The 144,179-nt window shown below is 35.3% G+C and overlaps 4 protein-coding genes, 1 non-coding gene and 1 pseudogene across 8 annotated transcripts; 4 read left to right on the plus strand and 2 right to left on the minus strand.

Annotated features, from left to right (window-relative positions):
- The first annotated feature begins 526 nt into the window (after positions 1 to 526).
- Positions 527 to 31,954, plus strand: LOC132915298 (dynein beta chain, ciliary-like). The gene is made up of 19 exons (XM_060975104.1): positions 527 to 622; positions 680 to 899; positions 2,176 to 2,337; positions 2,465 to 2,611; positions 3,317 to 3,478; positions 5,723 to 5,959; positions 11,222 to 11,443; positions 12,205 to 12,456; positions 13,626 to 13,752; positions 14,688 to 14,821; positions 16,455 to 16,692; positions 18,476 to 18,663; positions 20,067 to 20,236; positions 21,351 to 21,571; positions 23,024 to 23,300; positions 25,243 to 25,518; positions 28,002 to 28,407; positions 30,737 to 31,053; positions 31,846 to 31,954. The coding sequence occupies exons 1-19, from the start codon at positions 561 to 563 to the stop codon at positions 31,952 to 31,954; spliced, it is 3,927 nt and encodes a 1,308-aa protein (XP_060831087.1). The 5' UTR covers positions 527 to 560.
- A 6,087-nt stretch (positions 31,955 to 38,041) lies between these two features.
- Positions 38,042 to 42,933, plus strand: LOC132915251 (dynein axonemal heavy chain 17-like). The gene is made up of 4 exons (XM_060975059.1): positions 38,042 to 38,258; positions 40,328 to 40,609; positions 40,935 to 41,141; positions 42,666 to 42,933. The coding sequence occupies exons 1-4, from the start codon at positions 38,112 to 38,114 to the stop codon at positions 42,873 to 42,875; spliced, it is 846 nt and encodes a 281-aa protein (XP_060831042.1). The 5' UTR covers positions 38,042 to 38,111; the 3' UTR covers positions 42,876 to 42,933.
- Positions 42,934 to 43,844: 911 nt separating this feature from the next.
- On the plus strand, positions 43,845 to 50,654 carry LOC132915260 (dynein beta chain, ciliary-like). 4 transcript variants are annotated; one of them, XM_060975077.1, is made up of 7 exons: positions 43,845 to 43,940; positions 44,538 to 44,669; positions 45,910 to 46,085; positions 46,596 to 46,706; positions 47,162 to 47,335; positions 47,419 to 47,559; positions 50,298 to 50,654. In XM_060975077.1, exons 3-6 carry the CDS (start codon positions 46,065 to 46,067, stop codon positions 47,554 to 47,556), a joined length of 444 nt encoding a protein of 147 aa, XP_060831060.1. In that variant the 5' UTR covers positions 43,845 to 43,940; positions 44,538 to 44,669; positions 45,910 to 46,064; the 3' UTR covers positions 47,557 to 47,559; positions 50,298 to 50,654. The 4 variants fall into 4 exon arrangements, with proteins under 4 accessions (XP_060831060.1, XP_060831062.1, XP_060831061.1 ...); XM_060975078.1 differs by lacking the exon at positions 43,845 to 43,940 and adding an exon at positions 44,113 to 44,231; XM_060975079.1 differs by lacking the exon at positions 47,419 to 47,559.
- Positions 50,655 to 51,627: 973 nt separating this feature from the next.
- Positions 51,628 to 51,690, minus strand: LOC132915381 (U6atac minor spliceosomal RNA; annotated as a pseudogene).
- A 40,055-nt stretch (positions 51,691 to 91,745) lies between these two features.
- Positions 91,746 to 92,864, minus strand: LOC132915300 (baculoviral IAP repeat-containing protein 2-like). The gene is made up of 3 exons (XM_060975105.1): positions 92,223 to 92,864; positions 92,056 to 92,140; positions 91,746 to 91,936 (listed from the first exon to the last, which is right to left on the minus strand). The coding sequence occupies exons 1-3, from the start codon at positions 92,862 to 92,864 to the stop codon at positions 91,746 to 91,748; spliced, it is 918 nt and encodes a 305-aa protein (XP_060831088.1).
- A 50,128-nt stretch (positions 92,865 to 142,992) lies between these two features.
- Positions 142,993 to 143,111, plus strand: LOC132915379 (5S ribosomal RNA). Its single transcript, XR_009659842.1, has one exon. It is a non-coding gene; the product is annotated as a 5S ribosomal RNA (ribosomal RNA).
- Positions 143,112 to 144,179: the final 1,068 nt, after the last annotated feature.

Below are 144,179 nucleotides of genomic sequence, written 5' to 3' on the forward strand. Positions count from 1 at the left end.
TTTAGCTGCTACATCACACAACTGTTTTAGCAAATTTAATTCGGTAAAATTTCATTCCTTTTGTGTCCCTATCACAGGGTTATAAAACAATAATAAAACCAATTTGGACGTATGGAATACCATTATGGGGGACAGCAGCAATGAGTCAGGTAAATAAACCAGAGTCGCTTCTCAAAGATACTCAGAACAATAGTCAACGCCCCATATCAGAAACGAGGATACACGCAAAGAACTAAAAATACCAACAGTCAAAGAAGAAATCGGCAGGTACGCAAAAAAAAAAAAAAAAACAAGGAAATAACGGCAACACAGCCAAATAGGTTGGCTACTGACACGAGCGAAACCCATATAAAAAGGAGACTGAAAAGAAAACATTCCACTGACCTTGCTAAAAAAATAAAATAAACAAACTGGAAAATGGTATCCTGCTCGGGGTAGCCATCCACGTGTTATTTAGCAATTAAGCTAGAAAAATTTAACAAATGTCCAGCGACAAATTGTAAAGTACAAATTAAATAATAATAATAAAGAAAAACAAATATTCAGCTGTCACGATTTATATGCATCATCCTGTATATGACATAATATATGAATATAAAATTTCTGGAAATATAACTTATATGTAAATTATTATTACAAAAATCTTTTTCTATCAACTGAAAATTTCTTTTTATTTCAGTTTTCCAACCGAAGATAATTTAATACTGATCTACAGCCAAATGCTAGATCAACACCTGATGAATCCTATCAATAAATTTAACTTAGCGCTGACAAAAATTGCAGAATCGTTATTAAATGCAGCATTGTACTGTCACCACAAAATTTCAACAACATTCCTACCAACAGCAGTGAAATTTCATTACGTATTTAATCTACGTGATCTCTCAAACATCTTTCAAGTAAGATTTATTTCAACAAAGCAGGTCATTAAAATGACAAAAGCTTAATTAAAACCATAGAAATTTATCGCTCTTTGCTGCAGTTTGCCTTTTAAAATTAATATGCTTTTTGTGTAAAGTGTTTTCGAACTGGTGACGTTAGTACAGTAATATTTTTCCATAGGAAGCTTTATCTCCGACTAAATCAAAATTAAAGACTCTTCGAACATGTATACACTTGACTATGTCGTAAACTGGGTGGGTGGATGCGAAACGCGGTGGCTATGAAGATTTTCCCATGTATAAAAAAAAGAATGGATTCTGTTACGTTTATATTTATACGCACCATTAATATTTCCGCTGAATCGGTCATTATGATATTTTATCTTATTTAGCTCATCCAACATAATTTCGAAATCTAATATAGGTAGATCTTTCTGATCTGATGATCCTCAATCCGAACGATACATATCTCGGCAGCTTATCTCGTACAAGTCGTAGGGATCGTTCAAAACAAAAGCACCGCGATTGTCTCGGCCGCGAATGTCCACAAAAAACACAACAACTTACAACAGATATTCGATACGTCCTCCGTTTCTTTGTAAACAGAACCTGACTGTTTTCTTAAGATTTTACTATATTGTGTCTTCGTGTATTCTCAGTGCTAAAAGTAGGAAAGATTTAAATCTTAGTACTGAACAGGCCAATGCACAGATTCTCCTCCACCGACTACCTGTTTCCAAAACAGCTGATCAAGTGTTCTTGTACGACGTTGGTAGAATGTGATGGCGCACCATCCTGCACGAACTATCTCTTAATGCGTGTGGATTTTCGTGTGCCTGGAAATATTCGTTACGTATATTTATTATTCTACATTTACTAAATATTGTCTCATCAGTAAATTGTATCTTCATGAGGAAATTGGAATTGTGTTGGATTATAAAATTAACAATTCATTGATCGCTGAAAAGGTTATTGTTATTAATAACTGAAAAATTGCCAAAAGATAATAGAATAAAATACACAAAAGAATTCGCCAAATAGCCGATATACACAGTAAAGTATTATATAAATTTTGAGTTTTTATGACAAATGGTAATTTTTTATACACGTGAACCGCGCCGAAATAAAATTTTGCATTGACTTGTATACATGTCGAACGCAGTTAGTAACTGAAGTAGTTACCATGAAATTCAACTTATTGAGATGAAAATCACGTGACGTTATAATTAACTCCCTTAAAAAAATATTTAATATTATATTTATTTGATACAAAATAGTTCACTCTTATTTTAAGGGCATACTGTTTGCACACGGTGAGACTGTTCCGACTGCAAATCATTTGATCAGATTGTACGTTCACGAAGCAACAAGAGTGTATTCGGATAAATTAATCAATGCTGAAGATAAAAAAGCCTTTCAGCAATTGCTGAAGGAGTCGCTTCGCAAAAATATTTCTGTAAGTTTGAAAAAGTCACTAGTATTAATTATTATAAATAAAAGAGAAGTAAATAGGTCTTTGTTACGTATATTCTTAATTTAATTTTTGATAATGATAAATTTAATAATATCATTTATTATCGTAGGAAATGGACGAAAATATTGTATTTGCTGGACCAATAATATATTGTCATTTTGCGGAAGGAATCGGTGAACCAAAATATATGCCAATAAAAGATTGGCAACAATTAACAAAGTTACTGGATGAAGCTCTGGTTAACTATAACGAACTGGTAATAACAATTTATATTTAAAATATAAATTATATAGTATATCATATAAAAAAATATAAATGATATTCAAGTTAATAGTTTTGTTAAATGTTACAATAAAACAAATCATAGTCAGTGTAAAAATAAACATTCGAAATTATGACAATCTATAAATCTTTTCACTATAGCTCAAAACCAACGTTCCTCCAGTATAGAATGTGATAAACAAAATAATGTCACATTCAAATGTGAAAGACAGTGTTTTGTTTTGTTTGCTACAACATAGGTTAAATTTAGATCTTTTCATATTGATAATATAAACCTTCATCTGTTCTTACAAAATACTTGCTAATTTTGACATATAGATTACACGCTATACATAAACAATATTTACATACAATATTTTGGTACATGAAACATTGTTTTACACACAACTTTTTTTTGCTTGTACTCTTCGATTGTAAAAATAGATAACATAAGAACTTAGTTTATATTGCCTATAGCAGTACTATTAAACTTTAATGTAAATTAATTTCTAATTCGTGAGTAAGAACCTTTGTAAATAAAACACATTTTTATCTCCAGTTCAAATATATGTTTTTTGAATTAAAATTAATTGATAAAACAAGTAAAAGCTATATTTATTCTAATTGGAATATTCGAATTTCTTATATATGTTACTATTTCTTTTTTCTAATCAAATTTATATATTTTACCTTCGAATAGGTAGCGGCAATGAATCTGGTTTTATTCGAAGATGCTATGTACCAGGTTTGTCAAATAAATCGCATTCTGGAGTCGCCAAGAGGAAACGCATTGCTTGTTGGTGTTGGAGGAAGCGGAAAACAATCTCTTTCTAGCCTTGCGTCTTTCATCGCAGGCTTAGAGGTACTTTTGCTATAATTTGTAAAATTCCTAACATCATGCAATTCTAACTAATCCTTATCTTTAAGAAGAGTTGAGTACCTGTGCGAATTTTCCATAAAAATCACCACCTTTTCAGACACGAAAAGTGAAACATTTAGCTATTATGAAAGAAATGTAAAAAATGAACAATTAACAAAGTAATAGAACAATAAAGGTAATTATACGTCTAGAAAGTTTCAATGAGCTAAAAATATATTATCAAGATCAAAATTCTAAACAACGTTTTTCTATGTACATAATCGCCGCTCAGTCTTCGTTTCCGAGATATTTACAAAAAATTTCAATTAAACCTAGTTTTCATTACATTACATTCTGGCACATGGATGGTCATAATTTTACATATCCCGATCTAAACTTGACTTATTGATGCTAATTATCTTCGATATAAGTAGAAAAAGATAAATCAATGAGTTTTAGGTTAGATTAGATTAATATTCGGCTGCCGTGAGGCTGCTGGTAACGCTAGTATGACTTAATTCTTATTTCATGCGATTTTGTAAGTGTATCGTAAATTAGATTACTACTACTTATTATTATTTATATATATTATTAAACATACATTTGTATATAACTCAAAAACTAAAACCGTGCATAGTTACTATCATGTTATTCAATATTCCATGTTACATTTAAAATTAAAAAATAATAATTACGCGTGTGTGAGGAAAGCGAATCAAAACTTATCCGCACTCCAGTTATATTCCAGTTATATTTAGAACTTTTGTTGACCATACTGTCCTATCTGCACTTTTCGTATAACATCTCTATCTTTTAAGTCAATGCTGTTCAGGTTTGAACGTGTTACGTCAATTCATTTGTGGATGCCCCATTTGTGATTTGCACGAAAAAAAGAGCAGCATGCAATGATTCGTATTTTGTGGTTGGAGAGCGTGTCTAGTGCCGATATTTATCGAACACTCTGTGCACAGTATTAAGAAAGCGTTTGTCGCGAGCAAGTTTGTTTGAATGGATACAGAAGTTCAAAGAACGTAGCACAGGTGTCAGTCATGAAGACGGAACTGGAAGGTCGTCCACATCCACGACTGATAACAACATCAAAAGTGCACGTAAACTGATTCTGTCGAATGGACAGGTGGCATTGAATGATATGGCAAATCATTTGTGAATCAGTCATGGCTCTGTTTATGCAATACTCCGCGATAGATTTAGGTTTCGAGAAGTTTATACGAAGTGGTACCGAAACAATCGACGAAGAGGCGAATACGGCACTGCATTCGTGGTTCGCGGCTCAGTCGAAAACATTTTTTAATGAGGGAATACGAAAGCTCGTTAGCAGATGGATAAAGTGTATTGAAAAGCTGGGCGATTATGTAGAAAAATGTGGTATGTCATTTCTGAAAATTGCTTAAAATAAATTCTACAGCGACAGTGCGGATAATTTTTGACTCACCCTCGTACATATCTGCTGCCTCTAATCATTATTAGTATGTGACAAACAGGCAGGTAAGAGATAATGCAATATTTTCTGTAGCAATAAATCCATTGAAAATTATTTCACGCTAAAATTATTGGCTACCTAGTAGTTACTGTAGCCTAAATCATAATCCATCCATTTTATTTTTTTTTATATCATCTCTCATCAATAAGTTAAGTTTAGATTGGAATATATAAATTGTATATATATTGAATATTAATTGTTAAATCAGTTGATTTACGAGTAATATCGCCCTTTTTCTCTCTGACTATTGTCTTATTTTCGTAGTTTTCATCAAAGAACTATATGTATACAATACATCCTTTGAATTTTTAATAAAAATAGGTTCATATTAGAAAAATTCATTACTATGATAAAAAGTAACTGAAGACATTATACCTACATAGTTTATGTCATGTTCCTTAAAATCTGAGGTAAAGTGAAAATTAGAATTTGATAGTACTGGAATAACATTAAATAAGGAATCGTTATATAACAAAAGTGCAAAGGAGTGATCAAGTTTTATTATTTTTGAATTGAAACGAAGGTATCCTAAACGATGTTCAAATAGTTTTTTAATGCTCCTGAGGTGAAATTTTGGGTGAATTTCTGCTATTTGAAGAATGTGAGATAGATGGAGAATAAAAATTAACTGTGAACTTTCATGGATGAAATTCTTTTTAATTAGTTTCAAATTAATATCAACACGTATACATAACATGTAAGCAATCTCTTTGCATAAAAATTAATCAAAGTCCTTTATATTTTAGGTTTTTCAGATACAATTACGAACAGGTTATTCGATGACTGATTTAAGAGGCGATTTATCAGGTTTATATTTGAAATCTGGATTGAAAGGAATCGGAATAACTTTCATGATGACTGATTCTCATATCGCCGATGAAAAATTTCTGGTACTTATAAACGATATGCTCGCTTTTGGCGAAATCTCCGAATTATTCGCCGATGATGAGGTAGATAATATCGTGAACGCCTTAAGAACTGAGGTACGTTTTCTTATTTGTAAACAAAACACTTTCAATGTAATATTGGAATCGCGATCTATTCTTGTTATGCAAATTATTTTTTCTTCGCGGTGATGACTTATAACTATAACTATTGTGCATTGGCAATCAACCTTACAAAATTTCGTTACGACGCACTCTTTTGTGCACAAATATAATTTTATATTTATGCTCTTTCCATATAGTTGATTATGAATTATACATAACATATAAAAAGACAAACAAATATTTTTGGTATTAACTTTTGTATAACTGAGTAAATTGAACCCATAAAAAGTTCAATTATCTTAGGTACAGGATGTTCAAGAATTCTTTGTCCTTGAATTTCAAGGTCAGATCTTTTTATTGCATTGTATAGTACTCGTCTCGGGGGACGAATTGGTTGAATTGCGACTTTGCAGTACCTTTGAGGAACCATGAGTCGCAATTCGATCATTCTCTTGGAAAAAATGCTCATGTTTCATTCATTGCATATATATATGTCGGGTTGGCGTTAGGATTTGACTTAGGGGCGTGTAACGAATCTTCGCCTGGGTTATTCATCGTTGTCGCACAATCAAGGTAACGTTTACTAACACTGGTATAGATGTTGCAAGATTAACAAGTGGCCGCGGTAATTAGACGCTAATGACAATGATCTTAGGTTTGATATGACGAATCCAGGGGATAACGGATATATTTTGCTTCAAAGTCTAAGTCGGACTCGACTTACTTCCCGTGATACAAGGATTGCTTGATTAACTCTTTGTTGAGACGTGTATAATTCACCGATCGTACAAACACACTAGGTAACTGGCTAGACTGCAAGAAAGGGAATGACTTTCCATCACGATGACGCTGCAGAGGAAGACTATAATGGGGTGTGCCTAAGGGCATGGAATCATTGGATTCGTCGAGGAAAGCCTCCGCTCGGAGAGTGAGGGAAATGGACGTTGCTGTTAATTAGTTAATTTCTACGTTAGTAGATTGAAAAGGATGCTAGCCGCCCTTGAGAGAGTTCCTAACGGGAAGCATCGTTCGTGAGGAAAGCAGATCTCCCGTATCTTCCCGCAATAGGTGACAGATTACGGGCTGATAGAATAAATCTGAAGGATCTTAGTTAACTAAATCCTAAGATTTGTAGCGGTTCCTCAGGCTAGCTGAACATATACTGTGAATGATGCATCGACATTTGGCCATCATCTTGTCCGAGGAATGGGGTCTGTGTGTGGCGAGCCACGGGGCCGTTGGAATGTTTACTGTTAAGTGTCGGTACGGCCAATTCTTTAAAGGAGAGCTATGTAACTCCATATCTCTGTCAGGTGGAACGTTTATTCCGTGACCGCGGTTACCCTCGGCGACCTCGAGCCTAAGCTCATTGTCTCAAGTTTCGAATGACTGTATTTGGGTTGTTTTGTAAACACTACAGCATTGGGGTTTTTCCCGAGTGATTCCAACGGGGGACCCCGTTGTCCTATCATCTCCGACATATTTATATATAATATCGTTATATATATATATATATATATACAGGGTGCGCCGTTAGAATTCGGACAGAATTCAATTTGTAGTTCCCACCATATTAGAATTCAGATGTTTGTGCTGATTGACTCTGAAGTTAGTTAAATATGTCAATAAGTCTTCTATAACCTCAAAATGACAGAACTCGTTAAGCAAAACCCGGAATACGATAGAAGAGCGGCGATTATAGAAAGTCTTCGCGCCGGGAGAACGCCGGTCGAAATTATAAAATTCTTTAGCTACCCAAGATCGACGGTATACGACATTGCTAAGAGATACGCAGCCTCAGAGTGGTTCGAGAAGGGTTCTCCTTCTCCGGCGAGAAAAGTTCAGCGTTGTCTCAAGTGAGGGCGACGTCATGCCTCCGCACTTCTTCCAAAAAGGCGAAAGAATCACAAAGGAGGTTTATTTGGAGGTCCTGAAGACAGTAATAAAGCCGTGGATGGAAATTACGGCTTCTGGAAGGCCGTATTTATTTCAACAAGATGGCGCACCTGCTCACACAAGTCATCTTGTTCAAAATTGGCTCTCTGACAATGTGGACATGTTTTGGTCGAAAGATTTCTGGCCTCCTAACAGTCCCGACCTAAACCCATTGGACTATTACGTGTGGGGCGTTATCGAGAGACAAACTAATAAATGCAGGCACCCCAACGTCAACTCCCTACGAGCTGCTATCGAGTCAGAATTCGCGACAATTAAACGCGACCAGTTGAAGTCAGCGTGCTCGCGCTTTAGAGCAAGAATAGAGCAGGTCATAGAGGCAGAGGGTGGTTACATAGAATAAAAGTTCTCAGCAAGGACCCTTTAAATGAGATATAACAACATTTTCATGTGTTTTTGTGTATTGACTTAAATAAACAACTTTCTGCACAAAACTTCTTTTGTCCGGATTCTAACGGCGCACCCTGTATATATATATATATATATTTATAATATATATACTGTTGGAATGTTTAAAGTCGAATGCCGCTACAACTATTTCTTTTTAAGAAGAGATATACAATTATTCTATGTCTCTATTAGGTAAAAACATTCATCCCGTGACCGCGGCTACGTTCGGCGACTAGTCGCCTCGAGCCCAAGCTCATTATCTCGGACAATTATAATCAGGTTAACTTATAAAGATTAAAGTATTGGGGATTTTCCAAAGAATTCCAATGGGAGGGCCCGGTGTACTTTTATGTCCGACGTATATATATGTACAATGAATGAAAATTTAATATCTTTTCTTGAAGAGAACGGTTGAGTTACGCCTAATGGTCCCCTTGAGAGTTTTCTGCCTCATAATGAATACTACATGATATATTAAAAAAATTTTACCGTGGAATTGGATATTAAGGTCAATTTTGCGGTAACTTTTTCAATCACATGTCCGTCGATTTGAAGCTGCAAAAATATCTGCCAAAGCCATGAAAAATAATTTTTGGACACCCTGTACATTATATATAATTAGCCAATAAAAATAAATTATCATAAATTGAATTAAATATCATCCGAAATGTCACTTGTTTATATAATTATATATAATTATAAAATATACAAACGCATTTTCACAACGATATTATGGCAGATAGTCCACCGCTATTTCGCCTTACCCTAATTTATGACTAAAGCTTAGCTTTATTCCTTTTAAAGGAACCGAGATGGATATTAAACGTGTTAGTTTGTTTAATAAAGGGACACGTGATAAAGTTGTGATAGTTAATTATATTAAAATCACTTTAAGTACAAGTACAAAGATAGTGTATAACGTCGTAATCGTCGTTAAAACGTCCTTAATGAGCACTCATACTTCTAACAACAAAATGACGTTCAGTCGCGCGTGATTGTTTTGGATCTGGTTACAGCACGTATGTATTTCATATACTTTGCAATTGTCTGCGACCCTTGATACTACATCTACCATACCAGACAAAATGTCTGGTTCTACAATTTTATTTTTAAATTTCTACTTCATGTTACATTTTCTTTTGCAAATGATGTAATGATTTTTGTAGCGATAACTAAAGGAATAATATAATTAATTTTATTTTCTTATTTTTTTTTTTTTTTATGTATTCAAATTCAAAATAATTTTGTATCATTGCTACTTATACCAATACCGGTCAAAATAATTGGTACTTCTCAAAGGGTAAAACAGTCGTAGAATCTGTTTACCGAACCCGAACTAAACAACCTCCTCGCTTTGTACAATTTCCCACATGTTTTTAGAATTTTTACTGCGTATCATTCGATATGATGGTGTCAATTACCAGGAAAATTTCGGATCGATCATGATACTGACATCAGTCAAAGTGACTGATTCTACAATTTTATAAATGTGCCAATCCTCGTTTAGGGATCGTGATCCCAACTGAATGAATAATATCAAAAATGCACTGCATAACATGAACTCTTTTTGTGAGAATGTAATAATTCAATAAATATAAAAATATTCTATTGTTACGTATTTTCTAAAGACCAGTCATTTTGACTAGTTTTGGTAGAAATAACTTTGTCGTAACTGTCGATAGTTTTAATGTTAGTCAAGACAATGCGAATGGAAATTGTACCATATTCGACAATAGATTTTGTAATCGCGAGCGACTAGTCGCAAGTGGAAGCAGACTAATGTCTGGAAAGTCGGTAACCGGCGTTTGGAAGTTGCCGAGTCTGTTGTACCGACTCCTCATAGCCATATCACCGAATATGGCTGTTTACAGTTTAGAGAATGCGTGAATTAGTTTGTGGATAACAAGTGGCCCCATGTAGCATTGCCAAAGAATGGAGTCTCTTTCTGAAGGATCTCGCCACGGAGTGTGGATAGCAGCGATGCCTTTTGATAAGCGAACTATAAGGGGCCGCAAGGCATTTACCCCAGAACCTTGAGGCAACAAAGTCTTCATAAAAGATAACCTAACATAGTATACATACCTCATATAAAAGTGAGAATGTGACGATATTTATCAGAAATACGAATAAAGTAGTTATAGTATTTGAATACTATAAAACTTTTAGTTCGCCGCGCAGTAGTTTCGTTGATAGAACAAAGCAACACAAATACTATAACTACATGTCATATACAATACTCGATTAACCGGCTTAATCGATGAACACACAGCCTGGATAAATCGTGATCGAGGTGGATAATGGAGACTCGGAGGGAAATAAATAGAAACGCATTTTCTATTCCAAAATAAGCTTCTTACTTTTAAGAGATGTAATTCCTTTGATAATATAATTATTTTTTTCATTTATAGTACAATTATTTAGAACATAATGAATTATTTTTTCAATTTTACATTTACAATTTTGCTTCATCATGCCAACTTTTCACCATCATTAAACTTTCTGTTAGGTTAGGTACGTGTTCTTGTTACTTCAAATACCGAAGAACACGATTCAAAATTGCAGCGCCTTCCTTATGACTAATTTCTTCATTGTCTACAACAAAACGTTGGACTTATTCTGCACACCTGCGATTATATTTGCGTCGGTGATGTGTAAATTATTTTCAGATAGCATTTTCTATGTCGAGTTCATCCAGTTTCTCGCAGTGTGACGCAATTGTACAATTTCGTTGTTTGTATCATATTATGTCAGAATGTTCTGTATCAATAATTTTATATTTCTAAAGTTTGAGCTATGATTTAATTATACTCTGAATCTAAACTTTGTACTGTGCATTGATACTCATATAAATAATATCTTTAATACTGAGGGATTTCAATATAGCTATTATATATTTGGCTTATATCGTAGGTAAAACAAACCGGTACGATGGATACCAAAGAAAATTGCTGGAAATTTTTCATAAATCGAGTTCGAAATTTGTTAAAATGCATTCTTTGCTTTTCTCCCGTTGGTGCAACATTACGAAACAGGGCTAGACAGTTTCCAGCAATCGTAAACAACACTTCGATCAATTGGTTTCAAAGCTGGCCACAGGATGCCTTGAGATCAGTTTCCTCCAGGTTCTTAGAAGTAAGACAATTTAGCACATTCTTTATAAAACTTAATAAGTCATTTATTTTATTTTATTTATATTGAGACATCAGTGTGAATGAAAACAACTATTACGTTTTACCTTTTATTAGCTTATTTATTACATTGAAATGTTTATAAAATCAATTTATCAAGGGTATCTCTATATTTGTACTGTATTATTTTTTGGAAAAGATGATAGAAGGTGATTTTTGGAAAAGGTATAAACATAAAACTATTATTAATTTCGTAACACTTTATATGTAATAATAATTCACAAGTACATTACTGAACCGCATTTAAACAACTTGTTCACGTTCGCACGCGCAATACTATGTCAAATAAAGAGGATAGAATTCCATTCACTATCATTTGTTTGTCATTATTGATACCATGGCCGTTTGAACAGCCTATAGATTACAAGAAATAGACCTACACTGCTTTCAAAATAGGTCATTATTAATTTTATTAATATTATTATTTTTATGAATCTAAATATTTTATATTTTTTTAAATTTAAAATTTAAAAAATTTTTTAATCTAAATTATAAATTGTTTATAAATAAGAAAAATCACACTAAAATATATGTAAATTTGTCGTTTTCCTAATTTTTCCCAAAAATGGACTTACACCACTTACAAAATAAAAGGTCCATAGTAGCTTCATTCAATTGTTACTTATGAATAAACTTAATCTGTCTTCCTGATATTATTCTACTTTCATCTATTAAGTTCATCATTGTGATACTTACTGATTGCAGGAATTAGAAGACCTTCCAAAAAAATACAAGCCATCAGCCTCTTTGTTCATGTCATACGTGCATACTAGTGTGAATGATATATCTTCGCTTTATTTACAAAACGAGAGAAGGTACAACTATACGACTCCAAAAACGTTCTTGGAGCAAATTTCTTTGTATTCGAAATTGCTTGTGGAAAGAACCTACGACGTAAAAGCGATGATAGAGAGATTGAAAAACGGCTTGGAAAAGCTAGAATCTTGTGCTGGCCAAGTAATAACTTCATTTGTTATAGTAGTACTATATTATATAAGTAGAATATTAAATAACATTTGGTTTTTTAATATAGTTGACAATTCACGAATTTCGAAGACACTTTGCATATTAACGTGAAAAACATTTTCGCAGTATTACTAATTAAATTAAATATATAAAATAACGAATGATAGAAATATATAAAATTCTTAAAAGTTCAAACTATCAAAGATTTTAGTTATAACTGGTTGTAGAACTCCTAACTAGTTCGTAGAGTCTTAGCTAGGAAAGATGAATAATAAATAAATAAATAGATTAATTACAAATAGTTTACTTCTTAACGTAAATATATTTTGGCAATAAGTATGTGGTTGTGAAAGTCCCAAATTTTTAAAAATCTTTAGATCCCAACAAAATAAAAAATTTCTTTCGAAGTCCAATAAAGAATTCCTTAATTGTTCAATAATTGATAATTGTTCTATTACCGTTTACGTGCGCGTAAATTCATTTTTTAATATGAAGATCAAGATTATGATGCATTAATTGTCATTTAAACGGACAATATTGGAAGCTTTAATATGTTATTTAAGTTCGACGTTTAATGTTTAAAATATTTGGGCTTTTAAAAAATTGCAAATGTTTCAGCACAGAAATAATAATACAATAATGACCAGATTCATCAGAATAGCATATAAATTCATAGATGAATTCATGAAATTTATTGAAGCTGACGTGTATCTTCTATCTGACGGTCTATTATTTAAATTTATCTTGCTCTCGTTCCAGATTATTGATCTCAGTTAGATTTATTAAATTATTTAGTATCATTAAGCGTCTTATCCCCTCATTTTAAGCAAATTACAATACTAATAAAACTTTTTCAAAAAACAATGTCTTACACCTGACCAGCCTTAAACAAATCGTCAATTATTTATCTTGCCAAATTATATTTGAGATATTAATAATTTCGTTACGTATATAACTTTTTATTTGCAAGTATTAATATATGCAAGTACATCTATCCAAAATAGGACCCAAGATATTTGGAACGTTTGTAATTTCACTATTTATCATATATTCAATGATAAGAGACATAGCAATCTCCACAAAGTTTGAACCACTATTTATTTTAAATACTTAATTGATTTAGTAAATTAACACAAGGCTATATGAATGTTAATTGATAGGTAAGCGAATTAAGAGTGGTGTTAGCAGCCCAAGAAATCGAATTGAAAAAGAAGAATGAAATTGCAGATAAAATTCTTGCCGAAGTCCGAGCAGAGAATACTAAAGCCGAAGGGGAAAAAGCTATTGGTATTGTTTCGCTTCTTAAATCCGATCAAGCGTCCCAAATTATTTTTATTTGCTTTCTGATAAAAGTATTATTTAAAAAATTATTAGTATAATTCTTAGAAGACTGTTGACATTTATATTTTTATATACGTACGAATAACCTAATTATTATATATATAATACACAACAAACTTTGGATAAGTGCCCGTAAATACCCGGTTGTTATCCCCAGCGCTAAGGAGAATTCCTTCCAAGGTGTCTTCTAATACCTCGTGAAACTCAGTAGCATAATTTGATCCGAATCCGAATGTTTTTCAGATACTACTAATTCAGTGATGAAACACTCTTACATTTGACTTTTTATAAATTGTAAGATTTTTCTGTTTAAAATAAGAGTAAACACTATATATGTACTTCCGATCGCATTTAATTGGCAAAATAAAATAAGTTAGCGTCCTTAAATAAGCAAATATGTATCAAATTATATCGTCTTTTATCTCATCCTAATCAGAAAGATCTCATAATTACATTGGTCGAGCTTCAATAAAAAGTAATTTAACAGAAATGAAATAAAAATAGTTATTACTATAATAATAACAAAATTCGCATTCTAATAATAATAAGAAGAAGTAACTCAATAAAAATAAAAAGTCGTTCAATAAAAATGAAAAATAAAGTTTCACCGTTGCATTAATATTATCTCATTGCTGTTCTGATATGTTTCTTTCTATCAAGCCGATATTGATCTTCGCATACGCTGTATGTTTGCCAAAATCGCAAGTCGTATCGACACTTGAAATCGATGCCTCCATTGAATAAGTGCCCTGCTTGGGTCTCAATCCTTCTAGTACTTATCCAAAGTTTATTGAGATTAATATGTATATTACATCATGCAACGGTGTAATTAAAAAATTCATAGAAAATTGTCATGTGTTGAGTAAAAAATTTTGATACAGTGTCCGAGGAAGAGGCAAAGGTAGCCGAAATAAAAGAAACAGTAGCAGAGAGACAAAGGAGGTGCGACGAGGATTTAGCAAAAGCAGAGCCTGCTGTTCGGCAAGCTGAAGCTGCTCTTGACACATTAAATAAAGTAATATATTTGTTTGAAAGACAGATTCAATTTTGGCACTTATATTTCTATTTATCATATTAAATTTGTATAAATATTCTAATTTTCTCTTCATGACATTGAAGCATGGTAAGACAAAATAATTAAATATATACGAACCAATATAGAATTTATTAACATCAGATTCAATTTGATATTACCAAAAATCTAGGTTTATCTTGAAAAATTTAAGGTTTTTATAGTCCATAATTATCAAAATCGAGGTGACAATGTTGCAAGAACATCGAGATATAATGTAGGGATATTTTATTCAGAGGAATAGCTGAGACTTACAAATAAATCATAAACGATAGAAAATATAAGGAAATATCATAATTACGTTTACACTCGTCACTCTGTGAAGACTGAATACATCCTTACTTGATTACATCCACCTCACATCGAAAACAGAACAGTAATCTTAAGCCGAATTTACACGAATGAAACGAGAATGAAAGAATTTCATTTTATTTCAAAGCTAATTTTTCTTTCGACTGCCGAAGCGTGCTCATTGGCATTGGCAGACATGCAGAGTAAAATAATGCTATACAAAGCCATATTATAATCTGTTTGGACCTATGCGATCCAACTATGAGAAACAGCAAGTAATTTCAACATAGAAATTCTCCAACGATTCCAATCGAAAATCTTAAGATTCCTAATAGATGCACCTTGATACGTCACCAACGAAACGATACATCACGACCTAAAGATACCCACAGTCAAAGAAGGAATATCCAAATTCAGCAATAGACATAGCACAAGAGTTAAAAACCACCAAAACCCTCTAATTACTCAACTACTGGACATGTCGGAACAGATCCGCAGGCTAAAAAGATATTACACCTAAGCACCTAAGCATACACCTAAGCACAATACACCTAAGCACTAGATTCAAGTAGAATCAAAGATACTATAAATTATTAATCATGCCATGGTACCACGCCAGATAAATTTACTTAAAATTCTCTACGAGAATTGATTGTAAATTAAACGCAAATAAAATAAAAAAAAAAAAATTTCAAAGCTGCTGATGACATTTCCAACGTGAAGCACTGTAAACTCGGCTTTAACGACGCCCTTTGGAGCGTTCTAGATTTAGAGTATCCCAAAGTGTTATCGACGTACGCTGTATCATTCTCGATCCTACAATATGTGTATATTGTAGTCGACCACAAAAAAATTCGGACGTCTTATAATTTTAATTGCTATATTTTTAGTAAATGTACAAGAACCAGCAAAAATATATTACATTGTGTTACACTACACGATATAGATGAAGTTAATTATTAGAGTTATTTTTTATAGTTGTTGAAATATTAAAAGAAATACCGAGGAAGAGTGGATGTTTACGTCTATACTTTATATAGTGCAGTAACACATACATTGTTGTTGATCCTTGGTACATTTACAGAGAATTAAAATTAGAAATTAAAATTGTACAGTGTCGGAATCATTTTACAACCGATTGTACATACACATATATGTAGTTCCAAAAAGACATGATTTACATTTGGAAATCTCGATTTTGATAATTCTAACTATTTTAATAAAAAAAAACTCGTTAATGAGATTTTATTCCGAATATTTCACAAAATTATTATCCAAATTTCAGAACAACTTGACAGAACTAAAATCCTTTGGAACGCCACCGGAACAAGTAGCGATGGTGGCACAAGCTGTTTTAGTTTTATTTTCCCCCAGAGGTCAAATTCCAAAAGATAGAAGTTGGAAAGCGTGCAAAGCGATGATGGGACATGTTGACACATTCCTCTCGCAACTTCGAAATTATGACAAAGAGAATATTCATCCTGAAGTAGTCAAGGCTATCCAACCTTATATCAACAACAAAGGTGGGCAGAATTTATAAATTTTAATACACTACTATTTTACAATCGAGTAAAATTGTAAAATTGAGTAATTTACAATTAGTAAAATTAATGAAGTCAATAAAATTAATATACAATAGAACTTCGTTTATCCAAACAAATGAATACTGAGCCTGTATTATCCGAGCTAGGATCGAGGGTAACCTCGTAATATGTGCAATCGGATCTCATATAATGAGTATATCTGCTAATATATGTAGTTACATGTTTTTCTTCAAAATAAATACTATATGTCATAATAAATACTATAAGGTAGCAGTTGAAATTTTATAGTTTCAATTGAATCGTGATGTTGCAAATAATGAGAAAAGTTCGAGAGATTTGTTATATAGTAAATTTTTATTACCAGAACTGCTCGGTATATTACCGACCTGATCGGATAAAGAAGGTTTTACTATGTATAAATTAATTTCAATATACTAGGATTTGAATATACTAGTATACATGCATATTGCTACGACCACTTCCAAAGAATTTTTCGTATTACTGTAAGATAAGATTGAATAATCAATCATCAATTTTTCATATTACTTTATTATGTTTAGCTTGGAAATATGGTACCCTATATATATAATGTACATACAGGAAAAATTCTAATGATGTGAGATCGATAAATATTGCTTTGCATTTTGTATATTTGCTATGAATTTCTATTGAGGATTTAAATACATTTATATAACACTGTTTTTTATTTACCTCTATAGAACATACTGATAGAATATGACTAAAAAATTTAATTTAAAATTAATTGTTATTTGGTGTATAAATTAATTCGATGCCTTTAAATTTACAAATACCTTCTCGTTTCACAATAGTTTTAAATAAATGCTGTTTACGTTTATATAATTTAAGTATAAATTCAAATAGTAGAAATTCAAAAAACGAAAGGGGGTGATTTATCTTCGACAACAACCGCCTCGTGTCGCAAATGTTATAAACAAAGCAATTTTCAATGTAAAAAATCTTGCCACATCTAAGCCTTATTGCATAATTAAACCGATATTATTACTAAATTCTGTACTTCACAATCTATAACTTATTAGTTCATATTAATAAGCTTTCTTCCACAACAGTCATAAACTTGATGGTATAACAAATAAAATTTTGATATGAGATAAAGACAAAAAAAGTTGCATTATTTTACATTTTTATTATTAAGTAAAGTAAGTTTACGTTAAATGGAGAAAACGGTAACGTAACTTTAAGTTAATACTATATGTAGGTATTTTTGTGCAAGCTGTACTGAAGTATTTTATAAGAAATAATTCAATCAGGATCAAGAATTACGATCACTGTGAATAAATTGACTGCATAGAAAAAAGTTACGATCACGATTGTGTATGAAGTTAGATTACGACTGATGATTTTGCGATCACTGTGATAAATCACTGATAGTAATTTTGCACGCCATCTCTAATCACTACGTTTAAAACACATCAAATCAGCAACGTCCGCTTGAAAGTTATTATTAATCGCGCAGCCCTCCAATTTTTACAGAACTTGAATGAAAAAATTGACAATCCGATGAAAAAATTATATACAGAAAAACGAAACGTATATAGGAAGAATATTCCTTCTAGAATATTTTGCTAAAATATAAAGTTAAAAACAAAGTCTGGTTTATATTCAGCTGATCCTCGTATATAAGGATAGTTAATATTACATCACATATTATGTATATGTAGTAGTATAATGAATCGACATATAGATATACGTTAACAAAACAATAATTATATCATACTTTTAGATTTTGACCCAGAGATTATTTATTCAAAATCACAAGCCGCTGCAGGTCTTTGCAGCTGGGTGAGAAATATAATGGTTTTCCATTATATTAATGAAACAGTGAAACCATTAAGAGCTGCACTTGCACAAGCTAATGCCGAGTTAAAAGCTGCTATGGATCACTTGAATGCTTTGAGGACACGATTAGCGGTAAATTAATGTCCATTTTATTGCTCGTCATGATGTATATGTATATATAACGAAATTTGTCATATTATAAAAGCACATAATTTCAATGAACATGTATAACATCTATCATGTTTGCTTTAGAATTATGGATATATACATTTATATCAATATTAATTATAATTTTCTTTATTATTTCTTTGAATTGTACGATTTTTCTTGTAATTATTATTCCATGTTTCAAAAGGTGTAGTACAAGAATGAATATATAATAATATACATACTAATACAATATGATAATATAAAAACAAGTACAAAGAGTACAATATAATATAAATATAATATTGTTTTAATTATTTATATACCTTCTTATAACCTATCTCTCTCTATAAGAAGGTTATAAATAATTATATTTAATTAAATATTCATTTATAATTAATTATCTTTCCTTCTATTTATATATATATATGTGTGTATAAAAAATCGTGATTTACAACTACCAGTCATGTCATCTGTAGTAACAAGGGATACATTACTTTTATAAACGGAAAAATGACGGGAACAGTATCATTTGTTCAAACCATAGAAGAGTATACTTGCTTACATAATTATGCTCTGTATGAAAATGCAAGAAAAGATGTAACAAAGAAGTCATAGTGTGAATTAGCAAATAAGATGAAATGGTCTGGTCAATACTATAGTTCCTTATTAATTATTAACAGAATAACTCAGTTATCACGGCAAAGATCTTTGCATGATACTTATTATATTTCCTTATAGATTAGGTATATTATCATATATTTATTGTTTACTGATTTCAAGTTTTACTATATTAGCTTATTAAAATTCTTTCATTAGGACTGATACGTTCGCACATATTAGTATTTTGTTTTTGAATCAATGATCCAACAAATTGCACTAAATTTTGATATATATTTTTACTCATGCTGTGCAATGTACGATATAAAATACATGTTCATTTTCTGACAATTCCCTTGCAATGACGAACAATTGACATTTCTCTCGATATTCAGATGAATCCAAAATCTCTTTTCCTTACGTCGTCGAATGTAATAATATAGAATGAAAGCGACTTCGTCATCGTTCGACATTTCAATAAAGAGAAAAAATGTATCTTATTGTACGCTTCCTAGACTGAATATTGATATAGACGTATCGTCACGTCTAATAAACTATGATTATGTTTCTATGAAGTCACGTTTCGTGGACAGTTAGCCTAAAGGACACAAGCAGGAAAAATTGTTCAGTCAGTACAACGTTTGGTTAGTGGAACGGATAATAATGTAGGTTTTCATATACGGGGTGTTACACTAATAATATTTTTATGTAGCAAAATATATGTAAAATAACTTTTTAGGGTAATTATTATTCGTTTTAATTAATTACTTGTAATTCCATTACTTTAGGAATTGCAAAAAGTACTCGACGTTTTAGGAGAAAGGATGAATGCAGCTTTAGCTGAGAAACAAAAATGTCAAGACGAAGCTGACGCTACTGCTTTAACAATTGACCTTGCAAATAGATTAGTGAACGGTTTAGCATCCGAAAAAATTCGATGGACTGAGGAGGTAGAAAGGTCAGATTTTAGTATTTCTCATTTCATAATTTTGTATGTGATATATTATTTTTAAAATATGTCACATTAATGTAAAAATGATAATTTTCACAATTAATGATATTTTTTGGCAAATATAGAACGATAGTTATTATTTATGTATATATCATATATGCATTTACAAAAATATACATAAATATGCATGTGTCATATACATGTATAAATATAGATACTATACAGGGTGAACTAAAAACAGGGTATACCTAACAGAGGCAACTTGAATATCTGGGCTGTTATTGGTAATAAAAAAAATGATAGAGAAATAATAGGAAAAACATAATTTGATGCAAATTGTTCTTTCATTTGAGGCGGATAGGTCGTGATAGGTGCGGAAGAAACACTTGAGTATATTTAACAATATATATACTCTAACTTAACATATATTCTATACGTACACTCTATATGTACAAGTTCGACTTCTGGTCGATGCGTTTTGATGCGTGATGCAAGTTCGGATGATGATTGCTTAAGATATCGAGAAACTCGGATCAATTGTTACTGCGAACTACCAACCATTGACTCGGACTGATGTTTAACGACCGACTTTCTGTCACGATGATACTGCAGAGGAAAACTATGATGGGCTGTATCTAAGGATGCGAGATCATCGGATTCGTTGAGGGAAGCCTCGGTTTGGAAAGTGAGGGAAATGGACGTCGCTGTTAATTGGCTAATTTTGTGTTGGTGGTTGGAAAAGGATGCTAACTACCCTTGGGGGAAAGTTGCTAGCGGGAGCATCGTACGTGAGAAAAGCAGATTTCTCGTATCTGGCAATCACCTTATCCGATGAATAGGGTCTTTGTGTGGCGAGCCACCGGACAGAAACCGTTGGAAAGTTTACTGTCGAGTGCCGCTACACATAGGTGGATTTGTAGAAGTCATATGAAGGTTAACTTCGTTTTTTTAAATGAAATGATATGTTTTCTTGCAATCAAGTAGAGCGTTTTAACACGCGTGCAATGGCCCATGATGTAAGAATATTTACTATACATAATATATATAATATTTCCTTTACATAAAATTTGTTATTTTTTACATTAGAAATAAGATTATTTTAAAGAATCTAAATTTTTAGTTTGACGAACTCGTGTGTAACGGTACCAGGGGATGTGCTGATTGTAACAGCATTTTTATCATACATGGGATCTTTCACTCGAAAATATAGATCTGACTTAATGTACGAAAATTGGTTACCGTTTCTGGAAAATTTGGAAGTAAAAATACCGAGGACTACTGAATTGGATGTACTGGCTTTATTGACAGACGATGCACAAATTGCACAATGGAACAACGAAGGTGAATACATTCATACGTTCTACAGCTTAGTTAATGTCATAATTTATTGTCATTTGAACGTGATGCTATGGAATATATATATATAATCCCCTGTCTGACCGAAGCACCTTAAATATCTCATGATCAGTCTATTTCTATGATAGGAAAATGCTATTTTTGTTTCAAATAGACAAATAATGTATATAAAAACATATTCTGCTTTCTTTATAAAATCTTTCTCACATTCTTCGTGATATTAGTCATCGATATATTTTTTTAATGAAAATGTTGAATATCTTCCCGTACTGATTCAAATCTCCTTTTCGTGAACAATTTAAGCAACAAAAAATCAACAAATGTGCAAAGTAGCATGAGCAACTTAATAGTATTACACATTCTACGTTGAAATGAAAATATGAGAATATTTGGCTTACAACCAAGAGGTTGCTGGAGACATCCCTTAAGTGAAGGGAGATTACTCCTACTTTTTTGCCACTTTCAATAGGATCACAGAGATAAGTGGGCTTATTAGCTGAAAAGTCACATGTACATGTTAAATCTTTCTGTAAAGAAACTTTACTCCTTCGAGGTTCTAAAGTAAAGCTGGAGGTGCACTGAAGTTAAGCCAATCCAAATTCAGTCAAGTTCAGTCCAAGCTACGCTGCGCTAAATTGCTACAGTTTTTAATACACACCCTTTGTACATGTCTCTTTCAAGTTGCACATCGCCGAACAGCTGATCGGGAGCAGTGTTCTTTTATTTGCGATGGCAGGCAAAAGCTGCCTTGACATCGAGAAAGGGACCTTTACAAGGATGCGGGAGAACTCCTCGAGGGTCTGCTAAAAATTTATGATACGCACGACCCACAGGAGTCATTAAATTCGCCGCGCATGTCCTATTAGAAATATATCTATGATTACAGTTTTCCATCTATTATTAACAGCTACTAATTGGAGCACACTTCTAGCTCCAATACACATAATATGAAGAAATATATAAAACATCCAAAGTACAATGCCTTCTATAATGTTACGTGATAGGTAAAATAATTTTCTATCGAGATTCCTTCTTTTGATTTATATTCTCAAAAATATGAATTGGAATAAAAACCCACAGACTATTCATACCTATGGAGAATCATTTAAATATTTGTTGTAGTGTAAACAACAGCAAAATAATTTAATAAATCTCGAATTGTAATGATTTTTAAACTAATGTGTTTTTAAGATGCGCGGATAATATAACATTTTATAATTTTATTATATACAATATAATTTTTAATTACAGTTTTTATATACAAAGTACAAAACTACATCGATTGATGCAGCACATTAACATTATACCACGTAAAGCTCAATATAATATTAATAACGATCGAATCATCATAAAAGTTTAAAATCTAAAAATTAATTGTGCTTTCATATTTAACTTTAATAATAAATCATTATAACAAAATATTGATCGTTTGTTAAGGTTTACCAACAGACAAAATGTCCTCGGAAAATGCAACAATTTTAATGAATTCAACAAGATGGCCTCTAATGATAGATCCACAATTACAAGGATTAAAATGGATAAAAAATCGATATGGCGAAGATTTACAAGTGCTGAGGCTTACTCAACCGAATTATTTATACTTAATTGAAATTTCCATTGCGAACGGAGGTATTGTTTTAATTGAAAATATCATGGAAGCCATCGACCCCATTTTAGATCCGGTTATAAAGAGAGATCTAATAAAAAAAGGAAGGTACTTACTTGTATATATTATTATTGTAACATAAATCCATATTAGATAAAATTGCTGTTTAGGAGATCCACCTTTAATGATTCTGACCTTCATACATATATGCTATCAAGGTCATCGTCCTGAGTAACCATTAAAAAGTTCTAGCTGTCGCTCGTTATTCGTTAAAAAATTTAATATGATCATATTTAAATTTATTTAAAATAAGTCATATTTAACTATTCATTATTACACATTGTTGCCGCGCTGTCTGATAAAGTCCAAAAAAATATATTGTTGAACAACAAACATGGCCCGTTGTAATGAGAGAAAATTTGACATTGTCCATCACTGGGTCAACTATGTCAGCAACTATCATTTCAGTAATTATACACAAATAGGAATCACAACTCCAATTTTGTTGAATTTCGGATATGTTGCGGAAGGGATGGTCTCGAGTAACATGCACTCTGTTCGAAGCGAGAAACGATCGTAGTCCTGGCGGAAAACGAAGATTTTTATATACCTAACCTCATACAGTTTCGAAACAAAACGATATGACTGAGGCGAATAAAACAGAAACAACTTAGCGCAAACGCATTTTTCGAAATTATGAGTTCGAAGTTTTCTCTAGAACAATTATATATTAATGTGTAAGTTAATGTAATCATTTATATTCGTCTAACGACTAACTATGGGTTAGATTTTGCTTGCTAATCCTAACCTAATTCTAATGCTACGTTTTTTTTTTATATGTGAGGAAATTTGAAATCAACTCATTCCTCAGGTCTAGTTTGGGCATTGAGTGGGATTTCCCCTCTCAACGCTATGCCCTGGTCCATTGTGCAAGTCAGAGGACCCAGAACCTCCTCGGCGTAACGACAGCCTAACTCTAATACTATTTTTAACCTTAACTCATGTGAAGCAAAATTATTGACTCAGAATGTTTGCCCCGTTTGCAAAAATTTTAACAGATGAGCGGCAAGATCGGCGGCTAAAACTTTTTGAAGATCACTCAGAAGAGTGACCTTGATAACATATGTAAAGGTTGTTGATGGTAAGTCCTCTAAACAGCAGTTTTATCGGACATTACAACAATCGAACATTTAGTTTGAGGTGGTAAGACGTGTAGGGTGCCAAAGAAATACTCCACAGATTGATTGAACAACATGTTTTTATTATTATGAGACTTGACAATCTTAGTAATGCGCGTCCCGAGTTTTCCCTCGTTTCCCTTTATATAGGTTACCGTGGTCCCCGAAAGAGAAAGTTTTCTTTCAGGGTAGGGAAACGATTTTTTCTTGTCAAAGAGCCTTGCGCTTTTTTTGTAAGTCCTAGGGTTTATTCTTTCACGACGCCCTGGCCAGCGTTTTTTCTTTTAAGACGTTCTGGCCTCGGACTTCGTTTCACAGGTTAAGTGGCCAGCACATGCACTTAAATCCTGGGCCTTTCTACGGGCTTTTTTACGGCCATGGGCCGCTAAAATTTTTAATTTAATTATCTGTTTTATTGTTTGAATTAACAATTAGAAAGCATGATTATTTGTTTATATATATAGGATGTAAAATGTAACTAACAATAAAATGCATCTTAGATTTATACCAATGTTGAGAAATCGATTGAATATGTGTAATGGTTTTATGATAATAATCAGAGACTATTTAATACCAACTTTGAGATATTACGCAGTATATATTAATATGAATTAGAAATAGTAACAAAATTTAAATTATTTGTAATAGATGCATATATAACTTTATATTTGGAACACTTATTTGCATTTATCTTATTTTTTAATTGTTCTATTTATTTTCTTTATTTTATTTTATAATTACTGTAATATGTAATCGCTATAACTATTATATACTATACACTATATTACTATAATACTATATATATTATATTATATACTATATTATGTACTATAACTATTATATTTTATAAATACTTTTTTATTACTATAAAGAGCGATAAAAATTTGGGACAAAGAAGTAGATTATGACCCTCGTTTCCGGCTAATTTTACAAACGAAGTTAGCTAACCCTCATTACAAGCCCGAGATACAAGCCCAAACTACTCTTATCAACTTTACTGTAACAAAAGATGGTTTGGAGGAACAACTTCTGGGTGACGTTGTGAAAGCCGAAAGACCTGATTTAGAATCCAAAAAAGCGGAATTAACTACTCAACAAAATACCTTCAAAATTACCTTGAAGAGATTGGAAGATGATCTTTTACACAGGTAGGTATATGTTACAATTTTAGGTGATATTCTATGTGTTGCGAATTATCAATTAGCTGGCGACCAAAATCCCAAACATACCGCCCCCCTTGAACGGTCACATTCAAAAGTTTTCATTGTGAAGAAGTGTATAATTGCGCATGGTACATTCTGATGAGATATGGATATACAAAAGTGCGATTATGGAATGAATATCTTAAATTCTAACATCTATGAACATTTTCCATCCTTCATACAGAGTTCTGTATTCGTCTATGGTTTTTGCCAACTTGCTGATAGAAAATCCACAAGATAATAGTTGGGAGTATATGGGACGAATGACATATTAGATGTGTTTAAGCTGACTGCGACGAATTACCCATATTTGAATGCAGGAGATTATGGTGCCGTCTATGGTACAGCGTGCAGCTACCCATTGGGTCTTCTTCAAGAGAGTGTGTGTTACACAGACAATTGAAGCAAAGGTTTTCCTCTCTCACTAGTATTGATAGCTTAGGTACTGACATTGTCAAAAATTTCTTGCGATATCGTGAGGCATGAGATCTATTACAAAGGTTGCACGTGATTTAAGATTGTGAGATGAATATTTGGTTTGGAGTCCGGTTGGATTCGTGCAGTTCGCGCATGCTGTCTTGTTCAGGTAACGTAAATTATACTGACGGTTTGTAGAGTGTGGTGGTGTTTGATATGTTAATCCTGTAGGTTCTCTTAACCTGCAGCCACCGTCTAAAAATCTAAGCAGTTCTTTGATTATTGGGAAGGGTGTGTTTACTATCCTTTCTTTCCATTTTAACTCGGTCTCGCAATCTAACTTGGATGTAAGCAAATAGAACAGCACTGCATCCGCGGTCAGTTGTTTGAGCGCTTGCAAGACTCTATAATGAGTTTCTATCTTCTTTGAATAGAATTATAGATTGGTACGATGGCCGCTGTAAAGGAGCCATGTCAAACAATGCCTTTAAATGGTTGGCCATGATTTTTACAGGTTATTGTATCGCTTTTGCAAAATCTCCCATGCTGGCTCTATTGTCTACTGGTGCTATTGCGTTAGCAGCCTCCTGTTTTAGGCGAGGGCGGAGATAAATTAATCGCTTACAATCGTCAATACGTAAATTCTAGTGTACTATGGAGCGAAATTGCTTCGTGAACCTTGGCCAATCTTCATAGGATCCCTGAAAGGTACGAAGCTGATTTTTTAATAATGCTATTTCATTGTCGGCTGGATCCGAATATGGTGTACCCAGTAACGTAATATCCGTTGGCTTTCTTATCCGCATTTTTGTCTGTTCAATTGTTCTCAATCTCAAGCGCGTTCTTTACACGTATAAAATGCTGCTTTTAGGTTAAGGTATTCCTCTATTGCCTGCCCATAGTCTGTCACGTCCAATTCGTTATGGGTTTCTTTAAATGCGACATATTCTTTTTCTAAGTCGCCTCACATATATCAAATAGAGGTTGCCAACTTTCCATCATCATAGTATTAAGTACCGCTTGAAATGATCATGGTGGATCCGCGTAAGTTGCGATTGGATAATTTAAGCAGGGGGTGAGTATAAATGGTCCGGTCTGTGTTATGTGTCTTGCTTGATGATTACTTGACGACTAATGAAGACTATCGTCTCTTGAAGCGCCTGGTGCTTATATTCTAACACTCCGTCCAGGATCTACTCTTCTGTCTATGTTTCCTCTGAGGTGGGAATCTATTTCTATCCAATCCTATAACTATCGAACTGCCGTGGGCGTATCTCATCTGGTGTTAATGTTTAATACACTTAGGATGCCAATTAGCCTCTTGACGGGGTCCGCATCGTAAATCCTACAACTAGCGAGGTGAGAATTTCCAACTTCTCAATAAGAGTAGGTGCGCTGTCCGTGTCATAAACTGAGGATCACTCAAAATCCCGGACACTATTCGATTGATTAATTAATGGTTATCAGTAATAGTAATAGTATTTGATATATTTCAATATTTTATCGCTATCAATTTATTAATATTTTGTCTAATGTATCAGTATGATGAAGTTTTCAAGTACTAGATTTAATGTCCAACCCTTTTAGGATATTCTTTATATCATTTTCTATTAAAACTATTCTCTCTACGCGTTACACTTAAAATTACATACTTTATAGATTTTAATAATAATGTTATAACCAGAGATCCAAAGTGAACTAAAAGTATTTTAAACATTTTGTGGAAAAAAGTCATTAAAATTTAATTTTTATTTAAATGCTAGCCAGTTATTAATAGATCTTGAAGAAATCTCAAAAAATAAAGTGATTAAAAATATCAATTTTTAATTGTTGTGATTACGGAAAACTATTAACTAATATTTAATATTTATAATATTTTATTCGTAATCAAAATCTTTTAATTAAAAATGTTAACTGTTATATCTTAACTTTCAATATTTGTCTTATGCCAGTTATGGTGTCTGTCTACAATATGTAAATATCACGACATAATATTGTGTTTCTTTTCAAAGGTTATCGACTGCTGGGCCAGACATTTTAAGCGACGTCGATCTCGTGATCAATCTCGAAACCACGAAAAAAACTGCTGCGGAAATAGAAATAAAAGTAGCTGAAGCTAGAGTGACTGCTGTAAAGATAGACGAGGCTCGAGAAATTTATCGTCCTGTTGCGGCTCGAGCCAGCCTCTTATATTTCGTTTTAAACGATTTGAACAAGATCAATATGCTCTATCAGTTTTCTTTGAAAGCTTTCAGCGTTGTCTTTCTAAACGCAATTAGATTTGCAGTAGCTTCGGAGGATTTAGCTAAGCGCGTAGCTCTTTTAATGGATAGCATCACTTATTTAGTTTTCATTTATACAAGCAGAGGATTATTTGAAGCCGATAAATTGACCTTCCTCTGTCAAATGACCATTCAGGTAATTATTTTATAATTTAAATCAATCTGTTTTCAATCTGTGGGGGGACCCCCCCCCGATGCTTGATCCAAGGGATTTCTTTTTCTTGGTTTTGTCACTATTCCTATCTTATACCTAGTAATTACTGTATTACTTATACGCTTTCTGTTAGTGATTTGTATAAAACAACCATCTTCCATTAGCTACATTACGACATATCCTTAATACTAACTACTGAACATCCATTAATACCTATTTCTATAGCCTGGATCTAAAGTTATTAACTTAAACTATTAACTGATAACTATATAGCTATCACACATTACTATTCTACTATACATTCTAATTTAAATAAACTTATAAAACTTGGCATTAACACAACAGATTAACCACTAATTAATATTGTTCAGTCTCTTCTTATCTCTTTGTTCCTCCCCTTTTCCTTTTTTATGCTGCAACTATGTTTCTCCCTACACTTTCTTCTCCTAAAATCTATCCATGTTGATCTGTTATCTTCCTCTTCCTCCGTGCTCCTGTCACACATCTCCCAAAGATGTTCCCATGTTTATTTCTTCTAATTATCTTCTTTTCTTCATTTCATTGCCTAATCTAAATCTGGCCAATCTTTTTGTTTCTTCTTTAACTTCAGCCAGGTTCCAAATACGTTGGAACACCCTCTGCTTTTAACCATCTATATCATTTGTTATATCCTGATTCCTTTCTCCTTTGTCATATCTCTTTTTTGGGTTTCTCTATTAGTTCTTCTATTTTCTTGTAACTTTCTGCCTCTTCCTCTTCTCCTAGTACCAACATATGGCTCTCGATTCCTCTTGTCATCATAAACTCCTCCCTTTCCTTCTTTTAACCTCCTCTTATTTTGGCTCCTCCAACGTTTCTCCTGCTCTCTTTCCAACATTCTCTTGTCATAAAAGATATAACCTAGCAAACACGAAGATGGCACCCCGCTGGGGGTAGCCACCCACATGCTATATTTATGTTTATTTTATTTTTTTTTTACCAATAAGATATAACACTTTACCAAATGTCCTTCAGGACAAATTGTAAAAAACCAAAACAAACTAAAAAAAAAAAAAACATCTCTTGCAAGCTTACCACCTTTTCCCTGTCTTAACTTCTGTTCATAGTTTCAACTTGCGTTCCCTGCTTGTATTCTCACTAGATCCCTCTGAAGCTCTTACCACCATCTTCCTTTTTTCTTTCTAATTCCAAATTTCTGCTATATACGCTGACACTACTCGCACCAACTTGTTGAATAATCATAATCTCCTCTTTCATTCTTTTTCAAATACTCCCTCTACTATCCAGTATACTGATCTCTTAACTATTACCTGCTTTTTCACTCTTTCCCCTATGTGTACTCCTTGACTTCCATTGGTCATCATCCTGTTTATCACCATAAGTAAATAAATTTTCTTACTTCCCCTATCTTGTTTCTTCGTCATCCTTCCTCCTTCTATCTTAAATCTAATTATTTTGCTTTTATCCATATTCAGACTCATACTTTTTTCACTTAGATACCTGTCAAGTCTTTTTATCAATTCCTACATTTTCTTTCCATGCTTCACCAAAATCAGCATATTATTATTGTATTATTTGAATAAAAACTATTTAAATTGTATTAGTAAAATTATAACTGTTTGTTATATATTTATTTTGAAATTATAAATAAATTTATAATTTAATTATATTATTAATAATAACATGAAAATTATATATATATATATACGTCAAAAGTATATATTTGATGGAATCTAAATTAAATAAACTTTAGTGAATATTAAAAATTACGTATTGTTTTTATCATTTTATCAATTTATTTATTAATTTATTGATTTCATCGAAATACCTTTTCAACGAATTACATATTTCTCTACCAAATGCTTCCATTAAATTTTTATCTTCGCATGAATCTATTGTTTTATCACATCAATCGGGTCTTTGTTCCACCAAGTATTTGTTTTTTAATTACCTAATTGGCAAAAAATCGTATCTTCTGGACAGTTAGCCTGCACTTGACAACAGATTGGTGCCATAGGATAGGTGCTAATATGATTTTTTTATTTATTGCATTATCAGTTATATGTATACTATTTTACCCTACTTTATTAGATGTGATAATTATAATTGGTATAATTGCATAATTAAAAGAAAAAAAAACGCTAAAATAGCGATAAATAACGTAGTATATTAATTACAAAAATTTTGCACAGAAGTGCAAAATTTATCAAAAAAAATCTTCCTTGGATAACCTAAATCATATGAGGCTAGCTTGCAACACTCGCATTTTTATTGCAACTAGCGTTACATCGAATAATTCTATTCGTTTCAGATTTTTATGGAAGCAAAAGAAATATCACAATCAGAACTTGACTTCCTATTAAGATTTCCGTATATTCCCGAGTTAACCAGCCCTGTAGACTTCTTAACAGACGTCGGTTGGGGAGGGATTAAATATTTGAGCCAAATGGAGGATTTCCAAAATTTAGAAAAAGACATAGAAGGCGCTGCGAAACGGTGGAAGAAGTTTGTAGAATCAGATACGCCGGAACGAGAAAGTTTCCCACAAGATTGGAAAAATAAAACCGCTCTGCAAAGATTATGCATCATGAGGTGTCTTCGACTAGATCGTATGACTTACGCGATTAGGTATGTTCCTGTTATATTAACTCATTTAATACTTCATGTTACATTACAAATCCTAGGAATTTATTTTCTCAATTATATCTTACTTAAATCGTGTTATTCCTACAGAATTTCTGCGTTGTCGTTTTTTATTCTACTGTCCATTTTATTGAGCCATTACAAGCTATTATCATCAAACACATTCTTTAAAACCAGGCAAATGAATGCATCAATTGCTATCTATGTACACCATACAATCATCATAACCTGTTTCGGCCGTATTAACGGTTTCAGCATTTGTTTAAGAGTTTCATTAGCATCCAACCATTGTCCAGATCGTATACGATTATAGTCTTCTAAAATAGCCTCTTGACTGCGAAGGTGAGCGTCGCAGATTGCCAACCATCTGTATTTCTCCAGAAAATGGAAAAAAGCTAAATTGACAGCCATCAAAGAAAAAAAAAAAAAAATAAATAAAGATTGCTACTCACCCTCAAACCTGCGACCTCTAAGTATCCTACCCAACATAAGCAAAGTATTCGAAATAGTCATAAATAACATCCTATAGTTTCGCTTTGGATAAAAAATAACGTAATCCTAAAAAATCAATTCATCTTTTAAAAAAGAAAAGCTTCGGATTCCTTCGCAATCTATTTTTAATAATCTATAATCTAAGTATCAAGAAATTGCAATGTTTTAGTATTACGCGACCATTACTATACATTATATCATTCTCATTTTTGCACACTCTTATGTTTCTTTAAATATTCTAGTTTTTTGGACATCTAAGACTGATAAGAAAACTGGTTATTTTAGCCAAAGCTCATACCGCGCTGAGTGCACTTTTTTTCGTCACCAAAATAATATCCCAATAATCTATCACTTAAAAAGAAAAATAGGGATTAAAAGAAATACTCTGCGATGAAAACTTAAAAGGACAGACTGTAGACTCTAGGTGGAGATACAACATGGCCCTTCCCCAAAAAGATACAGAAGACAATCACAGAAAAGACATAAAAAAATATTGGTGGATACCGAAACCATAATAAAAATAACAAGAGAAAGAACCACAAAGCGGCAACGCTCATATCTCCCATCGTGTCAATAGTGTAAATATAGAAACATTGTAAATATTGTAAATAATTCTACAGGACACCCCCTCTCCCCCAACCCGTCCGTCCATTCTCGCCCCTTCCCAAAATCCTACAGACCCACCGAAACCAAAAGCAGACTACTGAACTTCCCTGTCTTTGCAACCAGATTTTTAGGACAGTGATAGGAAGAAAAAACAATAAAAAGCACCGCTCTACAGAGACTTAAATCCAATTATAAATTGTAACGCTAAAAAATGTAATATGTAATATGTAAAATGTAATATGGCTCGCATAGGGTACCTAAGTGCTAATCCAATCGATTGTCGTTTCAAGTGTATGCGTACAATTTTTTCGAAAACGTAAAACACACGAAGACGAAAAACATCTAAACAAACTCGCAAAGGAAATAAGAAGTAAAATAAAAGATCATAATAATAACAAATTCTTAAAATTCATAGAAACACTCTCTGCGCACGAGAGCGCCAACTACTCTCTATGGAAAGCGAGGAACAAAATAAAGAAGCAAGAAGAAGAATAAAACTAATCCCAGAAATCAGAAAAGCAGGCAGCACATGGGCTAGAAGCAACGAAGAGCAAGCTGCAGAATTCAGCAACCACATTTGTAACACATTTACTCCATATAATACTAACAACAGCAAAACAAAATGTCATTCAGACGAAAATGCGCAAAATATTAATACTCCAACTGACAAGCCTAACCTAACCTAACATACCTAATCTAACCTAACATACCTAACCTAACCTAACATACCTGACCTAGCCTAACATGCCTAACCTAACCTAACATACCTAACCTAATCTAACATACCTGACCTAGCTTAACATACCTAACCTAACCTAACATACCTAACCTAACATAACATATCTAACCTAACAGCACAAGATATTAGAATCATAATCGAGAAAACAAAAGACAATAAAGCACCAGGAATCGACCTAATCAATGGTAAAATCTTGAAAACCCTTTCCCCTAGAGCAATCACAATAATATACGATGCAATTTTAAGAATCCAATACTTTCCTAATCTATGGAAACTAGCACAGATCATAATGTTACCTAAGCCAGGCAAAGACCTACACTAAACTGCATCTAACAGACCAATATCACTACTTCTTATGTTTTCCAAAATATTAGCGAAACTAATATACGATCGCCTAACACCAACAATAGCGAAAGAAAAATGATAGAGCAAATGCAGAGGCTCGTCAACGAACTTTTACTAGCAATAGAAAACAAACAATACTATACAGCCTCCTTCATAGGCATTGAGAAAGCATTGGACAAAGCGAACCATGAAAGCCTTTTACAAACAATCAGAAAACACTTCCCGGAACAAATCTACCACTTACTCAAGTCACACCTAAGCAACAGAACTTTACTACTAAAAGTAGAGGATGTATATTCTGAAGCAAAAGACATCAAGGCAGGGGTACCGCAAGGAACTCCTTGGTCTTAGAACCAATATTATACACACTATACGCGGCCGACATACCAACAACTATCAACAGCAAAATACTGACATTCGCGGAAGACACGGCTGTACTAGTCAGGCACACTTACTAATACTATATAACGTAATACTATATACTGTAATACGTTATAATGTAATACTATATAACGTAATAAGCTATACGGTGATACTATATATACTGTTCTCTGTCAAATCCTAGGCAATTGCAGTTATCATTATTCAAGGTTAAATATTCAATCGAACGTATCTCCGCTGCTATTGGGGATATGTAAACGATTCGATGCGCGTTACACTCCACATTTGCTGCCAAATACAGCGCACATCACATGGCTTGCGCTATGTCAACTCTGTTCCCTATCAAATCCAATGCAATTACAGTTTTCAATTCAGGAACAGCAATCATATTATTACCAGAGCATATTAGAAATATAGAAAAATGACTGCAAGATACACAAATAAAAGCAAACCCCAGTCAATTTAACCATACTTACAATATATACGAAAACGAAAAGCACCTAATATCTGTGGAGGCACTCGACAACAAATACCGCCACTCGACATCAACTAGTACCGGACAACGATAACGCAGTGGTTAACGCTATAAACCACTACTGGACAAACAAAATAAAAAAACATCTCCAAAAACGACTCAGTCAACGTGTTCCCACAGATAAATCAAATCTTCAGACCAAAAGAACAAAACCCCATCCCACCTCTCAAATTGCCCCCAGAGAAAGCTCCCCTCATCCAAGAAGCAGGTATAGCGATACACAACACCAACAAAGATACCGAGGATAACTTCATAATAACTACAACAACAGAAAAACTATACATCATCGGCACCCACTTCTCCAAAACACACACACAAAACGAGCACATGGGCCGAGAACAATTAAACAGAATCATCATCGCCGAAATGAACAAACGCAAAAACGAAATAAAACAAGACATAACGCTAAATAAAACAGTCTGCACATTCTCAAATAAAAACACCTCAGATAACCCCAAACAACCAGAACCAGAAATAAACTATTTTACGAACTACAACCAACTAAACAAAATCTTCTCCAAGCTAAATAATAAAAAATCCTCCGGCTTCGACGGCATTCCAAACATCTTACTTAAGCGCCTACCGAACAAAATAAAATGGTACTACACAGTACTATTCAGCAATGCTCTAAACAACGCATATTTCCCCAGAAAGTGGAAAAAAGCCAAACTAATTGCCATCACAAAAAAGAATAAAGACGGCTCAACACCCGCAAACCTACGACTTATAAGTCTCCTCCCTAACATAAGTAAAGTATTCGAAGCAGTTATCAACAACCCCCAAACTTCCTTCTGCATAAAAAATGACATAATCCCAGAAAACCAATTTGGCTTTCTACATAAACACTCCACATTACACGCGATAAACAAACTCACGTCGGACATCTGCTGGGCAATAAACGCAAAACAGCGAGTAGCCGCCTGCTTAATAGATCTCGAAAAAGCCTTCGACACAGTCTGAATCCCAGGCCTCATTTACAAATTAATAAAAAAAAACTTCCCAAGACGCTTAATCAAAATAGTCTGGGACATGATCACAAACAGAACATTCATAATGACCGAAGGTTCTCATACATCAAACACAAAATTCGCCATAAAAAATGGACTCCAACAAGGAACTGTAAATTCCCCGCTACTCTTCAACATTTACAACAGTGACGTATTAAATCTGTTCGACATGAATAAATCTACCCATAAACGCTCCATAGCCTTCGCAGATGACCTAATCATCTACGTAACAGGCCGCAAAACTAAAACAATAAAAACAGATCTCCAAGAACATTTTGACAAAATCAACGATTACTACCACACATGGAAACTAAAAATCAACGCAAACAAATGCGAAAGCATACTGTTCAAACCCAAATCTAGTGATATCGTTCCAGCAAAAAGAAAACACTGCAAAAATTTCCAATTAAAGGAAAAAGCAACCGAAGGGGCAATCATACCGCACAAAAACTGCGTAAAGTATCTAGGTATAAATATAGATGACAAACTAAACTACAAACAACACGTCGAAATCCAACTCTCCAAGGCCAATAAAGCATTCTGGAGAGCAAAAAGACTATTCTACTTCAAACATCTCAAGAGCGATGTAAAAATTCTATGCTACCAAGCCCTAATCAGACCAATTATATCCTAAGGCTGCCCAATCTGGTACAACATACCAGCCCCGCTAATGGAGAGAATTCGCGTTTTCGAAAGAAAATGCATCAGAGCTTGCCTGAGTGCCTACAGATCCGAACACAGCGGATACAAAAAATACAGGAAAAACCAAAACATTTACGACCTAGCCAACATTCACCGCATAGACTGTCACATCCTAAAACTAGCAAGAAATCACTTCGCACAAGCGTCAAAAATAAAAGAAAACAGCCTAATCTTCAGCGGCTTATACCCAAATGAATTATATTACAAAAATACAATGACAACAGGCTACATCCCCCCAGAAGCGTTCCTATACCTAGACGAAAAGAACTACCTCCAACACCAAAATAATATCCCGATAATTTACAACATAAAAAGAAAAATAGGCATCAAAACTATACTCTACGAGGAAAACTTAAACGGACAGACCACAGACACCAGGTGGAGGTACAACATGGCCCTCCCCCTAAAAGACACTAAAGACAAACACAGAAAAAACACAAAAAAATATTGGTGGATTAGAAAACCCATAATAAAATATGAGTGAAAACCACCAATTCGACAAAAACCAATCCTGCCACCGTGTAACCTAGGTGTAAATACTGTAAATATGTAAATACTGTAACTTTGTAAATACTGTAAACATTGTAAATAAACCAATTTAACATCCCCCTCCCCCTCCCAAAAATCCCACAGCGCACGTAAAAGTAGACTACCGAAGCGTCCTGTTTTGCGGCCAAGTTTCAGGACAAAAAATACAACACAAACAAGAATACACGAAAGCTCCGCTCCCCGGCGGCTTAAATCCAAAAACAAGAATAAAAAGAAACACAAAAAACTGTAAAAACCACGACACATAATATAGCATGGCTACGTCGTACCGTCGCATATCGGTACCTATGCCTAACACACCTTATGCTAATTCATAGTTTAAATGAATTACAATCAATGTATAAAAAAAACTATCTTGGCTAAATAAACACCAAAAAAAAGCAGTGGTTAACGCCTTTGGTTACGAACGTTCAGGATCCGGGTTCGAATCCCCGGCGCCCGTAGTCCGATATTTTTCTTCCTCGATAGATAAATTAAAAGAAAATACAGCAGTTTTAAATAAATAAAGTAAATACAACGACATCTACAGCCAGCAACTACAACTATCACGGCCTATTCGCCTCATATCCAATTGAATAGCACGCACATTACACAAATAAAGCAAGTTAAATACTAAGATTCAACTTAGACTCACTACTTACATGGAAGCAACATACTAAATCAATTATAGACAAAATACGGATAAAAAGGAGACAAATGTACTGGTTAACTAGTCGAAATTCTAAACTTAGCATAGAAAATAAATTAAAAATATGCAAAACGATAATAAAACCAATTTGGACATACGGACCAATCTAACCCCAATTGGGGACAACAGCAATGAGTCACATAAATAAATTAGAACCGCTACAATCGACGATACTCAGAACAATAGTCAGCGCCCCATAGTATGTCAGAAACGAAGATATACGGCAAAGACCTAAAAATACCAATAGTTAAGTGAAGAAATTGGTAGATATGCAAAAAAAATACAAGAAAAAAGTGGCAACACATCTAAACCACCTGGCTGCTGAAACGAGCAAAACCCATATAAAAAAAGGACTAGAAAGAATACACCTCACTGCCCCGCTGTTGATCGCTCAAGATGGGGGTGAAGGATAACAGTTTGCTTCTTTTACCGAGTAGTTTATGACACTGTTGACTCTCGAAGAGTTTTCGGGCCTAGATTCTTAGGTCTCGCTCAGCAGTGTCATAAATCCTTACCTATTCAATGGCCTTGAACAGCATATTTGCATTTTTTTAAATATTATACAAGTTTCATTGTAGTATGTACGTATAAAACTTGTGTAAAAAGATGATACTCAATTTTTTAGTATTTTAACGTGTAAGAAGCAAAAAATGTTTTATTCGAAGAGTATTCAAACTAAGAGTATTTATTTAATGCATCTAGTACAAATTATTTTACTTCTATGGGAGAAAGAAAAAGTTTTAGTATTACGTTATTGATAAATTTAAAAAACATACATAATCTTAATATTCTCGTAGAAACAATAACATTTCAAAAATCTATTCATCCTATCGTAGCATGTATAAGAAATAAATCATTATTTTCCATTTCTATCTATTTCACAAATCTGAGCATCAAAAAAGAGCACTAAGTATAGCGGGAATACCCTGTATACTACCTGGTATTACTATAAGTTAAAATATTTGCTTTTTCCTTAAATTGTTTAAAATATTGTATTTCATGAATTTATTTAGGTGCTTCGTAGAAGAAAAGCTTGGTTCAAAATTTGTTGAATCCAGATCTCCACCTTTTCATAAATCATTTGAAGAAACTAGTTCAATCACGCCTGTATTTTTCATTCTCTCTCCAGGCGTTGACCCGTTGAAGGTAAGAAATTTATTTAATAGCTACAAACATTTTTTATGCATGTCAGATCTGTTAATTTTTTTTTTTATTTACATAATATCATATCGGCTTATTAGTTATTAACAACCATATAGTGTTGTGTTATCAATCGAGACAATCCAGTAGTTTGTTTATAATCTATTAGGATAGTTTCCAAAAGCTTATCAAGATTCGTCTGGATAAACTGTGTAAAAGATTCCCAGTTTTAATGAAGGAAATATTTATCTCGGGAAAGAAAAAGAAACTTTAACTGAAGATTCCTAAGAATCTTTTGTGTTCTGTTTTGTTAAGTACTTTTCGCCTCCAAGGTTCTGGGCTAAGTATCGTGCGGCCCCTCACGATCTGCTTACTAAAAGGCATCGCTGCTTTCCCCACTCCGTAGAAAGATCATTTAAACGAAGTCTACTCTTTATTCTTCTTCCCATTTGCGATCAGACGCGCGCAACCGCGAAGTTAAGGCACGACTCTGCGACTACAAAATATATGGAACACATGCATATATATGTATACGTGCTATGCACGCGTGCGAAATAGTCGTGCGCGACTGAACGTCATTTTGCTGATAGAACATCAGGAGTTCTTATTGAACATTTTTTATTTATTTATTTCTTTATCTAATGTATAGCACTATTAACTTATAATAATAATATATCTGTATAATATTGTATGCAATATATAACGCTATATAGGATGAAACTGTAGAAACGTTATCTACCCTCGGATTTCTATGACTTTTGGATATGTTGTAGAAATACTTTGAACAACTTTTACCTATTTACTATACTATATATAAGGAGTGAACTTGTTTAATTTTCAATATATTGTTAAGAAACTACCGGCTCGATTATATTATATTTCTGCCTACGATTATTCATCTGTGACAGCGTATGCGTCGATCTGGTTGCCAGTCGTCGGTCACTTATCTTCTGTGTATTAACATTTATTTAATTATTTAATATTTGAACCCAATACATTGATGATATTCACTTTTTATCGAGTTATAAGTTACCAGTTATAACAGACTCTTGCAGCCTCGCATGTGTACGTTGTGTACGAAGTCTTTAAACCCGCCCGACCCTCGTTTCCAAAGAGAAGATAAGTAACCGGCAATCGGTAACCACTAACTAAAACTAACACACACGCTGTCACAATTGCAGAACTGCGGATGCAAAATTCACTGTAGTGATATGGATAGTTTTTCGTGAATATCCCAGAAACTAAGCGAATTCACTTCTTATGTAGGAAAAGGTTATTTGAAATATCGATTTCTACAACATATTCGAAACCATCGAAATCAAAGAGTAGTTAACGTTTCTGCAGTTCCACCTACTAAATCGTATTCTCTTCAACGCTATTCAATTTTTATGCGAAAGATTTTTCCATAAAGTAAATCATTTTGTAATGATGTTTGAAATGATGAAGCCGGATGCTTCATTTTATTTAGCGAAGATTATCATACATTCAGAGGAATACCTTTCTGTTTGTTCATTAATATGGCATTACTTAGTTTTTATCTAACTGGGAAATGTAAACATTTTCTACTGTAATTTCAATATAAGAGCCAGTGGAACTTTAAGATCATTTTCCAAAAGAACGATTCATTTGCGGCCCATGGTTCCTTGCAGATATTACGTGCACCATTAGATATTCGTTCCACGATGCAATACAAAAAATTTGGTTTTGAAATTCTACTATACGGTATCTTTCTTTAATAAATCTCCACCGATCTGAAGGTGTAGGATCATCTACCAAAGTCATGAGATATAATTCTTGAATACCCTGAACAACCAATAACCCTATAACCAAACTGCACAACACTTAATAACATTTTCTTTAATGCAATATAATTGTAATACCTTCTTACTCTTCTCATTTCCTATACTTTGTTGCTTTTGACGACATATCTTTTGTTTATCAGTTTATAACCTTAATCGAAGATAATTAAAATTAAGAATTATCGATACCTAATGAATTATACAAAAACATGTTACGAAAATCAACGTAATCACATCGAATACGTATTTACAATAACGACAACGATAAAAATTCAGGACGTCGAAAAACTGGGAATGCAATTGGGTTTCACTTTTGGAGGAAGAAATTTCCATAATGTGTCACTGGGTCAAGGTCAAGAACCCATAGCGGAAGAAGCCATAGAACTTTCGGCGAACGAAGGCCACTGGGTAATTTTGCAAAATGTCCATTTGGTGAGGAAATGGTTGCCTACTTTAGAAAAAAAGATGGAACAATGCTCGGAGAATCCACACGATGATTATCGATTGTTCATTAGTGCGGAACCCAGTCCTGATCCTCATGAATCAATAATACCTCAGGTAATAAACAATTGTGTAATTTGAAAAAGCAAAACAAAGTATGCAGTTTTAATTCGGGTAGCATGTACTAATTATATTCCTTAAGCCTCCGTCGGTAATATGGTATTTCACTAATGTCGGAATTTCATTAACGCGGTCGGTATTACATGTTTTTCAGTAACTGGCCTAATTTCTTACTGTTTTTTGCTTTATGAAAATCTAAGAAAATTCTGAGGTATCTATTATAGTCCATAATTTACTATATAACTGATACTTTAGCCAATAATTAGATAATATCGATAAGATACACTAATTACTAAATTTAAGGTTCGTTACATTGACACAGGGTATACTAGAATCAGCCATAAAGATCACTAATGAACCACCATCTGGAATACAAGCAAACATCCACAAAGCGTTGGATAACTTTACGCAGGAAACTTTGGAGTCCTGCAGCAAGGAAACCGAATTCAAAGCAATATTATTTGCACTTTGTTATTATCACGCTGTACTTGCAGAACGTAGAAAATTTGGGGCGCAAGGATGGAATAGGGTAAGTGACTTTAAATCTTAATGGATCATTACGTTAAATTAGAAATTATGAATCGAAGATTTGTAAAGGTTGAAACAATGAGAGAAGCAAAAAGTAATGTTTACGATATCTTGTGTAATGTAATAACTTAAAATTAATACTCTTTAACAGATTTTTTATTAATTATAAGACATATTTGGAATATATTTCGCAACTGTGACATAATTTAAAATGTACTATAACTGCCTTCCTTGTAACCTGCAATTAAATTAGGAAAAGCTACTAATAAGATAAAGCATTATTTTTCACTAGTGATGATATTAGCAAAGTTCGTAAATTATATTCTTCAATAACTGGTTTTTTTTATTCAATATATGTTTTAATAATAAGTTATTAAATAATTTAAAACGTAACTAAGCACAAATAGCAATTAAACAAATTTCTCTGTTAATATGTTAATCGTTGTTAAAAAGGCAAATTTACATATATATGTCGGGTTATCATTAAGATTAGGGTTAGGGGCGTGTAACGAATCTTTACCGGAATTATTCATCGTTGTCACACAATCGAGGTAACGTTTATTAACACAAGTATGCATGTTACATGTGGCAAGTGGCCGCGGTAATTGGACACTAATGGCAATGGCCTTAGGTTCGATAACGAATCCGCGGTTAACGGGATAACAAATGTATTTTCTTCCAAAATCTAAGACGCACTCTTTGTTAAAAACGTGAAATAATCACTGATCGTACAGACGTTGTTTTTCTCGCTGATGAGATTGCAAGAGCATGTGTCTCTCCGTGACGGTGATTGAAGGACCTTAGTTAATTAAATCCTAAGATTTTTAGCGGTTCCTCAGGCTATCTGAACATAAACGGTGAATGATGCATCGGCATCTGGCGATCATCTTATCCAAAGAATGGGGTCTGTGTGTGGCGAGCCGCGGGGCCGTTGGATTGTCTTATTGTCAAGTGTCGGCACTGCCCATTCTATAAAGGAAAGCTATGTAACTTCATATCTCTGTTAGGTGGAACGTTCATCCCGTGACCGTGGCTACGCTCGGTGACCGGTTGTCGCCTCGAGCCTAAGCTCATTGTCTCAAGTTTCGAATGACTGTGTGTGGGTTATTTCGTAAATGCTACAGTATTGAGGCTTTTCCAAATAATTCCAACGGGGGGGCCCGGTGTCCTTTCATCTCCTACATATATATATATATATATATATATATATATATATATATAATATATATATTATAATAATTATATATATAATTATATATATATATATATATATATATATAATTTATGTATGTAGAACGTTCAGAGATAAGTAATTATTAATATAATTCGATATAGTATAAACAAAGATTTTTGGCAATTTCTTGAAACAACGCTTTCTGTAAAATAATTTTCTATTTAGTAAAATGTGGTTTATTCTCATTCAAAATATGTTTAAACAAATTTATATAGTTATAACAAGCTTATAAGTTATATACTAAATTTACACATATATGTATGTTCAAAAAACTATTTTCTTTGGTGTCAGTCCTACCCATTCAACTTCGGTGATCTAACAATCAGCGTATCTGTATTATTTAATTACCTGGAAAATAGTATCAAGGTACCTTGGGAGGATCTTCGTTACTTATTTGGAGAAATAATGTATGGAGGCCACATAACAGATGATTGGGATAGAAGACTATGCAAGACATATTTAGTAGAATATTTGAAAACGGAATTAGTTGAAGGTATATAGCATAATTCACAATTATATTTCCAATATATTCGATTTATTAAATCTATTTTTAATTACAATTTTTTTTTGTAAAATTTTAAGTTTGTAAATCCTTTATTAGTCTCTTACAATCAAAACTTTTCAATATTGAAACGAAATATGCTTTATATCGATGTAGTTGCTTTAGAGATGCATATAATTCTTTAATATTTAATGATTACTATTCGTTTTCTTTTCTTACTTTATATATACCTGAGGTGTTGGTAGTACGTGTAGAGTGCCAAAGAACTCTACTCGTCGTTTTGCTTAATATATTTATTTTTGCTTAATGGCTTTGTTACAAGTCTCGACTCGCGACTTGAGTGGATGATAATTAATTCACTTTTCTCGATTTCGACTGCTCAATCACGCTTCTCGGTCACCACTCATGTCTCAATCCATTTCGTTTCTTTTTGTCTCTTCTCAATATCCTCACTACGCACCGCGAAATTAACGGATCGCCGGTGATCTCCTCGCGTCGCGGTTCGAACGAAATGTTTCTTTCACGAATAGGGTAAAGAAAATAGACCTTCGTATGCGACAATGAGATTTATTGCAGAAATCTGACAGAGTGACGGTTACAACAACGTGGTTCGGAATGTTAGGACAGACTGCCTCGAGATGCTACGACGGACAGTTTTAGCGCTGGTTAGGAAGGTCTTTCTACCGAGGGTCTAGTCCCTTTGGAGGGGCCTTTTTAGTTATTGTTTCAACAGATATGGCACGCAGGGTGTTCGGTCTATCTTGTTACTGAGCGGATGGTTTCTTGAATGTGTGACACACGCGTTCGTTAGACGATCGCGACCGTGGTCACATACGCCTCCTTCTTGAACATTCGGCGAAAGGATCGTAGGAATACTTATGGCATATTAAGCCTGTCGACACTTACGCTTCGTCGCGATCTTGCTTATGTTTTGTCAATCTCTTGTAAACAATCTGTCAACGGTGGTACACTATGTACCGACGAAACCGTTGGAAAGTTCTTTGCTGTCGACTGCCGCTATATATCACTCTGGATTATTATTATAACATAAGCGATTTTTCAAGGTAATAATACAATTTCAATTAATTTCTTATTTGAAAAGTAAATCTTTCATTTTATAGAACTTTATAAACTCTAATAAAAAGATCTTTTATTATTCTTGAATTGGTACAAGTACATGTCAAATACGTTTTTTAATTTATTATAATATTGATCCCCATTTTCGTAAATTTATACATTGGTACAATTTCATAAAGTATTAATATACGGTTCACAAATATCTCCAAAATTGTTGATGATATATCGCTTTGCGATAGATATCAAAATCAAAATATGTCTAAAATAGCCATTTCAGAGTGTGAATTTTATTCTATTATTTCTTTTGCCTTCCCAGGACTGTACCGATTAATGCCAAATAATAAAATAAAAAATATATAACTCTATATGAAAACGTAATATTAACATTCAGAAATCCTTTAGTTATCCATTTGTGAAAAAATTCCATCAAATTATATACCCGTCGAAATTGTTGAACTTTTGTTTCAAATATTTTTCGACACCATCAGTAGCTTCAACAATTTACGACGAGATGGAATTAAAAGGCATTATAACAATTTTTCAGAAACAGTTACAAAAGAAATGAATTTACACTTTTTGTGTAGGTGAATTATACCTTGCACCAGATTTTTTGGTACCACCAAACAGTGATTATGATGCATATCATCAGTACGTCGATAACTACCTACCTGCTGAAAGTCCTGTTCTGTATGGACTTCATCCCAATGCAGAAATTGGTAAATATATATAACATTTCAAAACAACCTAATGAAACTGACATAATATCATATCGCACTACTAGAGAATAACTAATGAATACAAGTCAATGTTGCGAGATCGCTAATTCGAATCAAAGTTTATGTATTTGGCGTTGAAGCGATTAAGAATAGAAATCGAGAATTTATGAATGACGTCACAATAACTAGCCTTAGTAACTGATTGATGTTAATATTGCAACGAATAAGTCAAAACGAAAAGAAAATGAGTAACAATTGTTTGGAGAAATAATTATTTGCTTATTGTAAGACGTGAGCCTTATGCTCCCCACTGTTGCATGCGGAGCTTGAACTTATTCCGAATACATCCAAAGAATGACGATTGATCTGTTCGGGTCATATCTCACTGTCATGCCAATTTCACTGTTACCAGTGAAGGAGCAGTTTATTCATTCTGAATCTTTTGGTGTTCTCTTTCATTGCTTGACAACTTAAGATAGTAAATAGGTGCTATTTTGGTTAAACCATCTTTGGTCGTTCTCTATCGAATGATTCGAGTGCAATTTAAATCGGTGCAGTAGTTTTTAAGTTATAACCGAACGAACATAAAAGTACTTTGCATTTTATATATGCACATATGTATAAGTATATGTATACCAGAGATAGAGATGTTGGAAAATTTGAAACCTACAGAGAGGTCTTTGACTGCTAGGCTCTGTTGTTTATAGACAATGTAAGTTAGAAGTTGTAATAATTCTGGTTGTAATAATTGCGTAATGCAATTAATTTTTATCTGAGAAAGACATGTCTATGTTTCGGACTGAATTCTTAAAAACTGACTGTTAATAATGATTAAATTGTTTAACAATTACACTATTATACAAAAGAAAACAATATCGGCATCTTTTATATATATTTGTATATAAATAAATGGTTGCTGTGTCTTTTTCCCATTTATATTAGAGTCTATGTATAAAGAAATTTATTTTCAATACGTTGAATAACTTTTGCTGTCATATACTACGCACAAGCATTTATTTCTCATAATAATCCAACAGGCACAAATAGAAATTTTACACGTACATTATTTGACGAATTTTCGAAATAGTCCAATAAAAAAAATTCTAATTTGTCCTTAGAACCCATAAATTGATGAATTCGTAATATAATGTCAAATAGACAATTTAGTCAATTCTCGATTTCACATAAAGACTTTTCCTGAAATTGATACACTGAAGAATTTATTTTATACATTTATTAGGGTTTTTAACACAAACTGTGGAAAATTTGTTTAAAACGTTATTGGGTATACTAACAAGAACTGCCAGCGATACAACAAGCGGAGATATTTCGAAAGAAGACAAAATAAAAGGACAAATAGAAGACTTATTGGACAAACTACCAGAAGAATTTAACATGCTAGAACTTTATAGCAAGGTACTCACTGTCTCGCTCTACTACTAATTTTAATGAATTACTTAATAAATCTAAATTTAAAATGAATAGAAATTAATAATCAGGAAACCGGAAATTTCTAAAGGAGCGTTCAGACGATCAATATTTATTATCAATGCTATTGTTAATATATAAGGTTCTCAATATTGTATTGACAATGTACAGAGTATTTAATTTTGGAAAACTAAGGCCAAACAGCGGTTGTAGGGGATATATGTATACACTCATACAGAAAAGTTATTCAGTACTGATATTTAAAACATCTCAAGCTCATAAAAATCGTTGCAGCATTTAATTGGATAATTAACTGCGTTCGACGCGTATACACGACATTGCTTGATTTTAATTACGCACCCAGTAAGGGATTTTGAGAACTAAATTCCGCGGTTAACTGGTTAAGATCGAAGATAGACCGAGGAACGAAATTGGGTACAGAAAGTCGGATCTCGCAACAATTTTCGTCTCCAATGAAATCTTTGTTAAATTTCCTAGGTGGAAGATCGTACACCATTTGTCACAGTAGCTTTACAAGAGTGCGAACGAATGAATCTACTGTGTGAAGAACTTAGAAGATCCCTGCAAGAATTAGAATTAGGCTTAAAAGTAATGACAAATTTTTATGTATTTTTACATCTTTGCTGTATACTTTTTTTACGCAAATGCTACATGGTCTCTAGTGTTTCTTACGTGTGTTTCTGGAACCTAACTTCCAAATTGTACGTTATATAAAATACTTTTAAATATATCATAAAGTAAGAAATCATTGTAGAATTATACCATACTATGAGTGCAATGACAAAGCGACATTCTCCTATGATTCTTCCATCATCATTCAATCAATTAGAAAATGATCAACTTAAAACTATTGCAATGTGACATTAAATTCGAAATTGTTTATATTTAATGTAACTGCTTATGGAAAAAAATATAATTTTTTAAATTAATTAATGATAGATGAAGGAAGTTTCATAATCTTTTGAATTTTCAAACTTTAAATACTGCTTTGTAATATAATGCCAGACATAATAAAGTTAATTAGTGATCTTGTTTTTCGATAGGGAGAATTAACTATTAATCCTGAGATGGAAGATCTACAAAATTATATAATGATGGATGCTGTTCCGCCGTCTTGGACAAAAAGAGCTTACCCTTCAGAATTAGGATTAAACAGTTGGTTCACGGATATGTTGTATCGAATAAATGAATTATCTAATTGGACTGCAGATTTTAACGTAAACATTTACTTATTTTTTACTATTATTGTAACTTTTATTATTGTATAAAACAATGCACTATTAATATCGAAATGTTTCAGTTTGTGAAATTGATAATTGAATTCGTGGCAAATTTTCATGCCTGGAATTCAACTCAAACTGATAAAATAAACATAGGAAAATTGAATGAGCGACAGAATAAAACTTCGTTCAACGCACACGATTGTTTCTACGCATAAAAAGTGAAATTTTAATACCTCGTATACCTTTCTGGTATAAAAATACTGTAAAAGAGTGCTGAAATCTATTCAACTAAAATAAGTTTAGATGTGAACTGATATGAATCAAAGTGTTTTCATCTTAAGATAATTAATCTGTAGACAATTTGTAGTATATAGAATATGAATCTGCCTGAACTGAATCCAAAATAGTTGGATAGAGTTTGTGTAAATTCATATTAATTGAGAACATCGCTCCAATCTATTAAAATACCTTTCATTAAGAAAAAATAGAAATTATAAAATTTAACATTTTCAAGCAGCTTTATTTCTTCGCATACTCGCCTTCAGTATCCTGTATTTTATGCCCTTTAGCTAAATTTGGTAAACAATCTTTTGCTTGAACTGTATTCGAATCCTCGAGAAGGTGACAGACGTAACGAATAGTAACGAATTTTCTTTCACGCGATATTAACGGGTCATTAATATTGTGTACCAAACGCAGAATTTCCCGTTTCTGCCAATTAACATTATAATCTAAAGAATCTTACAACATTATTATTCAACTTTATTGCAATCTTATTATGCTCATCTATTAATCTGTTCTAATAACATAACGAATCATTATGTAGTTACCAGCGTCGGTATGGCTAGGTGGTTTTTTCAATCCTCAATCATTTCTAACTGCAATTATGCAACAAACCGCACGCAGAAATGAATGGCCATTGGACAAAATGTGTTTATATTGCGAAGTACTGAGAAAAACCAAAGAAGAAGTCACGTAATTATTGAAAACATTACTCCGTCATTCCTTCAAATCCTTTATTTTTATCGTTTATTTTTATTTCTCCTTGTTGTATGATCTTAATCGAGGATACTTATCGCACACGTATAATGGCGGAAAAAAGTATTTGTACATACGTATTCTTATTTTTCAATGAACCCTTCTTTTGGCAGAATCTACATTTTATTTTCGCAGCATCAATTCTTTGTAGTCGTTTGAGAGTACTATTATATATATATATATATATATATATATATATATATATATATATATTATTATATTATATATCACTTAATACTATTAAATGACACGAAGATCAGTGCGGACGAGATGGAGAGTATGAAGAGGCACACGCGCGTACAAACACGCACACAGACTTAGATCGTTGGTTCATTTATAGTATTTTATATAATATAGATTGTATATAATGTAAATAGTATATGTACACTCACTTTTTCTTATTTGTTAATTTCATTTTATTATTAAGTTGGTATGATTTTTTGAGATCGCGATGTAAACTTGCGAGGACTTATATGCTTAAACGAAAGAGAGAGTGGAGTTCGTAATCGCGAAAACGAGCAACGAAGTATTGTCTGAACTAGAAGTCATGTCACCCCATAAGGGAAGCAATAAATGATGGCATTAGATTTAATATATATGAATCTAATTAACTAGTAGCTCTGTAAATGCTCTAATAAGTACAATGATGTACAAATATTTTTTATAGCTACTGACTGTGCGAAGTATCTTCTTATATATATATATATATATATATATATATGTCGGGTTAACTTTATGATTAGGGGCGTGTAACGAATCTTCATTTGGATTAGACATTGTTATTACGCAATAGAGAAGATATCTACTAGTACAAATATAATTATTACAGAATTTTACAAGTAACCGTGATAGTTAGATACTAGAAATAATAATGACAATGATCTTAGGTTCAATAACGAATCCGCGGTCAAGGGGATAACGAATATACTTTCTTCCAAAGCCTAATTCGGACTCTTTGCTAAAAACGTGAAATATCCACTGATCGTAAAGACATTGTTTTACTCGTTGATGAGATCGCACGAGAATGTTTCTTTCCGTCACAGTGAGACTCCAGCGGAAAACTATGATGACGTGGGTCTCAGAGTACGAGATAATCGGATTCGTCGAGGACAACCCTCGTTCAGAAAGTGAAGAAAATGGACGTTGCTGTTAATTGTTCGATTTCTATGTTGGCGTTAAAAGAAAGATGCTAGCCGCCCTTGAGAGAAAGTTGCTAGCGGGAAGCGTCATTCGTGAGAAAAGCAGATTTCCCGTATCTTCTCGTAGTAGGTGGTGGACTTAAGGACTGTCAGAGTAAAGACTGTTTGTCCGCTTGAAGGACCTTAACTAAATCCTAAGATTCATAACGGGCCCTCAGACTAGCTGAACATGTTCTGTGGAGATGCATCGATATCTGGGAATCATCGTGCCCGAAGAATAGGTTCTGTGTGTGGCGAGCCCCGGGGCAAAGAACATTGGAATGTTTACTGTCAAGTGTCCCTACAACTATTTCTTTTTAAGGAGAGCTATACGATTATTCTATACCTCTATTAGATAAAACGTTCATCCGGTGACCGCGGTTACGTTCGGCGACTATTTGTCGCCTCGAACCCAAGTTCATTATCGCGAGTCTCGGACCATTATAATCGGGTTAACTTATAAAGATTAAATTATTGGGGATTTTCCAAAGAATTCTAGAGGGAAGGCCCGGTGTCTTTTCATCTTCGACATATATATGTATACATGTGTATATGCAAATATTTTAAAGTATTAATAAATAAACATATCATAACTGTGTTTTTAAATATTTTTAATATTTTATTTCAAGTGCATTTATTTAAATAAATTCACTAGTTTTCATCATTAACAAAATTCAGTTACAATTTATATAAATCTTATTCCAGAGAGTAATAATAGATTTTTCACTAAAACTTTACAGATCAGCACCAAGAGAAGGCGCATATATAAACGGATTGTACATGGAAGGTGCACGGTGGGACGTTCAAGCAGGATGTATCATGGACTCTCGATTTAAAGAATTGTTTCCATTATTACCAATAATGTATATTAGGGCGATTACACAGGACAAACAAGATTTAAAGAATATGTATGAATGCCCTGTGTATAAAACACGATCACGAGGTCCTACTTACGTGTGGACGTTCAATTTAAGAACTAAGGAGAGAGCTAGTAAGTGGATTCTTGGTGGAGTGGCAATTCTATTACAAATCTAATTTTATAAATTAAATTATGGTCTAAATATGCAATTAAAATAAAGATTTTCGAAATTGACAAAGAGTGTTCGTATCATTTTTCAAAACACAGTATTATTTTATGCAAGATAATACTTATGTAAAAGAAGAGATACAGCGCTCCTCTACGCACGATTACAATTTATTTCTCTATTTTAGATTTCTTTACAATTTACAAAAACATTAATTCGTACACATATTTTGTAACAAAAGGATTGTATGATCGCGAATTTGAAATTAAGTTTTTAAATTAAAAAGGTGGAATTATTACAATTTTATAAAAAAGAGTTGTATATTTGCAATATTAGAAACACTTTGCATACGTCAAAAATTGTTGGTACCAGTCCTTATCATTTTTTGAACCAATATTTTTTGCTTTCATAAAATAGATCAGTCTATGAAGAACCAATATTTACAATCTTTGGATAACCACCACGCTGCAACAAACCAAATTTAAAATCTTAATCTACTACTACACATTATAAGTCATATATATATAAATGTCAGCACATACTGTCTTCCTTGATATGCTATAACTGTCCATAACTTTTGCTTTTATTTAGATATTTTTTCATATATTTTTTATGAAAATACTTTGGGGAAAAGCAGCAATGAGCCATATAACCAAAATCGAAACAATGCGAGCCAAAATCCTTAGAACGATAGTAAACGCCCCATGGTACGTTAGAAACGAGGACATACGGAAAGACCTGTGAATACCAACGGTCAAGGAGGAGATTACCAGACTCGCAAGAAGGTACAGAGAAAGAATAGAAACACACCCGAACCAGCTGGCAGCGGAAACGAACAACACAACAAACATCGCAAGAAAACTAAAAAGGAAACACCCAATAGACCTCATAAAAGATATAACCTAGCAAACACGAAGATGGTACCCCGCTAGGGGTAGTCGTCCACATGCTATATTTTATTTTTATTTTTTCTTTTCCCAATAATTAAGATATAATACTTTACCAAATGTCCTTCAGGACAAATTGTAAAAACCCAAATAAACTAAAAAAGAAATGTGTTCCATCCTTAGCTAGGGAAGTGCTAAACATCTCTCCTTTCATACTACAGAAAAGTTTTTTTTTTTTTTAACGTGGAGGAAATCTTCATAGACACCTTCTCACCACTCTGCGGAGAGGCTCTGAACACAGGTTGCAGTAGCCGAAGGTAGTGCCGGATTCTTACCGGCTAAAACCTCCACCTATGGTCGGGTGGCTGTGTTTAAACACATTTTTGTGAGTGACCGTTGGCCCTTGGTGCTTAAATACGCAAAGACTTACGTTGTGTCGTTGCATATACTTCTTGAGTCATATCGAGTTTTTTCCACCCTTTGTGCAAATATATCCACCAGGGCGAGGATTTGAACTCACGACGCATCCGTATTTATAATTAATATGCCTGTTACGAGCGTAGCAGGGAGCCCCACAACAAAAGTCGACCTACATCGCGTTCAAGCATACTCAACCGCCTTAGTAAACAATTATTATTCAGCTTCGTATTAAATATTTATTACCATGTAAAAGCAGTTGAAATACGTAATATAAAGGTGATTAAAAAAAATTAGAATTGTATGAGAATTATAATAAGTCAAGATATTGAATATCAAAATGAAAAAGTGTCTGTATGAAAGATGATCGTAAATCGACGAATTATGCGATAAAATACAGAAAGCAGTCAATTCATCATCAGAAGAATCGCATTCCGTTGGTGTGTTACTGCTTGCTGTTGCAATCATATTTACTTATTGCCTGGTTATTCGTAATATTATCGGCTACTTTCACGGACAGAAAAAAACGCCGGGTACCACACCTACCAGCTCAAAACTGACAAAAGCTATAAAGCAGTTATCAGAGGGCTACACCCAAGAACAAACACAAACAACATATGCGACGAACTAGCCAAAATCGGACACCAGGAAAGAGCAATAAACAACATAACGAGATTTGATACCAAACAACCACTACCGCTGTTCCTAATAGAACTAGAACCGAACAAAAACAACAAGGAAATCTATGACATTAAACAAATCTTAAACACAATAATCACAATTGAACCACCCAGACAAAAAAAAGACATACCTCAGTGCATGCGGTGCCAACAATATGGGCACACAAAAAATTACTGCAACAGAAACCCGGTGTGCGTCAAATGCGCAGGAAAGCACCTGACAACTTACTGCCCATATACGGGTAAAATAAACGAGGTAAAGTGCTACAACTGCAACGGAAACCACCCAGCCAGCTACAAAGGCTGCCCAGCCAGAAAAATACTCCAACTTAAATTGTTTCCGCCGCTTAGAAGCAGGACATATAACTACCACCACACACAACAAGACAGGGCAGAAGCTGAGACACCAATTAAAGTACAGTACGTAATGAACAACAACCACAACAATATCAACACCACTGGCAGTCGAAGCTACGCGCAAGCAACCAAGGAAGTAACACCCGTAGCCAACCAAACCACAACAACAACACCAACGACGCTACAGAAATAAAAGAACTATTAAAACAATCCATCAAAAGCACCGACATGTTAACAAGAACGATAAGCGAACTAAACGAAGCATTCAAGCAGCAATCATTACAAATCACAGCTATGATACAACTGATAACAACCATGCTAAGCAAAAAGTAAAAACGGACATACTAAAAATAGCTGCCTGGAACTCTAACGGTCTACAACAAAGGGCCATTGAAACCAAAGCATTCCTATACCACAACAGCATAGACATACTACTCGTATCGGAGACGCATTTCACAACAAAAAGCTACACAAAAATACCGCACTATACCATATACGATACCAAGCACCCCTCAGGAAAAGCACACGGAGGAACCGCAGTGATAATAAGAAACGACATTAAACACCACCTACACAGCCAAGTTAGTAAAGAACACATACAAGCAACTACCGTTACCGTACAAACTAGCAGCAACCGTCTACAGCTGTCAGCAGTATATGCACCACCGCGACACAAAATTACAGCACAAATGTGGGAAGAATACTTCCAACAACTAGGCGACAAGTTTATCGCAGCAGGAGACTACAACTCAAAGCACACAACATGGGGATCAAGAATCACTACACCTCGAGGCAGAACCCTGGAAAAACACATCAGGAAAAACAATCTCAATATATTATCCACAGGAAGACCGACATACTGGCCGACAGACCTGAGCAAAATCCCTGACCTACTCGACTTTGCAGTCACAAAGGGATTAAACGGAAATAAAATAAATATAGCATCCAGCCTCGAGCTTAGCTCCGACCATACACCCATAATAATAACATACAGAAACAAGCCAATACTCTACAACAACTCAGAGACGCTATGCAACAAATCCACTAATTGGCAAACCTTCAAAGAAATAATTGAAAGCAAAATCAACTGCAATATCCCACTGAAAACGCCCCAACACATCGAACAAGCTGTAACAACACTTACAAAAACTATACAAGAGGCAGCACGGGCAACCACAAAACCAGCAACTACCACTAGACAAACAAAACAAATCCCATCAGACATCCTCGAAAAAATTAGAGATAAAAGAAAAGCGAAAGCAAAATGGCAAAAACATAGAACAAAAGAAAACAAAAAACACCTAAACAAACTCGCAAAGGAAATAAAAAACGAAATAAAAGAGCACAACAACAACGAATTCACAAAGTTCATAGAGTCACTATCTGCACACGAGAACTACAACTACTCACTATGGAAAGCCACAAAAAAAATAAAGAAGGCGATAAAACCAGCCCCAGCAATCAGAAAAGCAGACAACACATGGGCAAGAAGCAACGAAGAGCAAGCCGAAGAATTTTCCATCCACCTATGCAACACATTTACACCACACAACATCAATAACAGCAACCACAATAGCCATACGGACGACGACGCGATAGCCACTAGCACTGCAATCGACAAGCAATACACCATACCCAAAACAACAGCACAAGAAATAAGAAACATAATAGAAAAAACAAAAAACAACAAAGCACCAGGAATCGATCTAATCAATGGCAAAATATTGAAAAACCTCCCTCCAAAAGCGATACGGTTAATTACAATAATATTCAATGCAATACTAAGAATACAATATTATCCTGCATTATGGAAACAGGCACAAATCATAATGTTACCCAAACCAGGCAAAGACCCACATGAAGCAACATCCTACAGACCAATATCACTACTCCCCGTGCTCTCCAAAATACTAGAAAAAGTAATATACGCCCGACTAAAACCAATAATAGAGAAGGAAAAACTAATACCAGACCATCAATTTGGATTCAGAAATAAACACTCCACCATAGAACAAATGCACAGGCTTGTCAACGAAATAATACACACAATAGAAAACAAACAATATTGTACAGCCCTATTCATGGACATAGAGAAAGCTTTCGATAAAATAAATCACGAAAGCCTAATACAAACAATCAAGAAACAATTCCCGGAAAAAATATACCAAATAATAAAATCATACATAAGCAACAGAACCTTCACAGTAAAAATCAAGGACGCACACTCCGAAGCAAAAGACATCAAAGCAGGTGTTCCACAAGGAAGCGTCCTAGGACCCATACTATACACATTATACACGGCCAACATTCCAACAACTACCAATAGCAAAATACTGACATTCGCGGACGACACAGCCGTGCTAGTCAGGCACACTAACCCTGTAACAGCAGCCACAATACTACAAGAGCACATCACAAAAATAGAAAAGTGGCTACAGGACAAACAAATCAAAGCTAACCCTAACAAATGCAACCACATTACATTCACATTGAGAAAACAGATAACACCAAACATCTTCCTGAACGGCACGCAAATAACACAAACAAGGCAAGTCAAATACCTTGGACTTCACATAGATACACATTTCACATGGAAACAGCACATCAAATCAATAATAGACAAGATACAGATAGCAAGGAGACAAATGCACTGGCTAACAAGCCGAAAATCCAAACTAAGCACAGAAAACAAACTGAAAATATACAAAATAATCATAAAGCCAATCTGGACATACGGAATTCCACTATGGGGAACAGCAGCAATGAGCCATATAAACAAAATAGAAACAATCCAAGCCAAAATCCTTAGAACAATGGTAAACGCCCCGTGGTACGTTAGAAACGAGGACATAAGGAAAGACCTCGGAATACCAACGGTCAAGGAGGAGATTACCAGATTCGCAACAAGATACAGAACAAGAATAGAAACACACCCGAACCATCTGGCAGCTGAAACGTGCAAAACAACAAACATCGCAAGAAGACTAAAAAGGAAACACCCAATAGACCTCATAAAAGATATAACTTAGAAAAAAAAAACGAAGCTGGCACCCCGCTGGGGCTAGCCGCCCACATGCTACATTATTTTTTATTTATATTTTTTTCTTCACCAACAAGATATAACACTTTACCAAATGTCCGCAAGGACAAATTGTAAAATAACCAAAATAAAATAAAAAAAAAAAAAAAAAAAAAAAAACTTTCACGGACTGTAAGCAAGTCTCGTTCTTCGCGTAAATAAGCATTTAAAAGGACATATAATTTATCATTAAATTTGCTCAACTGTGAACGGGATCAAATAAAGAAGAACCTTCATTTTGCGTTGCTGCACAATAAACAGTATTGTAGCATCATTTCCTAACCAGGTAGCTGTACGCCACATGTACATTTGAAAATTCTCAACATTCTTTACATTTTATAGTGCCTTTTAAATCGGCGACGGTTTGTACAATTCAGCATATATGCGAATAACTGTTTGGGAATGGTATTCAAAATATACAATATTTATTATACAACATTATGTTTCTCCTTGATGATTCTCCTACTTGAAGATTATTTTTCTTCGAGCTTTCAATGTTTTGAACACTGTTTAGTAAGCAGGATTTTTTTAAATGAGATTATATATTTTTTTGTATTCCCATCGATGCGTTCTCTCATTATTTATAAAAAAGGCAGTACTGAACATGGATCAGAGAACAACTGGAATAAGAACATTTCAATTGTAATTTCGTAAGACTTACTGTACATGTGTTATTGTTATTGTTATCATTATTCATATCGTCGAATGAAATCAAAAAGATTTTCGCCATTGGTAATGATTATTGGTAATCAAAATAAGACTTCCGTCATCTAGAATGGTTATCGATAACCAAAAAAGAATTCCTGTCATCAATATTGGTTACTTATAACCAAAATCATTTTAGCAACGATTAATTCTTACATCACAATTTTTAAAAACTGGACTGTAATAGCTATCATCTCTGGTTTTCTTAGAAAGAACAACCTTGGAAGAAAAAGATGAATCATCGTGTTGGACCAATTAGTTTTGTCCTTACACAATTCTTTGGTTTGGCAGGTTTAACTAACATATTAACATATTCAAAGTAAACGAAGCACTTACTACTTATTCGTTCCTTTAAAAACACATGTTAAAGAGATCAATCAACTGATATCTACCATTACCTTTATAACTTTTTAAAATTCAATATCATACTATAGACTCTTAATTTCCATCTAAAGTTTTATCTATATTCTTTATTTTCTTGTTATGAGATATCTGTTAAAGACAGATGTTTTCACAGTTTTATAGTAGGTTAGCATAATCTCAGCTATCGTAAATAATAATTTGATGGAATTTTACGTACGACGGGACAAAATTGACGTTAAAAGACATTAAAGGAAATTTCAAGGTACAGTTTGAACTTGTGGGTTCTTTTATATCTATTATTTGAGAATGTTGCCTGCGAGAGTGAGGTCCATTGTAATAGCAGCACATCGAATCAATTTCTTGTTGGCATTTTTGTTACTGGAAACTGACTGCTGTGTCTCCTGGTGTGTTCTCTTCTATGCTTTTACTTTCTTTACTACTATCTGCCCTTTCGTTTCTGTTCGCCAGGTCTGACGGAGAGTCACGTTTCTGCGTCTTTAAGGAGACCAGGATTGTTTTTTTTTTTTTTTTCATCGTAAAATATATTTTTTTTTTTTTATTTTATTTTGGTTATTTTACAATTTGTCCTTGCGGACATTTGGTAAAGTGTTATATCTTGTTGGTGAAGAAAAAAAAAATATAAATAAAAAATAATATAGCATGAAACCAGGATTGTGTAACTAAGAAGGTCCGTGGTCGATTTTAGTAATAGTATTTTTCTTTTCGTTTCTCCTTTCACTGTGTCTATCTTCTTTCCTTCTCTTATTTCCTTGATTGTTTTTATGGTGAGCATTTATCAGTTTATTATTTATTTAGCACTTTTCGTTATTGAATATTACAATATAAATTGACATACAATTATGTAGGAGGATAAAAAAGATACGTAAAATCTTGCCTGGCTTCGTTATGAAGAAAATGGATTGTGAAGTTGAGTAAAGAGAATTTCATAATTGATTTTCACGAAAACAAAGCGGAAAATGTCATTATACATTTTCTACTTCATTTTCACCGCGCGCAGGGAATCATCGCTCTTCGGTTTGTGTCACAATTTTCGGCACATGTATTTTTGCATTCTTTCAAACGACATACGTATGTATAATACTTGTACATTCTCTAATTGCGAATATTGAATACATGTAACATTATCGAAAAATATAAACAAAGCAATATATAAGTAAGTACATATGAGAGAATGAAACAACGTATGGTGACTATCGTTTAATGCTAAAAAGATACTTTCTTCGTGTATACCATCATAGCTTATTAACACTTAGTCAACCGCGCGCACCAGAGCGAGGTATACGCTTCTTTGTCTACCGCACCCGCACAAGCCAACCAGTACACTGTTCACCGTGCATTTTTGCAAGTAACAAGGATTAATATTCACTAATACTTGAAAAATAAAGGAGTCTAGAAATTATTCAACTGGTCAATTACATTTTACGGTAATGATTTTTTTTAACGATTTCACATATTGTTTATACAAAATACCAAATTAAAAGTATGTATTAAAAGTATAAAAAAGATATAGGTAAAATTAAAAACATTAAACTTGACTAAAGATAAATGACACGACTTGAACGTGAAGTTAAAAATTCATAATGCATTTTAATATTTTTTTACAGTGTGATATCGTTGCACTGTAACTTTATTTAGTCATAACTGATAGTGTAACTTTTTAATTAACTGTATGACCACTAAATTGGTGTATTTTATTACATATTGTACTTTATAAAAGCGGAAGTAGAGTTGCAATCAATTGGGAATAATTCCAGGTAAACAATAGCTGATAATAACGATAACAACAAAAAAGAAAACGCGTTGCTAAAGTCAAAAAGGGAGATCACTCCCTTCGGTCATTCAGCGATGTTCTCTTCACAGAGAGATCTGCCCGTTCTGTTGGATAAGTGTTAAAAAAAGTAAAAAAGCCAACACCACACGGAGTTCCCAAGCGGTCACCCATCTAAGTACTACCCGTGCCCGGCGCTGCTTGACTTTCGTGATCGGACGAGAACGAGTATTTTTTTTTTTTTTTTTTAAATAGTTTATTTAGCCAATATTTGATTTTTTTGTACATTTTTGAGATTCACAATAAACAATGAATTGAGTATAGTGTGTTTAGGCAAAAGTACCGATACGCGTCGGTACGACGTAGCCATGGTCTAATATGTGTCGTGGATTTTCGGTTTTTGCGTTTATTTTTTTGTTTTTTTGGGTTTAAGTCGCATTGGTGCGTGATTTTTGTGTATTCTTGTGTGTGTTGTATTTTGTCCTGAAACTTGGCCGCAAAACAGGACTCCTCGGTGTATTACTTTTATGCGTTGAGGGATTTTGGGGGGGGATGAGAGGGAAGGGGAGGGGGTGTTAAATTATATTATTTACAATGATTATAGTATTTACATATTTACAGTTCTTACATCTAGGTTATACGGTGGTAGGAATGGTTTTTTTTTTTTTTTGTCGAATTGGTAGTTTTCACTTATATTTTCTTATGGGTTTGGAATCCACCAATATTTTTTTGTGTTTCTTCTGTGTTTGTCTTTAGTGTCTTTTTGGGGGAGGGAGGACGAGAACGAGTATTCTCAACGCGGTATGGGCGTTGGCTGAGGTAGTCAGTTTTGTTATTTCATGTTATTGAATAGACAAAAATATAAAAAAACGTGCATGTATGTACGAGGATAAATGGTATTTTTAGATGTGTATTCAAATGTATAATATTTTTCCTGTCTTCGTTTCCCAGATAATGGATTGTGATGTTCCGTCATGTAGATACGCGTATACTTAAAAAGAATAGCGTGTCAAGTGGACGGAACTTCATAAATGATTTTCTGGAAAACCAAGTCTTCTGCTAGGTCTTCGCGTCTGCTAGGCATATGTCCAGGTATGAGCATCCTTTTGGGTCAGAGGATAGCTCGGAGCTGTAAAGGTTTCTTTTGTAGTGTGTGCTTTCATTGTCTAGCCAGTTTCTAATGAAGTTACCTCTCGCGTTGTTTAGTTGGTTTTTCCAGATTGATATGTTTTGCATTAAGCTCGCCCGCTATTATATAATAGTTGCTCCGTTTATTGAGCTGTAATTCTAAATTAAATATTATTTATTACATTACATATTATTGTCGCTAAATTCTTTCTGGTTTCCGTAGGTTGCGTAAGTTGCGGCGATGAGTAAGTTTTCCCTATTGTTTATTTTTATTTTTATGTTCACCGTTTCCAGGATTTTTAAACTTGTTTTTTTGTCGTTTTGAATTTTTTTGAACTTGAGAGGGTTTTTCATGAGGATTGCCGTTCCTCTTCCTTGGTTAGCGTTCGGTCTGTCGTGTCTTATCATGGAACAGTTTTTGAAGAATACTTTGTGTCTTTTGTTCAATTTTGTTTCTGAGATGAGTACGATGTCGGGGGTTACTTTGTTTATTAGAGTTAGTATACTGTATCTTTTTTGGTATCTGTATCTTGTTTGTTGGTTTGGTGGGTTTTGGTTAATTGACATCTGCGATATCTAAGGAGTTAAAGATGATGCTGAACCTGTCTTCGTGCGATGATATTGTATTTTTTAATTCGTTAAGTTGTTTTTGTTGTTGGTTTAGTGCTTGGATGATACTTTTTTTAAAGTCTTCGAAAGCGTTTAATATTATTTGTTGGGGGATGAACTCGGTTGTACTTGGGCTTTGGTTTGCCCGCGGATCTAGTTTTGAGTTTATTGTGTGTGGAGAGTTTTCGATTTTCTGTTTTGGCCTTGCTTGTTGTTTGACTACGTCCGAGAACTTTAGTTCTGGGGTGTATTTTCGGCTTATCTGGTCCAATCGCTTAATTTTTGTTTCTTTGTCTTTATTAATTTTTTCTGATAGTTTTTGGCGCAGCTCTATGATTTTGGGGCACCCCTTGTATGACGCGGGGTGTTCGTAGTTTTTGCAGTTGACGCAGAATATTTTATCCTTGGTGATTGCGTCTTCTTTTTTTATTTTGCACTCGCCTGGGCCATGGGGCTCAGTGCGTTTTACACAGCGGTAAATTAGGTTGCAGTTTTGCGCTGAGTGGCCTATTCGTCGGCGTTTGTGGCATTGAGTAACGCCGTTTTTTCTTATTTTTTCCCACGTTATTTTGTAGAAGTTTAGTCTACTTATTTTTAGTAATTTCCCGACGTTGCTATTGGGGAATACTTGTACTATGTAGATTGGGAGCAGTCTGTTATTTTCCCTTGATTTTCTTGTCGAGTAGCGCGACACTTTCGTGAACTGTATGTCGTCTATTTGTAATGCTTGTAAGTCGTCTAGTATTTCTGCCTCTGTGAAGTTAATGTCTAGTCCTTTTAATAGGTACGTGTGTTGTTTTTGTGATTTGGGTGTGTATCTGTAAAATGTTGTGTTGGTTGTGATCAGTATTTCTTTTGCTTTGATGTAGTCGTTTAGATTATGCAAGTATAGTGCGTGTTTGCCCGCGTGTATTCTATTGATGTCGTGTCTTGTATAAGAGCTACGGTGTCTTTTGGGTCCTGGAGAGTTATGTTGATTGGTGGGGGCCTGTTACCTTTAGCGGGTGAGTGGGCGTCCGGTTGTTCCTCTGTAGGGTGGCTGGTGGGCTGTTCATGATGTGCTTGTTCCCTTGGTGACATTGTCGATGGGAGTTGCTCTTCTGATTTGACCGGATGAGTAGGTTGTTCTTGGGGTATCGTCGGCTTCCTAGGTGGGGCGGGGGGATGTTTATCCGTGTGTCGTTTGCTTTATCTCGAGTGTGTGGTGTTCCCACCAGGGACGTAGTCCTCCTGCTTGCTTTGTTTCGCATTTCTTCGTTCTTCCTTCTTATCATTTCCACGATCGAAATTCGAATTCCGTTGGTGTGTTACTGCTTGCTGTTGCAATCATATTTACTTATTGCCTGGTTATTCGTAATATTATCGGCTACTTTCACGGACTGTAAGCAAGTCTCGTTCTTCGCGTAAATAAGCATTTAAAAGGACATATAATTTATCATTAAATTTGCTCAACTGTGAACGGGATCAAATAAAGAAGAACCTTCATTTTGCGTTGCTGCACAATAAACAGTATTGTAGCATCATTTCCTAACCAGGTAGCTGTACGCCACATGTACATTTGAAAATTCTCAACATTCTTTACATTTTATAGTGCCTTTTAAATCGGCGACGGTTTGTACAATTCAGCATATATGCGAATAACTGTTTGGGAATGGTATTCAAAATATACAATATTTATTATACAACATTATGTTTCTCCTTGATGATTCTCCTACTTGAAGATTATTTTTCTTCGAGCTTTCAATGTTTTGAACACTGTTTAGTAAGCAGGATTTTTTTAAATGAGATTATATATTTTTTTGTATTCCCATCGATGCGTTCTCTCATTATTTATAAAAAAGGCAGTACTGAACATGGATCAGAGAACAACTGGAATAAGAACATTTCAATTGTAATTTCGTAAGACTTACTGTACATGTGTTATTGTTATTGTTATCATTATTCATATCGTCGAATGAAATCAAAAAGATTTTCGCCATTGGTAATGATTATTGGTAATCAAAATAAGACTTCCGTCATCTAGAATGGTTATCGATAACCAAAAAAGAATTCCTGTCATCAATATTGGTTACTTATAACCAAAATCATTTTAGCAACGATTAATTCTTACATCACAATTTTTAAAAACTGGACTGTAATAGCTATCATCTCTGGTTTTCTTAGAAAGAACAACCTTGGAAGAAAAAGATGAATCATCGTGTTGGACCAATTAGTTTTGTCCTTACACAATTCTTTGGTTTGGCAGGTTTAACTAACATATTAACATATTCAAAGTAAACGAAGCACTTACTACTTATTCGTTCCTTTAAAAACACATGTTAAAGAGATCAATCAACTGATATCTACCATTACCTTTATAACTTTTTAAAATTCAATATCATACTGTAGACTCTTAATTTCCATCTAAAGTTTTATCTATATTCTTTATTTTCTTGTTATGAGATATCTGTTAAAGACAGATGTTTTCACAGTTTTATAGTAGGTTAGCATAATCTCAGCTATCGTAAATAATAATTTGATGGAATTTTACGTACGACGGGACAAAATTGACGTTAAAAGACATTAAAGGAAATTTCAAGGTACAGTTTGAACTTGTGGGTTCTTTTATATCTATTATTTGAGAATGTTGCCTGCGAGAGTGAGGTCCATTGTAATAGCAGCACATCGAATCAATTTCTTGTTGGCATTTTTGTTACTGGAAACTGACTGCTGTGTCTCCTGGTGTGTTCTCTTCTATGCTTTTACTTTCTTTACTACTATCTGCCCTTTCGTTTCTGTTCGCCAGGTCTGACGGAGAGTCACGTTTCTGCGTCTTTAAGGAGACCAGGATTGTTTTTTTTTTTTTTTTTTCATCGTAAAATATATTTTTTTTTTTTATTTTATTTTGGTTATTTTACAATTTGTCCTTGCGGACATTTGGTAAAGTGTTATATCTTGTTGGTGAAGAAAAAAAAAATATAAATAAAAAATAATATAGCATGAAACCAGGATTGTGTAGCTAAGAAGGTCCGTGGTCGATTTTAGTAATAGTATTTTTCTTTTCGTTTCTCCTTTCACTGTGTCTATCTTCTTTCCTTCTCTTATTTCCTTGATTGTTTTTATGGTGAGCATTTATCAGTTTATTATTTATTTAGCACTTTTCGTTATTGAATATTACAATATAAATTGACATACAATTATGTAGGAGGATAAAAAAGATACGTAAAATCTTGCCTGGCTTCGTTATGAAGAAAATGGATTGTGAAGTTGAGTAAAGAGAATTTCATAATTGATTTTCACGAAAACAAAGCGGAAAATGTCATTATACATTTTCTACTTCATTTTCACCGCGCGCAGGGAATCATCGCTCTTCGGTTTGTGTCACAATTTTCGGCACATGTATTTTTGCATTCTTTCAAACGACATACGTATGTATAATACTTGTACATTCTCTAATTGCGAATATTGAATACATGTAACATTATCGAAAAATATAAACAAAGCAATATATAAGTAAGTACATATGAGAGAATGAAACAACGTATGGTGACTATCGTTTAATGCTAAAAAGATACTTTCTTCGTGTATACCATCATAGCTTATTAACACTTAGTCAACCGCGCGCACCAGAGCGAGGTATACGCTTCTTTGTCTACCGCACCCGCACAAGCCAACCAGTACACTGTTCACCGTGCATTTTTGCAAGTAACAAGGATTAATATTCACTAATACTTGAAAAATAAAGGAGTCTAGAAATTATTCAACTGGTCAATTACATTTTACGGTAATGATTTTTTTTAACGATTTCACATATTGTTTATACAAAATACCAAATTAAAAGTATGTATTAAAAGTATAAAAAAGATATAGGTAAAATTAAAAACATTAAACTTGACTAAAGATAAATGACACGACTTGAACGTGAAGTTAAAAATTCATAATGCATTTTAATATTTTTTTACAGTGTGATATCGTTGCACTGTAACTTTATTTAGTCATAACTGATAGTGTAACTTTTTAATTAACTGTATGACCACTAAATTGGTGTATTTTATTACATATTGTACTTTATAAAAGCGGAAGTAGAGTTGCAATCAATTGGGAATAATTCCAGGTAAACAATAGCTGATAATAACGATAACAACAAAAAAGAAAACGCGTTGCTAAAGTCAAAAAGGGAGATCACTCCCTTCGGTCATTCAGCGATGTTCTCTTCACAGAGAGATCTGCCCGTTCTGTTGGATAAGTGTTAAAAAAAGTAAAAAAGCCAACACCACACGGAGTTCCCAAGCGGTCACCCATCTAAGTACTACCCGTGCCCGGCGCTGCTTGACTTTCGTGATCGGACGAGAACGAGTATTTTTTTTTTTTTTTTTTAAATAGTTTATTTAGCCAATATTTGATTTTTTTGTACGTTTTTGAGATTCACAATAAACAATGAATTGAGTATAGTGTGTTTAGGCAAAAGTACCGATACGCGTCGGTACGACGTAGCCATGGTCTAATATGTGTCGTGGATTTTCGGTTTTTGCGTTTATTTTTTTGTTTTTTTGGGTTTAAGTCGCATTGGTGCGTGATTTTTGTGTATTCTTGTGTGTGTTGTATTTTGTCCTGAAACTTGGCCGCAAAACAGGACTCCTCGGTGTATTACTTTTATGCGTTGAGGGATTTTGGGGGGGGATGAGAGGGAAGGGGAGGGGGTGTTAAATTATATTATTTACAATGATTATAGTATTTACATATTTACAGTTCTTACATCTAGGTTATACGGTGGTAGGAATGGTTTTTTTTTTTTTTTTGTCGAATTGGTAGTTTTCACTTATATTTTCTTATGGGTTTGGAATCCACCAATATTTTTTTGTGTTTCTTCTGTGTTTGTCTTTAGTGTCTTTTTGGGGGAGGGAGGACGAGAACGAGTATTCTCAACGCGGTATGGGCGTTGGCTGAGGTAGTCAGTTTTGTTATTTCATGTTATTGAATAGACAAAAATATAAAAAAACGTGCATGTATGTACGAGGATAAATGGTATTTTTAGATGTGTATTCAAATGTATAATATTTTTCCTGTCTTCGTTTCCCAGATAATGGATTGTGATGTTCCGTCATGTAGATACGCGTATACTTAAAAAGAATAGCGTGTCAAGTGGACGGAACTTCATAAATGATTTTCTGGAAAACCAAGTCTTCTGCTAGGTCTTCGCGTCTGCTAGGCATATGTCCAGGTATGAGCATCCTTTTGGGTCAGAGGATAGCTCGGAGCTGTAAAGGTTTCTTTTGTAGTGTGTGCTTTCATTGTCTAGCCAGTTTCTAATGAAGTTACCTCTCGCGTTGTTTAGTTGGTTTTTCCAGATTGATATGTTTTGCATTAAGCTCGCCCGCTATTATATAATAGTTGCTCCGTTTATTGAGCTGTAATTCTAAATTAAATATTATTTATTACATTACATATTATTGTCGCTAAATTCTTTCTGGTTTCCGTAGGTTGCGTAAGTTGCGGCGATGAGTAAGTTTTCCCTATTGTTTATTTTTATTTTTATGTTCACCGTTTCCAGGATTTTGAAACTTGTTATTTTGTCGTTTTGAATTTTTTTGAACTTGAGAGGGTTTTTCATGAGGATTGCCGTTCCTCTTCCTTGGTTAGCGTTCGGTCTGTCGTGTCTTATCATGGAACAGTTTTTGAAGAATACTTTGTGTCTTTTGTTCAATTTTGTTTCTGAGATGAGTACGATGTCGGGGGTTACTTTGTTTATTAGAGTTAGTATACTGTATCTTTTTTGGTATCTGTATCTTGTTTGTTGGTTTGGTGGGTTTTGGTTAATTGACATCTGCGATATCTAAGGAGTTAAAGATGATGCTGAACCTGTCTTCGTGCGATGATATTGTATTTTTTAATTCGTTAAGTTGTTTTTGTTGTTGGTTTAGTGCTTGGATGATACTTTTTTTAAAGTCTTCGAAAGCGTTTAATATTATTTGTTGGGGGATGAACTCGGTTGTACTTGGGCTTTGGTTTGCCCGCGGATCTAGTTTTGAGTTTATTGTGTGTGGAGAGTTTTCGATTTTCTGTTTTGGCCTTGCTTGTTGTTTGACTACGTCCGAGAACTTTAGTTCTGGGGTGTATTTTCGGCTTATCTGGTCCAATCGCTTAATTTTTGTTTCTTTGTCTTTATTAATTTTTTCTGATAGTTTTTGGCGCAGCTCTATGATTTTGGGGCACCCCTTGTATGACGCGGGGTGTTCGTAGTTTTTGCAGTTGACGCAGAATATTTTATCCTTGGTGATTGCGTCGTCTTTTTTTATTTTGCACTCGCCTGGGCCATGGGGCTCAGTGCGTTTTACACAGCGGTAAATTAGGTTGCAGTTTTGCGCTGAGTGGCCTATTCGTCGGCGTTTGTGGCATTGAGTAACGCCGTTTTTTCTTATTTTTTCCCACGTTATTTTGTAGAAGTTTAGTCTACTTATTTTTAGTAATTTCCCGACGTTGCTATTGGGGAATACTTGTACTATGTAGATTGGGAGCAGTCTGTTATTTTCCCTTGATTTTCTTGTCGAGTAGCGCGACACTTTCGTGAACTGTATGTCGTCTATTTGTAATGCTTGTAAGTCGTCTAGTATTTCTGCCTCTGTGAAGTTAATGTCTAGTCCTTTTAATAGGTACGTGTGTTGTTTTTGTGATTTGGGTGTGTATCTGTAAAATGTTGTGTTGGTTGTGATCAGTATTTCTTTTGCTTTGATGTAGTCGTTTAGATTATGCAAGTATAGTGCGTGTTTGCCCGCGTGTATTCTATTGATGTCGTGTCTTGTATAAGAGCTACGGTGTCTTTTGAGTCCTGGAGAGTTATGTTGATTGGTGGGAGCCTGTTACCTTTAGCGGGTGAGTGGGCGTCCGGTTGTTCCTCTGTAGGGTGGCTGGTGGGCTGTTCATGATGTGCTTGTTCCCTTGGTGACATTGTCGATGGGAGTTGCTCTTCTGATTTGACCGGATGAGTAGATTGTTCTTGGGGTATCGTCGGCTTCCTAGGTGGGGCGGGGGGATGTTTATCCGTGTGTCGTTTGCTTTATCTCGAGTGTGTGGTGTTCCCACCAGGGACGTAGTCCTCCTGCTTGCTTTGTTTCGCATTTCTTCGTTCTTCCTTCTTATCATTTCCACGATCGAAATTCGAATTCCGTTGGTGTGTTACTGCTTGCTGTTGCAATCATATTTACTTATTGCCTGGTTATTCGTAATATTATCGGCTACTTTCACGGACTGTAAGCAAGTCTCGTTCTTCGCGTAAATAAGCATTTAAAAGGACATATAATTTATCATTAAATTTGCTCAACTGTGAACGGGATCAAATAAAGAAGAACCTTCATTTTGCGTTGCTGCACAATAAACAGTATTGTAGCATCATTTCCTAACCAGGTAGCTGTACGCCACATGTACATTTGAAAATTCTCAACATTCTTTACATTTTATAGTGCCTTTTAAATCGGCGACGGTTTGTACAATTCAGCATATATGCGAATAACTGTTTGGGAATGGTATTCAAAATATACAATATTTATTATACAACATTATGTTTCTCCTTGATGATTCTCCTACTTGAAGATTATTTTTCTTCGAGCTTTCAATGTTTTGAACACTGTTTAGTAAGCAGGATTTTTTTAAATGAGATTATATATTTTTTTGTATTCCCATCGATGCGTTCTCTCATTATTTATAAAAAAGGCAGTACTGAACATGGATCAGAGAACAACTGGAATAAGAACATTTCAATTGTAATTTCGTAAGACTTACTGTACATGTGTTATTGTTATTGTTATCATTATTCATATCGTCGAATGAAATCAAAAAGATTTTCGCCATTGGTAATGATTATTGGTAATCAAAATAAGACTTCCGTCATCTAGAATGGTTATCGATAACCAAAAAAGAATTCCTGTCATCAATATTGGTTACTTATAACCAAAATCATTTTAGCAACGATTAATTCTTACATCACAATTTTTAAAAACTGGACTGTAATAGCTATCATCTCTGGTTTTCTTAGAAAGAACAACCTTGGAAGAAAAAGATGAATCATCGTGTTGGACCAATTAGTTTTGTCCTTACACAATTCTTTGGTTTGGCAGGTTTAACTAACATATTAACATATTCAAAGTAAACGAAGCACTTACTACTTATTCGTTCCTTTAAAAACACATGTTAAAGAGATCAATCAACTGATATCTACCATTACCTTTATAACTTTTTAAAATTCAATATCATACTATAGACTCTTAATTTCCATCTAAAGTTTTATCTATATTCTTTATTTTCTTGTTATGAGATATCTGTTAAAGACAGATGTTTTCACAGTTTTATAGTAGGTTAGCATAATCTCAGCTATCGTAAATAATAATTTGATGGAATTTTACGTACGACGGGACAAAATTGACGTTAAAAGACATTAAAGGAAATTTCAAGGTACAGTTTGAACTTGTGGGTTCTTTTATATCTATTATTTGAGAATGTTGCCTGCGAGAGTGAGGTCCATTGTAATAGCAGCACATCGAATCAATTTCTTGTTGGCATTTTTGTTACTGGAAACTGACTGCTGTGTCTCCTGGTGTGTTCTCTTCTATGCTTTTACTTTCTTTACTACTATCTGCCCTTTCGTTTCTGTTCGCCAGGTCTGACGGAGAGTCACGTTTCTGCGTCTTTAAGGAGACCAGGATTGTTTTTTTTTTTTTTTTTTCATCGTAAAATATATTTTTTTTTTTTTATTTTATTTTGGTTATTTTACAATTTGTCCTTGCGGACATTTGGTAAAGTGTTATATCTTGTTGGTGAAGAAAAAAAAAATATAAATAAAAAATAATATAGCATGAAACCAGGATTGTGTAACTAAGAAGGTCCGTGGTCGATTTTAGTAATAGTATTTTTCTTTTCGTTTCTCCTTTCACTGTGTCTATCTTCTTTCCTTCTCTTATTTCCTTGATTGTTTTTATGGTGAGCATTTATCAGTTTATTATTTATTTAGCACTTTTCGTTATTGAATATTACAATATAAATTGACATACAATTATGTAGGAGGATAAAAAAGATACGTAAAATCTTGCCTGGCTTCGTTATGAAGAAAATGGATTGTGAAGTTGAGTAAAGAGAATTTCATAATTGATTTTCACGAAAACAAAGCGGAAAATGTCATTATACATTTTCTACTTCATTTTCACCGCGCGCAGGGAATCATCGCTCTTCGGTTTGTGTCACAATTTTCGGCACATGTATTTTTGCATTCTTTCAAACGACATACGTATGTATAATACTTGTACATTCTCTAATTGCGAATATTGAATACATGTAACATTATCGAAAAATATAAACAAAGCAATATATAAGTAAGTACATATGAGAGAATGAAACAACGTATGGTGACTATCGTTTAATGCTAAAAAGATACTTTCTTCGTGTATACCATCATAGCTTATTAACACTTAGTCAACCGCGCGCACCAGAGCGAGGTATACGCTTCTTTGTCTACCGCACCCGCACAAGCCAACCAGTACACTGTTCACCGTGCATTTTTGCAAGTAACAAGGATTAATATTCACTAATACTTGAAAAATAAAGGAGTCTAGAAATTATTCAACTGGTCAATTACATTTTACGGTAATGATTTTTTTTAACGATTTCACATATTGTTTATACAAAATACCAAATTAAAAGTATGTATTAAAAGTATAAAAAAGATATAGGTAAAATTAAAAACATTAAACTTGACTAAAGATAAATGACACGACTTGAACGTGAAGTTAAAAATTCATAATGCATTTTAATATTTTTTTACAGTGTGATATCGTTGCACTGTAACTTTATTTAGTCATAACTGATAGTGTAACTTTTTAATTAACTGTATGACCACTAAATTGGTGTATTTTATTACATATTGTACTTTATAAAAGCGGAAGTAGAGTTGCAATCAATTGGGAATAATTCCAGGTAAACAATAGCTGATAATAACGATAACAACAAAAAAGAAAACGCGTTGCTAAAGTCAAAAAGGGAGATCACTCCCTTCGGTCATTCAGCGATGTTCTCTTCACAGAGAGATCTGCCCGTTCTGTTGGATAAGTGTTAAAAAAAGTAAAAAAGCCAACACCACACGGAGTTCCCAAGCGGTCACCCATCTAAGTACTACCCGTGCCCGGCGCTGCTTGACTTTCGTGATCGGACGAGAACGAGTATTTTTTTTTTTTTTTTTTAAATAGTTTATTTAGCCAATATTTGATTTTTTTGTACGTTTTTGAGATTCACAATAAACAATGAATTGAGTATAGTGTGTTTAGGCAAAAGTACCGATACGCGTCGGTACGACGTAGCCATGGTCTAATATGTGTCGTGGATTTTCGGTTTTTGCGTTTATTTTTTTGTTTTTTTGGGTTTAAGTCGCATTGGTGCGTGATTTTTGTGTATTCTTTTGTGTGTTGTATTTTGTCCTGAAACTTGGCCGCAAAACAGGACTCCTCGGTGTATTACTTTTATGCGTTGAGGGATTTTGGGGGGGGATGAGAGGGAAGGGGAGGGGGTGTTAAATTATATTATTTACAATGATTATAGTATTTACATATTTACAGTTCTTACATCTAGGTTATACGGTGGTAGGAATGGTTTTTTTTTTTTTTTGTCGAATTGGTAGTTTTCACTTATATTTTCTTATGGGTTTGGAATCCACCAATATTTTTTTGTGTTTCTTCTGTGTTTGTCTTTAGTGTCTTTTTGGGGGAGGGAGGACGAGAACGAGTATTCTCAACGCGGTATGGGCGTTGGCTGAGGTAGTCAGTTTTGTTATTTCATGTTATTGAATAGACAAAAATATAAAAAAACGTGCATGTATGTACGAGGATAAATGGTATTTTTAGATGTGTATTCAAATGTATAATATTTTTCCTGTCTTCGTTTCCCAGATAATGGATTGTGATGTTCCGTCATGTAGATACGCGTATACTTAAAAAGAATAGCGTGTCAAGTGGACGGAACTTCATAAATGATTTTCTGGAAAACCAAGTCTTCTGCTAGGTCTTCGCGTCTGCTAGGCATATGTCCAGGTATGAGCATCCTTTTGGGTCAGAGGATAGCTCGGAGCTGTAAAGGTTTCTTTTGTAGTGTGTGCTTTCATTGTCTAGCCAGTTTCTAATGAAGTTACCTCTCGCGTTGTTTAGTTGGTTTTTCCAGATTGATATGTTTTGCATTAAGCTCGCCCGCTATTATATAATAGTTGCTCCGTTTATTGAGCTGTAATTCTAAATTAAATATTATTTATTACATTACATATTATTGTCGCTAAATTCTTTCTGGTTTCCGTAGGTTGCGTAAGTTGCGGCGATGAGTAAGTTTTCCCTATTGTTTATTTTTATTTTTATGTTCACCGTTTCCAGGATTTTGAAACTTGTTATTTTGTCGTTTTGAATTTTTTTGAACTTGAGAGGGTTTTTCATGAGGATTGCCGTTCCTCTTCCTTGGTTAGCGTTCGGTCTGTCGTGTCTTATCATGGAACAGTTTTTGAAGAATACTTTGTGTCTTTTGTTCAATTTTGTTTCTGAGATGAGTACGATGTCGGGGGTTACTTTGTTTATTAGAGTTAGTATACTGTATCTTTTTTGGTATCTGTATCTTGTTTGTTGGTTTGGTGGGTTTTGGTTAATTGACATCTGCGATATCTAAGGAGTTAAAGATGATGCTGAACCTGTCTTCGTGCGATGATATTGTATTTTTTAATTCGTTAAGTTGTTTTTGTTGTTGGTTTAGTGCTTGGATGATACTTTTTTTAAAGTCTTCGAAAGCGTTTAATATTATTTGTTGGGGGATGAACTCGGTTGTACTTGGGCTTTGGTTTGCCCGCGGATCTAGTTTTGAGTTTATTGTGTGTGGAGAGTTTTCGATTTTCTGTTTTGGCCTTGCTTGTTGTTTGACTACGTCCGAGAACTTTAGTTCTGGGGTGTATTTTCGGCTTATCTGGTCCAATCGCTTAATTTTTGTTTCTTTGTCTTTATTAATTTTTTCTGATAGTTTTTGGCGCAGCTCTATGATTTTGGGGCACCCCTTGTATGACGCGGGGTGTTCGTAGTTTTTGCAGTTGACGCAGAATATTTTATCCTTGGTGATTGCGTCGTCTTTTTTTATTTTGCACTCGCCTGGGCCATGGGGCTCAGTGCGTTTTACACAGCGGTAAATTAGGTTGCAGTTTTGCGCTGAGTGGCCTATTCGTCGGCGTTTGTGGCATTGAGTAACGCCGTTTTTTCTTATTTTTTCCCACGTTATTTTGTAGAAGTTTAGTCTACTTATTTTTAGTAATTTCCCGACGTTGCTATTGGGGAATACTTGTACTATGTAGATTGGGAGCAGTCTGTTATTTTCCCTTGATTTTCTTGTCGAGTAGCGCGACACTTTCGTGAACTGTATGTCGTCTATTTGTAATGCTTGTAAGTCGTCTAGTATTTCTGCCTCTGTGAAGTTAATGTCTAGTCCTTTTAATAGGTACGTGTGTTGTTTTTGTGATTTGGGTGTGTATCTGTAAAATGTTGTGTTGGTTGTGATCAGTATTTCTTTTGCTTTGATGTAGTCGTTTAGATTATGCAAGTATAGTGCGTGTTTGCCCGCGTGTATTCTATTGATGTCGTGTCTTGTATAAGAGCTACGGTGTCTTTTGAGTCCTGGAGAGTTATGTTGATTGGTGGGAGCCTGTTACCTTTAGCGGGTGAGTGGGCGTCCGGTTGTTCCTCTGTAGGGTGGCTGGTGGGCTGTTCATGATGTGCTTGTTCCCTTGGTGACATTGTCGATGGGAGTTGCTCTTCTGATTTGACCGGATGAGTAGATTGTTCTTGGGGTATCGTCGGCTTCCTAGGTGGGGCGGGGGGATGTTTATCCGTGTGTCGTTTGCTTTATCTCGAGTGTGTGGTGTTCCCACCAGGGACGTAGTCCTCCTGCTTGCTTTGTTTCGCATTTCTTCGTTCTTCCTTCTTATCATTTCCACGATCGAAATTCGAATTCCGTTGGTGTGTTACTGCTTGCTGTTGCAATCATATTTACTTATTGCCTGGTTATTCGTAATATTATCGGCTACTTTCACGGACTGTAAGCAAGTCTCGTTCTTCGCGTAAATAAGCATTTAAAAGGACATATAATTTATCATTAAATTTGCTCAACTGTGAACGGGATCAAATAAAGAAGAACCTTCATTTTGCGTTGCTGCACAATAAACAGTATTGTAGCATCATTTCCTAACCAGGTAGCTGTACGCCACATGTACATTTGAAAATTCTCAACATTCTTTACATTTTATAGTGCCTTTTAAATCGGCGACGGTTTGTACAATTCAGCATATATGCGAATAACTGTTTGGGAATGGTATTCAAAATATACAATATTTATTATACAACATTATGTTTCTCCTTGATGATTCTCCTACTTGAAGATTATTTTTCTTCGAGCTTTCAATGTTTTGAACACTGTTTAGTAAGCAGGATTTTTTTAAATGAGATTATATATTTTTTTGTATTCCCATCGATGCGTTCTCTCATTATTTATAAAAAAGGCAGTACTGAACATGGATCAGAGAACAACTGGAATAAGAACATTTCAATTGTAATTTCGTAAGACTTACTGTACATGTGTTATTGTTATTGTTATCATTATTCATATCGTCGAATGAAATCAAAAAGATTTTCGCCATTGGTAATGATTATTGGTAATCAAAATAAGACTTCCGTCATCTAGAATGGTTATCGATAACCAAAAAAGAATTCCTGTCATCAATATTGGTTACTTATAACCAAAATCATTTTAGCAACGATTAATTCTTACATCACAATTTTTAAAAACTGGACTGTAATAGCTATCATCTCTGGTTTTCTTAGAAAGAACAACCTTGGAAGAAAAAGATGAATCATCGTGTTGGACCAATTAGTTTTGTCCTTACACAATTCTTTGGTTTGGCAGGTTTAACTAACATATTAACATATTCAAAGTAAACGAAGCACTTACTACTTATTCGTTCCTTTAAAAACACATGTTAAAGAGATCAATCAACTGATATCTACCATTACCTTTATAACTTTTTAAAATTCAATATCATACTATAGACTCTTAATTTCCATCTAAAGTTTTATCTATATTCTTTATTTTCTTGTTATGAGATATCTGTTAAAGACAGATGTTTTCACAGTTTTATAGTAGGTTAGCATAATCTCAGCTATCGTAAATAATAATTTGATGGAATTTTACGTACGACGGGACAAAATTGACGTTAAAAGACATTAAAGGAAATTTCAAGGTACAGTTTGAACTTGTGGGTTCTTTTATATCTATTATTTGAGAATGTTGCCTGCGAGAGTGAGGTCCATTGTAATAGCAGCACATCGAATCAATTTCTTGTTGGCATTTTTGTTACTGGAAACTGACTGCTGTGTCTCCTGGTGTGTTCTCTTCTATGCTTTTACTTTCTTTACTACTATCTGCCCTTTCGTTTCTGTTCGCCAGGTCTGACGGAGAGTCACGTTTCTGCGTCTTTAAGGAGACCAGGATTGTTTTTTTTTTTTTTTTTTCATCGTAAAATATATTTTTTTTTTTTTATTTTATTTTGGTTATTTTACAATTTGTCCTTGCGGACATTTGGTAAAGTGTTATATCTTGTTGGTGAAGAAAAAAAAAATATAAATAAAAAATAATATAGCATGAAACCAGGATTGTGTAACTAAGAAGGTCCGTGGTCGATTTTAGTAATAGTATTTTTCTTTTCGTTTCTCCTTTCACTGTGTCTATCTTCTTTCCTTCTCTTATTTCCTTGATTGTTTTTATGGTGAGCATTTATCAGTTTATTATTTATTTAGCACTTTTCGTTATTGAATATTACAATATAAATTGACATACAATTATGTAGGAGGATAAAAAAGATACGTAAAATCTTGCCTGGCTTCGTTATGAAGAAAATGGATTGTGAAGTTGAGTAAAGAGAATTTCATAATTGATTTTCACGAAAACAAAGCGGAAAATGTCATTATACATTTTCTACTTCATTTTCACCGCGCGCAGGGAATCATCGCTCTTCGGTTTGTGTCACAATTTTCGGCACATGTATTTTTGCATTCTTTCAAACGACATACGTATGTATAATACTTGTACATTCTCTAATTGCGAATATTGAATACATGTAACATTATCGAAAAATATAAACAAAGCAATATATAAGTAAGTACATATGAGAGAATGAAACAACGTATGGTGACTATCGTTTAATGCTAAAAAGATACTTTCTTCGTGTATACCATCATAGCTTATTAACACTTAGTCAACCGCGCGCACCAGAGCGAGGTATACGCTTCTTTGTCTACCGCACCCGCACAAGCCAACCAGTACACTGTTCACCGTGCATTTTTGCAAGTAACAAGGATTAATATTCACTAATACTTGAAAAATAAAGGAGTCTAGAAATTATTCAACTGGTCAATTACATTTTACGGTAATGATTTTTTTTAACGATTTCACATATTGTTTATACAAAATACCAAATTAAAAGTATGTATTAAAAGTATAAAAAAGATATAGGTAAAATTAAAAACATTAAACTTGACTAAAGATAAATGACACGACTTGAACGTGAAGTTAAAAATTCATAATGCATTTTAATATTTTTTTACAGTGTGATATCGTTGCACTGTAACTTTATTTAGTCATAACTGATAGTGTAACTTTTTAATTAACTGTATGACCACTAAATTGGTGTATTTTATTACATATTGTACTTTATAAAAGCGGAAGTAGAGTTGCAATCAATTGGGAATAATTCCAGGTAAACAATAGCTGATAATAACGATAACAACAAAAAAGAAAACGCGTTGCTAAAGTCAAAAAGGGAGATCACTCCCTTCGGTCATTCAGCGATGTTCTCTTCACAGAGAGATCTGCCCGTTCTGTTGGATAAGTGTTAAAAAAAGTAAAAAAGCCAACACCACACGGAGTTCCCAAGCGGTCACCCATCTAAGTACTACCCGTGCCCGGCGCTGCTTGACTTTCGTGATCGGACGAGAACGAGTATTTTTTTTTTTTTTTTTTAAATAGTTTATTTAGCCAATATTTGATTTTTTTGTACGTTTTTGAGATTCACAATAAACAATGAATTGAGTATAGTGTGTTTAGGCAAAAGTACCGATACGCGTCGGTACGACGTAGCCATGGTCTAATATGTGTCGTGGATTTTCGGTTTTTGCGTTTATTTTTTTGTTTTTTTGGGTTTAAGTCGCATTGGTGCGTGATTTTTGTGTATTCTTGTGTGTGTTGTATTTTGTCCTGAAACTTGGCCGCAAAACAGGACTCCTCGGTGTATTACTTTTATGCGTTGAGGGATTTTGGGGGGGGATGAGAGGGAAGGGGAGGGGGTGTTAAATTATATTATTTACAATGATTATAGTATTTACATATTTACAGTTCTTACATCTAGGTTATACGGTGGTAGGAATGGTTTTTTTTTTTTTTTGTCGAATTGGTAGTTTTCACTTATATTTTCTTATGGGTTTGGAATCCACCAATATTTTTTTGTGTTTCTTCTGTGTTTGTCTTTAGTGTCTTTTTGGGGGAGGGAGGACGAGAACGAGTATTCTCAACGCGGTATGGGCGTTGGCTGAGGTAGTCAGTTTTGTTATTTCATGTTATTGAATAGACAAAAATATAAAAAAACGTGCATGTATGTACGAGGATAAATGGTATTTTTAGATGTGTATTCAAATGTATAATATTTTTCCTGTCTTCGTTTCCCAGATAATGGATTGTGATGTTCCGTCATGTAGATACGCGTATACTTAAAAAGAATAGCGTGTCAAGTGGACGGAACTTCATAAATGATTTTCTGGAAAACCAAGTCTTCTGCTAGGTCTTCGCGTCTGCTAGGCATATGTCCAGGTATGAGCATCCTTTTGGGTCAGAGGATAGCTCGGAGCTGTAAAGGTTTCTTTTGTAGTGTGTGCTTTCATTGTCTAGCCAGTTTCTAATGAAGTTACCTCTCGCGTTGTTTAGTTGGTTTTTCCAGATTGATATGTTTTGCATTAAGCTCGCCCGCTATTATATAATAGTTGCTCCGTTTATTGAGCTGTAATTCTAAATTAAATATTATTTATTACATTACATATTATTGTCGCTAAATTCTTTCTGGTTTCCGTAGGTTGCGTAAGTTGCGGCGATGAGTAAGTTTTCCCTATTGTTTATTTTTATTTTTATGTTCACCGTTTCCAGGATTTTGAAACTTGTTATTTTGTCGTTTTGAATTTTTTTGAACTTGAGAGGGTTTTTCATGAGGATTGCCGTTCCTCTTCCTTGGTTAGCGTTCGGTCTGTCGTGTCTTATCATGGAACAGTTTTTGAAGAATACTTTGTGTCTTTTGTTCAATTTTGTTTCTGAGATGAGTACGATGTCGGGGGTTACTTTGTTTATTAGAGTTAGTATACTGTATCTTTTTTGGTATCTGTATCTTGTTTGTTGGTTTGGTGGGTTTTGGTTAATTGACATCTGCGATATCTAAGGAGTTAAAGATGATGCTGAACCTGTCTTCGTGCGATGATATTGTATTTTTTAATTCGTTAAGTTGTTTTTGTTGTTGGTTTAGTGCTTGGATGATACTTTTTTTAAAGTCTTCGAAAGCGTTTAATATTATTTGTTGGGGGATGAACTCGGTTGTACTTGGGCTTTGGTTTGCCCGCGGATCTAGTTTTGAGTTTATTGTGTGTGGAGAGTTTTCGATTTTCTGTTTTGGCCTTGCTTGTTGTTTGACTACGTCCGAGAACTTTAGTTCTGGGGTGTATTTTCGGCTTATCTGGTCCAATCGCTTAATTTTTGTTTCTTTGTCTTTATTAATTTTTTCTGATAGTTTTTGGCGCAGCTCTATGATTTTGGGGCACCCCTTGTATGACGCGGGGTGTTCGTAGTTTTTGCAGTTGACGCAGAATATTTTATCCTTGGTGATTGCGTCGTCTTTTTTTATTTTGCACTCGCCTGGGCCATGGGGCTCAGTGCGTTTTACACAGCGGTAAATTAGGTTGCAGTTTTGCGCTGAGTGGCCTATTCGTCGGCGTTTGTGGCATTGAGTAACGCCGTTTTTTCTTATTTTTTCCCACGTTATTTTGTAGAAGTTTAGTCTACTTATTTTTAGTAATTTCCCGACGTTGCTATTGGGGAATACTTGTACTATGTAGATTGGGAGCAGTCTGTTATTTTCCCTTGATTTTCTTGTCGAGTAGCGCGACACTTTCGTGAACTGTATGTCGTCTATTTGTAATGCTTGTAAGTCGTCTAGTATTTCTGCCTCTGTGAAGTTAATGTCTAGTCCTTTTAATAGGTACGTGTGTTGTTTTTGTGATTTGGGTGTGTATCTGTAAAATGTTGTGTTGGTTGTGATCAGTATTTCTTTTGCTTTGATGTAGTCGTTTAGATTATGCAAGTATAGTGCGTGTTTGCCCGCGTGTATTCTATTGATGTCGTGTCTTGTATAAGAGCTACGGTGTCTTTTGAGTCCTGGAGAGTTATGTTGATTGGTGGGAGCCTGTTACCTTTAGCGGGTGAGTGGGCGTCCGGTTGTTCCTCTGTAGGGTGGCTGGTGGGCTGTTCATGATGTGCTTGTTCCCTTGGTGACATTGTCGATGGGAGTTGCTCTTCTGATTTGACCGGATGAGTAGATTGTTCTTGGGGTATCGTCGGCTTCCTAGGTGGGGCGGGGGGATGTTTATCCGTGTGTCGTTTGCTTTATCTCGAGTGTGTGGTGTTCCCACCAGGGACGTAGTCCTCCTGCTTGCTTTGTTTCGCATTTCTTCGTTCTTCCTTCTTATCATTTCCACGATCGAAATTCGAATTCCGTTGGTGTGTTACTGCTTGCTGTTGCAATCATATTTACTTATTGCCTGGTTATTCGTAATATTATCGGCTACTTTCACGGACTGTAAGCAAGTCTCGTTCTTCGCGTAAATAAGCATTTAAAAGGACATATAATTTATCATTAAATTTGCTCAACTGTGAACGGGATCAAATAAAGAAGAACCTTCATTTTGCGTTGCTGCACAATAAACAGTATTGTAGCATCATTTCCTAACCAGGTAGCTGTACGCCACATGTACATTTGAAAATTCTCAACATTCTTTACATTTTATAGTGCCTTTTAAATCGGCGACGGTTTGTACAATTCAGCATATATGCGAATAACTGTTTGGGAATGGTATTCAAAATATACAATATTTATTATACAACATTATGTTTCTCCTTGATGATTCTCCTACTTGAAGATTATTTTTCTTCGAGCTTTCAATGTTTTGAACACTGTTTAGTAAGCAGGATTTTTTTAAATGAGATTATATATTTTTTTGTATTCCCATCGATGCGTTCTCTCATTATTTATAAAAAAGGCAGTACTGAACATGGATCAGAGAACAACTGGAATAAGAACATTTCAATTGTAATTTCGTAAGACTTACTGTACATGTGTTATTGTTATTGTTATCATTATTCATATCGTCGAATGAAATCAAAAAGATTTTCGCCATTGGTAATGATTATTGGTAATCAAAATAAGACTTCCGTCATCTAGAATGGTTATCGATAACCAAAAAAGAATTCCTGTCATCAATATTGGTTACTTATAACCAAAATCATTTTAGCAACGATTAATTCTTACATCACAATTTTTAAAAACTGGACTGTAATAGCTATCATCTCTGGTTTTCTTAGAAAGAACAACCTTGGAAGAAAAAGATGAATCATCGTGTTGGACCAATTAGTTTTGTCCTTACACAATTCTTTGGTTTGGCAGGTTTAACTAACATATTAACATATTCAAAGTAAACGAAGCACTTACTACTTATTCGTTCCTTTAAAAACACATGTTAAAGAGATCAATCAACTGATATCTACCATTACCTTTATAACTTTTTAAAATTCAATATCATACTATAGACTCTTAATTTCCATCTAAAGTTTTATCTATATTCTTTATTTTCTTGTTATGAGATATCTGTTAAAGACAGATGTTTTCACAGTTTTATAGTAGGTTAGCATAATCTCAGCTATCGTAAATAATAATTTGATGGAATTTTACGTACGACGGGACAAAATTGACGTTAAAAGACATTAAAGGAAATTTCAAGGTACAGTTTGAACTTGTGGGTTCTTTTATATCTATTATTTGAGAATGTTGCCTGCGAGAGTGAGGTCCATTGTAATAGCAGCACATCGAATCAATTTCTTGTTGGCATTTTTGTTACTGGAAACTGACTGCTGTGTCTCCTGGTGTGTTCTCTTCTATGCTTTTACTTTCTTTACTACTATCTGCCCTTTCGTTTCTGTTCGCCAGGTCTGACGGAGAGTCACGTTTCTGCGTCTTTAAGGAGACCAGGATTGTTTTTTTTTTTTTTTTTTCATCGTAAAATATATTTTTTTTTTTTTATTTTATTTTGGTTATTTTACAATTTGTCCTTGCGGACATTTGGTAAAGTGTTATATCTTGTTGGTGAAGAAAAAAAAAATATAAATAAAAAATAATATAGCATGAAACCAGGATTGTGTAACTAAGAAGGTCCGTGGTCGATTTTAGTAATAGTATTTTTCTTTTCGTTTCTCCTTTCACTGTGTCTATCTTCTTTCCTTCTCTTATTTCCTTGATTGTTTTTATGGTGAGCATTTATCAGTTTATTATTTATTTAGCACTTTTCGTTATTGAATATTACAATATAAATTGACATACAATTATGTAGGAGGATAAAAAAGATACGTAAAATCTTGCCTGGCTTCGTTATGAAGAAAATGGATTGTGAAGTTGAGTAAAGAGAATTTCATAATTGATTTTCACGAAAACAAAGCGGAAAATGTCATTATACATTTTCTACTTCATTTTCACCGCGCGCAGGGAATCATCGCTCTTCGGTTTGTGTCACAATTTTCGGCACATGTATTTTTGCATTCTTTCAAACGACATACGTATGTATAATACTTGTACATTCTCTAATTGCGAATATTGAATACATGTAACATTATCGAAAAATATAAACAAAGCAATATATAAGTAAGTACATATGAGAGAATGAAACAACGTATGGTGACTATCGTTTAATGCTAAAAAGATACTTTCTTCGTGTATACCATCATAGCTTATTAACACTTAGTCAACCGCGCGCACCAGAGCGAGGTATACGCTTCTTTGTCTACCGCACCCGCACAAGCCAACCAGTACACTGTTCACCGTGCATTTTTGCAAGTAACAAGGATTAATATTCACTAATACTTGAAAAATAAAGGAGTCTAGAAATTATTCAACTGGTCAATTACATTTTACGGTAATGATTTTTTTTAACGATTTCACATATTGTTTATACAAAATACCAAATTAAAAGTATGTATTAAAAGTATAAAAAAGATATAGGTAAAATTAAAAACATTAAACTTGACTAAAGATAAATGACACGACTTGAACATGAAGTTAAAAATTCATAATGCATTTTAATATTTTTTTACAGTGTGATATCGTTGCACTGTAACTTTATTTAGTCATAACTGATAGTGTAACTTTTTAATTAACTGTATGACCACTAAATTGGTGTATTTTATTACATATTGTACTTTATAAAAGCGGAAGTAGAGTTGCAATCAATTGGGAATAATTCCAGGTAAACAATAGCTGATAATAACGATAACAACAAAAAAGAAAACGCGTTGCTAAAGTCAAAAAGGGAGATCACTCCCTTCGGTCATTCAGCGATGTTCTCTTCACAGAGAGATCTGCCCGTTCTGTTGGATAAGTGTTAAAAAAAGTAAAAAAGCCAACACCACACGGAGTTCCCAAGCGGTCACCCATCTAAGTACTACCCGTGCCCGGCGCTGCTTGACTTTCGTGATCGGACGAGAACGAGTATTTTTTTTTTTTTTTTTTAAATAGTTTATTTAGCCAATATTTGATTTTTTTGTACGTTTTTGAGATTCACAATAAACAATGAATTGAGTATAGTGTGTTTAGGCAAAAGTACCGATACGCGTCGGTACGACGTAGCCATGGTCTAATATGTGTCGTGGATTTTCGGTTTTTGCGTTTATTTTTTTGTTTTTTTGGGTTTAAGTCGCATTGGTGCGTGATTTTTGTGTATTCTTGTGTGTGTTGTATTTTGTCCTGAAACTTGGCCGCAAAACAGGGCTCCTCGGTGTATTACTTTTATGCGTTGAGGGATTTTGGGGGGGGATGAGAGGGAAGGGGAGGGGGTGTTAAATTATATTATTTACAATGATTATAGTATTTACATATTTACAGTTCTTACATCTAGGTTATACGGTGGTAGGAATGGTTTTTTTTTTTTTTTGTCGAATTGGTAGTTTTCACTTATATTTTCTTATGGGTTTGGAATCCACCAATATTTTTTTGTGTTTCTTCTGTGTTTGTCTTTAGTGTCTTTTTGGGGGAGGGAGGACGAGAACGAGTATTCTCAACGCGGTATGGGCGTTGGCTGAGGTAGTCAGTTTTGTTATTTCATGTTATTGAATAGACAAAAATATAAAAAAACGTGCATGTATGTACGAGGATAAATGGTATTTTTAGATGTGTATTCAAATGTATAATATTTTTCCTGTCTTCGTTTCCCAGATAATGGATTGTGATGTTCCGTCATGTAGATACGCGTATACTTAAAAAGAATAGCGTGTCAAGTGGACGGAACTTCATAAATGATTTTCTGGAAAACCAAGTCTTCTGCTAGGTCTTCGCGTCTGCTAGGCATATGTCCAGGTATGAGCATCCTTTTGGGTCAGAGGATAGCTCGGAGCTGTAAAGGTTTCTTTTGTAGTGTGTGCTTTCATTGTCTAGCCAGTTTCTAATGAAGTTACCTCTCGCGTTGTTTAGTTGGTTTTTCCAGATTGATATGTTTTGCATTAAGCTCGCCCGCTATTATATAATAGTTGCTCCGTTTATTGAGCTGTAATTCTAAATTAAATATTATTTATTACATTACATATTATCGTCGCTAAATTCTTTCTGGTTTCCGTAGGTTGCGTAAGTTGCGGCGATGAGTAAGTTTTCCCTATTGTTTATTTTTATTTTTATGTTCACCGTTTCCAGGATTTTGAAACTTGTTATTTTGTCGTTTTGAATTTTTTTGAACTTGAGAGGGTTTTTCATGAGGATTGCCGTTCCTCTTCCTTGGTTAGCGTTCGGTCTGTCGTGTCTTATCATGGAACAGTTTTTGAAGAATACTTTGTGTCTTTTGTTCAATTTTGTTTCTGAGATGAGTACGATGTCGGGGGTTACTTTGTTTATTAGAGTTAGTATACTGTATCTTTTTTGGTATCTGTATCTTGTTTGTTGGTTTGGTGGGTTTTGGTTAATTGACATCTGCGATATCTAAGGAGTTAAAGATGATGCTGAACCTGTCTTCGTGCGATGATATTGTATTTTTTAATTCGTTAAGTTGTTTTTGTTGTTGGTTTAGTGCTTGGATGATACTTTTTTTAAAGTCTTCGAAAGCGTTTAATATTATTTGTTGGGGGATGAACTCGGTTGTACTTGGGCTTTGGTTTGCCCGCGGATCTAGTTTTGAGTTTATTGTGTGTGGAGAGTTTTCGATTTTCTGTTTTGGCCTTGCTTGTTGTTTGACTACGTCCGAGAACTTTAGTTCTGGGGTGTATTTTCGGCTTATCTGGTCCAATCGCTTAATTTTTGTTTCTTTGTCTTTATTAATTTTTTCTGATAGTTTTTGGCGCAGCTCTATGATTTTGGGGCACCCCTTGTATGACGCGGGGTGTTCGTAGTTTTTGCAGTTGACGCAGAATATTTTATCCTTGGTGATTGCGTCGTCTTTTTTTATTTTGCACTCGCCTGGGCCATGGGGCTCAGTGCGTTTTACACAGCGGTAAATTAGGTTGCAGTTTTGCGCTGAGTGGCCTATTCGTCGGCGTTTGTGGCATTGAGTAACGCCGTTTTTTCTTATTTTTTCCCACGTTATTTTGTAGAAGTTTAGTCTACTTATTTTTAGTAATTTCCCGACGTTGCTATTGGGGAATACTTGTACTATGTAGATTGGGAGCAGTCTGTTATTTTCCCTTGATTTTCTTGTCGAGTAGCGCGACACTTTCGTGAACTGTATGTCGTCTATTTGTAATGCTTGTAAGTCGTCTAGTATTTCTGCCTCTGTGAAGTTAATGTCTAGTCCTTTTAATAGGTACGTGTGTTGTTTTTGTGATTTGGGTGTGTATCTGTAAAATGTTGTGTTGGTTGTGATCAGTATTTCTTTTGCTTTGATGTAGTCGTTTAGATTATGCAAGTATAGTGCGTGTTTGCCCGCGTGTATTCTATTGATGTCGTGTCTTGTATAAGAGCTACGGTGTCTTTTGAGTCCTGGAGAGTTATGTTGATTGGTGGGAGCCTGTTACCTTTAGCGGGTGAGTGGGCGTCCGGTTGTTCCTCTGTAGGGTGGCTGGTGGGCTGTTCATGATGTGCTTGTTCCCTTGGTGACATTGTCGATGGGAGTTGCTCTTCTGATTTGACCGGATGAGTAGATTGTTCTTGGGGTATCGTCGGCTTCCTAGGTGGGGCGGGGGGATGTTTATCCGTGTGTCGTTTGCTTTATCTCGAGTGTGTGGTGTTCCCACCAGGGACGTAGTCCTCCTGCTTGCTTTGTTTCGCATTTCTTCGTTCTTCCTTCTTATCATTTCCACGATCGAAATTCGAATTCCGTTGGTGTGTTACTGCTTGCTGTTGCAATCATATTTACTTATTGCCTGGTTATTCGTAATATTATCGGCTACTTTCACGGACTGTAAGCAAGTCTCGTTCTTCGCGTAAATAAGCATTTAAAAGGACATATAATTTATCATTAAATTTGCTCAACTGTGAACGGGATCAAATAAAGAAGAACCTTCATTTTGCGTTGCTGCACAATAAACAGTATTGTAGCATCATTTCCTAACCAGGTAGCTGTACGCCACATGTACATTTGAAAATTCTCAACATTCTTTACATTTTATAGTGCCTTTTAAATCGGCGACGGTTTGTACAATTCAGCATATATGCGAATAACTGTTTGGGAATGGTATTCAAAATATACAATATTTATTATACAACATTATGTTTCTCCTTGATGATTCTCCTACTTGAAGATTATTTTTCTTCGAGCTTTCAATGTTTTGAACACTGTTTAGTAAGCAGGATTTTTTTAAATGAGATTATATATTTTTTTGTATTCCCATCGATGCGTTCTCTCATTATTTATAAAAAAGGCAGTACTGAACATGGATCAGAGAACAACTGGAATAAGAACATTTCAATTGTAATTTCGTAAGACTTACTGTACATGTGTTATTGTTATTGTTATCATTATTCATATCGTCGAATGAAATCAAAAAGATTTTCGCCATTGGTAATGATTATTGGTAATCAAAATAAGACTTCCGTCATCTAGAATGGTTATCGATAACCAAAAAAGAATTCCTGTCATCAATATTGGTTACTTATAACCAAAATCATTTTAGCAACGATTAATTCTTACATCACAATTTTTAAAAACTGGACTGTAATAGCTATCATCTCTGGTTTTCTTAGAAAGAACAACCTTGGAAGAAAAAGATGAATCATCGTGTTGGACCAATTAGTTTTGTCCTTACACAATTCTTTGGTTTGGCAGGTTTAACTAACATATTAACATATTCAAAGTAAACGAAGCACTTACTACTTATTCGTTCCTTTAAAAACACATGTTAAAGAGATCAATCAACTGATATCTACCATTACCTTTATAACTTTTTAAAATTCAATATCATACTATAGACTCTTAATTTCCATCTAAAGTTTTATCTATATTCTTTATTTTCTTGTTATGAGATATCTGTTAAAGACAGATGTTTTCACAGTTTTATAGTAGGTTAGCATAATCTCAGCTATCGTAAATAATAATTTGATGGAATTTTACGTACGACGGGACAAAATTGACGTTAAAAGACATTAAAGGAAATTTCAAGGTACAGTTTGAACTTGTGGGTTCTTTTATATCTATTATTTGAGAATGTTGCCTGCGAGAGTGAGGTCCATTGTAATAGCAGCACATCGAATCAATTTCTTGTTGGCATTTTTGTTACTGGAAACTGACTGCTGTGTCTCCTGGTGTGTTCTCTTCTATGCTTTTACTTTCTTTACTACTATCTGCCCTTTCGTTTCTGTTCGCCAGGTCTGACGGAGAGTCACGTTTCTGCGTCTTTAAGGAGACCAGGATTGTTTTTTTTTTTTTTTTTCATCGTAAAATATATTTTTTTTTTTTTATTTTATTTTGGTTATTTTACAATTTGTCCTTGCGGACATTTGGTAAAGTGTTATATCTTGTTGGTGAAGAAAAAAAAAATATAAATAAAAAATAATATAGCATGAAACCAGGATTGTGTAACTAAGAAGGTCCGTGGTCGATTTTAGTAATAGTATTTTTCTTTTCGTTTCTCCTTTCACTGTGTCTATCTTCTTTCCTTCTCTTATTTCCTTGATTGTTTTTATGGTGAGCATTTATCAGTTTATTATTTATTTAGCACTTTTCGTTATTGAATATTACAATATAAATTGACATACAATTATGTAGGAGGATAAAAAAGATACGTAAAATCTTGCCTGGCTTCGTTATGAAGAAAATGGATTGTGAAGTTGAGTAAAGAGAATTTCATAATTGATTTTCACGAAAACAAAGCGGAAAATGTCATTATACATTTTCTACTTCATTTTCACCGCGCGCAGGGAATCATCGCTCTTCGGTTTGTGTCACAATTTTCGGCACATGTATTTTTGCATTCTTTCAAACGACATACGTATGTATAATACTTGTACATTCTCTAATTGCGAATATTGAATACATGTAACATTATCGAAAAATATAAACAAAGCAATATATAAGTAAGTACATATGAGAGAATGAAACAACGTATGGTGACTATCGTTTAATGCTAAAAAGATACTTTCTTCGTGTATACCATCATAGCTTATTAACACTTAGTCAACCGCGCGCACCAGAGCGAGGTATACGCTTCTTTGTCTACCGCACCCGCACAAGCCAACCAGTACACTGTTCACCGTGCATTTTTGCAAGTAACAAGGATTAATATTCACTAATACTTGAAAAATAAAGGAGTCTAGAAATTATTCAACTGGTCAATTACATTTTACGGTAATGATTTTTTTTAACGATTTCACATATTGTTTATACAAAATACCAAATTAAAAGTATGTATTAAAAGTATAAAAAAGATATAGGTAAAATTAAAAACATTAAACTTGACTAAAGATAAATGACACGACTTGAACGTGAAGTTAAAAATTCATAATGCATTTTAATATTTTTTTACAGTGTGATATCGTTGCACTGTAACTTTATTTAGTCATAACTGATAGTGTAACTTTTTAATTAACTGTATGACCACTAAATTGGTGTATTTTATTACATATTGTACTTTATAAAAGCGGAAGTAGAGTTGCAATCAATTGGGAATAATTCCAGGTAAACAATAGCTGATAATAACGATAACAACAAAAAAGAAAACGCGTTGCTAAAGTCAAAAAGGGAGATCACTCCCTTCGGTCATTCAGCGATGTTCTCTTCACAGAGAGATCTGCCCGTTCTGTTGGATAAGTGTTAAAAAAAGTAAAAAAGCCAACACCACACGGAGTTCCCAAGCGGTCACCCATCTAAGTACTACCCGTGCCCGGCGCTGCTTGACTTTCGTGATCGGACGAGAACGAGTATTTTTTTTTTTTTTTTTTAAATAGTTTATTTAGCCAATATTTGATTTTTTTGTACGTTTTTGAGATTCACAATAAACAATGAATTGAGTATAGTGTGTTTAGGCAAAAGTACCGATACGCGTCGGTACGACGTAGCCATGGTCTAATATGTGTCGTGGATTTTCGGTTTTTGCGTTTATTTTTTTGTTTTTTTGGGTTTAAGTCGCATTGGTGCGTGATTTTTGTGTATTCTTGTGTGTGTTGTATTTTGTCCTGAAACTTGGCCGCAAAACAGGACTCCTCGGTGTATTACTTTTATGCGTTGAGGGATTTTGGGGGGGGATGAGAGGGAAGGGGAGGGGGTGTTAAATTATATTATTTACAATGATTATAGTATTTACATATTTACAGTTCTTACATCTAGGTTATACGGTGGTAGGAATGGTTTTTTTTTTTTTTTGTCGAATTGGTAGTTTTCACTTATATTTTCTTATGGGTTTGGAATCCACCAATATTTTTTTGTGTTTCTTCTGTGTTTGTCTTTAGTGTCTTTTTGGGGGAGGGAGGACGAGAACGAGTATTCTCAACGCGGTATGGGCGTTGGCTGAGGTAGTCAGTTTTGTTATTTCATGTTATTGAATAGACAAAAATATAAAAAAACGTGCATGTATGTACGAGGATAAATGGTATTTTTAGATGTGTATTCAAATGTATAATATTTTTCCTGTCTTCGTTTCCCAGATAATGGATTGTGATGTTCCGTCATGTAGATACGCGTATACTTAAAAAGAATAGCGTGTCAAGTGGACGGAACTTCATAAATGATTTTCTGGAAAACCAAGTCTTCTGCTAGGTCTTCGCGTCTGCTAGGCATATGTCCAGGTATGAGCATCCTTTTGGGTCAGAGGATAGCTCGGAGCTGTAAAGGTTTCTTTTGTAGTGTGTGCTTTCATTGTCTAGCCAGTTTCTAATGAAGTTACCTCTCGCGTTGTTTAGTTGGTTTTTCCAGATTGATATGTTTTGCATTAAGCTCGCCCGCTATTATATAATAGTTGCTCCGTTTATTGAGCTGTAATTCTAAATTAAATATTATTTATTACATTACATATTATTGTCGCTAAATTCTTTCTGGTTTCCGTAGGTTGCGTAAGTTGCGGCGATGAGTAAGTTTTCCCTATTGTTTATTTTTATTTTTATGTTCACCGTTTCCAGGATTTTGAAACTTGTTATTTTGTCGTTTTGAATTTTTTTGAACTTGAGAGGGTTTTTCATGAGGATTGCCGTTCCTCTTCCTTGGTTAGCGTTCGGTCTGTCGTGTCTTATCATGGAACAGTTTTTGAAGAATACTTTGTGTCTTTTGTTCAATTTTGTTTCTGAGATGAGTACGATGTCGGGGGTTACTTTGTTTATTAGAGTTAGTATACTGTATCTTTTTTGGTATCTGTATCTTGTTTGTTGGTTTGGTGGGTTTTGGTTAATTGACATCTGCGATATCTAAGGAGTTAAAGATGATGCTGAACCTGTCTTCGTGCGATGATATTGTATTTTTTAATTCGTTAAGTTGTTTTTGTTGTTGGTTTAGTGCTTGGATGATACTTTTTTTAAAGTCTTCGAAAGCGTTTAATATTATTTGTTGGGGGATGAACTCGGTTGTACTTGGGCTTTGGTTTGCCCGCGGATCTAGTTTTGAGTTTATTGTGTGTGGAGAGTTTTCGATTTTCTGTTTTGGTCTTGCTTGTTGTTTGACTACGTCCGAGAACTTTAGTTCTGGGGTGTATTTTCGGCTTATCTGGTCCAATCGCTTAATTTTTGTTTCTTTGTCTTTATTAATTTTTTCTGATAGTTTTTGGCGCAGCTCTATGATTTTGGGGCACCCCTTGTATGACGCGGGGTGTTCGTAGTTTTTGCAGTTGACGCAGAATATTTTATCCTTGGTGATTGCGTCGTCTTTTTTTATTTTGCACTCGCCTGGGCCATGGGGCTCAGTGCGTTTTACACAGCGGTAAATTAGGTTGCAGTTTTGCGCTGAGTGGCCTATTCGTCGGCGTTTGTGGCATTGAGTAACGCCGTTTTTTCTTATTTTTTCCCACGTTATTTTGTAGAAGTTTAGTCTACTTATTTTTAGTAATTTCCCGACGTTGCTATTGGGGAATACTTGTACTATGTAGATTGGGAGCAGTCTGTTATTTTCCCTTGATTTTCTTGTCGAGTAGCGCGACACTTTCGTGAACTGTATGTCGTCTATTTGTAATGCTTGTAAGTCGTCTAGTATTTCTGCCTCTGTGAAGTTAATGTCTAGTCCTTTTAATAGGTACGTGTGTTGTTTTTGTGATTTGGGTGTGTATCTGTAAAATGTTGTGTTGGTTGTGATCAGTATTTCTTTTGCTTTGATGTAGTCGTTTAGATTATGCAAGTATAGTGCGTGTTTGCCCGCGTGTATTCTATTGATGTCGTGTCTTGTATAAGAGCTACGGTGTCTTTTGAGTCCTGGAGAGTTATGTTGATTGGTGGGAGCCTGTTACCTTTAGCGGGTGAGTGGGCGTCCGGTTGTTCCTCTGTAGGGTGGCTGGTGGGCTGTTCATGATGTGCTTGTTCCCTTGGTGACATTGTCGATGGGAGTTGCTCTTCTGATTTGACCGGATGAGTAGATTGTTCTTGGGGTATCGTCGGCTTCCTAGGTGGGGCGGGGGGATGTTTATCCGTGTGTCGTTTGCTTTATCTCGAGTGTGTGGTGTTCCCACCAGGGACGTAGTCCTCCTGCTTGCTTTGTTTCGCATTTCTTCGTTCTTCCTTCTTATCATTTCCACGATCGAATTTCGTATTGTTGGTTCTTTTGTTGTCACAATTATCGATGTCACCTATTTTATTTATTTTGTTTTATTTTATTTTATTTATTTTGTTTTTATTTATAGCTATGGTGTCAGTGCTATATTTTCCACTTTTTGTCCCTTTTTCTTTCTCTTGCAGTGAATGATTGTCTAGTTTGACGCGCGCGCACTGTTCGGACCTAAGCCTGACGTCCCTTTTTGGACTGAGGAATTTTTTTTTGAGTACCAGTCGATTTCTTCTTTGACCATTGGTGTTTTTAGGTCTTTGTGTATGTCCTCGTTTCTGATATTCCATGCGGCGTTGAGTACTGTTCTGAGTATTTTCTAGAAACGACTCTGGTTTATTTACCTGTCTCGTTGCAGCTGTCCCCCATAATGGTATTCCGTACGTCCAAATTGATTTTATTATCGTTTTGTAAATTTTTAGCTTATTTTTCATGCTGACTTTAGAAAGTCGATTAGTTAGCTAATACGCTTGACTTCTTTTTATTGGTATTTTGTCTGCAATTGATTTAGTATGCTTGTTACGTCGCCTGAGATGGCCTGTGCGACGTCCCTTATGATCTGGCCGCCCAGGCCCACGCAAGGGGAATATATATATATATATATATACATGTGCATGCATTAAGCAGAAGCTATACGAACTACAGCTTTAACTTCTTCCCGGCAAATTATGCATTTCAGAAAAGCAGGGGCGCAATAATTACATGTTGCGAGATGTCCGCAAGGTAGGAATGCAATTGTTGCTTCTCGTCTCATGCAAACTTTACACGATCGAGCATCCTCCAATTCCTGATTTTCTTGTTCCAGAGCAGCTAAAATAGTAAACAGTATATTTAAATATAATATATAATACAAATTTATTATACGTATACGGATTTCATACAAATTAAAGAAAAAATGATCTATCTGTGTTTTTATTTTCACTACTTACCACATTTCTCAACGAGAGTCATCTCGTCAGTTTCATTTTCATCATGGGATCTCTCATGATTGCCAACTGTAGTTTCTATTCGTGCCTGTAATAAATATAATGTACATAAGTATATATTGGAATTGTTAATTATACATATGGTTCAGGGTGTAAGTTTTTCTACTTACTTCTGTAGGAGTTTCGTAGAAGTCTTGGCCTGTTACATTCTTAATATATTCCAAACCCCGTGCTTTGATTGTATAACAACATCCAGGAGACGAAATTGCATGTCGATTCCACGGGTCTTCTCCTGGACTCCAATTGTCCATAGCAATTCCACAATGGTGACAGACAACCGTATCATTTACTCCGTTGAAGTAGAAGCCTGCATCGGCTAATTCTTCACTTTTTGTATATGTATTAGGCCATGTTGCGAATGTGCCTAATCTGGATTCGTAAGTATCATATTTCGAATTTGCTTCTTTGCTGACTGTTCTTGATCCCAAGCGGCTCTGTCTTTTCATTGGCACATTGCCGCAATTTTGATTGCGGACGAATCCGCACTCTGGTGAATATGCCTTGTGAATTTGCATGGGAGTATTAGGCTCTAAACGGTAATTTAACTTCACTTGACACACGAAACATTTGATTGTATTCGATGTGCCCGTATAAAAGAATCCTGCTGCTGCAAGGGGAATGGCAACATATACAGGCCAGTTTCGAAAAGTCAAGAGTCTTGCTGTTTCAAAACGAAGATCACATCGTTCTTGAATGCCACGCGACGTCGATGGAACCGACGACATTGGATTAATCGTTTGCATCGGCAACATTTCTGATACTGACGACGTCGTACGAATGAACCACACGAACTATTCCACTCTTACAGTAATACTGAACCTTGAATCTTAAACCTTGCTGCTAGGACGTGCCTATTTTATACAGTGATCCCTTCATCCCACTATAGGGCACTGTGCAAAGTGCGCAAGTTGTCGACCAATCAAATGTCACTGATGCTCCACCCCTTACCGTACCGCAATGTACCGTACTATAGTAGTAGTAGAAGAGTAGAAGGAAAATATCTGTGCTAAAAATTATTAATCATCACGGAACATGATAAAATTATTTTTACAAATAAGTATACAATTTTTTCAACGTGTGAAACATCTCACACAGGGTTTCTGCAGGAAAATTCAACAGTTTGTAAGAATTTATTAATTTATTTTGAGATAAAGTTCTCTCGCGATGCGAATAATAAGACGCCGTAGCATTATGTTATATTATATTTTATCTATCATATCATGTCACTTGTCACTTTTCGCAAATGTTCCTTACCTTTGGCAACAATATACCATAGTTTGGCGCTAAAATTGTTAATTGCGTATGCACTAGATGATAGTAAAAACGAAGATTAAAGCTATTAATTATTAAAGCGATACACTTAGCTTGAAAAGCAATTAAATCTTGAAAAATATCGAGGAGATCGTTCTCGTTTGACAAATGCGAAAAAAAAGTATCGACGAAGTAAAACCATTGAAATAGACGATGCCTATGTTTTGTTACCAACAATCCTGAAATTGCTAAAATGAGTGATCATTCTCATTATTGAACGTCTGATATCTAGTGTTTATATTCGTGTTCAATGTAGCGGCGTATCTACGGTATCCGATTTCGCTTGTTTTTTCTTTAATTTTCTTTATTTTTCTCTAGCATTTTGCATTTTATGCATATTCGGTGGCAAAGATTCTTAGGGCCACAAGTGAACGTTCTAAATTTCCCATTTTTGTTGTATCTTGCTGTATGTTTCTAATTCCTAAGAAAACAGGTAGTAGAATTTCAAAAGAAAAATCTTTCCATATATAACGGTTCTATAATAACGGGTGCGTTTCTTATTCGCTTTATCTCTCCTAAGAAAATTCAGCTATTATGCTAAACATTCTATGATTGTATGGAATTTTCGTTAGCCTAAATGAGTTTTTCTCCAATACAATCGAGTGGAAAGATATGTTTTCTAAAGGTGACGAATGAGCAGATAATTTTATTCTCCTGCCTTTCCTGCCCGTATGTCTTGAAGGAAACCTCTTTATGATTAACGTCCAACGAGCCTCTATTGAATATTTGCATCAACTTCGAAGCGATACGAAGCTTTTACATTGTTGTACTTTGAAAAAATAAACTGTTATTATACTTTGAAAAATAAATTATACCGCATATCTCCTATTACTAATTATTAAATTTGATTTCCTTCACAGGACTTTTCAGATCTGTGTATACAACTATGCCTACGACTACGAAACAAGTTCTTCTGCTCTTTTCTTCTCTTATCAAAATGTAACTTTCCTAATCAAAATAATATATATCCATTAGAAATAGAAAAGGATACATCGAATATTCTTCTCCTTTTCTCTCTCTCTCTCTCTCTCTCTCTCTTTTATTTTCACTGTCTCTTATTAGAATTCTGTAATCCATACCAGGGTCGGTGTGACCTTTTGTGGGGCCAACTTCAAAAATTTATTATACATATATATAGATATCGCAATCATATATCGCCTTTGGTACTTTTCGCAAAAGTTCCTTGCAACAATATACCATCGTGTGGCACTAAAAGTGTTAATTGCGTATGCACTAGATGATAGTAAAAACGAAGATCGAAGCTATCAATTATTAAAGCGATACACTTAGCTTGAAAAGCAGTAAAATCTTGAAAAATATCGAGGGGAACGTTCTCGTTTGACAAATGTGAAAAAAAGTATCGACGAAGTAAAACCATTAAAATCGACGATGCCTATGTTTTGTTACTAACAATCCTGAAATTGCTAAAATGAATAATCGTTCTCATTGTTGAATGTCTTTATATTCGTGTTCAATGAAGCGGCGTATCTACGGTATCCCATTGCTCTCATTTCGCTTGTTTTTCGAATTTTTCATTATCTTTCTCTAGCATCTTGCATTTTATGCGCCTTAGGCACCAAAGATTCTGAGCTGGAAATCTAAACTGGCTTTTGTCGAGATAAATGTCATGTTGGTATCATCACTGGTTCCTAAATCCAGATTTGGTACAACTGCTTGCGATTCTCTTCTGTTTTCCCCCGTCCGTCACGTTTGTTTTTATCTGCGTAACCAATGTATCGTAAATGGTTGTGCAAGGTGGTGAAATACACAGCATACGAAACTAATTAGTTTATTAATCTGTATGAATCAATTAAATATCAAAAGCAAAACCAATGTAATAACAGCTTTAAACGGCATCTGAAAAACGATAACATCCAAGGAAACAACTTGCGATTTAAAGAGTCGTATATGGAAAAATTCAAAGGTTTATTATAAATTGATATAAAAGGATTACTCTGAACATTTGTCAATGATTTTCTATGCAATAATGTAATAATTCTATATAATAACGTTCTCTGTTAATGTTGTGCATTATGTTGTAAGCTTTTCTATATTTGCTTATCAATGAAATTTAAATTGACTTGTGTTGCAACTGTCTACCCTATTCTATAAATTATTTCAAGAAATGTAAGTATAGCAGCTGTTTCTTCCATGTTTATGTAAAAAGGTATTATATGAGTTTTCAAGTAACCGATACTTTGTGACCTCATTATTTTGTTTAACAAAACTTCAGCTGATTAATGTTTTTATAAATTAAAAATTTTAAAAATTTACAGCTATTGAAAATGTTTATTTTAGGATTTACTACCACTGCACATTTTTTCACGATATTGTACATCAATACAATCTGTTTGTCTTTTTGTACAGTTCCCCAGATCTAGCAACATGCAGACCTTCGTTAAGACCTTAAGAGGGAAAACTATTACTCTTGAAGTGGAAGTTTCTGACACAATAGGGAATGTGAAAGCTAAGATCCAAGAGAAAGAGAGTATTATTACCGCCAATGCCAGAAATCCACAATGGAAACATATACAAAATAACTAGGATATTTTAATTGAACTGTATGGCTTGCAAAGATTACAGTCCATTCGGTCACAAGATTTAAATATTAAAGTAAAGACAAAGAAGATCCTGATACTAGTCTTGAATATGTGCTTGAATTTAGTCCATTGCGCCAACAAAATGTTCATCCAACTATGAATGATGAAAATGTATTTGGGGAAAATAAACCAACGCCACCACGTTACAGGATACCTCCAAAAGCAATAATTTTCAATTCAGAAGAAGCAAAAATGTTTGTTTTACTGAAACATTATGGATTAGATCAATATGTGCCTATATTTCTTGAACAATGTATACATATATATATATATATATATATATATGTATGTATGTATGTATGTATGTATGTATGTATGTATGTATGTATGTATGTATGTACGTATGTATGTATGTATGCATGTATGTGTAAAATTTTATTACAAATTAATATTGTAAATTTATTTTAGGTTGACATTGATTTGTTTATGACTTATAACTAATGAAGGTTTAATTGAAATTGGTATAAAAAATGAAGCTGACAGAAAAGCTATATTCGAAGTGATTAACAGATCATAAAAAATCAGCGACGCAAAAGGAATTTATTACCTTTTATTAATTATATCTAATTATATATCATTATTTTATTTGTTATATACTAAAGCTGTTTTAATGTATAAATTTAAAAACATAATATCTTATGTTATAGCATATTAGTGTTATTTCTTATGCCAGCTTAGTACACTTGAGAACACATATGATACATTTCTATCTTTGCTTATAAAGATACATTTACATACATTCAAATACGAAATGGCTGTAAAATTGTTGTATTCTTGATATGTGATAATACTTTATTAATAAGTACACTTTTTTTTGCTTTAGGATCATGCGGAATTGAACGCACATTTAGACAATCACTCAATTCGCTATTCTTCATTTGATCTAACTGATTTATCTTTTCCATTGTCACCGCAATATTGTTTTGATACTATTTAGTAAATTATATAATAATTGTATGTAATTTTAACTTAATCATACAGAAATTAGAAACATAAATATGTGTATACTGGATAAAGATGAGCTACTGTCTTTATCAGATTTAGCCCTTGATAGTTTCTCCTTTAGCGTTAAATGTTTTTGTCTTTGATCTTTTTCTTGCGGTAGCTATTTTTAAATGGAGAAGATTACAAGCGAAGCATAAAGAATGAAAGTACAATAAGAGAAAAAGTAAGCTATGACTTTTATGATTAGAAATATATATGTATAATACAGTTTCATTTTACTAACAATAAGGGGAATAAAACAAGGAACAATTAGTTAGATTACTAAAAAATAAGTTAACTTTATTCAGGTAAGAGAAGATACATGATTCAGATTAATGTTTAATTAAGTAATTAAAATGTGTGATAATATGCAAATAGAAACATATTATTAATCTAATCAAATACATTTTTTCTGTATATTTTTGACTTTTCTTTTATTTTAACTGTTACTTAATTAACTAAAGATGAATTTTTTGAACTCTCGAGGAACCGACATAATGTCTATATAGCAAAAGCAAGAGAAATCACTGAATCAAACAAAAGGCGGTATCAAAGAGATCAGATTCGGAAAATTTAAAAACACGAACTATATTCCAAGTAAAAGACAAAGTATGGGTACATAACGATCACAAAACCAACAAACCAAGGCTAGGACCTGCAGAAATCCTCTCCTCTAATCCACCCACCTATCTTATCGAATATTCCAACGGTCATACGCAAAGAATCCACGGTAACAGGCTAAAACCCTACTTTTCAGGAAGAAGACCATAACGTGGATCATTATAACACTCGAATACATTAAAAGCGATCTAGTAGTATGACCACTAAATTACGCCAACATTTTCTTGGAATACAGCGACGATTGCTATCTGTACAACGAACAAATATATATCACCTTTATAGTAGGCCTTAACGATCCAATTGATCAAGTTGATAGATTACAACTCGTAACAGATTTAATAGACCGTCAATGTAAACCACCTTGCGATCACATACCAGAAATAAGCAGCCTAAAATTTAAATACAGAAATCTTCAAAACCTGACTCGGCGACTCAAATTATTATCGCGTTATAGAAGCAAACGCGGATTGGTCAATGTCATAGGCTCAGTATCCAAAACTTTATTCGGAACTCTCGACGAAAGGGACCTAGAACTCATTAACGAAAACATCGACACATTATTTGACTCCAACAACGAAATAGAAACAATCCTTAGTGACCAAGCCGCCCTTATCGAACGCGTGCTAGACGACACCAAAACAGATCAACTTGAAAACCTTGCCAACGATATACACAAGATTGAAAACCACAATGAAAAAAACGAAATATTAGTCTCCCTAGTAATTGAAACTGAATCTACCATATCGGAACTCCATGTTATCATCGACGAAATTTTTAACACTGTCACGTTAGGAAAACAAGGAATCATAAATCCACAAGTTGTAGAACCTGAACAACTCTTAAAAACACTTGACCAAATAACGAGACAAAACATTATGACTAATCATATCGAACCTTCAGCTCAAAATTTTCAACCAATTCTAGATCTAAGTAAACTAAAAATATATATACAATAACTGTGCCGGTATTGGAAAAGAATGAATGGAAAATAACTAAAATTTATCCGATACCTTCCAAACAAAACTCTGTATTCATTGCGCCTGTAATAGAAACTGACTTGATATTAACCAACTCGGAACAATACATCTTTGCCGATAGTCACTACTTAGACAAATATTGTAAACGAACAGCAATCATCCACATTTGTAAAAGAACTCAACCGAGCCGACCTCCATTAAATTACCAGAGATTCATTTGCCTACTTTTGATGGCACCATCGAGAATTCGTATTTCTTTTACGACCCTTTCTCGTCTACGATAGATCGGAATAAACAATTAACACCGATACAAAAATTCCACTATTTCCGATCATCCTTGACTGGACAGGCCGCGCGAAGCATTCAATCGTTAGACGTAACCACTTTTGAGGAATCCAGGAAACTCACCCATCCTCCGCAAATAATCCCTCCAATTGGCTGTCCGCATAGTGGGTGGGCGCGTAACCCTATACAAAAAGCCAACTTGTTTGCAAGTCACCTAACTAATGTCTGAAGTAACGGAATACTTGCACTCTCCTTTCCAGATGTCTCCTCCTATTGAACCTTTCTCATCTCTGGAAGTTATAGAACTAATCCGTCGTCTAAACTCCAGGAAAGCATCGGGACATGATCAGATAAGTAAGAAAGCTATCAAGGAGCTTCTCATAAAAGGGATTGCTCTCATTACCTCTATTTTTAATGCAATTCGTCGCCTTGAATACTATCCTAATCTTGGAAAATATCAGGAATTACTCTTATCCCTAAACTTGGAAAACCTCACAATCTGCTTACTAAAAGGCATCACTGCTTTCCCCACTCCGTAGCAAGATCCTTTAAACGAAGTCTACTCTTTATTCTTCTTCCCATTCGCGATCAGACGCGCGCAACCGCGATGTTAAGACACGACTCTGCGACTACAAAGTATATGGAACACATGCATATATTTGTATACGTACTATGCACGCGTGCGAAATAGTCGTGCGCGACTGAACGTCGATGATGGAACATCAGGAATCCTTACTGCAGATTTTTTATTTATTTATTTATTTATTTATCTAATGCATATCACTATTAACTTATAGTACTTGTTACGTCGCCCGACTCTCTACCTGGGCCGGACCTCACATCGCGGACGGATGGCAGCCAGATGTCCGCACATCCTTATCGCGTACTCTTGAAAACACTCGCAGCCCGACTATAAATCACAGAAAATTCTGGCGAAAGTCTTTCATTGCAAACAAGGGCTTTTCCACGAAAGCGTTTTCCAAGGTTTCTGGTTAGCATCTGGAAAACACGTGAACGCTAAGTGTTCACACGTGCGATGCCTCCTACTCCCAACTTTCCATCGAGGGTGGCTAATACCCTTCCTAGTCCATCGATAGTCTTACTAACCAATAGAAACAATTTCTATTACCCTCACTTCTCCAACCAAAAACTGTCATCAACAAATCAGATGACTCCGTGGGTTAGACACACCCTTCCTTAGCTCACCTCCGACACAGCATCGTCACGATCAAGTTCAGTTCGTCTTCGTCGTCAATTCAGTCAACACGTCTACAACGATCGCTCAGTCCAACGAACTCACTGAGAAGCATCGTAAAGTCGCTGCTCTTCGACTAAGCAAACAGTCAAGTATCTGCTCATTATTCGGCAAGTCATTCAAATATAATTCTAGCCATCGTGGCATTAACTTCAATTCACGCGAACGAGACATTCGATTCTTCGCGTCAACATACTTCGGACGGTTCTTGCATTCATTCGGCAAGCTAGTCTAATAATCTCACACGATATCGGGATTCATCGCGTTAACCGATATCCATTATACCATATTTATATATACGTTCCAAGTGTTGTGAAAAGTGGCAAAATAAATACAAATAGATAACTGGAGACTACAGTTATTTCAATTTAACCACCCCTATTGTCGTAACTGAAATCAGGGGATCGCCCTGCTCGCGGTGTCGATCATTAGATCGTAACGGGAATTTACGACTCCCGTTGACGCTCCTAACGGAGACTCGTCTCCCCGCGACTGGACGAACAAACAGTACTAATAATATATACGTATATTATTGTATGCATTATATAACGATATATAGGGTGAAACTGTAGAAATGTTATCAACCCGCGGATTTCTATGATTTTCGGATATGTTGTAGAAATATTTTGAACAACTTTTACCTATATATTACACTGTATATAAGGAGTGAACTTGTTTAATTTTCAATATATTGTTAAGAAACTACCGGCACGATTATATTATATTTCTGCCTACGATTATTCATCCGTGACAGCGTATGCGTCGGTCTGGTTGCCAGTCGTCGGTCACTTATCTTCTGTGTATTAACATTTATTTAATTATTTCATATTTGAACCCCATACATTGATGATATTCACTTTTAATCGAGTTATAAGTTACCAGTTATAACAGACTCTTGCAGCCTCGCATGTTACGTTGTGCACGAAGCCTTTAAACCCGCCCGACCCTCGTTTTCAAAGAGAAGATAAGTGACCGGTAATCGGTAACCACTAACTAAAACTAACACATACGCTGTCACAGTTGCAGAACTGCGAATGCAGAATTCACTGTAGTGATATCGATAGTTTTTCGCGAATATCCCGAAAAGTAAGCGAATTCACTTCTTATATAGGAAATGGTTATTTGAAATATCGATTTCTACAACATATTCGAAAACATCGAAATCATGGAGTAATTAACGTTTCTGTAATTCCACCTACCAAATCGTATTCTCTTCAACGCTATTCAATTTTTATGCGAAAGATTTTTCCATGAAGTAAGTCATTTTGTAATGATGTTTGAGATGATGAAGTTAGATGCTTCATTCTATTTAGCGTAGATTATCATATATTCAAAGAAATACCTTTCTGTTTGTTCTTTAATATGACATTACTTAGTTTTGATCTAACTGGGAAATGTAAACATTTTCTAATGTAATTTCAATATAAGAGCCAATGGAACTTTAAGATCATTTTCGAAAAGAACGATCCATTTGCGATCCATGGTTCCTTGCAGATATTACGTGACCCATTAGATATTCATTACACGATGAATACAAAAAATTTGGCTTTGAAATTCTATTATACGGTATCTTTCTTTAATAAATCTCCACCGATCTGAAGGTGTAGGATTAGCTACCAAAGTCATGAGATATACCCTGAACAACCAATAACCCTATAACCAAACTGCACAACATTTAATAACTTTTCTTTAATGCAATATAATTGTAATACCTTCTTACTCTTCTCATTTCCTATACTCTGTTGCTTTTGACGACATATCTTTTGTTTATCAGTTTATAACCTTAATCGAAGATAATTAAAATTAAGAATTATCGATACCTAATGAATTACACAAAAACATGTTACGAAAATCAACGTAATCACATCGAATATGTATTTACAATAACGACAACGATAAAAATTCAGGACGTCGATAAACTGGGAATGTAGTTGGGTTTCACTTTTGGAGGAAGGACTTTCCATAATGTATCACTGGGTCAAGGTCAGGAACCCATAGCGGAAGAAGCCATAGAACTTTCGGCGAACGAAGGCCATTGGGTAATTTTGCAAAATGTCCATTTGGTGAAGAAATGGTTGCCTATATTAGAAAAAAAGATGGAACAATGCTCGGAGAATCCACACGATGATTATCGATTGTTCATTAGTGCGGAACCCAGTCCTGATCCTCATGAATCAATAATACCTCAGGTTATAAACAATTGTGTAATTTGAAAAAGCAAAAGACAATATGCAGGTTTAATGAAGCTTACGTATTCTTTACTCCTTTTTCTGCCCTTCCTTCTTTTTTATTTGTGTTTTTACTTATTCCTTCGTATACAAATTACATTCGTACTCGAATGATTCACGAAAATCAGTAAATGGAATACAAATACAGTTATCAGTTTGCTCTGTAGTTGCTGTTTTAACCAGAGTACCGGCTTCTTCGTTATCGTTCAGTTGACCTATATGTGATGGAATCCAGCAAAATTCTAAATTACTATTGTATTATTTGCGGCCTTTTGTTATAGTTCTGTTAATTCTTATAATTCTATTAATTTGCGTATTATTATTAAAGAGGACCTTGACCAGGGAAATATTGCACAAAAATGTAGCTCGATCCCTGATAGGAGGCAGTTTTGAGTATGCTAATAAAATGATCTTTTTCGTTAAAAATATTTTTCTGTAATCAATACGTGAACGTAAACTTCACAGTAGTTAGGACCTTTATACACTTTTTTAATACATGATGTAAATGAGGTATAAAAGCCATTGTATAAACAAAATTTATACCTAATAGTCGAGTGGAGTCAATAGATTTAATGAAGTGCTCCTTGATTTTGATTTCAATTTAGCTAGTATTAACATTAACTCTTTATGAGGAATTTTTAGAGCTGAATAAAAAAAAAAGTAGTTTAATTGCTAACTTTTATATTACCAACTTAAAGGGCCAAGTGGACTTTTATCTATACTTTCTTATTAAATTAAAATTATAAAAAGATAAAGAAGTAAATAATCTTGCAAATGTAAATCAAATTCATTTCTTACGTGTATTATATAACAGAAAATAATAATATAATAAAAATGGCCAGTTCATGCAAAACATTATATTCTGTTGCCAGAAAATACTTATATATTCGTACAAATGCATCATATAGTTTTAAGACTATATCCATTGAGAAAGAAAGAAACAATTGGAAACATTTAATAATGCTACCAATTTTATACAATAATATAATTTTATATAATAACATATTATTGAATTCAAATATTTCTTTTATGATTAATTACTATATTTTCGATGTTTATTTTTCCAAAAATCAAATGATTATTGACAGTTTATGTACTATTTATGACTTATTATACATATACATACCTATAAAGATATTAGTTATAATATATTATACGTTAGACGAATATATTTGTCAAAATGAAAAAATTTAAACATTGATAATTATGTAAAAGGTTAGTTGTATAAATACTGTTGTATAATTAATAAATAAGTAATGTTGGATAATTGTATCAAAGTATTTATAATTGATAAGGGTATAATTAGGTAATTACCAATTATGTAAATAATTAATTTTCATAGTACAATTTGCTAATTGGATAATTACATAATAAAGTTTGTTCGTAATACAATTCGTAGAGCAATTCATGTGTTTAATTATATTATACGATGCTTACCATATCACAGAGCAGAAATCCATGCCATATCCTTGCTTTGCATTTTTATAAATGTTTCTAGGTGATTTCGCAGTAGCTTAACTTCTTTTTATATGTAAAAACTGTTTTTCAAGAGATAGAGCTTCTGGAGCAACCTCGGTCAATCTTTCGAAGCTAAAGCAGAACCGCTCATTTACATGAACCCTGCTTATTTTCATCTAAGTGAAATTCTCTGATTATGTTCTACGAAACATCTGCATCAACAGTTTCTTCTCTTACATAATCAGTAATATTTATCTATTTATGTATTCTTACTTTATAGTATTTCATTTTATTACATGTTTTCTTACAGCATCTCTTAATTGTAGAAAAAAGGTATAAAAAATAAATATGTACTACATAGATCTATCTATCATTTCCCTTTCATATGATAGTTCTTCCATCATTTTATGTATTTTCAGGGAGTTAGCTTTACGATAGTTACTTTTATTGATTTAATTTTATAGCTGTTAATAATAATATTTATAAAAATGTATTTAATAATTAAAGTGATTAAATGAACTGTTAAATTAATGATACAAGAATGAGATAAACTGTGTATAAACGGATATATTTCTTCTATTATATGGGAATACGTGATATTCTGTTGAAAGGTATAAAAAGCTCACTTACAATTCACTCGACTATCGTGGATTAAGATTTAGGATATTGCGCAGGAAATCAACAGATTCAATTACTAGATTGAAAAACTTGATTTCCTGATTTATCTGATACTTGCTTCGATAAAATGAAATCGATCGATTAAGAAATTTAAGATACCCAGATACCTACTACGTCATTTATATTAATACTATATTACTTATTTAATTACATCTTTATAAAAAACTAAAAGAATCATGTTTCATATGTTTACTTTGAAATTACGTTTCTTCGCCTGAAATATTTCGAAAATATTTAACATTATTATTTACATTATATAATTATTCTTATCATTATATAAAAATTATTACGGTACAGTCAAAACGTCGCTTCTAAGAATCCTATACCCTATGAATAACATTGTCTTAAAACTTGTAATAAGAACGTTTAATGTAAGTTTCATCTTGTCTTGCCCTAGATATCTTACTAAAATCCAGCGAGATGTTCCTCAGGTGATTTTGGTATAGGATGTGTAGGGTGCCAGAATAATACTCGGTGGTGTTCAACTGTATATTTATCAACAATCTTCGCTTTTCGACTCTTTCGTATAATTCTCGATTCCTAGTGACCATTCTTCCTTCTGGGAAAACAATTCAACTGTTTTCTTGATCCGATTCGTTTCTTTTGTTCCTCGGTATCCCCACTACGCACGCGTTCGTTAGGCGTCCGCGACCGTTGCCACCTACGCCTTCTTCCAAATATTCCGCGGAAGGACCGTAAGGATATCGATGACTCATTAGCCCTGTCGGCACTTATGCTTCGGTGATACTTGTACTGACCGTTGGATCCGCTGGAAAATTTTATTGTTGAGTGCCGTTACATTACTAAAAGAAGATAACTACTTATTCTAAATTCTGCAGTATCGCCAAGAAACCCCGCCTATAATAATCTTTTTATCGCCTTAAATTTAAAATCTCACGATTCGCACTCTTCTGCCTAATAACCCCTGTATTATAAATTAAATTAAACGTAAAGCAAATGAAATATCATTTTCCCGACGATTTACCCTGGAATTTTAAAATTATTTCTCTGTAAAACATCGAAAATATGATTTATTATGTTTTTATTCTGTGACTTTTAAATGTTAATGGTAGAAACTGTAAAAATCTACGTCGATTTACCACAAATAGGTTCTTTGACAGACGCGGTTTCTTTTCATAGTTGAACAGCATTGTAAGCAACGAAGAAACAAATTCGCCATGATCAGTGATTCCAGTCGACGAAAACACAAAAGGGAATTGAAAGAGTGCAGATAAAATCCGCCCAAAAAGAAGAGAAAGCAAAAACCCTAGAGCGGTCCAATTAAATTAATTGCTATGTCAATTACAAGCCCTTGTCTCACCAAAGTCGTCATCAGCTCGTATTTCGTGCTACGCCGTGCATCTATTTTATCTTTTTCCTGCTCTGTTTTTTCCTGCTCCGCCCATTTTTTTACTTTTTTCTTTTTGTGCGAAAAGTCATTTGTACATAGCTAGATTGCTGTGAAATGTCACGATGATTAAATTGTGATCGCAAGTTTCTTTCACCCGATGATCCCGTGCGTTAGACACACCCTTCTTTAGCCCTCCTCCGACACAGCATCGTCACTTTCAAGTCAGTTCGTTTTCATCGTCAGAGCAATCAACAAGTCGAACAACGACTCTACCCTTAAATCAATCCGTCTGTAAGGTCTAACTGCATACATCGAGAATTCTGACGAATAAAGTCGCTTAATCCAACGAATTCATTGAGAGATATCGTAAAGTCGGATCTAATTTCTCTGACACATTAACTGTACTCATCGCCAAATACTTTGTGACGCTCATATTATTGCATGATTGCTTGTTAAATATACACGATATATTAACCTGTTAACACAGTGTTAAATTCATTGAACTACCCCTGTTATCTTAATCGAAACAAGTGAAACGAGTATTTCGCGGCGTCGATTAGCCGCATCGTAGCGAGAATTTACGCCTTTCGCTGACGCGTTTTCCTCGCGACCGCGTCACTCCGCGAACGGTCGTAACATCCGTTACAATTCATTTTTGCTACTTTTACTTTCCTTCCTTTTAAATTATCGTTGATTCTTCTAACGTATACATATGGAGTTAAATACTTGGAAAACCGGTGTCATTTTAAAGCATATAAATGAAATGAATTTCTATTTGACGAAGATGAGGAAGGAATAAAGTATTAGCTTACCGAAAAGAAAAATAGTTTATTTGCCGATGGATACTATGTTATTTGAATTGTAAAATAACTGTTACTCAATATAGTAACTGCTTAAAAAATTCTTTCTTTAAACTGCACTCAACTCTGATTCTTTTGGTCATTTCGAAGCCAATTGTATTCTTCTCGCGTTAAAATATACCTCAGGATTGAGTAAAATATGAAAAAATTACTATTGTTCTGCATAATTTTTCGTTTTAATTTGGTAGATAACAATTTCCTGAAATACGAAAAATCTTTTTCGTTAGTTAAAATAAGAACAGAATAAATTCGAGGATCTGCAGGATTTAGCAAAATTTTTAGCAATCGAAGACTATGGATAATTTACATCGAAACAATTTACAATGCGTTTTACCAAGTGCACAATTAAATATCGCGGACAAACTAGAATGTGTATGCACACAATGCAATAAGAGACGTTTAATCCATTGAACTGTTATCAACGTATTTTTTTTCAATCGAATTCTCGTCCCCATTTTTGTATGAAATGAAGTTAAAAGAAGTTGAAAGAACAAAGCGTTACATGGAAACGATTTGATTTCGTCGTTGAAATTATTTTATACAAAATCAAATTCTTTATGCCGACGCTGAAGGACAGTCGACTGTGTAGGTGTATGTCAATAGCAAAGAAACATCGTTTCTACCGAAACTTTGGAAACCGTTGTTGCGAACGAGGCGAATGAAGACAAATTGCGGTCACGATTTGAGAACAGTCATATGGAGTTAGGATTGCTTTAAAGTTCTTCATGAACTTTGGGTGCAATAGACTCTGGATCAGAATCATTTGAGCCGGTTGTATCCGGCATTCTCGTCAGACATTTTGCTTCTTTTTTTTTTTGCGTTCACGGGGAAGTCGGTTCGAAATTTTGTTCGGTCACGTCTCGTCTTTCTCGTTTCCCTTTTCATCGATCGTCCAAACTCCGTATGAACTACTTGATATGCTCCTTTTTCTTGCGCAATTAATCCTCGGACAGTGTAACTTGTGTAGAAATTCATTCGAGAAGAAGAACAATTTTTGAGATGCGGATTACAATTTAAAGTAATTGCGTTATGAATCATAAAATGTTCACAGATCAATATTTTGGGAAAGAGTAATTATCCTGATCAATTGAATAATTCCTCTTTGAATTCTCCATTGGTCTTTCCAATTCCTTTTAAATATCCTTTATATCTACCGTTCGACTGTTCGCGGAGAGATGCGTTCGCGGTAGATCGCGTCAACGAAAGTCGTAAATTCTCATTACGATTCGATAATCGACGTCACGAATTGGTCGATCCCCTGTTTCATTTAGGACAATAGAGGTGGTTGACTTATTATAACACTGAAGTAACAGGTTATAATATATCAGGTCTGTAAGTATGAAACCGGAATTTGCCTATGGATGGCCCTAGCTGATAATGTAGTTATCACTAAACTGCGTCATTCATGCCCAAAGTCTTTGTTGACATCTCACAAACATTTTCGACTTACAACAATACAAGTTTCATACAATAGCATAGTTTGTAATAGCGTTGAACATGTCGAATTTTGTGCCTGGAACCTACGATTTGCGGACAGCATTGATTTTCTGTTACCATTTGAAGAAAACTGCTGCAGAATCGCATCGAATGCTTGTCGAAGCTTACGGTGAGCATGCTCTTGGTTAATCACAGTGTTTTGAGTGGTTTAAAAAATTCAGAAGTAGCAATTTTGACGTGAGGAACGAAGGACGTGGAAGACTACCGAAAAAATTTCAAGACAGCGAATTGCAAGCATCGTTGGATGAGGATGACGCTCAAACGCAACAACAACTCGCTGATCGATTAAACGCGACACGAGAAGCCGTCTCCATACGTTTGAAAGCCATGGGAAAGATCCAGAAGGTGGGAAAATGGGTTCCACATGAACCGAATGAAAGACAGCAGGAAAACCGTAAATACTTCTTCATCTTTATAAAATCGCAATTCCTAAATGGAACAAGAAATAGTGACGAGAAAATATTGAACATATTCTCGGAATCCCCTTGCATAATCACAATATCAAGAAGCAAAGTTTGAAAATATAAGTTAACTGAGAAAAATATTATAAATGAAATACTTATTAGTTTAATTATGAATTACCAAAGTATAGAACGAATAAATACTCGAATCCGCTGTTTTCTTTTTTGAACTATTTTCGATCCAATCTTTTTTTTCCGTCCCTAACAAATTTCTTACAATTTTTTGTTAGAAACCTTCTTCAAACATTAAACGTCCTTTTGTTTCTTAAAACCAAAGCATGATTCGCACATAAAAATTCGAGGACAGTAGCGGGGCTAAGAAGGCGAAATCTTTAGTAGGAGCGAATGATGTCGTCAATATCTCATAAAGCGGATCGAATAATGTCTGGAATAAAACATATCTGGATTCGACAAAATATTGTCGCGATATTTTATGTTGAAGGCGCTTGAATGCACATTTAACTCCATTCGACGGGATAGTTTTAATTTTATTGTCGACACGTTATTTGACGCCACGCTGTTGTCAGTAATAGCATCTAAGTGCATTGCCAAGAAAATGTCGACAGAAAAGCGGGAACATGAAAGAGCACGATATTCAAGTACCAAAGGGGATAATGTCACGAGTAATGCTGTTATAACGAAGGTGTCTCCACTTGAAAATTTTCTGGCAATTTCATTTGAGAAATATCATCCGATATGTGTTAAAGGAATATGTACGATAATTGTTGCAGAAATAACTGTGAGGTTAAAAACATCGAGAGACAAGAAATTGTAGAGATAATAAAAGAAAATTGTTTGGAATAATCGTAATGAATGGGTGTTAGTAATAATTAATAGTAAGTAAATAAATAGACATCTCGATTATATATATCTCGAAAATAATTTTCTCGTCACTATTTCTTGTTCCATTTAGAAATTGCGATTTTATAAAAACGAAAAAGTATTTACGGTATTATGATAAGGAAACCATTTCTTTTAAGCCATACAAATTTTGCTTATGTCTTTGATTCGTGCAGTGAGTTTCTTTGGGTTTTGCACAATTTCTAATAATAAATAGTTAGTAGTAAGTAAAAATAAATACACGACAATGTTAAAAATGGACGAATGTTGTATTAACTTAACTGTATAATTTAGAACATAATTCATTTACCCGAAGACATACAATCTCTTTTCATCTTTTTATATATTACATTTATATTTATATATTATATAGTTCATCTTTTTTATGAACTATACCTGGTTATAGAGTCCAATTCCAAAAAAAAAGGGCAAAATGTAAATTACAAGATATTATAAGACAACAAGACGACTAAAGTTAGGAGAATTTTTGTTATTGGGAACGAAAACTGTTTTACAATATGATTCTTACCTTTTAATGAATAAAAGATGAGAGCGATAAATTATAGTCGAATGAGTTACAATCACGATCATGATTTTGTACTAAACCACATTTTTTATAACTTCCACATCATTTTTCAGATAAATGACTATTTCATTTATCTCTTACAATCCCATTGTTTAATAGAACCTTTCGCTCGCGACGAGTACTAAAATTTACCCATTTTTAAAATAAAGAAAAAGTCCTTTCGTTTTAATTTACACTTTATTTTTGAGATTGGAGTCTAATCAGGAATTGATAATATTGCATCGAGTAATTCACAAATTATTAAACTCTTATCTTAGAAAATTTTTATGGATATATTATGTAATAATATATTATATATATATATATATATATATATATATATGTCGGAGATGAAAGGACACCGGGTCCCCGTTGGAGTTGCTTGGAAAACCTCAATACCGTAACATTTAAGAAATAACCCAACACAGTAATTCGAAATTTGTGACAATGAGCCTTTGGGCTCGAGGCGACCATCGATCGCCGAAGCGTGGCCACGGTCGCGGGATGAACGTTCCGCTTAACAGAGATATGAAGTTACATAGCTTTCCTTTAAAGAATTGGCAGTACCGACACTTGACAATAAAACATTGTAACAGTTCCGCGGCTCGTCACACACAGACCGTATTCTTTGAGTAAGATGATCGCCAGATGCCGATGCATCATTCACAGTTTATGCTCAGATAGTCTGAGGAGCCGCTACAAATCTTAGGACTTAGTCCTTCCGATTGACAAACAGTCTTCGTTCTATCCGCCCGTAAATCTGTCACCTATTGCGGAAAGATATGGGAGATCAGATTTCCTCACGTGCGACGCTTCCCGCCAGGAACTCTCTCTCAAGGGCGACTAGCATCTTTTGCTAACCGCCGATATAGAAATTAACCAATTAACAGCAACGCCCATTTCCCTCACCCTCCGTGTGGACGCTTTCTTTGACGAATCCGATGATTTCGTGCCCTTAGGCACATCCCATCATAGTCTTCCTCTGCAGAGTCGTCGTGACGGAAAGTCATTCCCTTTCTGGCAGTCTCATTAGCTATACACCTAGTGTGCTTGTACGATTGGCTAATAATCTACGTCTTAACAAAGAGCTAATCAAGCGATCCTTGTATCACGAGTAGTAAGTCGAGTCCGACTTAGACTTCGAAGCAAAGTATATTCGTTATCCCGTGGACCGTGGATTCGCTATATCGAACCTAGGGTCATTGTCATTAACGTCTAGTTACCGCGTCCGCTTGTCAATCTTGTATCAACCATATTTGTGTAATAAACGTCTGTGCGACAACAATGAACAACACCGGTGAAGATTCATTAAACGCCCTTAACGCCAACCCGACATATATATATGTATGTATCATTATGTATGTTACATAAAACTTGCTGCAATTTCATTAATGTTGTGATGAGGGACAATTATCATGATTATTTCAGTAAAATTTGGAATGAATTTAAAAATGTACATAAATGTTATTGCAAACGTTTTCCATCTGTCCAAAAAAGTCATTGATAAAATTTCATTCTATTTATTATTTATTTAAACAAAGAATTTAATAATCAATAAATTCGATTTGTTCAATTGAATCCAAGTTGTATACTTGAATGCGCTTAAAATTGCGTTAGATCAAGATCAATGTCGAGTCGGCGGACTTTCAACGTGGAGGGGGTTAGTGAGTATGCTAGAGCGGTCCCATGGCCCCTCCGCAACGAGCTTGGCGGCCACCGTGGGGTTTCAGTCGATAAATCCGACACTCCATGAGGATTTCCCCAGGTAAAGAAAAACAATGGTCCTTGCGTTACTTGAACCAATCTATAAACCACTGACATTATATGGAGCATTTTAGAGTTGTGCCTCCGAATATTTATTTTCCAATAAACGTGTTTATTTCATATTATTTTTCCACATAAAGGCATTTAAATTTGAAAAACATTTAGTAATCAGATATAATAACCTTGCAAGTATAATAAATAATTGCATCATGTTATTTACAATATTTTGTATAAAGCTGAAAATTTATGAATGACTGAAATGAATTTTCATTTTATACAAGAATGATATTGATTATTAAATTCTAAATATTGTCATTTTATTTTGCAGCACACTTCATTTTATACCTTACAATAGATATTAAAATTTGAAAGCTTTGTGAATAGTATTCTGTAACTAGCGAATTAATTATTTATAAAATTAACTAATTTACATAATTCCATAAAGATATAACAAGTATGTGTATGTACACTCTTGTGAAACATTTAATAGCTTTTTACCCCTTTCTTAATAAATATAATAAATGGAACATATTATTTCTTGAAACTAGTGTTTGAATTAAATTATTACAAAATTTGGTTTCAAAAATATTTCTAGAGCTAACATCTTTGGTCTAATACGTATATCAAATTGAACCCTTGAAGACTATGATGAGTGAGATTTCATCTCATGTAAATTTTGTTTTAATATTATTATCCAGTAATGTTATCCGCAAATGATAATTTATTTGATTCTTTCTGTTCATGCGATTTCCTTTGATGATAATTTCTAACAAGGATTAAGGAGTACGTGTAGAATTTTGTGACTGTAAGTTTTCTAATCAAAATGCTCTCACAAAGTATCTTCCAAAGAGCTTTACATTCTCGTTTGTAAGATGCCCTATCCCATTCTTTATATAATTTAAGCGCATAAAAAAGACGAACTTTGATAAACTGTGTTATTTCTTCAAATATGTATTTAAATTAGATTAATACAAAATTTGCTGACAAAAGTATTACACTCTCTGTTATAATATTACGAATTTGAGAGATTTTTATAGATTGTTATGGTTAAGTATATACTCACACAATACATTTTCTAATCAAAGTACTCTCGCAAACAATTTGTTAAAATGCTTTTGCACCCTATCTTCTGAAACACTCCGTATATTCCTGTTTGTTGTAATATGACAAACTTAATAGATATACAGGGTGCGGCCGAATAACATGAACAAGTGGTCATGAGGTGATTCCTTATGAAAAAATAAGAACAAAATATGCAATCAAATTTTTTCATTATGGTTTAGTTTTTGAGAAAATTGAGTTTGAAAATTTGTCAAGTATACCTAAATATGGCTAATTACCGACTGACTAAACGATCAATAGGATATTATTGTACAAGCGAGAGTAAATAAAAAATATAAAATAAAATTTTTCCACATTAAGGCTTTATTTTCAAGAAAACAGAGTTTGAACATGTTTAGTTTAAGAATCGATCTAGTATTTACATGCGTATGATAAATTTTCAAATTTATTGCTTTGGAAACAAAGTTGAGAAAAGATTTTATTCTGTATTTTCGATTTATTGAAAAGATTGAGAAGATGAAAAAATGTTATTCCATATCTTGTTCTTATCTTTTCATAAGCAATCACCTCATGCTCGCTTGTACATGTTATTCGGCCGCACCCTGTATATAAACTCTTGTGGCTGACTGTAAATTTATACAACACATTATATTTCAATCAAGATGCTCTCACAAATAATTTTCCAATATGCTTTACGTTTTAATTTACACAAGTTACTAGTGTACAAAACACTCTGTATATTTCCGTATATACCTACCCTATCTTGTATAGCTCACGTGAATAAAAAAACCCAACTTTTCTTTAATAAACTTTCCCGTCTGTCATGCACATTTACTATAGTCGTCTATAAATGTTAAGAAATATTTGGATCCATCAAACCCAGTATTTTTATGAGGTCCATTTAAATCGGTATGTACTAATTCTAAAATCTCGCGTGCTCTATTACGGTTATCTTGGAATGGTAAATTATGCATTTTATTTTGGATACATGTACCACATTTTATTTTTACTTGCTCAAAATTTTCTGGCATTCCCTCAACTAGTTTTTTTTTACACATTGTATCTAAATAATTAAAGTTTACATGCCCTAAGATCCTATGAAATTTTTCCTTATCTGTCATTCTTCCTACATTTTTAGCGTGAGATTCTTGCCTTTCAATGTAACTACTTATTTTATATAAGCCATGGTCTTTGAATGCGATCCCTATCAACTTTCCGTATTTGTTATATATTTTTGAAGTATTTCCTGCTGAGACTATCTTATTTTCATTCGTTACTCTCGCATAGCTAATCAAGTTATTATCCATTTCTTTCACATAAAATACATTAGACATTGTGATTTTAATCCTCCTTTTGTTTACTTCGAAGTAAGTTATAATTTTTCCGACTTTTGTTCCTTTTAGAATTCTACCGTCTCCTAACTTTACATTTATCGGATTTTTTAAATTTTCGTATTCAACAAAATAAGAGTCGTTATTTACAATGTGATCTGAACATCCACTATCTAATATCCAATCTATTTTTCGCGTATCGCTAGTATATACCGTAATTTCATTCTTACTATTTTCTCGCTCTACTCTCGTTAGGAAAGATTCAATTTCATGGTTGTCGTAGCCTTCGTTGTGTGAATAATTTGCGTCGTGTTGACTTGCCCCATTGTAGCGTTGTTGCCAGCCTCTGCCTTGTCCTCGTTGACCATATTCCCTCGTGCTGGCTGTTGATTGACGACGGATATTTCCACGTCCCCTGCTCGTGTTGCTTCTGTTTTCTTTTCCACTGCTGCGACCACGTGTTGACCCACGCCAATAGCTGTTACTGCTTCCCGCTTGGACGCCATTTTGACACTCTCTCGCAAAGTGTCCTTCTCTTCCGCATCTGAAGCATCCTTCCCTTTTTGCAGAAAAGGCGTTGGTTTGCATTCCTCCTCGATTGGGTTTTCTTTTCTTCTCTGCTATTTCGATTTTATTTTTCACATATGCTACCGTTTGATTTTCTTCTTTCAATGCATCTATTATGTCCGCTATGTAGCTATATTCTTCGGGTAACGTATTCAGCATGTAATTTAGCTTTTCCTTCTCACTTACTTGTGCGCCCGCACCCTTTAATTCATTTATTAATTTTTCGAAGTCGCTAAAGAACGATGCTGAATTACTATAGTCCTCAAGTCTTATCCTTTCCAATCTCCTTCTGCATACGAGCTGTAGTGCCGTCGACTCTTTCAAGTACATTTCGTCGAGCTTTTTCACTATTCCATATGCCGTTTTTTCTTCCCTGATATATTCCAATTGTCTATTTGTGATGGCACTGTAAATTATATTTACTGCCTTCAGATCCCTTTTGTCCCAATCTTCATTATCTGTTTCGGCCTTCACTCTAGTTATAACAATCTCGCATTCTTTATACCTCAGAAGCATCGTGATTCTTTGTTTCCACATACAATAATCCTCACCATCGAATATGGGTATCGTGATTTCCGATCTCTCCATTTTGATTGATTCCTTATCACTTACTCAAGCGTTCCTACGTGCTCGAAGTATATTTTCCTCTTTTTTTTTTTTCTTTTGAACGTTTCTTCCCTTACTAACACTTATTCAAACTGTTTCGCAAGATTGATGAACCACGCTCTGCTACCATGTTAAGAATTGTGGATCTTTGGTGCCGAAATAATGTTGAATGAACATTGACTATACACTAGGATGTAATATTTAAATAATAATATATTTATTACTAGATGGATTTCTCACATATTCTTCGATACATACTTGGACGCGTCTCCTCACTTTCTCTACACTCGACTGCTAACCGACTCTTCTTTCTAGATGCTTCCAAACTCTCGCCGATCGTCGTTTGTCCTGACAAAAGCCTGGACGCTCATCGACGCTTACACACATGTATCCACACACTGATACTCACATACAAGTAACTCTAACACGCATTTAACCCAGTCCAGCACGAAAGATTATACATATCTCAACATGCGCGAAATGCCTCCAATTCTTTCCTGAACCCTTCTCGTTTTAGTATCAATTGTTTCGTGCGCTCTTCCAGATTGGGGGCCATGGCTGATATCGATACTTGAATGAGCTTACCTTGTGGTTGCATTTCTCGACCAACGGGTTATAATTCTTCAAAGGTGACGCACCTGACGTCACTGATTTCGCTGGAATGGTAACGCTTCCGCCACTTATGTTGGATTCACGTGGCACTGTATGGAGGTTTTTTAATATTTTGCCATTGATTAGATCGATTCCTGGTGCTTTGTTGTTTTTTCGATTATGTTTCTAATTTCTTGTGCTGTTGTTTTGGGTATGGTGTATTGCTTGTCGATTGCAGTGCTAGTGGCTATCGCGTCGTCGTCCGTATGGCTATTGTGGTTGCTGTTATTGATGTTGTGTGGTGTAAATGTGTTGCATAGGTGGATGGAAAATTCTTTGGCTTGCTCTTCGTTGCTTCTTGCCCATGTGTTGTCTGCTTTTCTGATTGCTGGGGGTGGTTTTATCGCCTTCTTTATTTTTTTTGTGGCTTTCCATAGTGAGTAGTTGTAGTTCTCGTGTGCAGATAGTGACTCTATGAACTTTGTGAATTCGTTGTTGTTGTGCTCTTTTATTTCGTTTTTTATTTCCTTTGCGAGTTTGTTTAGGTGTTTTTTGTTTTCTTTTGTTCTATGTTTTTGCCATTTTGCTTTCGCTTTTCTTTTATCTCTAATTTTTTCGAGGATGTCTGATGGGATTTGTTTTGTTTGTCTAGTGGTAGTTGCTGGTTTTGTGGTTGCCCGTGCTGCCTCTTGTATAGTTTTTGTAAGTGTTGTTACAGCTTGTTCGATGTGTTGGGGCGTTTTCAGTGGGATGTTGCAGTTGATTTTGCTTTCAATTATTTCTTTGAAGGTTTGCCAATTAGTGGATTTGTTGCATAGCGTCTCTGAGTTGTTGTAGAGTATTGGCTTGTTTCTGTATGTTATTATTATGGGTGTATGGTCGGAGCTAAGCTCGAGGCTGGATGCTATGTTTATTTTATTTCCGTTTAATCCCTTTGTGACTGCAAAGTCGAGTAGGTCAGGGATTTTGCTCAGGTCTGTCGGCCAGTATGTCGGTCTTCCTGTGGATAATATATTGAGATTGTTTTTCCTGATGTGTTTTTCCAGGGTTCTGCCTCGAGGTGTAGTGACTCTTGATCCCCATGTTGTGTGCTTTGAGTTGTAGTCTCATGCTGCGATAAACTTGTCGCCTAGTTGTTGGAAGTATTCTTCCCACATTTGTGCTGTAATTTTGTGTCGCGGTGGTGCATATACTGCTGACAGCTGTAGACGGTTGCTGCTAGTTTGTACGGTAACGGTAGTTGCTTGTATGTGTTCTTTACTAACTTGGCTGTGTAGGTGGTGTTTAATGTCGTTTCTTATTATCACTGCGGTTCCTCCGTGTGCTTTTCCTGAGGGGTGCTTGGTATCGTATATGGTATAGTGCGGTATTTTTGTGTAGCTTTTTGTTGTGAAATGCGTCTCTGATACGAGTAGTATGTCTATGTTGTTGTGGTATAGGAATGCTTTGGTTTCAATGGCCCTTTGTTGTAGGCCGTTAGAGTTCCAGGCAGCTATTTTTAGTATGTCCGTTTTTACTTTTTGCTTAGCATGGTTTTTATCAGTTGTATCATAGCTGTGATTTGTAATGATTGCTGTTTGAATGCTTCGTTTAGTTCGCTTATCGTTCTTGTTAACATGTCGGTGCTTTTGATGGATTGTTTTAATAGTTCTTTTATTTCTGTAGCGTCGTTGGTGTTATTGTTGTGGTTTTGGTTGGCTACGGGTGTTACTTCCTTGGTTGCTTGCGCGTAGCTTCGACTGCCAGTGGTGTTGATATTGTTGTGGTTGTTGTTCGTTACGTACTGTACTTTTATTGGTGTCTCAGCTTCTGCCCTGTCTTGTTGTGTGTGGTGGTAGTTATATGTCCTGCTTCTAAGCGGCGGAAACAATTTACGTTGGAGTATTTTTCTGGCTGGGCAGCCTTTGTAGCTGGCTGGGTGGTTTCCGTTGCAGTTGTAGCACTTTACCTCGTTTATTTTTCCCGTATATGGGCAGTAAGTTGTCAGGTGCTTTTCTGCGCATTTGACGCACACCGGGTTTCTGTTGCAGTAATTTTTTGTGTGCCCATATTGTTGGCACCGCATGCATTGAGGTATGTCTTTTTTTTGTCTGGGTGGTTCAACTGTGATTATTGTGTTTAAGATTTGTTTAATGTCATAGATTTCCTTGTTGTTTTTGTTCGGTTCTAGTTCTATTAGGAACAGCGGTAGTGGTTGTTTGGTATCAAATCTCGTTATGTTGTTTATTGCTCTTACCTGGTGTCCGATTTTGGCTAGTTCGTCGCATATGTTGCTTGTGTTTGTTCTTGGGTGTAGCCCTCTGATAACTGCTTTATAGCTTTTGTCAGTTTTGAGCTGGTAGGTGTGGTACCCGGCGTTTTTTTCTTTTAGCACTTTTACCACTTTTCTGTAGGTTTCTGGGGCGTTGGTTTGCACTTTTACCTGGTCCAGTTTTAATTGTTTTATTGAGTAGTTTTCTTTGCCTGCCGTATTGTTTAGCAGTTCGAGGAGGGGGTCTATTATTTGCGCATCGATGTATATTGGTGGTGGTTTGGCGTTGTGTTTTGTTTTTTCCGTTGTGTCTGGTTCCTTCACTTGTGGTAGTACGCTGAAGGGGTTTTGTAGAGGGATTTCTTGGAGCCACTGCTTACTTTCTGTTTCTGCAGCCCTCCTAGTATTTGCGTTTGTTGTTAGTTTTCTTCTTTTGCTGGGAGTTACGACCTTCCAGCTTCCGTCTTGTTGTGTCATTTCGTTGTTGTTGGCGTTTGTATCGTCGCTCATTCGAGTAATATCCATTTTGGTTTCTGTAGATTCTTGGATTTCCATGTTTTTGTGTACGGCGTGTATGTTTCGCCGTTGTTTGATATCCTGAGCGGCAGCACTCGTTGCATTGCTTTGTGTTCCCCGCTTTTCGCACTTTCGGGGGCACTATTTTTTTTTTCCACTTTCGGCCTCGACGGAGAGACCTCGCCGGGCACCCGGCACGTCTGCACTCTTCGGCAGTCGAAAGGGAAACGCTTTTGTGTAAGTGTATGCTTCAATTGTCTAGCCAGTTTCTAATGAAGTTACCTCTCGCGTTGTTTAGTTCGTTTTTACAGCTTGTGTGCTTTGCGTTAATGTCGCCGGCTATTATATAGTAGTTTTCCTGTTTGTCGAGCTGTAAAAGTTCGAAGAGTTTATTGAATTCGTCGTTAAATTCTTTTTGGTTTCCGTAGGTTGCGTAAGTTGCGGCGATGAGTAAGTTTTCCCTATTGTTTATTTTTATTTTTATGTTCACCGTTTCCAGGATTTTGAAACTTGTTATTTTGTCGTTTTGAATTTTTTTGAACTTGAGAGGGTTTTTCATGAGGATTGCCGTTCCTCTTCCTTGGTTAGCGTTCGGTCTGTCGTGTCTTATCATGGAACAGTTTTTGAAGAATACTTTGTGTCTTTTGTTCAATTTTGTTTCTGAGATGAGTACGATGTCGGGGGTTACTTTGTTTATTAGAGTTAGTATACTGTATCTTTTTTGGTATCTGTATCTTGTTTGTTGGTTTGGTGGGTTTTGGTTAATTGACATCTGCGATATCTAAGGAGTTAAAGATGATGCTGAACCTGTCTTCGTGCGATGATATTGTATTTTTTAATTCGTTAAGTTGTTTTTGTTGTTGGTTTAGTGCTTGGATGATACTTTTTTTAAAGTCTTCGAAAGCGTTTAATATTATTTGTTGGGGGATGAACTCGGTTGTACTTGGGCTTTGGTTTGCCCGCGGATCTAGTTTTGAGTTTATTGTGTGTGGAGAGTTTTCGATTTTCTGTTTTGGCCTTGCTTGTTGTTTGACTACGTCCGAGAACTTTAGTTCTGGGGTGTATTTTCGGCTTATCTGGTCCAATCGCTTAATTTTTGTTTCTTTGTCTTTATTAATTTTTTCTGATAGTTTTTGGCGCAGCTCTATGATTTTGGGGCACCCCTTGTATGACGCGGGGTGTTCGTAGTTTTTGCAGTTGACGCAGAATATTTTATCCTTGGTGATTGCGTCGTCTTTTTTTATTTTGCACTCGCCTGGGCCATGGGGCTCAGTGCGTTTTACACAGCGGTAAATTAGGTTGCAGTTTTGCGCTGAGTGGCCTATTCGTCGGCGTTTGTGGCATTGAGTAACGCCGTTTTTTCTTATTTTTTCCCACGTTATTTTGTAGAAGTTTAGTCTACTTATTTTTAGTAATTTCCCGACGTTGCTATTGGGGAATACTTGTACTATGTAGATTGGGAGCAGTCTGTTATTTTCCCTTGATTTTCTTGTCGAGTAGCGCGACACTTTCGTGAACTGTATGTCGTCTATTTGTAATGCTTGTAAGTCGTCTAGTATTTCTGCCTCTGTGAAGTTAATGTCTAGTCCTTTTAATAGGTACGTGTGTTGTTTTTGTGATTTGGGTGTGTATCTGTAAAATGTTGTGTTGGTTGTGATCAGTATTTCTTTTGCTTTGATGTAGTCGTTTAGATTATGCAAGTATAGTGCGTGTTTGCCCGCGTGTATTCTATTGATGTCGTGTCTTGTATAAGAGCTACGGTGTCTTTTGAGTCCTGGAGAGTTATGTTGATTGGTGGGAGCCTGTTACCTTTAGCGGGTGAGTGGGCGTCCGGTTGTTCCTCTGTAGGGTGGCTGGTGGGCTGTTCATGATGTGCTTGTTCCCTTGGTGACATTGTCGATGGGAGTTGCTCTTCTGATTTGACCGGATGAGTAGATTGTTCTTGGGGTATCGTCGGCTTCCTAGGTGGGGCGGGGGGATGTTTATCCGTGTGTCGTTTGCTTTATCTCGAGTGTGTGGTGTTCCCACCAGGGACGTAGTCCTCCTGCTTGCTTTGTTTCGCATTTCTTCGTTCTTCCTTCTTATCATTTCCACGATCGAATTTCGTATTGTTGGTTCCTTTCTTGCAATTGATCGTGGGTGATCCTGCTGTTGTGATAAGCTAGTTTCCTGTGGTTGTAGTACTTCGAATCTGTTTTCTGTTGGAATTGCTGGTGGGGGAGAGCTTCTTGTTTTTTTCATATTTTCTCTGTAATTTGTAAGAACTTGCAATAAACCTACGGACTTCTAGAAGTGGACATCCTTCAGAACAAACAGATTGAGTTAAAGAACGTGTGTTAGCAATTAATTTAAAAAGTTACAGATTCATGGTGGTGACTTGGGTTTATTGAGGGTCTGTGTAACGGTGCGTGGGCCTGGGCGGCCAGATCATAAGGGACGTCGCACAGGCCATCTCAGGCGACGTAACAAGCATACTAAATCAATTGCAGACAAAATACCAATAAAAAGAAGTCAAGCGTATTAGCTAACTAATCGACTTTCTAAAGTCAGCATGAAAAATAAGCTAAAAATTTACAAAACGATAATAAAATTAATTTGGACGTACGGAATACCATTATGGGGGACAGCTGCAACGAGACAGGTAAATAAACCAGAGTCGTTTCTAGAAAATACTCAGAACAGTACTCAACGCCGCATGGAATATCAGAAACGAGGACATACACAAAAACCTAAAAACACCAATGGTCAAAGAAGAAATCGACTGGTACTCAAAAAAAAAATTCCTCAGCCCAAAAAGGGACGTCAGGCTTAGGTCCGAACAGTGCGCGCGCGTCAAACTAGACAATCATTCACTGCAAGAGAAAGAAAAAGGGACAAAAAGTGGAAAATATAGCACTGACACCATAGCTATAAATAAAAACAAAATAAATAAAATAAAATAAAACAAAATAAATAAAAAAATAGGTGACATCGATAATTGTGACAACAAAAGAACCAACAATACGAAATTCGATCGTGGAAATGATAAGAAGGAAGAACGAAGAAATGCGAAACAAAGCAAGCAGGAGGACTACGTCCCTGGTGGGAACACCACACACTCGAGATAAAGCAAACGACACACGGATAAACATCCCCCCGCCCCACCTAGGAAGCCGACGATACCCCAAGAACAATCTACTCATCCGGTCAAATCAGAAGAGCAACTCCCATCGACAATGTCACTAAGGGAACAAGCACATCATGAACAGCCCACCAGCCACCCTACAGAGGAACAACCGAACGCCCACTCACCCGCTAAAGGTAACAGGCCCCCACCAATCAACATAACTCTCCAGAACTCAAAAGACACCGTAGCTCTTATACAAGACACGACATCAATGGAATACACGCGGGCAAACACGCACTATACTTGCATAATCTAAACGACTACATCAAAGCAAAAGAAATACTGATCACAACCAACACAACATTTTACAGATACACACCCAAATCACAAAAACAACACACGTACCTATTAAAAGGACTAGACATTAACTTCACAGAGGCAGAAATACTAGACGACTTACAAGCATTACAAATAGACGACATACAGTTCACGAAAGTGTCGCGCTACTCGACAAGAAAATCAAGGGAAAATAACAGACTGCTCCCAATCTACATAGTACAAGTATTCCCCAATAGCAACGTCGGGAAATTACTAAAAATAAGTAGACTAAACTTCTACAAAATAACGTGGGAAAAAATAAGAAAAAACGGCGTTACTCAATGCCACAAACGCCGACGAATAGGCCACTCAGCGCAAAACTGCAACCTAATTTACCGCTGTGTAAAACGCACTGAGCCCCATGGCCCAGGCGAGTGCAAAATAAAAAAAGACGACGCAATCACCAAGGATAAAATATTCTGCGTCAACTGCAAAAACTACGAACACCCCGCGTCATACAAGGGGTGCCCCAAAATCATAGAGCTGCGCCAAAAACTATCAGAAAAAATTAATAAAGACAAAGAAACAAAAATTAAGCGATTGGACCAGATAAGCCGAAAATACACCCCAGAACTAAAGTTCTCGGACGTAGTCAAACAACAAGCAAGGCCAAAACAGAAAATCGAAAACTCTCCACACACAATAAACTCAAAACTAGATCCGCGGGCAAACCAAAGCCCAAGTACAACCGAGTTCATCCCCCAACAAATAATATTAAACGCTTTCGAAGACTTTAAAAAAAGTATCATCCAAGCACTAAACCAACAACAAAAACAACTTAACGAATTAAAAAATACAATATCATCGCACGAAGACAGGTTCAGCATCATCTTTAACTCCTTAGATATCGCAGATGTCAATTAACCAAAACCCACCAAACCAACAAACAAGATACAGATACCAAAAAAGATACAGTATACTAACTCTAATAAACAAAGTAACCCCCGACATCGTACTCATCTCAGAAACAAAATTGAACAAAAGACACAAAGTATTCTTCAAAAACTGTTCCATGATAAGACACGACAGACCGAACGCTAACCAAGGAAGAGGAACGGCAATCCTCATGAAAAACCCTCTCAAGTTCAAAAAAATTCAAAACGACAAAATAACAAGTTTCAAAATCCTGGAAACGGTGAACATAAAAATAAAAATAAACAATAGGGAAAACTTACTCATCGCCGCAACTTACGCAACCTACGGAAACCAAAAAGAATTTAACGACGAATTCAATAAACTCTTCGAACTTTTACAGCTCGACAAACAGGAAAACTACTATATAATAGCCGGCGACATTAACGCAAAGCACACAAGCTGTAAAAACGAACTAAACAACGCGAGAGGTAACTTCATTAGAAACTGGCTAGACAATTGAAGCATACACTTACACAAAAGCGTTTCCCTTTCGACTGCCGAAGAGTGCAGACGTGCCGGGTGCCCGGCGAGGTCTCTCCGTCGAGGCCGAAAGTGGAAAAAAAAAATAGTGCCCCCGAAAGTGCGAAAAGCGGGGAACACAAAGCAATGCAACGAGTGCTGCCGCTCAGGATATCAAACAACGGCGAAACATACACGCCGTACACAAAAACATGGAAATCCAAGAATCTACAGAAACCAAAATGGATATTACTCGAATGAGCGACGATACAAACGCCAACAACAACGAAATGACACAACAAGACGGAAGCTGGAAGGTCGTAACTCCCAGCAAAAGAAGAAAACTAACAACAAACGCAAATACTAGGAGGGCTGCAGAAACAGAAAGTAAGCAGTGGCTCCAAGAAATCCCTCTACAAAACCCCTTCAGCATACTACCACAAGAGAAGGAACCAGAAACAACTGAAAAACCAAAACACAACGCCAAACCACCACCAATATACATCGATGCGCAAGTAATAGACCCCCTCCTCGAACTGCTAAACAATACGGCAGGCAAAGAAAACTACTCAATAAAACAATTAAAACTGGACCAGGTAAAAGTGCAAACCAACGCCCCAGAAACCTACAGAAAAGTGGTAAAAGTGCTAAAAGAAAAAAACGCCGGGTACCACACGTACCAGCTCAAAACTGACAAAAGCTATAAAGCAGTTATCAGAGGGCTACACCCAAGAACAAACACAAGCAACATATGCGACGAACTAGCCAAAATCGGACACCAGGTAAGAGCAATAAACAACATAACGAGATTTGATACCAAACAACCACTACCGCTGTTCCTAATAGAACTAGAACCGAACAAAAACAACAAGGAAATCTATGACATTAAACAAATCTTAAACACAATAATCACAGTTGAACCACCCAGACAAAAAAAAGACATACCTCAATGCATGCGGTGCCAACAATATGGGCACACAAAAAATTACTGCAACAGAAACCCGGTGTGCGTCAAATGCGCAGAAAAGCACCTGACAACTTACTGCCCATATACGGGAAAAATAAACGAGGTAAAGTGCTACAACTGCAACGGAAACCACCCAGCCAGCTACAAAGGCTGCCCAGCCAGAAAAATACTCCAACGTAAATTGTTTCCGCCGCTTAGAAGCAGGACATATAACTACCACCACACACAACAAGACAGGGCAGAAGCTGAGACACCAATAAAAGTACAGTACGTAATGAACAACAACCACAACAATATCAACACCACTGGCAGTCGAAGCTACGCGCAAGCAACCAAGGAAGTAACACCCGTAGCCAACCAAAACCACAACAATAACACCAACGACGCTACAGAAATAAAAGAACTATTAAAACAATCCATCAAAAGCACCGACATGTTAACAAGAACGATAAGCGAACTAAACGAAGCATTCAAACAGCAATCATTACAAATCACAGCTATGATACAACTGATAAAAACCATGCTAAGCAAAAAGTAAAAACGGACATACTAAAAATAGCTGCCTGGAACTCTAACGGCCTACAACAAAGGGCCATTGAAACCAAAGCATTCCTATACCACAACAACATAGACATACTACTCGTATCAGAGACGCATTTCACAACAAAAAGCTACACAAAAATACCGCACTATACCATATACGATACCAAGCACCCCTCAGGAAAAGCACACGGAGGAACCGCAGTGATAATAAGAAACGACATTAAACACCACCTACACAGCCAAGTTAGTAAAGAACACATACAAGCAACTACCGTTACCGTACAAACTAGCAGCAACCGTCTACAGCTGTCAGCAGTATATGCACCACCGCGACACAAAATTACAGCACAAATGTGGGAAGAATACTTCCAACAACTAGGCGACAAGTTTATCGCAGCATGAGACTACAACTCAAAGCACACAACATGGGGATCAAGAGTCACTACACCTCGAGGCAGAACCCTGGAAAAACACATCAGGAAAAACAATCTCAATATATTATCCACAGGAAGACCGACATACTGGCCGACAGACCTGAGCAAAATCCCTGACCTACTCGACTTTGCAGTCACAAAGGGATTAAACGGAAATAAAATAAACATAGCATCCAGCCTCGAGCTTAGCTCCGACCATACACCCATAATAATAACATACAGAAACAAGCCAATACTCTACAACAACTCAGAGACGCTATGCAACAAATCCACTAATTGGCAAACCTTCAAAGAAATAATTGAAAGCAAAATCAACTGCAATATCCCACTGAAAACGCCCCAACACATCGAACAAGCTGTAACAACACTTACAAAAACTATACAAGAGGCAGCACGGGCAACCACAAAACCAGCAACTACCACTAGACAAACAAAACAAATCCCATCAGACATCCTCGAAAAAATTAGAGATAAAAGAAAAGCGAAAGCAAAATGGCAAAAACATAGAACAAAAGAAAACAAAAAACACCTAAACAAACTCGCAAAGGAAATAAAAAACGAAATAAAAGAGCACAACAACAACGAATTCACAAAGTTCATAGAGTCACTATCTGCACACGAGAACTACAACTACTCACTATGGAAAGCCACAAAAAAAATAAAGAAGGCGATAAAACCAGCCCCAGCAATCAGAAAAGCAGACAACACATGGGCAAGAAGCAACGAAGAGCAAGCCAAAGAATTTTCCATCCACCTATGCAACACATTTACACCACACAACATCAATAACAGCAACCACAATAGCCATACGGACGACGACGCGATAGCCACTAGCACTGCAATCGACAAGCAATACACCATACCCAAAACAACAGCACAAGAAATTAGAAACATAATCGAAAAAACAACAAAGCACCAGGAATCGATCTAATCAATGGCAAAATATTGAAAAACCTCCATACAGTGCCACGTGAATCCAACATAAGTGGCGGAAGCATTACCATTCCAGCGAAATCAGTGACGTCAGGTGCGTCACCTTTGAAGAATTATAACCCGTTGGTCGAGAAATGCAACCACAAGGTAAGCTCATTCAAGTATCGATATCAGCCATGGCCCCCAATCTGGAAGAGCGCACGAAACAATTGATACTAAAACGAGAAGGGTTCAGGAAAGAATTGGAGGCATTTCGCGCATGTTGAGATATGTATAATCTTTCGTGCTGGACTGGGTTAAATGCGTGTTAGAGTTACTTGTATGTGAGTATCAGTGTGTGGATACATGTGTGTAAGCGTCGATGAGCGTCCAGGCTTTTGTCAGGACAAACGACGATCGGCGAGAGTTTGGAAGCATCTAGAAAGAAGAGTCGGTTAGCGGTCGAGTGTAGAGAGGGTACTGAGACGCGTGCTAGTGTGTATCGATGAATATGTGAGAGATCCTTCTTGTAATAAATGTATTATTATTTTAATATTACATCCCAGTGTATAGTCAATGTTCCTTCAACATTACTTCGGCACCAAAGATCCACAATTCTTAACAGCGCAATACTCAACAATTATAAGGAAGGGACACCTATATACGCCATCCAACGTAATTTGAAGGAATTAGAGGTAGAATTCACATTGTTCAAAAAGAATCAATGTGACTGAGACGATAGGGAAGAGGGCCCAACACAGCAGGACTGCGTAGATTTACAACAGATGTTCCATGCTATCTCCGGACACGCGTCTGCCATCATTAACAATGCAACCAACCAATCAGAGCCGGCAATCCGAAGTCTTACCTCAAATTTCTCGAACATATCATCGCCCCGGAGTCCGTCGAGTTGCCGAGAATTCAGTTACCCACATTTTCGGAAGCTTACGAGGACTGGCCAGGTTATGCGGATCAATTTCGCTATACGGTTCACGGCAACCCTCGAATTGACGACTGCAAGCGTTTAACGTATCTCCGCTCTTGTTTAACGGGCGCAGCGGCGCTCACTATATCCTCGTTAAGTAACGTGGCAACCAACTACTCAGCCGCGTGGGAAATATTAGAGGAAAGATACAACAGACCAGCGAAAATCGTAGAGAGACACCTGCAGGAAATAATCAACACAGGCTTCTTATCGTGTACAGCACACCTAGATTTGCAATCCTATACGACCAAGCTAGACTCGCATTACAAGGCCTTAGAATCTCTCGGACAACTGACCGCAGATTCCGTACTATTGTATCTATGCACCTCTAAATTAGATCGGGAAACCGATCTCATTTGGAAGGATAAAATAAAATACACACCATTCCCTACATTCAAGGAATTCCTTAAATTCTTGAACGAGTGGTGTCGAGTCATCGAACCTCCTAGAACGACGCGCCAGACACGCGGGCACGCATTTGTCACGTCGCAACCGTTGTGTCACTTTGTCCAATTTGTCGTGGACCACACAAGATTTGGACTTGCAGAGCTTTCAGAGCGAAAACCATCGAGGAACGTTTCAGGGCCGCCGAAAAAATATCAGCGTGCACCGATTGCCTGATGACAGGACATACACTTTCACAGTGTACCGCCGGATCCTGTCGTATATGCGGACAACGCCACCATACCCTTCTACATAGATCCGACGCTCAAATTACGGATCGAACCATTTCCAGCAACCGGGCACCCGCGACGACCCCCCAGGCATAAGTAGAAATCCCTTGAAACATCCAAATAATACATCACCAACTCAATCATGTCCTAGTCCATTACCCAATATTCAACAACAAATCACACAATGACAACGACAGACAGACGCAACAAAGAAAACCGAGTCACTGACCATAGACTCGTCCACCACATTACCCAACGACCTGTTAATAACTGCGTGCATCAACATATTAAACGATGGAGTTCAACCAGTGCGCTGCCGAGCATTGTTAGACACCGGTTCCAGTATGAATTTCATTACCGAACGGCTTGCAAATTCTTTAAGACTTCCTCAACAGAAATGTTCCATCTCAATCGGAGCCCTTGATGCCTTATCAATGACGTCAAATCGTTTTATTACAGCCACGATCACATCCACTAACAAAACCTATCAACGCACCTTAACATTCCTCATCATACCAACAATTTCGACATCCATCCCGGATCAACCCATAAACCGAACAACAATCCCGATCCCTAAGAATGTCCAGCTAGCCGATCCAACATTCCATGTACCGGCCCCAATCGATATTTTGCTGAGCTCAGGGCCCACAGTTGCGTCATTATGTGTCGGTCAAATCAATCTTAATCCACCAACAGGCCCCGATCTCCGCTTGCAAAAAACACAATTCGGATGGGTCATCGGGAGGAGCCCATTCTTCCCATTGACTGCAAGGGTATTTCACACCTCCACGGCAGATCTTGAAACGAATCTCACACGCTTTTGGGAACTCGACGAGGGACCACAAACAAAACACGTGTCAGAAGCGGATAGACGATGCGAGGAACACTTTCAAAGGCACGTCCAACGCACCAGCGAAGGGCGATGCATCGTCGCACTCCCTTTTAACGAGAAACTTTCTTCACTCGGATCATCTAAAACAATGGCGATGAAACGACTCGCCTCTCTCCAGCGCCGATTCCAACGAGATCAGAAATTCGAAACAGCGTATCGGGCGGTCATTCAGGAATATTTGGAATTGGGGCACATGACGACAATCACATCACATCACCAATCAGCCGATGAATACTATCTGCCATGTGACTCACCCACCGCCGGTAGATTACATATTGGGTAATTTACCGGAGGCGCGAGTGACCGAATCACGCCCATTCACGAACGTCGGCGTCGACCATTGCGGACCATTCCATATTAAAGAAAAGAGAGATCGCAACCGCCGTCAGGTCAAGGCATATGTTGCTATCTTTGTATGCTTAGCGGTTAAGGCGGTGCATATCGAGCTCGTCGGCGATCACAAGAAATCACTTCCCCAACGCTGCAAAGATAAAAGAAAATAGCTTAATTTTCAATTGTCTATTTCCAAACGAATTATACCAAAAAAATACGCTCAAGACAGGCTACTAAATGTACAGTCCGTAGATACTAGGTGGAGATACAATACGGCTCTTCCGCAAAAAAACACAAAAGACAATCACAGGAAAAACATAAAAAAGTATTATTGGATACCGAAATCAAAAAGGAAAGGAGAACCCCGAAACGTCACCAGCGTTCAATCTCTCCAATTGTAAGATAAATGCAAATATTGTAACATATTTAAATGACATTCTTTCTCCATCCCTTCCCTACCCTGTCCACTTCAACCTCTTTTCACAAAGAGTCAACCTCACAGAAACTAAAAATAAACTACCGATTTGTTCACTTTTATCACCAAACTCTCATGGCAAAAGAAGAAAAAAGGCCAGTATTCTATAAAAGTACCGCTTATGAGCAGCTTTAATACAATCAATTACCGTAATGTAAAAAACACGTAAATCCTATTCCAAATATTTTATAAGTATGTCATGCCGTCACGTTTAACGATACTTTTGCCAGAGCCACTTCTCAACTGAATTTCCTCGTTTATTGAGTATATAACATATGTAATCTGTATTTTCTTGGGCAATAAAGGTTGTAATTAAGAATTAAAAAAGCACTCGTTCTCGTCCGATAACGAAAGTTAAGATAAAGAAAGTACTAAATCGGGTGACCGCTTGGGAGCTCCGCGTGGTGTTGACATTTTAATTTTTCCAATCTTTTTTACTTTCTTAATAATTTTTTTTTAATAACCAATAATCTAAACATGACGAAATTGAAATGCTTTAGTATTACGCGACTAATACCATATACCACTCATTTTTGCACACATTTATATTTTTACAAATATTCGTTTTTTGTACATTAAAAGCAAATAAGAAAATCACTAATTTCAGCTAACGCTCGTACCGCGCTGAATGGACTCGTTCGCGTCTGAAGGCAGTTTGAGAGATGGCATAGAGTTTGGTTCTTTTGATGTAAAAATTTGATTGCTCTGTAGGACATACTAGCAGAGTCCTTTTTAGAGATATGTTTATTTTGTTTGCTCTGTGTTGATTTACAGAGTGCGAATTCTTGTTTTAGACACAACTATATTTTCTGCAAAAGGTACCTTAATTGTTCAAAATCTTCTGTTTTATCGTAGGAATAATTTCATTTTAGATTGTTTATTTTGGACGATATCCAGCTTTTGTCTCGTAATTTTCTTTTTTTATTATAGATATAGGGCTGGAAAGTCGACTTTTGTTTTATTTTTAGTACGGACTCTTGAAGGGCGCTTTATATACGTTTTTCTATTTCCTCTATAAATGAGTCGACTTGCCTCTTTGTTAGGTTGACATTGTTGTAGACATTTAGGTCGCAGTTCTTTTCGAGCTGATTTTGTAATTTTTTCTAGTTTGTTTCTTTGTACTTGTACCTGGGTCCGTCACTCTGTGTTTCTAAGGTTAGGAAGTCAAATGTATTTTTGTTTATCTGGAATACCAGAGCGTTATAGTCGCAATCGTGGTCTATGGTTTTGAATGTGTTATTTGCCCGTAAATTAAGGAATTATAATTGTGTGTCTCCAACGTATATGGCTAGACATGAGATTCCTTTTGGGCAAGAGTCAATCCTTTCTTCATGCGTTTTTAATGATTGTTACAGTTCGTTTAATTGTGTTTGTTGTTCATTTAGGGCTTTGAATATGCTTTTTTTAAAGTCTTCGATAATTTTATTACGTTCAGCTAGGGTATGGTTTTCGAATACTTGGTTTCGGCGTGTTCCTTGTCTTAGGATGTCCGACAACTTCAACGAGTTCAACGAGTATTAGGCATCCTTTATACAAAGCAAAATATCCGTAGTTTCTACAGTTCATGCAGTGCACTTTGTCTTTGTTTACCGCGTCTTCTTTTTTGATTTTGCACTCGCTTGGTCCGTCCGGCTCATGTCACTTTTTCTGATTTTTTCCCATTTTACCCTAACGTAATTTAGACGATTCATTTTTAGTAGGTTACTAATATTGCTTTGTGGGGATACTTGGATTATGTAAATTACGAGCAATACATTGTTCTCTATTGATCTTTTTGTCGAAAAACGCCAATCTTTTGTCAATTGGACGTCCGACATCTGTAGTGCTTGCAACTCTGCGGCTATCTTTGTCTCGGAGAAGCTATTGTATAGAACCTTTCGTGAGACAGTGTGGTACTTCTCCGATTTGGATGTATATGCGTAAAGGCTGTCTTAACTGCAATTATGATTTCTTTCGTTTTGTTAAAGTCTGGTATACTTTGTAGGAATAGCACGTGTTTATGTGCGTGTATTCGTTTAACATGCAATGACTTTGTGTTTAGAATTTCTCACTGAATTTCATAGTCTACTTCGAGACCTGGTGGATGATGTATATTGGAAGCGGTTTGACTGTATTTGTGGGTCCTCTGGTGTCAGCGTTCTTCCTTCTAGAGACTAGTGGCCTGTCCGGCTTGTGTCTCGCTTCTCGGTAGCGTTGTCGCTGGAGATGGTCCCCTTGCGCTGCCCATTTCGCTGGGATACGCCTGGTACATTGAGGGTTTCGTTGATGATGGTATACCACCTCTCGGTCCATTTATTATTCTCTTTCGGACTTGTGACATTCCGTCATGAGAGGCCGTATGCCTACTTGCTTTATTTCCTAGGTTTTCCTTCTCTTTCCTTCTTATTCTGGATTCTATTATTGTTATTATTTAAGGGTTTTGCTGTGTCCGAGATAGGCCGGACTCTTGCGATTGCAATACGCTAAACCCATTTTTCGTTTGTATTGCTGATAAAGGCTATCATTGAATTTATGATTTCGTTTTTTTCGCGTTCCGCGACTTCTGCTGTGCTTTTCTCTTTGCTTACACTCTACTGGCAACTTTCTGCCCTTTTATTCCTGTTCACCAGGATTGGAGAACGGTTGAGTTTTCACGTCCTTTGGGTGCCAAAGCTTGTGTTGCTAAGAAAGGTCATGATCCATTTTTGCTGTACTTTTCTTTTACTTGCTTCTTTCGCTCTATCCATCTTCTTTCCTTCACTTATTTTCTGGATTGTTTTTATAGTGAGCATTATTTATCACTTTTCGTTATTGAATATTACTGTATAAATTGACAAACTCACTAACAATTCTTACGCCTGGTATTTTTGGCCAGTGAGGTCCGACCTGCTGATGAGATTCACAGTATTCTGACGACAAAGAACGCATTCAGCTCGGTATGAGCGTTAGTTGAAGTAATCGATTTTGTAATTTAATATTGTTGAATAAAAATTTTTTACGACATAGAATTATGTAGGAGGATAAAAAAGATATGTAAAATCTTGCCTGGCTTCGTTTTCAAGAAAATGAATTGTGAAGTTGTGTAAATGGAATTTCATAATTGATTCTCGCGAAAACACATCATTTTACATTTTCGATTTCATTTTCACCGCGCGCAGGGAATTATCGCCCTTCGGTTTGCGCCATAATTTTCGGCACATGTATTTTCGCATTCTTTCAAACAACATACGTATGTATAATTCTTTTACATTCTCTAATTCCGAATATCGAATACATGTAACATTATCGGAAAATATAAACAATGCAATATATAAGTAAGTATGTATGAGAGAATGATACAACGTATGGTGACAATCGTTTAATGCTAAAAAGATACTTTCTTCATGTATACGACCATAGCTTATTAACACTTAATCAACCGCGCGCACCAGAATGAGCTATACGCTTGTCTGTCCACCTACACGTTGTCCACCGTACATTTTTTCAAGTAACGAGGATTAATATTCACTAATACTTGAAAAATAAAGGAGTCTAGAAATTATTCAAGTGGTCAATTACATTTTGCGGTAATGATTTTGTTTAACGATTTCACATATTGTTTACACAAAACACCAAATTAAATGTATGTATTAAAAGTATAAAAAGATATAGGTAAAGTTAAAAACGTTAAACATTACTAAAGATAAATGACACGACTTGAATATGAAATTAAAAATATTTTTGGAGAATATCTTGGATAAAAATATTTTGGATTTAAGCCGCTGTGAAGCGGTGCTTTTGTGTGTTCTTGTTTTTGGTTGTTATTTTCGTCCTGAAAACTTGGCCGCAAAACAGGACGCTTCGGTAGTCTACTTTTTGTGTGCTGTGGGATTTTGTGGTGGGGCAGGTTGAGAGGGAGAGGGAGGGGGATGTTAAATAGGTTTATTTACAATATTTACAATATTTACAATATTTACACCTAGGTCACACGGAGGCAGAATTGACTTTTGCCGATTTAATGGTTTTCTTTCTTATTTTATTATGGATTTGGTATCCACCAATATTTTCTTGTGTTTTTTCTGTGATTGTCTGTAGTGTCTTTTAGAGGGAGGGCCATGTTGTAACTCCACCTGGTGTCTGCGGTCTGTCCGTTTAAGTTTTCCTCGTAGAGTATTGTCTTTATCTCTATATTTCTTTTTATGTGGAAAATTATCGGGATATTATTTTGGTCTTGGAGGTAGTTCTTTTCGTCTAGGTATAGGAACGCTTCTGGGGGGATGTAGCCTGTTGTCATTGTATTTTTGTAATATAATTCATTTGGGTATAAGCCGCTGAAGATTAGGCTGTTTTCTTTTATTTTTGACGCTTGTGCGAAGTGATTTCTTGCTAGTTTTAGGATGTGACAGTCTATGCGGTGAATGTTGGCTAGATCGTAAAATATTTTATTTTTTATAAATTTTTTGTATCCGCTGTGTTCGGATCTCTAACTTCCACGACTATTTTAATTTTACAACTGTAGCGGCGCTCGACATTAAATTTTTCAACGATTTCTATTTCGTTGCTCTCAACACAAAGACCCTATTCTTTGGATAAGATGATTGGCAGATGTCGATACATCTTCACAGTATATTTTCAGCTAGCCGAAAGACCCGCTATAAATCCTAGGATTTGTTTAGCTAATGTTCTTCAAACGAACAAATAGTCTTTGTCTTAATAGTCCCTAAATCTATCACCTGCTACGGGAAGATACGAGAAATCGGCTTTTCTCACACACGATGGTTCCCGCCAGCAACTTCCTCTCAAGGGCGGTTAGCATCCTTCAACCATCAACCTAGAAATCAACCAATCAACACCAATTTCCCTCACTTTTCTAACGAAAATTTTCCTCGACGAATCCAATGATCTCGTATCCGTAGACAGTCGTTAGAAGTCAGTCGCGAATCGATAGTCTATAGTTGGTAGTTAGCAATGATAGGTGACTAGAGTGCCTCAACATATCTGGAGCAATCATAATCCGAAATTGTATCGCGCATCGTACGCATCGCATAGAAGTCGAACTTGTAATCGCGAACCGCCAATAGTAATCGTGAGTAATTGTTAATTATATCCGAGTGTTTCTTCCGCACCTATCACGACCTATCCACCGCAAAACTATTTAGTTTCACTGGATTGCGTATAACTAACAACAGCAAAATACTAACATTCACGGACGACACGACTCTACTAGTCAGGTGACACTGTAGAACGGTTTCCTTAGTCTGAATTATAGTAACGCGGAAAGATCGCCGACATACAGACAATGTCGGTGATAAAGCACAAGTGCCGTCAAGCGGAAAGGGTCGGAAAACTTGAATACGGTTTAGCGGCACTCGACAACAAAACTTCCCAACGGTATCACCCAAGCTCTAGTGCCGACAGGCTTAATGAGCTGTAGATATCCGTATGGTCGTTCCGTCGAATATTTGGAAAAAGGCATGCGTGGCAAAGGTCGTGGACGCCTAACAAATGCGTGGATAGTGGAGATATTGAAGGGTGACAAAGAAAAAGAATCGGATTCCGCCTAAGGTCAAGTTGTAAGAGCTTCAGTTTTGGAAAGTCACGGTTGAAGTTCAGAAGTAAATTGCAATTAGTGTAAACCAAGTTCTAAGAAATAAAGTCTCTTTTTATTTCTTTATTTTTTTTAATCTTTGATTTCTCTTTTTTATTTTACGTGACATTTTGGCGATCCGTGCCAGGATCCATCAGATTCAAGTAAACGAAACAACGCATTTCGAGCTACGATCAACCTCGAAGATCGAGGATTAACGGACCACTCCAACAGAGAAAACACTTTTGACGTTTCGACAAAGGAACACCGCAACGGAACCTTTCCTACTGGTTAAACGATCAAGGCGAGGAAATTCTAGATCCTTTAACGAATACAGCACGAGAAGAGACAGCTTCTCTAGCGATTCAAGCACAAATAGTACAAGCAGTATAATAATGGCAACGTCACGAAAGGATAAAATCGAGACTGTTAGCGCCGCTTCAACTAGTAGCGGGATAGACCCAACAGTTAGGGCTATATTAGATGCAATGCAGAAACAAAACGGAACTTTCACGCCACAAAGCGATATATTCACACTACTTATTGACGAAACTCAACGCGCAGCAAACGAAGAAAAGAAAAAACTCGCCTCAGAGATCGCACTTATAGGGAAGAGTTTAGCAAAAATATATGAGAGAGATGTATCAGAAGCCAATTCCCTGATAACCGCGGACGAAACAACTCATACCGCTAAAGACCAATCAGCCCTTCGAGGACCTCCTCCAATACCTCAGATACCAGCTCAGCTATTTGAAGACAGTATAAACCACAGTATAATGATCGACCACAGTATAAACCACCATCAGTAACGAACTCCATGTCCACACCACCCAAACCGATTCAATATACTTTCGCTCAGCAACCAAGAACGACGTCTCAACAAATCGAACCCGCACCATTAGCAGAACGAACCCAACTACGATGTTTCAAGCGCAAACGCCTTGGACACGCCAAACCAATGATCAAATTTTCGAACATCAGACCTACAACAACGAGCACCTTTGATCAACAACATCGATATAGAAACAGAAGAATCAGAATCAACGCGACTACAAAACTCCCAACAGTGCTCCTTGGACCAGTTGGACAACCAAAACGAACATTTCTTGTCGAATCAGGAGCAGGAATCAATCTACTTCAGCGAAAATGGATATCAAGAACAGAACCCAGTACTTATAACGAAATTCACAATGGGATACTCTAAATTCGAAACTTCAAAACGCGTTACTATAAATCTGTTTGGCAAGAAGGTAGACTTCCATATAGTAGATAACGATTTTCCGCTGAAAGAAGACGGGATGTTAGGTTTACCCGCGTTACAACAATTCAAATTCGAGCTTTCTAAGGACAAGTTAAAACTAGATAATAATAATTTTATTTTGTTATAACAGAATACGACCATATCACCTGGGCAAACCATATCAAAAACAATGTACCTAGAAAGAAAACCAACTCCGATATGCTTTGTCAATGGTAGTGAGTCAAACCTAAAAATTCCAACACCTACGATCAAATTTCTACATTCAGAGATCCAGTTAGACTCTCACACATAGAAAAAGCTCTTAGAAAACCGATTGAAAAGATATTGCTTTATTGTTTAGGCGTCTTCAATCTCGAAACAGAACTCTTACCATGCACTTCACTTGCGAAACATACAATTACGCTCAAAGAAAACTGTATTTCCTTCCAGTCGCGGAGAGACACCACGAACAGGTTGATCCCCTTATTTCTTGTTGGATAATAGGGGTGTTTGCTGTGGAATAAAACTGTAATCAACAGTTCTATAATATTTATATTTTCAACGATTTGTTACGCTTGATATTGCGCCGTGTCGGAAGATATATTTGATATAAACGATTAGTAGTTGTGTACTTGATAGTGGAGTCGTATGGGCATAGAGTAGATCGGATTGATGTCGCGGAGGTCGTTGAGTGGAATGATCTAATGCTGCAGGATCAGGAGGGCACTGACTCTATGAGATGAACTAATAGAGTTGAGAGGGGTAGCAGCCATCCACAAATAAAGAGGGAAAAATTTAATAAAATTATCCAGCTGGACAAATTGTAAAGTACAAATCAAATAAAAAGAAAATAAGAAATGGATTGCGTGTTTGCCCACAAACGAGTAATCCAAGTGATGGAAACTTTGAAGAATACTCGTCGTTACTTGTGAATATCCATACTTCACTCTGCTGCGGTCTTCCATTCAACTAAATTATTCGGTAAGAGTTTGAAGAAGAAAGTAACCTTTGCGTACAAGGATTCCATTTTGCTTAGATTATCTTCTAACTAAAGTACCGAGGAATAACTTTCATTCCAATGAACCGAAACATTCTATTATCGCTAAAAAAATTTTGGCATTAGTGAAATTTTTACGAACTCTTATTTTCTCTTTGACATGTTCCGATGTATTTATGTATTTATAACACTCTCTGCTATTTCTTTTGCAGCTTTCCTACGCGGGTTATATCACCGTCTTATAATATAATTTTGCATCAGTGCGTTCCGTAAATTTTCTATCATCGCGCACGTCTTTTTGTCAAATGCGTGGGTTTCAACGGTCGGATAAAATTTTGTCTATACGTTTAAAGGATACAGAAGTTCTTAGAAAAAGAAAGGAGAGCACTAAGAACAAAGAAACCCGAATACCGCAGCAGGATTAAATAGAACATGAATTTAATTTGTAAATATTTTGGATTCTTGCATCCTGATATTAACCTTCTGCTTAATCTATTTTCATTGTTAAGAAACATTTTAAACGCTATTTACAATACAAAGATAAAATACTTTATTTTATATAGCACATTGTAAAAATAAAGATAGTTTATTTTTTGTTACATATTTAAAATATTTTATTCGTACCGTAGACCGACAATTACTTAAAATAGTATTTAAAATATTTTTCCTATAAATTTGACCCAGCGCTGCTCAAGCAGTTAACATATTCGCAAAGAAAAATCAAAAATAGAATAACCATTAATTATATAAATATCTAACTCACCGGTTTCATCGGTCCCTGTAAGATACTATTTCGAATCAATTTTACAGTCTCTCACACAAGTTGTGACAAACTTTCACCGTAATTAAAATGCATCGTAATCAATATTGAAGTAGTCGAGCAATAATAATCTTTTAATGTTTCAAAAATCATATAGAGTAAATAGAAAAATAATTATTTGCTGATAATATTAGCATAATTTAACCGTTTGAGTCCCAGGGGTCTTTGAAAAGATCCAGGGTCGAAAAGACCACCCGAATGGCGCGATAGCCTCTTAATCGATTGCGAAGAGAAACAAACGGCAGGATAGCGCTCGTCATATCTGTTATTTTTATGAAATAAATCTATATTTTCGTATGTACGTACTATTAGTTTATACATATTTCAAGTTTTATTCAATAAAAATTATTAAGATAACAATTACATACAAAATACGGTCAGTCGTCCGTAGCGTTCAAATGTACTGGGACTTTTCGCGAAACAAAATCTAAACAGCGCGATCACGCTGCTTGGTACTCAAACGGTTAAAGAAATAACGATACGTCTAACATGCGCGTATTTCCGATATCGACGATAGCGCGCTCTGTAACTTGTTTCCCGACGAATTAATTTTGAATAACAGATTTACGAGGGAGAGTAATGACTGAATGCGTGAAGAACAATTGAAGTTAAAACTCGAAAACAAAGTATCGAAGAATAAACGATGAGAAAGTTTCGAATTGTCTTCGACGATCAAGACGAAATTTACGAATACTTACTGCGGACGATTATGCAATACGAAGCAACCAAAGCGAATGCCCCGACGCGATGTACGATTGAACGAATGCGACTAAATTATCGTACGACGATACGAATGATTAACGATACGCTCGGCCGCGAACGCCGATGTCGTTTCCGCTCGCATTTGAAAGACTCGCACGAGGCGGTTTACTAATCGTTTGCTCATTAAAATGATACTGACCTTCGCGTATGCTTGGAGATACTGTTCTCAACTGAAGATTTCGCACAGCACTGTCCACTGATCGTTCCGCCTGTTGGAACGACTGTCTCCACTAACGCTTGCAGCCATGTCCACGAATACTTGAAGATATTCAAGATTTCACCTGCACGATCGCTTGAAGAGCACTGAAAGATCGAAACGGTTCTTTAATCCACTTTTAGCGCTTCGAAGACACGGAAACTGACTCACTACTGTTACATGTTCACGATTGAACTACTCGAACGAGACTGCCGATACCGTTGTTAGACTCGAGCGAGCTCAACGCGCCTCGAGTTAGACCCAAAATAACGACCCAAAATGGAGGACCCCAAATACACACGCTGATTGGTTTTCAAGAAAGTAGTCAAACGGCATATTCGCCCGCAGGATGGCGCTTACTGCGTGAATATGCTCCAAGCAAAAGATACTTGGATGAATGCGAGGCTTCGAAGCTATTGTGTAAGGGTGGCGCGCTCCACCGCTCGGACCGTTAAAATCCGTCAATTATTCTTACAAGAAACTCATAGCATAGGAAATTAAAAATACTGTTACGAATGTTGAAGGGAATCGTTTTAGCTATTGGAATACCATTCCAAAATAGCGCCTTGACTGCGAAAACGAGCTAGAACGAGCAACAACGAGATAAAAGCTACGTATCATCCAAAATAAACAATCTAAAATATAACTATTCTTACGATAAAAGAGAAGATGGGCAAAGAAAATAAAAAAAAATATGTCGAAAAAGACTCGGCTGACATGTTCACACAGACAAATTAAATTTTTAGGTTAAATGAACCTAACTCTATCCCTTCTTTCAAACTGGCTCCAGAGAAAGCTGCCCTCCGCCAGGATGCAGGTATAACGATACAGAACATCAATAAAGACATTGAATGTAGATATTTCATAACGTAGTAAAACAACGGAAAAACTACACGTTATTGGCACTCACTTTCCCAAAACGCACAAACACACACACACACACACACAACGAACATATGGATCGAGCATAATTAAATAGAATTATTATCTCCGAAACAAATAAACTGAAAAATAAAATAGAGCGAGACATATCGCTAAATAAGACAATCTTCATATTCTGTAATGAAAACACCTCTGACAACCCCAAACAACCAGACAATAAACTAAATAAACTACTTTACAAATTATAACCAACTAAAAATCATTTTCTCTAAATTAAACGATAAAAAATCATTCGGTTTCGACGACCGTTTCCCGAACATTTCTCTCAAACGCTTACCCAACAGAATAAAATGATATTATGCAGTGCTGTTTAATAATTTTAACTGCCATCACAAAAGAAAAAAGAAATAAACACCGCTTCTCATCCTCAAACCTGCGATATATAAGTCCCCTACCCAACATAAGCGAAATATTCGAAATAATCATAAATAACCCCCTAGTCTCCTTTTGCACAAAGATAACGTAACGCTAAAAAATAAATTGGGCTTCGTTAACAATCAAACTTTTAATAATCTATACTCTAAGCATCAAGAAATTGCAAAGTTTTGGTATTACGCGACCATTACCATACATTATGTCATTCTCATTTGTGCACACACTTTAGTTCTATTTTTTCGAACATCAAAGACTGATAAAAAAAAAAAACTGGTTATTTTAGCCAACGATCATACCGCGATGAGTGCACTCGTTCTCGTCAAGAGTAAGCAAAGGCAAAATCTACTGCGTAAATTGCAAAAACTTCGAGTATCCATAGCTCAGCGAAAAGATTAACAAATCTAAAAAACCAAAAAAACCAACGGATCGTCCAAATAAGCCGCAAATACGTCCCTGAACTAAAGTTCTCGGACGTAGTAAAACAAGGAACTATTCCAAACCAGGCCACCGAAAACTCCCCGCAAATAATAAACACGTTCCCGCGTTTAAATCAAAACCCTAACCCAACCGCAAACATACCCCTACCAAACGTAATAAACGTCATCGAGGACTTAAAAAAAAAAAGTATACTTAAAGCATTAAATGACCAAAAAACCCACAATTAAACGAAATAAAATAATCACTAAAAACTCACGAAGAAAGGATCGACGCCACTGTCACGTAATTTTAAATGATAGAGGATTACTTCATTAAACGGCTGGGTTTATTAGTAGCACAGTTAGATTTTCTTCGTACAGAAGGATTACAAGAACTGTCCGGACCCGTCTCGTACTATTTAGGAGGAAAGCTCGGTGTGGGTGTTCCCTTTTGAACTAAGAACGCGGATTCGTTGTTCACGTTTTTCGGTAGAAAAGTGAGGGTAACGATCCGCGATGCCCATTGGTTATAGCCAATGATAATAAATAAAATACGAGGAGAAAACTTCCTGCAGATGTGGCTCATGGGTGTCCTTGTCCCTGGGAAAAATCAGCTATTTCGCTGGGCAAATCTACTTTCTCCTTAATTAGCAAGAGCGTGCAACAAACCCAAGGACCGTTCAAAGGACCATCCATAAACCGAAAATACTTATATGAATAGAAGTTAAGCTAAAAAGATTCGGTTTATGGTGGTTCATTGGGTTTATCGCAGGTCAGTGTAAGGATGGGTAGGCCTTGGCGCCCAGACCTCCAGGAACCTCGCAAGGACCATGGCATCTGGCGAACACGTGCCAGGCAGAAACTCAGTCCGTGACACCACCTTCGGCACTATCGATAGCATAAACAACCAAACGAACAACCAAAACCCATCCAACTATCAATTACAGCAAAGAACGGATCAATTAAAAGTAACACAGTTGAAAGTAATTTCAGTAAATGTCAATTCGATAATTTCAAACCAAAAAAGATACACTATGCTAACTCTAATAAATAAAGAAACCCCCGACATAGTAAACCCCTGTCTCAGAAACAAAATTGAACAAAAGACACAAAGTATTCTTCAAAAACTGTTCCATGATAAGACACGACAGACCGAACGCTAACCAAGGAAGAGGAACGGCAATCCTCATGAAAAACCCTCTCAAGTTCAAAAAAATTCAAAACGACAAAATAACAAGTTTCAAAATCCTGGAAACGGTGAACATAAAAATAAAAATAAACAATAGGGAAAACTTACTCATCGCCGCAACTTACGCAACCTACGGAAACCAGAAAGAATTTAGCGACGATAATATGTAATGTAATAAATAATATTTAATTTAGAATTACAGCTCAATAAACGGAGCAACTATTATATAATAGCGGGCGAGCTTAATGCAAAACATATCAATCTGGAAAAACCAACTAAACAACGCGAGAGGTAACTTCATTAGAAACTGGCTAGACAATGAAAGCACACACTACAAAAGAAACCTTTACAGCTCCGAGCTATCCTCTGACCCAAAAGGATGCTCATACCTGGACATATGCCTAGCAGACGCGAAGACCTAGCAGAAGACTTGGTTTTCCAGAAAATCATTTATGAAGTTCCGTCCACTTGACACGCTATTCTTTTTAAGTATACGCGTATCTACATGACGGAACATCACAATCCATTATCTGGGAAACGAAGACAGGAAAAATATTATACATTTGAATACACATCTAAAAATACCATTTATCCTCGTACATACATGCACGTTTTTTTATATTTTTGTCTATTCAATAACATGAAATAACAAAACTGACTACCTCAGCCAACGCCCATACCGCGTTGAGAATACTCGTTCTCGTCCGATCACGAAAGTCAAGCAGCGCCGGGCACGGGTAGTACTTAGATGGGTGACCGCTTGGGAACTCCGTGTGGTGTTGGCTTTTTTACTTTTTTTAACACTTATCCATCAGAACGGGCAGATCTCTCTGCGAAGAGAACATCGCTGAATGACCGAAGGGAGTGATCTCCCTTTTTGACTTTAGCAACGCGTTTTCTTTTTTGTTGTTATCGTTATTATCAGCTATTGTTTACCTGGAATTATTCCCAATTGATTGCAACTCTACTTCCGCTTTTATAAAGTACAATATGTAATAAAATACACCAATTTAGTGGTCATACAGTTAATTAAAAAGTTACACTATCAGTTATGACTAAATAAAGTTACAGTGCAACGATATCACACTGTAAAAAAATATTAAAATGCATTATGAATTTTTAACTTCACGTTCAAGTCGTGTCATTTATCTTTAGTCAAGTTTAATGTTTTTAATTTTACCTATATCTTTTTTATACTTTTAATACATACTTTTAATTTGGTATTTTGTATAAACAATATGTGAAATCGTTAAAAAAAATCATTACCGTAAAATGTAATTGACCAGTTGAATAATTTCTAGACTCCTTTATTTTTCAAGTATTAGTGAATATTAATCCTTGTTACTTGCAAAAATGCACGGTGAACAGTGTACTGGTTGGCTTGTGCGGGTGCGGTAGACAAAGAAGCGTATACCTCGCTCTGGTGCGCGCGGTTGACTAAGTGTTAATAAGCTATGATGGTATACACGAAGAAAGTATCTTTTTAGCATCAAACGATAGTCACCATACGTTGTTTCATTCTCTCATATGTACTTACTTATATATTGCTTTGTTTATATTTTTCGATAATGTTACATGTATTCAATATTCGCAATTAGAGAATGTACAAGTATTATACATACGTATGTCGTTTGAAAGAATGCAAAAATACATGTGCCGAAAATTGTGACACAAACCGAAGAGCGATGATTCCCTGCGCGCGGTGAAAATGAAGTAGAAAATGTATAATGACATTTTCCGCTTTGTTTTCGTGAAAATCAATTATGAAATTCTCTTTACTCAACTTCACAATCCATTTTCTTCAAAACGAAGCCAGGCAAGATTTTACATATCTTTTTTATCCTCCTACATAA

The sequence above is a fragment of the Bombus pascuorum genome, chromosome 16 (genome assembly GCF_905332965.1).
Source record: "Bombus pascuorum chromosome 16, iyBomPasc1.1, whole genome shotgun sequence".
NCBI lineage: Eukaryota > Metazoa > Arthropoda > Insecta > Hymenoptera > Apidae > Bombus > Bombus pascuorum.

Excerpts from the sequence above, each read along its gene's own strand:
- LOC132915298 (XM_060975104.1), top strand. The coding sequence starts at position 561 with ATGCATCATCCTGTATATGACATAATATATGAATATAAAATTTCTGGA. Across the intron at positions 623-679 it reads TCTGGAAATATAACTTATAT|TTTTCCAACCGAAGATAATT; the intron begins GTAAATTATTAT and ends TTTTTATTTCAG. Across the intron at positions 31,054-31,845 it reads CGTATGACTTACGCGATTAG|CCAAAGCTCATACCGCGCTG; the intron begins GTATGTTCCTGT and ends TGGTTATTTTAG.
- LOC132915251 (XM_060975059.1), top strand. The coding sequence starts at position 38,112 with ATGAATTTATTTAGGTGCTTCGTAGAAGAAAAGCTTGGTTCAAAATTT. Across the intron at positions 38,259-40,327 it reads CAGGCGTTGACCCGTTGAAG|GACGTCGAAAAACTGGGAAT; the intron begins GTAAGAAATTTA and ends ATAAAAATTCAG. Across the intron at positions 40,610-40,934 it reads ATGAATCAATAATACCTCAG|GGTATACTAGAATCAGCCAT; the intron begins GTAATAAACAAT and ends ACATTGACACAG.
- LOC132915260 (XM_060975077.1), top strand. The coding sequence starts at position 46,065 with ATGCTAGAACTTTATAGCAAG. Across the intron at positions 46,707-47,161 it reads AATTAGAATTAGGCTTAAAA|GGAGAATTAACTATTAATCC; the intron begins GTAATGACAAAT and ends GTTTTTCGATAG. Across the intron at positions 47,336-47,418 it reads ATTGGACTGCAGATTTTAAC|TTTGTGAAATTGATAATTGA; the intron begins GTAAACATTTAC and ends GAAATGTTTCAG.
- LOC132915300 (XM_060975105.1), bottom strand. The coding sequence starts at position 92,864 with ATGTTGCCGATGCAAACGATTAATCCAATGTCGTCGGTTCCATCGACG. Across the intron at positions 92,141-92,222 it reads TCTACGAAACTCCTACAGAA|GCACGAATAGAAACTACAGT; the intron begins GTAAGTAGAAAA and ends TATTTATTACAG. Across the intron at positions 91,937-92,055 it reads GACTCTCGTTGAGAAATGTG|CTGCTCTGGAACAAGAAAAT; the intron begins GTAAGTAGTGAA and ends TTACTATTTTAG.